This window comes from Panthera leo, chromosome B1, assembly GCF_018350215.1.
Source record: "Panthera leo isolate Ple1 chromosome B1, P.leo_Ple1_pat1.1, whole genome shotgun sequence".
NCBI lineage: Eukaryota > Metazoa > Chordata > Mammalia > Carnivora > Felidae > Panthera > Panthera leo.
The window spans coordinates 167,442,821-167,563,686 of record NC_056682.1 but is presented as its reverse complement, the minus strand read 5'-3'; the positions used below and the strand labels follow the sequence as shown (position 1 = coordinate 167,563,686).

The 120,866-nt window shown below is 37.3% G+C and overlaps 1 protein-coding gene across 1 annotated transcript; it reads right to left on the bottom strand.

The window, feature by feature from the left end:
• Positions 1 to 77,833: 77,833 nt before the first annotated feature.
• On the bottom strand, positions 77,834 to 119,120 carry YIPF7 (Yip1 domain family member 7). Its single transcript, XM_042936482.1, has 8 exons — positions 119,045 to 119,120; positions 117,751 to 117,891; positions 114,765 to 114,868; positions 108,701 to 108,817; positions 99,775 to 99,935; positions 92,108 to 92,253; positions 81,361 to 81,542; positions 77,834 to 78,231 (listed from the first exon to the last, which is right to left on the bottom strand). Exons 3-8 carry the CDS (start codon positions 114,857 to 114,859, stop codon positions 78,069 to 78,071), a joined length of 864 nt encoding a protein of 287 aa, XP_042792416.1. The 5' UTR covers positions 114,860 to 114,868; positions 117,751 to 117,891; positions 119,045 to 119,120; the 3' UTR covers positions 77,834 to 78,068.
• Between the last annotated feature and the right edge of the window lie 1,746 nt (positions 119,121 to 120,866).

Sequence of the window (120,866 nt, the reverse complement as noted above, 5' to 3'; positions counted from 1 at the left end):
ACAACTATAGCTTATGTATTTAAAAGCTAATGTTATTTCCAAATTTTGCATTACTTGTTTTAACTGCTAATTATAACAAAACCATGTGAACAAACTTTAATAGGGTGTCAGCAAGGAAGGAAGCACTTTAGTGCATCCAATCCCTTTCACTGGCAAACCATGTCAAGCTATCAGACCCTTCGTTGCGGAGCAAAATATGTGGTCTTCATATAAAGAACAATGTATATAGATTCATTAAAACCCAAACAGAATTAGCTTTAATAAAGTACCTCATAATTTTGGAAATATATTTACATGTATGTCAATACACAGTGTGATGCCTAAATCAATATGCTCCTTCCTGAGACTTTCTCATGAACAATTTTTGAACCACAGAGAAACATGCTTTGAATTAATTAAGTTCAATTCAAAAAAATTCACTAATCACTAATAATATGCAAAGTACTGTGCCCAGAACAATAGAGAATACAAATTCTATCTTCAAGGATATCACAATGCCTTATGTTGTGATTTCTTATTGTCATTTTTATTCACCGAAGTAATTTTATTATTTTGTAAGTGAGCTTCCTGTTTTCCTTCTCCTATTTGTTTTGTTGCCCAATATAAATGAGAGATGGTTTCCTTCATAAACCATATTTTTATTGCTTTGCACCATAGCAAAGAAAAAAGGCAGGTGAATAAGAGTTTTCTGTTTCTGACTAAAATTTTGAATAGCACCTAGAACACTGTCATTGTAAAAAATAATTGATTGTGTGTGAATGCTGGTGTTGATGCCAGCATTTATTTCCTTGGCCCTTTATTTAACGAAAGCATTACAGTGAATGAGAGGCTCTACCCATTCTAAATATCACAAATAGGATGGCGGATATCCCCCTTTATTCTGAAGCCTTTCTGAGACATATATAGCTCTCTGTTTCAAATTAACCACACCTGTAAACAATTGATGCATCACATGCTCCTCAGAGGCAGACAGTGTAGGAGGAAAGAGGTTAAGAAGAATGAGAGCCTGCTTAGGAAAAATCCCTCCTAGCAGAAAGCAGGATTTTGTGAAAGGTGCCTCTCTTCTAATATCCATCTACCTTTTTACAGAGGCAACTTGTTGTAAGGTTTTGGGAGGCAGACTGGACGTTTGCCTTACACCTCTTGGTATGTCACATTACAATCAAGGTATATGCCCCAAAGACGTTAAATGAAAATCACTTCTTACACTGATTGATTCTGTGCCCTTACTATAACCTCCATCTTCCACATTTCAATCTATATTTATCTGATAAGACGTTAATTAAAGATAAAAATACAACTTTTTTAAGGAAAGTGTGCAGAGAATGAGAAAGAGAGGAAGAATTGAGAAAGTCTTTTTACCAGTTCAGTGAGTCTAGATTGGAGAGAGAAAAATAAAGAATGGTTTTCTGAATCAGCTTGTCTTTCTGTAATTACAACAATCACTTTCAAGAACTGTCTAGATATTAAAGTAGTAAAACTAAAATCAATCTAATTATCCATAGTGAACCTTCCTTCCATCAATTCCCATTACAGAGGAAACAAAATTGGCCATCACTTACCACTTCAATATTAATGCTGGCTGCAGCCCCACTGAGAGGTACTTAGATGCACACCATTTGTTAGAAATCTGAAAGTGATTCCTTTGACTATTAGCACATGCATAGCCGAAGAAAAGAGATGAAGAGAAATGACTAATTCATTTTTTCTTACAGCAAATAAGCACCGGGCTCATCTCTGGGACTATAACTATGTATAAGATGTTATTTCTTTATTCAAGAAATTCAGAGTCTTGTTGGGGAGACAAACATAGAAATAGAAGATAATGAAACAATGTGGTAAAAGTAACGATAGAGAGATTCACACAATACCGAGAACCAGAAACTAGCCAAGTCAGGATGTTTGTAAAAGATAGGGAGAGGGATGTTAGTTGAGGATACAGGTGAGATTTTATCTTGGGAGAAGTTGGGAGTGAGGAAGAGAGCACGTTCTCCAGAAAGAAAGGCCTGAATCAAAAGATGGAGGTGAGAAACACTAGGAGGTTAACATGCAACCACAAGCAATTTGTATTCTATAACGTGGTGAGCCAGACAGAGACTGCCAGACAAAGAAGCAATGAGGAGTTGAGGAATATTTTGTGTTTTATTTTAAAGAGATAAATTTTGCCTAATAAGAGATGTGGAGTCAAAATGTTTGCAAGTACTGGAGCTATGTTGTAAGATCTGTGTTCTGGATTGTTCCAATGCTCTTCCAGATCCATTCTCCACCTTCCTCAATTCTGTGCTCTGCCCTGGAGACTAACCAGTATACGCCACATGAAGGGGTTCTCCTGACTTCTGATTTCCAAATGGGTTTGGCTAATAGGGAGCCCATTCAGGAGATCAGAGAGGGGGTGGAAGAGAGGATAGGGTTTTTATCTTGTATGGTCTGAACATACCTTGATTTGGGGTGTCCCTTGGCTACTGAAAGACCTCTGCTATTTCAAATTAGACAGCATTATCCACTTAATTTTCCCATATACCAGTAATCACTCCCTTACCTCATCTCATGGAGTCTAAAGGTGATCACACTTAGGCCAGATTATTACAGCATCTGTTGTGGTTGTTCCTACAACCAAACCTGTGGAAACTGTCCCTTTGTAAATACAGTTTCCTTGAATTATCTTAGGAAAATGCCCTTTGTTTCCTATTGGGACCTGTGCTGATACACTTTGCATTTAGATAAGCCAAACTGAAGGCCGTAAAGAAGATGATGGCCCAGCTGAGACAAGGTCAAGGACTAAACTGTATTCATGAAAATTGAGTTAGAGAAGCAGGAAAAATGTTTGAGAAATACTTGGAGGTAAAATCTGTAGAATGTATTAATTGATTGGTTAGGGAGGGGTGTAAAAGAGGGGAAAATCAATTTCCAATTCTTCAACTATTTAACATCAGTGACTACATGGATGATGGTGCTATCAATGAAAACTATCGATGGAGGAGCAGGTTTGTGGGGAAAGATGCTAAATCTTTTATATGTGTTGACTTTGAGGTGCCTAGGTCTGCTGAATATATGAAAATAAATGGTCAGGACTCAAATAATACCTTTGAAAGTTGTCAGTGTATCAGTAGGTTGCACTTAAACCATGAGACTGAGAACAATTACCTGGGCAAGAAACCCCAAAAAGAGCCAATATTATAGGAAATAGTTCTCAAAATCTCAAAAAGTTGTAATGCACCATCCAAGGTCCCTAGTCTAATGACTGATTCAATAGGTAGAGTGGTGGATTCAGAGACTGCGGGTTCCAAATACAAATCCTAAGTGATTCTGATAATATATTTTGCAGACCACATTTAGAGAGATACTCATTTAAGTGATGTACAGAGGAAGAAATGTTCATAAAAGAACAAAATGTATATCCAGAATATATAGAGAAATTCTAAAACTCAACAATGAAAACAAACAACTCCATTCAAAATGGACAAAGCGTTTGAATAGACATTCTCTAATGAAGATATATGAAGGGCTGAGAAGCATATGAAAAATGCTCAACTTTGAAATGCAAATAAAAACCACAACAGGAAATTACCTCACTAGGTATTGCTATGATCAAAATACACCACACACACACACACACACACACACGCACACACACATAGAAAATAACAAGTGTTGCCAAGGATGTGGAGAAATTGGAACCCTTGTGCACAGTTGGTAGGAATTTAAAGTGGTATAGCCACAAGGAAAACAATATAGTAGTTCTTCAAAAACTTAAAAATAAAACTACTATATGATCAAGCAGTATTATTCACGATGGCTAAAACGTGAAAACAATCTAGGTGTCCACTGACAGATGAACAGATAAGAATATGCTGTGTGTATATTTGTGTGTGTATACGTATACACACACAACGAAATATTATTCAGCCTTAAAATGGAAAGAAATTCTGATACACTACAACACAGATGAATCTTGAAAACATGCTAGGTAAGTCAGTCACAAAAAGACAAATGTAATATTCCTCTACATGAGGTAACTAGGGTTGTCAAAATAGAGAGAGAAAGTAAATAGTGGTTGTCAAGGGATGAGGGGGTGGGTAGATGGGAAGTTATTATTTAACAGGTATGGAGTTTCAGTTTTGCAAAACGAAGAGTTCAGGACATGGATGGTGGTGATGGCTGCACAATACAAATGTACTTAATATCACCAAACTGTACATTTAAAAATGGTTAAGACAGTAAACACTATGTTATAGGTATTTTATCAAAATAAAAAAAATTAAGTTAAAGCAAAAATAAAAATACATGCACCATTTTCTCCAAGAGGAAAAAAAAAGAGAGAAAGAAATTGTGAAAGTATAAATGCGAGCAGAATTTCAATATGGAGAGAGCAATCATCAATGTCAAATTAAGTAGATGACCATATACTACAAATGACTTATTTCACTAAGGAAATAACATTCTGCAAGAAATGTTGTCTCTAAATTTCGATACATTTTCTCTATATCTTCCCAGTAAAATCTTGTGCCCTCATTTGTGTATAAATAACAACTTTAAATGTAGCTGATGTTCCCCCAAATTTCATTACCCACTAAAAAATTGCATCTCTGTTCTTTATGAGTGAGGCATTCACTGATTTTAGAAATGTGCAGAAGGAAACATTTTCTTTATACAAAATGAAGCCCCAAAACATAAAACAGGCTAAAGGTTACAGAATTACTGGCTGTCTGCCTACTCCACAGGCCAGATTCCCTCTGAGCAGAATATGAAAGTAACAAATAACCATAACATCAAAACTTTAGGCCTGTTTTCCAGAGACATACCAGGCTGGCATTAGGCAGATGTGGTTTTAGACCGGTTGTGTAGTCTCTTAATACCTTGGAAGAGCAAGATTTCTTGAGAAACATCCTGAATGCCCACTTATTTCACTTTAAGCATCTCCTAAATCCATAGGTTAGACTTGCCATTTCTCAGAATCAATCTAAGGCCCAGAGATGCAATGTATTATTGGGAACATTTAGTTCTTCCAGAGGCACTTATCTCTCTGCATGCTCACGGATCCACTTCCTTTCAGCTTTCAAGTGGTAATTATCTGTCCTGTATACAGCTTCATTTTTCCAGTCCTCAAATATTTGAAAATGACTACTCGTTAAAAATACAACCTGCCATTTTCAGAACAAGATCACATGTATTCAAGCAAATAGCAAATCTTAATTTCTTATATGAGAATAATGGTGAGAATTATTTAAAAAATGGTTATATCCCATTAATTGTATTTGGCTCTTAAGCTTCCAGGAAAATGTAAATTTATCTCCCTAATTGTATTTATCCTGGACTTAAGTTAGTGCTTACATGGATTTCTCTCCCTGGAAACAAATTGCACCCTCCTAACCTCACCACCTTTTTCACTTCTCCACTATTGCTAAAGTTGCTTTCCTTCATTGTATACTTCCGTCCATTTCACATGGCTAATTTCATAGTTGATCTGTTCATTTTGACTTGCACTTACTTATTCTCTCTTAAAGTGTGGGCCATATAATTATATTTTTTTTATATTTTAAGTTTTTATTTATTTATTCTGAGAGGGAGAGAGTGAAGGAGGGACAGAGAGAGAAAGGCAGAGAGAGAATGCCAAGCAGGTTCCATGCTGTCAGAACAGAGCCTGATGGCAGAGCTTAACCCTACAAACCGTGAGATCATCACCTGAGCTGAAATCAAGAGCCAAAAGCTCAACCTACTGAGCCACCCAGGTACCCCTGGACCATATCATTTTACAGCTGCTTCCTAGGGGGGCCTGGGTGGCTCAGTTGGTTAAGTGTCAAACTTTGGCTCAAATCATGATGTCACAGTTCTTGGGTTCAAGCCCCTCATTGGGCTCTGCACTGAAAGCTCAGAGCCTGGAGCCTGCTTCAGATTCTGTGTCTTTGTCTCTCTCTGTCCCTCCTCCACTTGTGCACGCACACACACTCTCTCTCTCTCTCTCTCTCTCTCAGTAAATAAATAAATAAATAAATAAACTTAAAAAATATAAATCTCTTCTCTAAAGAGCTTGGACACTTTGATACCCTTCTCTGCTACCATGTCAATTTTTCTTCCTGTGGTAATTACTATAAATAACACATGTTGGTTGGATGCCCTGAAAATTTTTAAAAATACTATGTCATTACATAGGCAGTATAGATAGTGGTCAAGTGACTATATGACATTTAAGTTGGGTTTTGGTAATTATTTGCACTCACTGTTTCATGGATTTTTCATCTATAAAACAGAGACAATAGAGGTATTCTAGCTAGCTGCATAATTCTCTAAATCCAAATCCCTCTAGCCATCATCTAAGAGTACACACATAAACAAACAAAAGGGAAATAAATCATGCAATTCCCATTATTTCAGCATAACAAACTTAAAATTACTTTAAAATTTAAAAAGACATTAAGTTAAATTAAAATAATATCAATTCCCAGCATATCTATTTAGCAAGCTCCTGATGCAAGTCTTTGCAGAAAGGCAAAGAGGCCCAGAAAAACTATGCTAAATAGAGAATAAAAGTTTAAGATAAAATCACTCCCAGAAAAAGAAAGCCTTCCTTACATGCAAAAGTACTAAGAAAGAGTGCTGGCACATCAGAACACTGACTATGGGTAAGGGCTTTAAAAGTGCACACAGAATTCAAGGAGTCAGTCTGGGAAACCTGATAATTCTAGGGCGTTACAGGTAAAACCGAAAGGAGAGATACTCTTTGAAGAATGAGTTATGGTGGGTAAAAGAAGCAAGAGGGGAATCTTTACAGTAGTTCAAGGCAAAAGTAAACCAAATATTTCAAAGAAAATAACTCTATACTGACTGACAAAAAAAAAAATCATTAAAGAGACTGCAATCTTTTAATATGACAGAATGTGTTCTTGCATAGGGAACCCCAAACTATGACTCCAGTCCAAGAAATATAGAGATGCAAGCAGTATTTACGATACAAAGCTACTAAAATGAATAAATTTTTACAATGGGAATTAAACATTTCTGCTAGTAAGCAACCCCTTCTCCCCTAAAAAAAATAAATAAGTAGAAGAAAACTGTAAAACAACACTCTATATTGAAATAGCCTTATAAAAAGAAATTGGGGATATAAAACTAAAACACCTTGAATCATAAATGCAAAAATTAAAAACAGAATTATATAAAAACGGAAGGAATGAAATGACAAATGATTAAACACAGGAAAGAAATTGAAGACAAAAAAAATCATAAAAATGAAACAATTGCAAGATATGTTCACAGGCAAATAAATCCAAAGAAAGTTTAATATTAGTCATTGAATAAAAGGAGGAAAATAATCAAAAGGATAAAAATGAAATAGTAAAATAAGTTTATAAAAAAAGAAGAGGTTTGCGGCACGTGGGTGGCTCAGTTGGTTAAGCATCCAACTTTGACTCAGGTCATGATCTTGTGGTTCATGAGTTCGAGCCCTGCATCAGGCTCTGTGCTGACAGCTCAGAGCTTAGATCCTGCTTCAGATTCTGTGTTTCTGTCTCTCTGTTCCTCCCCCATTTGCACTCTGTCTCGCTGTCTCTTTCTCAAAAATAAAGAATTTAAAAAATTAAAATAAAATAAAGAAGAGGAAGAGAAAAGAGCAAGACATCAAAGAAAATTCAACAGGTAGATTGCCCAGTCAATAATTATATAGCATTTATAATTATATATGTTAATTACATATAAATTATATGCTATTTATATAATTATTGGCTTCAGCCAAACAAAACAACTGAGCAGAACTAATATTAAAAAAATATAATCCAAACAGACCTTCCAGAAATTAAAAAAAAAAAAAACTACCTAAATCTACATATTGAAAGGGCCTACAAAGTTGCTAGGATATTTTGCCTGCAGCAATCTACTCAGTGTTTTATATATTAAAATATTGGACTTTAAAGATGATTAAAGTTCTCAAAGCCCCATCAATATTACCAAAGAATTTCACAGGGAGGAGAATCAGACTGGCATTGGGGAGGAAGAACTTCCTCTGCCCTGTGGTCCTTCTAACTGGACCTAGAATCAAATTGATGTGAGACAGATTAACAGGAGAAAATCAAACTTATTAGGCATATGCATGGGGAATCCACACAGAAATGAAATTCTAAAAACAGTGAGACAACATGATGCTTATGAGCTAAGGAGAGGGGCAGGGTCTGAGGATGCAAAGTAAAGAAATCTCATTTGCAAGAAGGTGAAAGCAGACTTTGGAAAAACAAGGTTGATCCATTATGCAGATAAATTCCTTAGGTAAAGAGGAGTCTCTGTTAATAGCTCTCTTCCTGTTACAGACTCTTCTCTCCAGAGTAGATTTAAGCAGTTGAGGGGGATTTTCCTGCATCTGCTGGGTTTTTACTTTTAAATCAAAATAATATTTACGCCAGTGACCCATCTTGGTGCAGCCTGCTCTGGGCCCTTATACTGGCATCAGACTTTAAAAGCAACACTCAAATGGCGCCTGGGTGGCTCAGTCAGTTGAGTGTCCGACTTTGGCTCAGGTCATGATCTCACAGTTCATGAGTTTGAGTCCCACGTTGGGCTCTGTGCTGACAGCTCGGAGCCTGGAGCCTGCTTCGAATTCTGTGTCTCCCTCTCTCTCTGCCCCTTCTGCGCTCGTTCTCTCTCTCTCTCTTTCAAAAATAAATATTCAAAAAAATATTTAAAAGCAACATTCAAAACGAAACAACAATGAAGCAGCATTTTCAGGAAATTCGAGGTAAAAAAAATATGACTGAAGGATTTTTATTCTCAGCTAAGCTGTCTTACAAGTATCAAGACTATAAATAACAATGCTAAACATTCGACAACTGAGAGAGTTCTGTACCCATGAGCTCTTCAGAAATACAGTAAAGACTGACATTCATTCAACCAATAAATAATTGGAGAAATTTTGGCAAAAGAACTGGTGATAAAGAAATTATATATTTAATTATAGATCTAAAATGAAAACAAGTTTGGAGACAAGATTGAAAAAATATTACATAAATGTATGCTTTGAAAAACTTTTTGAGACTAAGAAAATGGAAATAGAAAAGTTGAATAAATTCAGTGATTATTGTATAGGCAATAGATGGGTGTCACTAAAAACTGACACTAAATATCAACAACCCAGATGGTATGTGGTCGAACACAAAAACATAGTAAAGAACATTAAAAAGTATAAAGTATAAACACAAATGTAACTCCTGAAATAAACCTACAAAAGTTTCTAAAAAATAATTTTCAATAAAAGAAAACCCATCTTATAGAAATATATAAAATGATATGACAGTTCAGTTCAAAAATATCAGTCAAAGCAATAGATGAGAACAGGGCTTACCTTACCTAGTAAAAAAAGAAATGTATCAATTTGCCTCACAATGTAACACTCAATTATATGTTATGTATAAGAGACACACCTAAAACAAAAAAATCAGGGGGGCTGATTTTGATACTAAAAAAACAAAGTAAAAGTTAAAATTATATTAGTAAGAGGAAAACAATAAGAAAACTGGAGTTTCAATATTTATATCAAGTAAACCAAATCAGAATTCAAGCCAGAAAGAATTAAGCCTGAAAAGGGACACTTTTTAGTGCTGAAAGCCAAAATACATAAGAAGTATGTACCATTACAAGTATCTATATATGAAATAATATGGCAGCCACTTTTGTAAAGCAGAAACTACAAGAGATTCAGAGACATAGGAAAAAGAACTTCTGGGAGACTTTTACACATAACTTTCAGCAGACCAAGTATGCCAAAACTAATGAAAGATATGAACAATAATAACAATCAGTAAGGTAGATTTTATGAATGTACATTGAAATTTGCACTCTAATAGAAAAGAACACACCTTCATCTCAAATGCATAAGAGACACTCACAAAAATCAACTTCTATCAGATGAAAAATAAAGCATTGGTAAATTCCACAAAGTAGAATTCCTACAAGCAGCATTTTCTGAACATAATACAATAAAACCAGAAATTAATAATGAATGAACAAGCGAATGGACATATGGAAAATTTTGTACACAAGGATGATTGACACAAAATGATATCAAGAAAGATTGTGGGCTGTATAAAAATATAAACAAGAAGAGTGGCTATTAGATTTCAATCATTTGGCAAATGATTGAAGTGGGATAAAAGCTGAGCCAGGTGGGTTCTTAAAGTCTTTTCTATGATGCTTTGATATGTTATATAAATAAAGCCTGCACCTTGTAGGCTATTTACTTAGTCAGAATGTATTCTAATTGTTAAATTGAAAAATAAAAAATAAAAAACAGGGCAAAGTATCCAGAGCAGAATTGAGGACAGGGCAAGGATTAATGAGGTAATATAAGATCTGGCACCTTCAAAGAAAGAACTGAGCTTACTCTTGATAACCCTGCCCAGAAGACAAAGCGCCTTAAGAGAAAGCAGTTAAGGATGATTGGCAAGCATTCTATTTAAAGAGGGATCATATCTTATGTTCTGCAAACACCATCACGTTTAGAATGATGGCAACAGCATCTTTATCAAGATGAAACAGGAGAGATGGAGTAAATACAATTATAGTGAAGAGATACCATGTGTGCTTCCTTTTTGGGATTGTTACATTATTCTACACTGAGGGGGAAAAGTATCCTAAATCCAGCAGAAAGACACTGAAAGACAGATGATCTTAGCCTCAGTATTCTCCTTTTCAGCAGTGTTAACTATATCCTCCTAGTAGCCCAGGAGAATATTGTTTCCTTGGGATATGCCTTTTATATATTCCTATAATAATTATTATAACTCTTCACATTTGTTTAATAACCTACTCACTGGCAACTCCTTTAGATGATTTAAGGTTTTACTTAAATATCCCCAGGAAGTAGATTCTCCCTCCCTTTCTCATCAGCTATCAAATGTTTACAAGCCGTCAGGAAAATTTCGTACATCTGCTTCCCAGTTTCTGCTAGTACATAGGAATTGTTGAGCATGATTACCTTTGCTTCCAAAGAAGGGCAGAAAACATTAGCAACAACTGCATCTATGTCAAAGAAGCCAACACTGATCACTAATCATCTCCTTCTACTTCTGTCCTGTCCCTAGTTCTGCCACATATGGCTGTATTGGTTGTTCACTGCACACAGTTATCTTGACAAGCAGGTTAAATGGAGGCTGGAATCTAAGTCATGCTCCATACCCCAAAGTCAGTGTTACAACATAGGGCTGCATTTCTTCAGAATTTCCAGTTTTTTCAAATTCTCACAAAGACACCCTATGAACTCACAACAGCTTTGTCTGTCTCTTTTTATTATTATTATTATTATTATTATTATAATGTTTATTTATTTTTGAAAGAGAGAGAGAGAGATAGCATAAGAAGGGGGAGGGGAATGTGGAGGAGAGCAGAAAGAGAGGGTGACACAGAGTCTGAAACAGGCTCCAGGCTCTGAGTGAACAGCACAGAGCCAGATGTGGGGGTCAAACTCTGAACGGTGGGATCATGACCTGGGCCAAAGTCAGTTGCTTAAGCGACTAAGCCACCCAGGCACCCCATTTTCCTGTCTGTTTCCATAAGAGCATAGACAGAAATAGTTACCTAATGCTAGGAAGTGAGCTACCTGATATGAAAAGAAGGATCCCAGGGAGGAACCAAGATGGCAGAACAGCATGGAAGTTTTTTGTGTGTCTTGTGTCCATGAAATACAGCCAGACCAACACTAAACCATCCTGCACACCTAGAAAACTGATCTGAGGATTAACACAACAATCTGCACAACCTGAACCACATAATTCAGCAGGTAAGTAGTGTGGAGAGGTGAACTGAGGGAGAGAGAAGCCACAGAGAGCAGGGAGCCACGCTTGTGTGCTGAGAGAGGATGGAGATGGGTGGGAGAATATGGGAAAAGCAACCGTCCCCCCAAAGCAGCTGGAAAGAAAGTGGAAAAATGGAAAAGTGGAAACAGCTGCAGGGGCTGAACTAAAAAGGGAGAAAGGAGAAAGGAGAGGGTTTTAATTTCATCAAGATTATAAACAGGGGGAGCACAGAGTCTGAAACTCTGCAGCTTGATACCTGGCAGTGCTCTGGTGGGAAGGGCGAATCCCCAGGAGCAGAGTGGAATCTGGTGTTCTTCAGGCCACATGGAGACAAGTCGTTCCCCCGCTGGGAAGACACCTGGTACAGGCTGTGTGGGTACCCCAAAGGCAAGGCCCCAGTGGACCCAGGAGAACAACCACATTTGCTGGTGCTGGAACAAGGTCATTAAGAGTGAAGCCTGGTGCCAGACGTGTGTTGTGATTTTCCATAATCCCTGAAATTCTTCTACTATACTATCTCGTGAACTTTTTCAGGGGCGAGCTGGCACCTGGCTGCAGTCTCTGGGCATCGGCAGCAGCACAGCCCCGCAAATGTTCCTGGGTGTGGCCGGCACCCAGCCATTGCTCCCTGAGAACCTCCTGCAGAGAGGCAGAACGGGTCAAAGCCTCAGTCCCTCAGAGTAAGGGGTCAGGAAAAACAGCCACATTGGAGACAATACTCAAGAGGGAGGTGCTACCTGGGGCTTGGTCATGGACTGTGTAAAAGCGGGGAGTGGACAGAAGCTGAAGACAAAGACGGGTGTGCAATTGCTGATCAGGGAGAACAGAGTTCCAATATTAGAGACTGGGTAGATGGGTGACGCCATTTTCACTACGCCCACACATGCGCATACCACCACAATAATCCACCTCAGTAAGCTAAGCAGCGCCATCTAGTGGAGAACTGAGCCGTTACACTAAGCCCCGCCCAACTGGGCCAACCTCGCTCTTCAGGAACACAAGTCTCTCTGCCTGCTTAGTTTATGGACTATAAAGAGCTTCATAGTTTGACTTCTAGGGAAAAACGATGTAATTTCAGTCATATTTCAGTCTGTTTGCTGATCCATCTATTCAATTTTCTTTCTTTATTCTTCTTTTTTCTTCTCTTTTTCATTTCTTTTCTTTTCCTTGAATACAGAAAGAGAAAAATTCATTTTTATTTTCAGTTTTTATTAAAAATATTTTTCTTAAATTTTTTTCTACTATATTTTTTACTTTTGTGTAATTTTTTTCAAATTCTACTTACTTCCATCATTGCATTTTAGTCTACTTCAGTGTATTCATTTTTTCAAATTTTCAAATGATTTCCTTTTTTTTTCTTTCCCCTTTTGTCTCTAATTTATCAAGCTCCTTTTAACACCCCAAACACACTTAGGATCTAGCATCATTTATTCGATTTGTGTGTGTGTGTGTGTGTGTGTGCGCGTGTGTGTGTGTTTAATTTTTAATTTTAATGTTTTTAAGTTTTATTTTTATTTTATTTTATTTTTTACCTCATTAATTCCTTTTCTCCCTTCAAAATCATGAAATGAAGCAATTCACCCAAAAGAAAGAGCAGGAAGAAATGACAGCCAGGGACTTAACCAACACAGATACAAGCAAGATGTCTGAACCAGAATTTAGAATCACGATAATAAGAATACTAGCTAGAGTTGAAAATACATTAGAATCCTTTTCTGCAGAGATAAAAGAAGTAAAAGCTAGTCAGGATGAGATAAAAAAATGCTATAACTGAGTTGAAATCTAGAATGGATGCCATGGTGGCAAGGATGGATGAGACAGAACAGAGAATCAGCAATATAGAGGACAAACTTATGGAGAATAATGAAGTGAAAAAACAGAGGGAGATTAAGGCAAAAGAGCACGATTTAAGAATTAGAGAAATCAGTGCCTCATTAAAAAGGAACAACATCAGAATCATAGGGGTCACAGAAGAGGAAGAGAGAGAAATAGGGGTATAAGGGATATGTGAGCAAATCATAGCAGAAAACTTTCCTAACCTGGGGAAAGACACAGACATCAAAATCCAGGAAGCACAGAGGACCCCCATTAGATTCAATAAAAACCAACCATCAACAAGACATATCATAGTCAAATTCACAAAATACTCAGACAAGGAGAGAATCATGAAAGCAATAAGGGAAAAAGGGTCCTTAACCTACAAGGGAAGACAGATCAGGTTTGCAGCAGACCTATCCACAGAAACTTGGCAGGCCAGAAAGGAGTGACAGGACATATTATACAATGTGCTGAATCAGAAAAATATGCAGCCAAGAATTCTTTATCCAGCAAGGCTGTCATTCAAAATAGAAGGAGAGATAAAAAGTTTCCCAGACAAACAAAAATTAAAGGAGCTTTTGACCACTAAACCAGCTCTGCAAGAAATTTTAAGGGGGACTCTCTGAGGGGAGAAAAGATGAAAAATAAATAAATAAATAAATAAATAAATAAATAAATAAATAAAGACTAAAAGCAACAAAGACAAGAAAGGACCAGAGAACACCACCAGAAGCTCCGACTCTACAGGATAACGGCAATAAATTCATATCTTTCAGTACTCACTCTAGATGTCAATGGACTCAATGCTCCAATCAAAAGATATAAGGTAACAGAATGGATAAGAAAACAAGATCCATCCTTGTGATGTTTACAAGGGACCCTCTTTAGACCTAAAGACACCTTCAGATTGAAAATAAGGGGATGGAGAACCATCTATCATGCTAATGGTCAACAAAAGAAAGCCGGGGTAGCCATGCTTATATCAGACAATCTAGACTTTAAAATAAAGAATGTATCACGATATGAACAAGGGCATTATATCATGATTAAGGTGTCTATCCACCAAGAAGACCTAACAATTGTAAACATTTATGTGCCAAATGTAGGACACCCAAATATATAAATCAATTAATCACAAAGCAATGGACAGACCATCTAATAAAAAAATCAACAAGGAAACAATGGCTCCGAATGACACAGTGGACCAGATGGACTTAACAAATATATTCAGATCATTTCATCCTAAAGCAGTGGAATATACATTCTTCTCCAGTGCACATGGAACGTTCTCCAGAATAGACCACATACTGGGACACAAATCAGCCCTCATCAAGTACAAGAAGATCGAGATCATACCGTGCATAGTTTCAGACCACAACACTATGAAACTCGAAATCAACCACAAGAAAAAATTTGGAAAGGTAACAAATACTTGGAGACTAAAAAACATCCTGCTAAAGAATGAATGGACTAACCAAGAAGTTAAAGAGGAAAGTGAAAAGTTCATGGAAGCCAATGAAAGCGATAACATCACAACCCAAAACCTCTGGGGCACAGAAAAAGCGGTCAGGAGGAAAGCATATAGTAATCCAGGCCTTCCTAAAGAAGGAAGAAAGGTCTCAGATACACAACCTAACCTTACGCGTTAAAGAGCTGGAAAAAGAACAGCAAATAAAACTGAAAATCATCAGAAGACAGGAAATAATAAAGATTAGAGCAGAAATTAATGCTATGAAAACCAAAAAAAAAAAAACCCCTCTAGAACAGATCAATGAAACCAGAAGCTTGTTCTTTGAAAGAATTAACAAAATTGATAAACCACTAGCCAGTTTGACTAAAAAGAAAAAGGAAAGGACCCAAGTAAATAAAATCAAGGATGAAAGAGGAGAGGTCGCAACCAACACAGCAGAAATAAAAACAATAAGAAGAGAAGATTATGAGCAATTATATGCCAATAAAAGGGGCAATCTGGAAGAAATGGACAAATTCCTTGAAACATATACACTACCAAAACTGAAACAGGAAGAAATACAAAATTTGAACAGATCCATAACCAGCAAAGAAATTGAATTAGTAATCAAAATCTCCCAAAAAACAAGAGTCCAGGGTCAGATGGCTTTCCAAGGGAATTCTATCAAACTTTTAAGGAAGAGTTAACACCTATTCTCTTGAAGCTGTTCCAAAAAATAGAAATGGAAGGAAAACTTCCAAACTCTTTCTATGAAGCCAGCATTACCTTGATTCCAAAACCAGAGACACCACTAAAAAGGAAAACTACAGAACAATTTCCCTGATGAAAATGGATGCAAAACTCCTCAACAAGATATTAGCCAACTGGATCCCACAATACATTAAAAAAATTATTCACCACGACCAAATGGGATTTACACCTGGGATGCAAGGCTGGTTCAATATCCACAAAACAACCAATGTGATTCATCACATCAATAAAAGAAAGGACAAGAACCATATGATCCTCTCAATAGATGAAAAGAAAGCATTTGACAAAATACAGCATCGCTTCTTGATAAAAACCCTCAGGAAAGTAGGGATAGAAGGATCATACCTCGAGATCATAAAAGCCATATATGAAGGACTCAACACTAATGTCATCCTTAATGGGGAAAAACTGAGAGCTTTCCCCCTAAGGTCAGGAACAAGACAGGGATGTCCACTCTTGGTACTGTTATTCAACATAGTATTGGAAGTCTTAGCCTCTGCAATCAGACAACACAAAGAAATTAAAGGCATCCAAATCAGCCAGGAGGAGGTCAAACTTTTACTCTTCACAGATGACATGATACTCTATATGGAAAACCCAAAAAACTGCTAGAATTGATTCATGAATTCAGCAAATTTGCAGGATATAAAATCAATGCACAGAAATAGGTTGCATTCCTATACACCAACAATGAAGCAACAGAAAGAAAAATCAAGGAATTTATCCCATTTACAATTGCACCAAAACCCATAAAATACCTAGGAATAAATCTAACCAAAGAGGTGAAAAATCTATACACTGAAAACTATAAAAAGTTTATGAAAAAAAGTGAAGAAGACACAAAAAGATGGAAAAAGATTCTATGCTCCTGGATAGGAAGAAGAAATATTGTTAAAATGACAATACTACCCAAAGCAATCTACATACTCAATGCAATCCCTATCAAAGTAACACTAGCATTCTTCACAGAGCTAGATCAAATAATCCTAAAATTTGTATGGAACCAGAAAATAGCCTGAAAAGCCAAAGCAATCTTCAAAAAGAAAACCAAAACCAGAGGCATCATAATACTGGACTTCAAGGCATACTACAAAGCTGTAACCATCATACCAATATGGTACTGGCACAAGAACAGACACTCAGATTAATGGAACAGATTAGAGAACCCAGAAATGGACCCACAAACATATGGCCAACTAATCTTTGGCAAAGCAGGAAAGAATATCCAATGAAATAAAGACAGTCTCTTCAGCAAGTGGTGCTGGGAAAACTGGACAGCGACATGCAGAAGAATGAACCTGGACCACTCTCTTACACCATATACACACACAAAAAAAAACTCTAAATGAATAAAAGACCTAATTGTAAGACAGGAAGCTATCAAAATCCTCGAGGATAAAGCAGGCAAAAACCTCTTTGATCTTGGCCACAGCAACTTCTTACTCAACACATTCCAGAGACAAGGGAAACAAAAGCAAAACTGAACTATTGGGACCTCATCAAAATAAAAAGCTTCTGCACAGTGAAGGAAACAATCAGCAAAACTAAAAGGCAACTGACATTATGGGAGAAGATATTTGCAAACGACATATCAGATAAAGGGTTAGTATCCAAAATCTATAAAGAACCTATCAAACTCAACACCCAAAAAACAAAGAATCCAGTGAAGAAATGGGCAAAAGACATGAATAAACACTTCTCCAAAGAAGACATACAGATGGCCAACCGACACTTGAGAAAATGCTCAACATCACTCATCATCAGGGAAATACAAATCAAAACCACAATGAGATACCACCTTACACCTGTCAGAATGGCTAACGTTAACAACTCAGGTAACAACAGATGTTGGCGAAGATGAGGAGAAAGAGGAGCCATTTTGCATTGTTGGTGGGAATGCAAGCTGGTGTAGCCACTCTGGAAAACAGTATGGAGATTCCTCAAAAAAATTAAGAATATAACTACCTTACAACCCAGCCATTGCACTACTAGGTATTTATCCAAGGGATACAGGTATGCTATTTCAAAGGGACACATGCACCCCAATGTTTATAGCAGCACTATCAACAATAGCCAAAGTATGGAAAGAGCCCAAATGTCCATCAATGGATGAATGGACAAAGAAGATGTGGTGTATGTATACAATGGAGTATTACTCAGCAATCAAAAAGAATGACATGTTGCCATTTGCAACTATGTGGATGGAACTAGAGGGTATTATGCTAAGTGAAATTAGTCAGTGAGAGAAAGACAAAAATCATATGACTTCACTCATATGAGGACTTTAAGACACAGAACAGATGAACATAAGGGAAGGGAAGCAAAAATAATACACAACTAGGGAGGGGGACAAAACAGAAGAGACTCTTAAATATGGAGAACAAACAGAGGGTTACTGGAGGGGTTGTGGGAGGGGGGATAGGCTACATGGGTAAGGGGCACTAAGGAATCTACTCCTGAAATCATTGTTACACTATATTCTAACTAATTTGGATGTAAATTCAAAAAATAAAATTAAAAAAAAGAAGGTTTCCTGTGGAAAACTGCTAATGATTACCAGATATCCCATTCTCCTTCTTCCTAAGAAAACCTGGATTTATTCATGAAGACAATATGTCCAGTTAAAAACATTCAGGCTCTCAAACCACCTTATAGCTAGGAGTATGTGAGATTTGTAGAATTGCCAACTTTTTCTGCTTCCTTTCCTTTTTCTTTTTTGGTCCTAAAACAGCTAGCATGCTGAGGATGTTTCCTCCGTTTTGTAGTTAGATGGCAATAAGAAGACAAACTTTCACAAAGGAGGGCACACCAGGAAAATAAAAAGATTCAGAATATTAATGAAGAAGACATGAAGACACTTCACAACTGCATACTTCCCACCTCCAGACTACTTGTTGTGTACAAAGAATAAACTCTTTTATTAATCCACTGCATGCCAACCTGGCCTCTACCTTGGAAAAGATGTGTGAGAGAGCTTTTGCTAGTTTTCACATCCAGAGTATTTATTGTATATCATATTCATCCAGTTTAAAAGTTTCATCATTAATTACCAAGGAGAACCTAACTCACTGTTTCTACTTCATCGATAAATAATTTAAGCGGGTTTTAGTTAAACAGTACAGATATATTACTAAAGACAAATTATGACTTTTCCCAAAGCCTTGGTAAGATTCCAAGGGAAGGGGAATAGCAGTTAATATTTGGCTGAACACTGCTGTTTTCTCTGTTTAGTATGCTTAGGATATAGAATTTTTTAGCAGATCCTGGCACACGGTAAGTAAATATTGAATAATGATTACAATAGTGGCAATATATCAACTGTTTTAAACAGTTTCCAAAAGAACAGTTTATACTATAGATAAAAATAAACTGCATAAATTATAGATCCTGATGTTACATCTCCTAAAATGGGACATCTTTCTGTCTTAGAGGCCAGTTTCTTGCTCTTTGAATATTGGAAAGTTTTCCTAGCAGTTTACTCACAGTCGAGCTTACTATAAGTTTATATCCTTATTTTCATGAAATAAGATATTTTGTGAATATCATTTAAAAAGAGTTCAAAGGAGGTTCCGGAAGATGGCGGCGTAGGAGGACGCTGGGCTCACCTCGCGACCTGCCGATCACTTAGATTCCACCTACACCTGCCTAAAGAACCCAGAAAACCGCCAGAGGATTAGCAGAACGGAGTCTCCGGAGCCAAGCGCAGACGAGAGGCCCACGGAAGAGGGTAGGAAGGGCGGCGAGGCAGTGCGCGCTCCACGGACTGGCGGGAGGGAGCCGGGGCGGAGGGGCGGCTCGCTGGTCAAGCAGAGCCCCCGACTCTGGCTGGCAAAAGCGGAGGCGCCGGACGGAGTGTGTTCCGACAGCAAGCGCGACTTAGCGTCTGGGAGGTCATAAGTTAACAGCTCTGCTCAGAAAGCGGGAAGGCTGGAGGACAAAGGGAGGGAGAGCTGCTGAGCCCCCGGACGGCAGAGCTCAGCTTGGCGGGGAACAAAGGCGCTCGCCAGCGCCATGTCCCCCGCCCATCCCCCAGCCAAAATCCCAAAGGGAACCAGTTCCTGCCAGGGAACTTGCTCGCTCCGCGCAAACACCCAACTCTGTGCTTCTGTGGAGCCAAACCTCCGGCACCAGATCTGACTCCCTCCCGCTGCCACAGGGCCCCTCCTGAAGTGGATCACCTAAGGAGAAGCGAGCTAAGCCTGCCCCTCCAACCCCCGTGCACCTTGCCTACCCACCCCAGCTAATACGCCAGATCCCCAGCAACACAAGCCTGGCAGTGTGCAAGTAGCCCAGACGGGCCACGCCACTCCACAGTGAATCCCGCCCCTAGGAGAGGGGAAGAGAAGGCACACACCAGTCTGACTGTGGTCCCAGCGGTGGGCTGGGGGCAGACATCAGGTCGGACTGCGGCCCCGCCCACCAACTCCAGTTATACACCACAGCACAGGGGAACTGCCCTGCAGGTCCTCACCACTCCAGGGACTATCCAAAATGACCAAAAGGAAGAATTCCCCTCAGAAGAATCTCCAGGAAATAACAACAGCTAATGAACTGATCAAAAAGGATTTAAATAATATAACAGAAAGTGAATTTAGAATAATAGTCATAAAGTTAATTGCTGGGCTTGAAAACAGTATACAGGACAGCAGAGGATCTCTTGCCACAGAGATCGAGGGACTAAGGACCAGTCACGAGGAGCTGAAAAACGCTTTAAACGAAATGCAAAACAAAATGGAAACCACGACGGCTCGGCTTGAAGAGGCAGAGGAGAGAATAGGTGAACTAGAAGATAAAGTTATGGAGAAAGAGGAAGCTGAAAGAAAGAGAGATAAAAAAATTCAGGAGTATGAGGGGAAAATTAGAGAACTAAGTGATACACTAAAAAGAAATAATATACGCATAATTGGTATCCCAGAGGAGGAAGAGAGAGGGAAAGGTGCTGAAGGGGTACTTGAACAAATTATAGCTGAGAACTTCCCTGAACTGGGGAAGGAAAAAGAGGCACAGAGAACTCCCTTCAGACGTAACTTGAATCGATCTTCTGCACGACATATCATAGTGAAACTGGCAAAATACAAGGATAAAGAGAAAATTCTGAAAGCAGCAAGGGATAAACGTGCCCTCACATATAAAGGGAGACCTATAAGACTCGTGACTGATCTCTCCTCTGAAACTTGGCAGGCCAAAAAGGCTTGGCACGATATCTACAGTGTGCTAAACAGAAAAAATATGCAGCCGAGAATCCTTTATCCAGCAAGTCTGTCATTTAGAATAGAAGGAGAGATAAAGGTCTTCCCAAACAAACAAAAACTGAAGGAATTTGTCACCACGAAACCAGCCCTACAAGAGATCCTAAGGGGGATCCTGTGAGACAAAGTACCAGAGACATCACTACAAGCATAAAATATACAGACATCACAATGACTCTAAACCCGTATCTTTCTATAATAACACTGAATGTAAATGGATTAAATGCGCCAACTAAAAGACATAGGGTATCAGAATGGATAAAAAAACAAGACCCATCTATTTGCTGTCTACAAGAGACTCATTTTAGATCTGAGGACACCTTTAGATTGAGAGTGAGGGGATGGAGAACTATTTATCATGCTCCTGGAAGCCAAAAGAAAGCTGGAGTAGCCATACTTATATCAGACAAACTAGACTTTAAATTAAAGGCTGTAACAAGAGATGAAGAAGGGCATTATATAATAATCACAGGGTCTATCCACCAGGAAGAGCTAACTATTATAAATGTCTATGCGCCAAATACCCGAGCCCCCAGATATATAAAACAATTACTCATAAACATAAGCAACCTTATTGATAAGAATGTGGTCATTGCAGGGGACTTTAACACCCCACTTACAGAAATGGATAGATCATCTAGACACACAGTCAATAAAGAAACAAGGGCCCTGAATGATACATTGGATCAGATGGACTTGACAGATATATTTAGAACTCTGCATCCCAAAGCAACAGAATATACTTTCTTCTCGAGTGCACATGGAACATTCTCCAAGATAGATCATATACTGGGTCACAAAACAGCCCTTCATAAGTTTACAAGAATTGAAATTATACCATGCATACTTTCAGACCACAATGCTATGAAGCTTGAAATCAACCACAGGAAAAAGTCTGGAAACCTCCAAAAGCATGGAGGTTAAAGAACACCCTACTAACGAATGAGTGGGTCAACCAGGAAATTAGAGAAGAAATTAAAAAATATATGGAAACAAACGAAAATGAAAATACAACAATCCAAACGCTTTGGGACGCAGCGAAGGCAGTCCTGAGAGGAAAATACATTGCAATCCAGGCCTATCTCAAGAAACAAGAAAAATCCCAAATACAAAATCTAACAGCACACCTAAAGGAAATAGAAGCAGAACAGCAAAGGCAGCCTAAACCCAGCAGAAGAAGAGAAATCATAAAGATCAGAGCAGAAATAAACAATATAGAATCTAAAAAAACTGTAGAGCAGATCAACGAAACCAAGAGTTGGTTTTTTGAAAAAATAAACAAACTTGACAAACCTCTAGCCAGGCTTCTCAAAAAGAAAAGGGAGATGACCCAAATAGATAAAATCATGAATGAAAATGGAATTATTACAACCAATCCCTCAGAGATACAAACAATTATCAGAGAATACTATGAAAAATTATATGCCAACAAATTGGACAACCTGGAAGAAATGCACAAATTCCTAAACACCCACACTCTTCCAAAACTCAATCAGGAGGAAATAGAAAGCTTGAACAGACCCATAACCAGCGAAGAAATTGAATCGGTTATCAAAAATCTCCCAACAAATAAGAGTCCAGGACCAGATGGCTTCCCAGGGGAGTTCTACCAGACGTTTAAAGCAGAGATAATACCTATCCTTCTCAAGCTATTCCAAGAAATAGAAAGGGAAGGAAAACTTCCAGACTCATTCTATGAAGCCAGTATTACTTTGATTCCTAAACCAGACAGAGACCCAGTAAAAAAAGAGAACTACAGGCCAATATCTCTGATGAATATGGATGCAAAAATTCTCAATAAGATACTAGCAAATCGAATCCAACAGCATATAAAAAGAATTATTCACCATGATCAAGTGGGATTCATTCCTGGGATGCAGGGCTGGTTCAACATTCGCAAATCGATCAACGTGATACATCACATTAACAAAAAAAAAGAGAAGAACCATATGATCCTGTCAATCGATGCAGAAAAGGCCTTTGACAAAATCCAGCACCCTTTCTTAATAAAAACCCTTGAGAAAGTCGGGATAGAAGGAACATACTTAAAGATCATAAAGGCCATTTATGAAAAGCCCACAGCTAACATCATCCTCAACGGGGAAAAACTGAGAGCTTTTTCCCTGAGATCAGGAACACGACAGGGATGCCCACTCTCACCACTGTTGTTTAACATAGTGCTGGAAGTTCTAGCATCAGCAATCAGACAACAAAAGGAAATCAAAGGCATCAAAATTGGCAAAGATGAAGTCAAGCTTTCGCTTTTTGCAGATGACATGATATTATACATGGAAAATCCGATAGACTCCACCAAAAGTCTGCTAGAACTGATACATGAATTCAGCAAAGTTGCAGGATACAAAATCAATGTGCAGAAATCAGTTGCATTCTTATACACTAACAATGAAGCAACAGAAAGACAAATGAAGAAACTGATCCCATTCACAGTGGCACCAAGAAGCATAAAATACCTAGGAATAAATCTAACCAAAGATGTAAAAGATCTGTATGCTGAAAACTATAGAAAGCTTATGCAGGTAATTGAAGAAGACATAAAGAAATGGAAAGACATTCCCTGCTCATGGATTGGAAGAATAAATATTGTTAAAATGTCAATACTACCCAAAGCTATCTACACATTCAATGCAATCCCAATCAAAATTGCACCAGCATTCTTCTCGAAACTAGAACAAGCAATCCTAAAATTCATATGGAACCACAAAAGGCCCCGAATAGCCAAAGTAATTTTGAAGAAGAAGACCAAAGCAGGAGGCATCACAATCCCAGACTTTAGCCTCTACTACAAAGCTGTCATCATCAAGACAGCATGGTATTGGCATAAAAACAGACACATAGACCAATGGAATAGAATAGAAACCCCAGAACTAGACCCACAAACGTATGGCCAACTCATCTTTGACAAAGCAGGAAAGAACATCCAATGGAAAAAAGACAGTCTCTTGAACAAATGGTGCTGGGAGAACTGGACAGCAACATGCAGAAGGTTGAAACTAGACCACTTTCTCACACCATTCACAAAAATAAACTCAAAATGGATAAAGGACCTGAATGTGAGACAGGAAACCATCAAAACCTTAGAGGAGAAAGCAGGAAAAGACCTCTCTGACCTCAGCCGTAGCAATCTCTTATTCGGCACATCCCCAAAGGCAAGGGAATTAAAAGCAAAAGTGAATTACTGGGACCTTATGAAGATAAAAAGCTTCTGCACAGCAAAGGAAACAACCAACAAAACGAAAAGGCAACCAACGGAATGGGAAAAGATATTTGCAAATGACACATCGGACAAAGGGCTAGTATCCAAAATCTATAAAGAGCTCATCAAACTCCACACCCGAAAAACAAATAACCCAGTGAAGAAATGGGCAGAAAACATGAATAGACACTTCTCTAAAGAAGACATCCGGATGGCCAACAGACACATGAAAAGATGTTCAACGTCGCTCCTTATCAGGGAAATACAAATCAAAACCACACTCAGATACCACCTCACGCCAGTCAGAGTGACCAAAATGAAGAAATCAGGAGACTATAGATGCTGGAGAGGATGTGGAGAAACAGGAACCCTCTTGCACTGTTGGTGGGAATGCAAATTGGTGCAGCCGCTCTGGAAAGCAGTGTGGAGGTTCCTCAGAAAATTAAAAATAGACCTACCCTATGACCCAGCAATAGCACTGCTAGGAATTTATCCAAGGGATACAGGAGTACTGATGCATAGGGGCACTTGTACCCCAATGTTTATAGCAGCACTCTCAACAATAGCCAAATTATGGAAAGAGCCTAAATGTCCATCAACTGATGAATGGATAAAGAAATTGTGGTTTATATACACAATGGAATACTACGTGGCAATGAGAAAAAATGAAATATGGCCTTTTGTAGCAACGTGGATGGAACTGGAGAGTGTGATGCTAAGTGAAATTAGCCATACAGAGAAAGACAGATACCATATGGTTTCACTCTTATGTGGATCCTGAGAAACGTAACAGAAACCCATGGGGGAGGGGAAGGAAAAAAAAAAAAAAAAAAAAAAAAAAAGAGGTTAGAGTGGGAGAGAGCCAAAGCATAAGAGACTGTTAAAAACTGAGAACAAACTGAGGGTTGATGGGGGGTGGGAGGGAGGGCAGGGTGGGTGATGGGTATTGAGGAGGGCACCTTTTGGGATGAGCACTGGGTGTTGTATGGAAACCAATTTGACAGTAAATTTCATATATTAAAAAATAAAAAAAAATAAAAATAAATAAAAATAAAATTAAATTAAATTAAAAAAAAATAAAAAAAAAATAAAAAGAGTTCAAAAGAGGAGGTATAGATGCAAGATGTTTGTGACTTAACGGCTGGTACTACGTGGAAGAAGAGGTTTCATCACTTAGCAAACATGTTTTGTGCCTTATGTCCTCCAAGAGCATAAACTCCAGAGGGCACCAGTTTTCATCCTCTATAAACTTAGACCCTAAAATATTGCCATTCACCAAGTATTTAAACTTTTCTTCTCTATTGTTGGCCAGACATAATGGTACCAGAGATGAAAAGGTAAGTCACATGTCTCTCTGGAAGTGTTTATGATCTTGTATTGGAAATATATCTATTTTTATACTAAAGCAAATAGAATCTAGTAATTTAAGTGGATAAATTATTTTGCAATTGAAATATATGAATAAAAACTGCTAGAAATAAAAAGGAACACAGAAAAGTGTATTACTGCTAGGATAATTTAAAACATCTCAGTCTTTGATAAAACAAGTAAGCAAAATAATCCAAGAAATAATAGAAATCTGAATAACAGATTCTTCAAATAGCTCTGTAGAGAGAAAAGTTTGTATAACATAAAAATATACTTTTAAAATTGTTTATAGAAAATTTCAAACATTGACGCTGTAATAGGACACAAAGAAAATGTCAAGTAATTCCCCAAATAGAATGCAAACTACATTTTCTTTCTTTCTTCCTTTTTTTTTTGCAAACTATATTTGCTGATGACAGTGCAATTAATCTACACATAAAAAAGACATAAACAACCCAACACAACCACTTAGAAATGTTAAGAAAAATGTCTTTCCTTAAAGTAATATTGGAGCCAAGAAGAATATAAAACCTCACTTGCAAATTATTTAGAAAATGATTATAAAAAGAATATTAAACATCAAAACATGGGCTGTAGCTAACATTATACTTATAGAAACATTTATAATTAGGGAAAGTTTCATTAATAAATAAGACCATAAAATTGGTAAACATTTATGAGATAGCATAAACTTATAGAATTTAAAAATACCATTCTCTCTTTAGTTAAATAAATTGTGGAATATTTTTACCCAGCTTTGATTATTGGAAATCAATTAAGGCAAAGATTTCTACCATGGATTTACAAATACTTTTTCAATGTTACTGTGATTTATAAGGCTTCCTTTAAGCCATATATGAGCTATGAGCAAATTGATATAAAACAAAAAAACAAAAAATAATTGCTTAATCAAAGAAATTTCTTTGTAAGACTACATTTAACTATATCCTTACCTGATATAGCAAGAGAGAAACTCTGTGTATGTATGTGGGTGTAGGAGTATAATTTCCCTTTCACTAAATATAAAGAGATAAATCTTATTTTCAAATTGTGTTACTAACTAAATTCCTTACATTTTATGTTTTTTATTTTAATTGCAGTATAGTTAGCATATACTGTTACATAAAGTTTTAGGTGTACAATGTAATGAATCAACAATTCTATACATTACTCAGTGCTCATCATGATAAGTGTCCTCTTAATCCCCTCCCATTTTTAATCCACTTTCCCACCCACCTCCCCTCTGATAACCTTCAGTTGTTCTCTATAGATTAGGAGTCTGTTTTTGGTTTCTCTCTTTTTTTCTTTGCTCGTTTATTTTGTTTCTTAAATTCCATATATGAGTGAAATTGTATGGTATTTGTTATTTGTCTTTCTCTGTTTGACTTACTTCATTTAGCATTGTACTCTCTAGATCCATCCATGTCATCGCAAATGGCAAGATTACATCCTTTTTTATAGCCATGTGTATATCACAATATATATATTCCAATATATACACACACACATACATACACACAGACACACACATGCACACACCCCACATCTTCCTTAACCATTCGCCTATTAATACACTTGGGCTGCTTCCATAATTTGGCTATTGCAAATAATGCTGCAATAAACATAGGGGTGCATATATCTCTTCAAATTAATGTTTTTGTACTTAGTATCCTTTGAGTAAATGTCCAATAGTGGAATTACTGGATCATATGGTAATTGTATCTGTAATTTTGAGGAACCTCCATACTGTTTTCCAGAGTGGTTGCACCAGTTTGCTTTCCCAACAGTGCAAGAAGGTTCCTTTTTTCCACATCCTCTCTAATACTTGTTGTTTCTTGTGTTTTTTATTTTAGCCATTTTGACAGGTGTGAGGTGATATCTCATTGTGGTTTTGATTTTCATTTCCCCAATGATGAGTGATATTTAGCATTTTTTCATGTATCTGTTGGCCATCTGCCTGTCTGTTTTTGGAGAAATGTCTGTTCATATTTTCTGCCCATTTTTTAATTGAGTTATTTGTTTTTTACTGTTGAGCTGTTAGAAGTTCTTTATATATATTGGACACTAATGCTAACCCATTATCAGATATATCATTTGCAAATATCTTCTTCAATTCAGTAGGTTGTCTTTTAGTTTTGTTGATTGTTTCCTTTGTTGTGCAGAAGCTCTTTATTTTGATGTTGTCTTAATAGTTTATTTTTGCTTATGTTTCTCTTGCCTCAGGAAACATATTTAGAAGAATGTGGCCATGGCCAATGTCAGAGAAATTACTGCCTGTACTCTCTTATAGGATTTTTATGGTTTCAACTTTCACATTTATGTCCTTAATCTGTTGTGAGTTTATTTTTGTGTATGTGTAAGAAAGTGGTCCAGTTTCACTGTTTTGCATATAGCTGCCCAGTGTTTCCAACACCATTTTTGAAGAGACTATCTTTTTCCCATTGCATGTTCTTGCTTCTTTTGTCAAAGATTAATTAATGTTGTAATCATGGGTTTATTTCTGGGCTTTCTATTTTGTTCCATTTATCTATGTGTCTGTTTTTGTGCCAGAACCATACTGTCTTCAGCAATACAGGTTTGTAGTATATTTTGAAATCTGGAATTGTGACACCTCCAATTTTGTTCTTCTTTTTTCAAGATTGCTTTGTCTATTCAGGGTCTTTTGAGGTTCCATACAAATTTTAGTGTTACTTGTTCTAGTCTGTGAAAAATGCTGTTGGTATTTTTTTTTAATTTTTTTTAATGTTTATTCATTTTTGAGAGAGAGAGAGCACAAGCAAGGGAGAGGCGCGCACACACACACACACACACACACACACACACACACACAATGTGAAACCGGCTCCAGGCTCTGAGCTGTCAGCACAGAGCCTGATGTGGGGCTCGAACTCATGAACCACAAGATTATGACCTGATCCGAAGTCAGACGCTTAATCAACTGAGCCACCCAGGTGGCCCAATGCTGTTGGTATTTTGAAAGAGATTGCATTAAATCTGCAGATTGCCTTGGGTAGTGTGGACATTTTGGCAATATTTGTTCTTTCAATCAAAGAGCATGGAATATCTTTCCATTTGTGTAATCTTAAATTTCTATCATCGATATTGTATAGTTTTTAGAGTATAGGTCTTTCACTTCGTTGGTTAAGTTTATCCCTAGGCATTTTATTCTTTCGGGTGTAATTGTAAATGGACTTGTTTTCTTGGTTTCTCTTTGTGCTACTTCATTATTAGTGTATAGAAATGCAATGGATTTCTGTATTTTGATTTTGTATCCTGTGACTTTACTGAATTCATGTATCAGTTCTAGCAGTTTTTTTTTTTTGTGGAAACCTTTGGGTTTTCTATATAGTATCATGTCATCTACAAATAGTGAAAGTTTTACTTCTTCCTTACCTAAACCCCTTAAATTTTAAAGATGACTACCATGTGTCATTTTCCTTTTACAAAAATGCTTAATCAGACTATTTTTAGAGAAACATGTTTCTGATATTCCCCCAATCCTATTTGCAATATGAACTTATTTATTTCTCATTAAAAAAGAGAATAAACCTAGGCAAGCACAAGAGAAATTCAAATTATAAAAGTGAATGAATAAGTTAGAAGACTGAAAAGCAAGAAAAAATTGATGTAGTAGTTTTGGGGAAGAGGGCAAAAGATAAAACAGCAAGTATACTAACTAGAAAGTCGGAAGTATAACTATGAAAGAACCATGTATAAATAGCCACAGATGAAAAGAAATTTGAAATGCTTGTCTGAGAATTCTTTTTAATGATTTATGATTAAATGATTTTTATCATTTATTCAATGATAAATTTTGAAATGTGGATGAAGTAGATTATTGCCTCAAATTATAACAAAACTGATCTAAGAATAGGGTTGACAGAATTAGTCAAATAAAGACACAGGATGCAAAGTTAATTTGGATTTCAAATAATAAAAAATTTTTTATTAAAATATGCCCCATTCAATATTTGGGACACATTTATACCAAAACATTACTCATTGTTTATCTGAAATTCACATTAATCGGATAGTCTGTATTTTATTTGGCAACCTTACTTAAAAAGGCAAAAATTAAATATGCCAAAATACATAAAATGTAGGCAAATAGTTACCTTTGAAAATAGTGCTTAAAGAACTATTTCAAACCTTTCAAAAATATTTATGTAGTTAAATAATTTCTGATCATAACTATGTTTCCTTTTAAAAATATCAATAAAGGAGTGCCTCGATGGCTCAGTCTGTTAAGTATCTGACTTCAGCCCAGGTCATGATCTCATGATCCATGAGTTCAAGCCCCATATCTGGCTCTGTGCTGACAGCTTGGAGCCTGAAGCCTGCTTCAGATTCGGTGTCTCCCTCTCTGTCTGCCCCTCACCCACTCACACTCTCTCTTTCTTCTCAAAATAAATAAACATTAAATTTTTTAAATATATCAATAAAGGTGATATAACTCCAATATTAAAATCTCACAAAAATAATGCAAACTAAGTATAAGTTACTTAATTCTGTATATATGCACAATTTGAAAATAAACACTCATAAATAAATTATAGTAGTATATTAAACAAATAAATCACCATGAACAACTTTCCTTCATTCTAGTAGCAGAAATATAATTCAAACTAAAAATTATACAAACATAATAACCACTTCTATCTTCAAAATCACTGTCTAGTTTTTCCTACACTACTCCAACAAATTTGAGTGTTTCCATATCCATTCTTACCCTTTCTAGTTCATTTTCCAAACTGCTGACAGAGTGATACAGTATCTTGAAAGTACATATATAAATATTTCACACCTATTCCTAAAACAGTCCATATTATATGTAAAATGAATCCCCAAACCCTTAACAAGGGCTTACAAAGCTCCCTCAAAACTATACCTGAATATATTAAATATTTTGTCTTTCTATATGTAAATATGTAAGATATATATAAATTATAATTCATAACAATAAATAAAAACCTATGGATCCACCACTGAAATAAATAGAACATTACCAATAATGTGTTTTTATCCTAGCTCATTCCTCTACCTATTCACCCCAGCCACATCCTGAGTTTTGTAATTATAATTCTCCTGCTTTTGGGGGTTTTTAAAAATAAATTAATTCTTTTTTTTAAGTTTATTCATTCATTTTTGAGACAGAGAGAGAGAAGATGAGAGCATGAGTGGGGGAGGGGCAGAGAGAATCCCAAGCAGGCTCCATACTGTGAGCACAAAGCACAACGCATGGCTCAAACTCACATACCAAGAGACCATGACCTGAGCCTAAACCAAGAGTTTGACAATTAACCTACCGAACCACCCAGGTTCCCCAAAATATAAATGAATTCTTAAATAACTGGTCTTCCTTGTTTTGAGATTTACAAAAACACTATCTTATTGCACAGTTTTCTAAGACTAGCATTTTCTCTTAATTTTATTTTATTAATATCAATATTGTTGCATCTGCTTTTAACTGGCTGACATTTTGCCATTCTGGTGTGATGGATGGAGTAAGACTAAGGAAGTTGAACATGTAAGTAAGGGTGTGATAACAATATTTTCTATGGAATTTAAAGAACATACTGATGATATAGAGGGTTGATGAGCATGGAAAAGGTGGTCTTATCAATGTCTTATAGGTCCTGGTGGGGATCAAAAGATTGTTGGAGTTAAACAACTAGTGAAAGTAGCTAGAAAAATAGGAAGTGATATTGAGTCAATATATTTCAAGTATTAATGAATATGAAAAGATCATGAGAGGAAAAATATGAACTTATAATGAGATGTCAAAAAAGTTTATTTTTTAAAAGTGGGAATAATATACTTATTAAAAACATCATAAACTGAGATACCACCTCACACCAGTCAGAGTGGCTAAAATGAACAAATCAGGAAACTACAGATGCTGGCAAGGATGTGGAGAAATGGGAACCCTCTTGCACTGTTGGTGGCAATGCAAACTGGTGCAGCCACTCTGGAAGACAGTGTGGAGGTTCCTCAAAAAATTAAAAATAGAACTACCATATGACCCAGCAATAGCACTGTTAGGAATGTACCCAAGGGGTACAGTGCTGATGCATAGGGGCACTTGTACCCTGGTGTTTATAGCAGCACTTTCAACAATAGCCAAATTATGGAAAAAACGTAAATATCCATCAACTGATAATGGATAAAGAAATTGTGGTTTATATATACAATGGAATACTATTTGGGAACGAGAAGAATGAAAACATGCCATTTGTAGCAGCCTGCATAGAACTGGAAGGTATTATGCTGGGTGAAATAAGTCAGTCAGAGAAGGACAGATATCATATGTTTTCACTCATATGTGGATCTTGAGAAACTTAACAGAAGACCATAGGGGTAGGGAAGGGGGAAAAATAGTTATGGGGGTGGGGGGGAGGTAAACCACAAGAGACTCTTAAATACAGAGAACAAACTGAGGGTGGATGGGGGGATGAGGGAGAGGGGGAAATGAATGATGGGCATTGAGGAGGGCACTCGTTGGGATGAGAACTTAGTGTTGTATGTAAGCCAATTTCACAATTAAAAAAAAAGATCATAAACAGATAAACAGGTATATTACAAACAAATGCTTAGCACCATGTTCAAGGGTTATATTCAGGAACATGTCTACTAAAGTTAGAAATAAAACAGCGTTTTCCTTATCATCAATATTATTTAGTATTATTTTAGAGGAACTATTCAAAGCAATTGCATTTTAGTTCCTACCTCAGAATATTCCTGTACACTCCAAATTTCTGGCACCGTTATCAGTGGTATCAACATTCTTCTCAGATCCAATGACCTTCTCTTTACTTCACAAGACCTTTGCATCATTGGAACTGAACTACCTCCAAAAATCTCAGTTTCTTACACTGAGCCCTCTGTACAGTTCCTTTGAGTCTTCCCACTCTCTTGTTCAAGTATATTCCCTGCAACTATAAAGAGGCAGACCAAGTTTGAAAACAACAACAATGCACTGAATAACTGGACTTAAAATTATTATATTATTCTAAATTGTAGATTTTTTGCTCCTATTTTCATCATTTCTTTTACCCATCAACGAATACTTTTGACCCACTGGTCTGTTGTAACCAATGAATCTTGCAAAGTTAATAAAAGTAAATATTAATATGCAAATGCTATGAAAATAATTTCTCCAGGAATTATACTTAATTTAATGTAAGCTGAAACAAGTAACTAACACAGCCCTAAGTATATGCACACCACTTGGGAACATTAATTTTTATTAAGGACATAATAAGGCTTCTATGAAAATCATAATCAATCTTAGAGTTCAAATTTACAATATGTTTGAAAACAAATTAATTTTATTTATTTTTCTTCCACAAATGCTAAGCCGACTGTGGAATGACCAGAAGTCCAAAGAATACATTATAATTTTATTGACATGGCAATATGCTCCACGTACATCATTTCTTTTAAAAAATGTTATAAAATAACATGGTTATATATATACATATATATATATATTAATATGATATTATATAGATAATATGGATATATTTATATATACAACAAGAAAAAGAGAGATAGCTGGGTCTAAAAGAATGCTCACCAAATGATATAAGTGAATATTTCAGAGTGAGCTTTTTGATCTTTTTACCGTATATTATGAATGTTAAGAGGCTAGGCTCTAAAATTTTATGTCACAATAAACACTTGTTAAGAGGATAAATCAATAAATAAATGGCAGCCCTTTATTTTTTAAGCAATTTTATTTATATGTAAATGGGTAGTTCTAACCACTGCCAAACTTGAGTGATCATTAGTGGAAGTGATGAATTAGTAAAAACTTAAGTTTATTTATATCTGATGTCCCCCCGGTTGCAAGTTGTCTCCAAATATAGCCACCATCAATTTTATTCCTCCATGTACTCACGTATTACATCTACATGAAATGTTTGAGTCTATTTCCCTTTTTCTTGAATCAAGCTAGATTTTGTTGCCCCACTAGTAAAATTCTATGGAACTGATATTCGGAAACTTCTGAGGCCATTTCTTTCTGTGCCTCTTGGAATGCTCACTCTTGGGACTTTCCCTTTTGGAACTGAGCTATTAGGCTGTGAGAAGCCCATACTGTAAGTGGAACCCATGGGTAGGAGCTCTAGTCTTGAGCTCCCAGATGACACAGTATCACCTGCCAGCCTTGTGAGTGAACCATCTTGAATATCTAACTTAGTCAAGATTTTAATGATTCCAATTTTACCATGTGAGAGACGCTCAGTAGGAACTGCCCAGCTAGATCCAGTCAACCCATAGAACTGCGAGAAATGATAACATTTTATTTTAAACCATTATATTTTTGGGTGACTTTGTACACAGCAATAGAATACTGAAAGATACACTATAGTCTTATAAGTTAAAAAAATTTAATACATTTTGAAGATTTTGGAATATACTTCTTCCTCAAGTATTTTTCTCAGAGCTCTCAAATTTTTCTGTTAAAATTCATCTTTTTAATTTTAATTTAATCCCTCCTACACCTACATAAGCTGGCATATTAAACTCGTTTAATGTCAGTGTAAGTTAGGTTGTAAGATTTTCACTAACAATATTTTGCATATGTTAATTAAATAGACAATAGAAGAGAGTGATATAGGCCAGAGGGTCCTTCTGGGAAAGTTCAGACATGAAGTTGCAGGAGTCTGTGCCAAACTGTAGTGGAAAGAGAGGGATGTAAAAAGATATATGTATGTGTGTTGAGTAAGGAAAGTGCCCAAATTAAACTATAAGTAGGAGATCTTCTGCCTTCTCCCACCAATCAAGATATCCAAAGAGCCATTAATTCATCATTCATTCACTCATTCACCAAGTGTTTATTAAACACCTGCTCTGTCCAATGCATTAAGCTTGGCAATAGGCATAGAGTGACAAACAAAATAGACAACTAAAATGCTTGGAATGTATGCATGAGACATTCTAAAAGTTAGTTTTGGAGAACTTAAAACAGTAGTAGGATGCTGATGCATGCACCGATTGAAGAAGGCTGAGTGAGCTATTAAGACATAGGCAGGACAATATACTTCAATAATAATATACTTCAATAATATGATCAACAGTTTGTCCAGACAGATTGATAAAAGCCTTGGTATTAGAGCTGGCCCTTTTCATAACACTACTTCTGAGTACTTGACTAGAACAAAGTATAGGAAAACATTATCCTTCATTTGTTCTTCTCTAGGACTACAGGTTCCAACATTTTCATGACCACCATTCATGATTATAGGATGATTCTCCTTGTTCTGGTTCAAGAACTATCTGAATCTTCCAGCACCTTCTTGCATGATCTCCTTTCCTCATCACCTTCCTTGGTCCTATGTCTCTGATCTCTTCCTCCTTAAACTCTTACAAATCAAAATGTATTCAGCTTCTTTTTTTTAATGTAAAGACCATTAAAAAGGTGCTATCAGAAATGTTCTCCAGACCCTAGCAAGATAAAATTTTCATTTTTATTCAATTCTAGGCTGAATCTTCTCTCAAAGAGTGGGGGGGGGGGTGGGTAAAGTGATTCAAGCTGAATAATTTAGTTGTAATACTGTAGTCAAAAACAAATTCTGTGCCGGGGTCTTCAGTTTTTGAAAAACACAAAGTTAAATAATTCTAGAAGAGTAAAGCAACCATGTAAAACTCAGAAGGAGCACTGCTATAAAAAAATACTCAAAAGAATCTTATTCTTTTGAAGTAAATATGGTTACTTTCTCCCTTTGCGTACAACCATGGCAAGTTCACAGAAGATACAGTGGGAGAATTATCATAATTTAAACAATAAAGTCAATAAAGCTAACCTATTGTTACTGAAAACCCCCCAATCCATTTAAAGTAAGAAAATAAAACACTCAGGGATTTTGGCTAGAGCAAAGATGAATAAAGAAATGGAGTTATGTTAAGTGGCTTAGGAAACGAGCAAATTTAACCTTAAAGATGGGAAACTATAAAACTGTATAAATTAATTTTCGTCTGCCTATTTGTAGATAGGAAGGACAAGAGAAGAAAAAATCTAGGCACTATTGTGGAATCATTTAGTGTAACTCTTCATCGCTGAAGACAGCGAGTCCTGATGACAACACATTACAAAGAGAGTTTATTTGTTTGTAATTAAGTTCAATATACTTCCAAAGAGTCACAAGAATCACAGACCAAATGCTAATCAATGGAGATTTTTATAGTACCAAAATAATTAAATTATAATATTTCAAGAAATAGAACTTGAGGCCTTAAAAGAAATGGTTGAACAAAAAGCAGGAGCCAACATTCTGGTAGATTCTAATTTTCAAGTGCCATAGAGGATTTCCTCTTCCACAGTGTTTCTCAGAGAAAATTATTTTTATCTGTAAGAGCCCCACAGAAAGCTGTGAAATTCTGAAACAGCTAAGGTTCTATCTCCTGTGTACTGGCTACAGATGAGAGCAAAGAAAAGGAAACAAACAGAACCCAGCAAAAGACAAACTGAGATTGAAAGATTTGAAAGATTTACTTTGGGAAAACTCAGAAGTACATATTTTCTGGACATTCCTGGCTCACTAGCATTACAAAAATGTCCCAGTTATAGACCTTTATTCCAACTCTTTTTGCTGTCTCTCCCTCTCTATTGTAATGAGTCAGTTCTGCTTGTTTTTGAAAATACATTATATGGCATCAAGGGTATATTTCCACATTTTTGAAGGTACAAAATTATACTTCAAACAGGTAAATGTTTATAATTATTGGGCAATTGGTTTATCTGTTAAGCTTCTAACACCTTTTGCAAATGTGTTTATTCCGAAAGTTTAACCAACAGTTTTATTTAAAAAAAATAAAGACAAGATTTAAATTGTTTTTATTTATTATTTTTGAGACAGAGATAAAGCATGTGAGCAGGGAAGGGGCAGAGAGAGAGAGAGTGGGATAGAGGATCCGAGGTGGGCTCTGTGCTGACAGCAGAGACCCTGACGTGGGGCTGGAACTCATGAACCAGGAGAACATGACCTGGTCCGAGCCGGATGCCTAACCAGCTAAACCACTCAGGTGCCCCCAAAGACAAAATTTTAAAGCATATACTTTGATTTATAAAGACCTCTAGACATTACAATAAAATGGGCTAAAACATATGAAGCACAACTTAAAAAATACAAAATTAGAAAAATAACTCATGCTTCAAGAAAATAAGAAAGATATTAACCAGGAATCTTCAACTGCAGGTGATTTTATGACCAAATGATTATAAACCATTAATATTTTATTGAATCCAGGCTTCCAATAGGTAAGAAATATGTTATTTTTAAAAAGAGCAAAACTTCTAACATTAGAAATTAATAGAGCTTGAATCAAGATGAATAAATGCTCTTCATCTTTAAAAATTAGGAAACAGAGTCACAGAAGCCATGCTGCTAATCTGTTCTGTTCCAATGACATGCCTTCACTAATCCCATTCTCTGATTCTAAAATATTCCTCTACCCATTGCCCTGCTGCAATCTGAAACATGACAATTTCTACCATTTGCATAACACGATCCTACTCTTCTTCAATGTTGAGCTCTAGAATCACCTCCTGAGCAAGCCTCACCTGTGCCCCAGCTCTTGACCTCTGCCTCACTGAGGTCTGGATAGAGTGACCTTGCAGTGCTCATTTTCATACTACTTAGTTTACTACATTATGCTGTTTGTGTGTCCCTACGTGAGAAGTGATCTTATTCACTTTCCTCACTGAGTACTGTGCCTGACATTTACTAGGTCCTTAAATATCATTCTACTAAACTGAATGGAATTTAAGTTCTTTTTGTTCCGGTAGCAATCTCTGAAGCTCTATTAACTTGTTGGGGGTGAGGGGAAGTTGAGAAGAATTGAACAACTATTAAGAAACACACTGTGTAGTTTTAAGCATGACAATGATAACAACATCAAAACAGTTAAGACTAGTATACACTTCTAGTGTGAAAGATCAGCCCCTGGGTTCTAAGACACAGTGAAACTCTTAAGAACCCTCAAGCAAATCTTTCTGTCCCAGGTCTGGTCCAGATCTGCTTCTGCTATTTTTATCCTTTTTTTTTTCCCTAACCACCCACTAACCCTGTTCTGTTCCCAAACTGGTTCATGTCAGGCTAATTACTTCCTTGTATAAGAGCTTCTATACAAATTTCAGAGAATTCTCAGTCTCTTCTATAATTGATCCAACTAACTTCGCTCTGGAAACCTCAGCTGCATTCCTGCAACCCTAACATAGATATGTAGATTGACAAATTCTCCATAGATGCTATTCTTTTCCGATTCCACCTTGGCCAAATATTCCTGAGCAGCTGCCTGACAATACCCAGAGACAGCTCCTTTCGTAAGTGCGGTACGAAGGTATTTGGGAGAAAAAAAACTCATAAGCTAAATAAAACTCTTTTCCCAATACTAGAAAGAAAAACAATTCTGTTGTTGCATGGCATTTTAACATCAAAATGCCTCATGTTTATTAATGCTTCACAGACATTTATGTATTAGCTAAACACATACTGCAATTTCCAATACCTACGTAGTGTACAAACTTCATTTACAATGAATCATACAGTCTCCATCTATTTAGATATAAAATTTATTCAATATTAGATTACATTTTAATATGATAATTTTAAGTAAATTGTGGCTATCAGCTAAATAGGAGCCAACTCATATCATGCTTGGATCTTCTACAATCTTTTCAAAACACAAAGGCTTGAAAACCTTTTTTTTTTACACGGACAGTAGTATGAGCACTTAAAATAGCAATTACTGTCCACTTCAATCACAACTATTCATGTGGATATTCACAAGATATTGCTTTCAATGCACTTAAAGCTACAGTTAAAAGAAAGTACATTTGTGTCACATTCTAAAAGGCAAAGAGAAATAGAAAATATATGCACTAGAATGTCCCAAAACAAACAGTAGAAAGAAAATCGATAGGCAACTAAATGAGGAGAAAATTTAGAATTTTAGAGGTAAGAATTATACATTTTAAAAGTACACAATTAAAATAGGAAACAAAGGAGCTGGAGGAAGATGGCGGTGTAGGAGGATGCTGGGCTCACCTTATCCTGCTGATCACTTAGATTCCACCCACACATGCCTAAATAACCCAGAAAACCACCAGAAGACTAGCAGAACAGATTCTCTGGAGCCAAGCATAGACAAGAGGCCCACGGAAGAGGCCAGAACCCCGGAGGGAACTAGTTCACTGAACTTGCTTGCACTTCACAAACATCCAACGCTGTGCTTCGGTGGATTCATCCCTCCCTCCAAAAGGTCGGCCTCCCTCCTGGTGCTGCAGGGCCCCTCCCACAGGGGACCATCTACGGCAAAGCAATCTGAGCCTGCCCCTTCCACCCCTATGCACCTTGCAGATCCACCCCAGCTAATATGCCAGATCCCATCGAAGCAGCACCACAAGCCTGGCAGTGTGCAAGTAGCCCAGACAGGGGCCACACCACTCCACGGTGAGTCCTGCATCTGGGAGAGGGGAAGATAAGGTACACACCAGTCTGACTGTGGCCCCAGTGGTGGGCTGGGGACAGACATCAGGTCTGATGGCGGTCCCGCTCACCAACACAAGTTACTCCAGACAGCACAGAGGAAGAGCTCTGCAGTTCTGTGCCACTCCAGGGATATCCAAAATGACAAAACAGAAGAATTCTCCTCAAAGGAAACTCCAGGAAGTAGCCACAGCTAACCAATTGATCAAAAACGATTTAAGCAATATAACAGAACACAAATTTAGAATAATAGTCATAAAATTAATCGCAGGACTTGAAAAAAGTATAGAGGACAGCAGAGAATCTATTGCTACAGAGATCAAGGGACTAAGAAATAGTCAGGAGGAGCTAAAAAATGCTATAAATGAGGTGCAAAATAAAATGGAGGCGGCCATTGAAGAGGCAGAGCTCGGATTGAAGAGGCAGAGGAGAGAATAGGTGAATTAGAAAATAAAATTATGGAAAAAGAGGAAGCTGAGAAAAAGAGAGATAAGAAAAATCCAGGAGTATGAGGGGAGAATTAGAGAACTAAGTGATGCAATCAAACGGAACAATATCCATATAATAGGAATTCCAGAAGAAGAAGAGAGAGAGAAAGGGGCTGAAGGTGTACTTGAAGAAATAATAGCTGAGAACTTCCCGGATCTGGGGAAGGAAACAGGCATTGAAATCCAAGAGGCACAGAGAACTCTCTTCACACGTAACTTGAATTGATCTTTTGTACAACATATCATAGTGAAACTGGCAAAATACAAGGATAAAGGGAAAATTCTGAAAGCAGCTAGGGATAAACACGCTCTAACATATAAAGGGAGACCAATAAGACTAGTGACAGACCTATGTACTGAAACTTGGCAGGCCAGAAAGGAACAGCAGGAAATATTCAATGTGATGAACAGGAAAAAATATGCAGCTGAGAATTCTGTATCCAGCAAGTCTGTCATTCAGAATAGAAGGAGAGATAAAGGTCTTCCCAAACAAACAAAAACTGAAGGAATTCATCACTGTTAAACCAGCCCTACAAGAGATCCTAAGGGGGACTCTGTGAGTGAAATGTTGCAAGGACCACAAAGTACCAGAGACATCACTACAAGCATGAAACCTACAGACATCACAATGACTCTCAACCCATATCTTTCTACAATAACACTGAATGTAAATGAACTAAATGTGCCAACCAAAAGACATAGGGTATCAGAATGGATTAAAAAAAAGCCCAGACCCATCTATTTGCTGTCTGCAAGAGACTCATTTAAGACGTGAGGACACCTTCTGTTTGAAAGTGAAGGGATGGAGACCTATCTATCATGCTACTGGAAGTCAAAAGAAAGCTGGAGTAGCGATACTTATATCAGACAAACTAGACTTTAAATTAAAGGCTGTAACAAGAGATCAGGATGGCATTATATAATAATTACAGGGTCTATCCATCAGGAAGAGCTAACAATTATAAATGTCTATGCACCGAATATGAAAGCCCCCAAATATATAAAACAATTAATCACAGACATAAGCAACCTTATTGATAAGAGTGTGGTAATTGCAGGGGACTTTAATACTCCACTTACAGTAATGGATAGATCATCTAGACACAGGATCAATAAAGAAACAAGGGCTCTGAATGATACATTGGATCAGATGGACTTGACAGATATATTTAGAACTCTGCATCCCAAAGCAACAGATAAATAAAGCAACAGATAAATAAAGCAATACTTTATTCTCAAGTGCACATGGAACATTCTCTAAGATAGATCACATGCTGGGTCACAAAACAGCCCTTCATAAGTATAAAAGAATTGAGATCATACCATGCACACTTTCAGACCACAATGCTATGAAATCAACCAGTGCTTGAAATCAACCACAGGAAAAAGTCTGGAAAACCTCCAAAAGCATGGAGGTTAAAGAACACCCGACTAAAGAATGAAAGGCAATTAAAGAAGAAATTAAAAAATATATGGAAACAAACGAAAATGAAAATACAGTAATCCAAATGCTTTGGGATGCAGCGAAGGCAGTCCTGAGAGGAAAATACATTGCAATCCAGGCCTATCTCAAGAAATAAGAAAAATCCCAAATACAAAATCTAACAGCACAACTAAAGGAAATAGAAACAGAACAGCAAAGACACCCCAAACCCAGCAGAAGAGGATAAATAATAAATATCAGAGCAGAAATAAACAATATAGAATCTAAAAAAAAACTGTGGAGCAGATCAATGAAACCAGGAGTTGGTTTTTTGAAAAAATAAACAAAATTGATAAACTTCTAACCAGGCTTCTCAAAAAGAAAAGGGAGATGACCCAAATAGATAAAATCATGAATTAAAATGGAATTATTACAACCAATCCCTCAGAAATACAAGCAGTTATCAGGGAATACTATGAAAAATTATATGCCAACAAACTGAACAACCTGGAAGAAATGGACAAATTCCTAAACACCCACACACTTCTAAAACTCCAACAGGAATAAATAGAAAGCTTGAACAGACCCACAACCAGCAAGGAAATTGAATCAGTTATCAAATATTTCCCAACAAATAAGAGTCCAAGACCAGATGGCTTCCCTGGGGAATTCTACCAGACATTTAAAGCAGAGATAATATCTATCTTTGTCAAGCTATTCCAAAAAATTGAAAGGGAAGGACAACTTCCAGACTCATTCTATGAAGCCAGTATCAATTTGATTCCTAAACCAGACAAAGACCCAGCAAAAAAAGAGAACTACAGGCCAATATCCCTGATGCAAAAATTCTCAGTAAGATACTAGCAAATCGAATTCAACAGCATATAAAAAGAATTATTCACCACGATCAAGTGGGATTCATTCTTGGGATGCTGGGCTGCTTCAACATTCACAACTCAATCAATGTGATACATCACATTAATAAAATAAAAGATAAGAACCATATGATCCTGTCAATCGATGCAGAAAAGGCCTTTGACAAAATTCAGCACCCTTTCGTAATAAAAACCCTCAAGAAAGTCGGGATAGAAGGAACATACTTAAACATCATAAAAGCCATTTATGAAAAGCCCACAGCTAATATCATCCTCAACGGGGAAAAACTGAGAGCTTTTCCCCTGAGATCAGGAACACCACAGGGATGTCCACCCTCACCATTTTTGTTTAACATAGTGTTGGAAGTGTTAGCATCAGCAATCAGACAACAAAAGGAAATCAAAGGCATCAAAATTGGCAGTGATGAAGTCAAGCTTTCACTTTTTTCAGATGACATGATATTATACATGGAAAATCCGATAGACTCCACCGAAAGCCTGCTAGAACTGAAACATGAAGTCAGCAAAGTTTCAGGATACAAAATCAATGTACAGAAATCAGTTGCATTCTTATACACTAATAATGAAGCAACAGAAAGACAAATAAAGAAACTGATCCCATTCACAATTGCACCAAGAAACATAAAATACCTAGGAATAAACCTAACCAAAGATGTAAAAGATCTGTATGCTGAAAACTATAGAAAGCTTATAAAGGAAATTGAAGAAGATATGAAGAAATGGAAAAATATTCCGTGCTCATGGATTGAAAGAATAAATACTGTTAAAGTGTCAATAGTACCCAAAGCTATCTACACATTCCATGCAATCCCAATCAAAATTGAACCAGCATTCTTCTTGAAGCTAGAACAAGCAATCCTAAAATTTGTGTGGAACCACAAAAGATCCCGAAAATTTGTATGGAACCACAAAAGGCCAAAGTAATTTTGAAGACCAAAGTGGGAGGCATCACAATCCCAGTCTTTGGCCTCTACTACATAGCTATAATCATCAAGACAGCATGGTATTGTCACAAAAACAGACACATAGACCAATGGAATAGAATAGAAACCCCAGAATTAGACCCACAAAAGTATGGCCAACTAATCTTTGACAAAGCAAGAAAGAATATTCAATGGAAAAAAAGACAGTCTCTTGAACAAATGGTGCTTCGAGGACTGGACAGCAACATGCAGAAGGAGGAAAGTAGACCACTTTCTTAAACCATTCCTAAAAACAAACTCAAAATGGATAAAGGACCTGAATGTGAGACAGGAAACCATCAAAACCCTAGAGGAGAAAGCAGGAAAAGACCTCTCTGACCTCAGCTGCAGCAATTTCTTACTTGACACATGCCCAAAAGCAAGGGAATTAAAAGCAAAAATGAACTATTGGCACCTCATGAAGATAAAAATCTTCTGCACTGCAAAGGAAACAATCAACAAAACTAAAAGGCAACCAACAGAATGGGAAAAGATATTTGCATATGACATATCGGACAAAGGGCTAGAATCCAAAATCTATAAAGAGCTCACCAAACTCCACACCCGAAAAACAAATAACCCAGTGAAGAAATGGGCAGAAAACATGAATAGACACTTCTCTAAAGAAGACATCCAGATGGCCAACAGGCACATGAAAATATGCTCAATGTCACTCCTCATCAGGGAAATACAAATCAAAACCACACTCAGATATCACCTCATGCCAGTCAGAGTCAGGAGACTATAGATGCTGGAGAGGATGTGGAGAAACGGGAACCCTCTTGCACTGTTGGTGGGAATGCAAATTGGTGCAGCCACTCTGGAAAACAGTGTGGAGGTTCCTCAAAAAATTAAAAATAGATCTACCTTATGACCCAGTAGTAACACTGCTAGGAATTGACCCAAGGGATACAGGAGTGCCGATGCATAGGGGCACTTGTACCCCAATGTTTATAGCAGCACTCTCAACAATAGCCAAATTATGGAAAGAGCCTAAATGTCCTACAACTGATGAATGGATAAAGAAATTGTAATTTATATATACAATGGAACACTACGTGGCAATGAGAAAGAATGAAATATGGCCTTTTGTAGCAACGTGGGCGGAACTGGGGAGTGTTATGCTAAGTGAAATAAGTCATACAGAGAAAGACAGAGACCATATGTTTTCACTCTTATGTGCATCCTGAGAAACTTATCCGCAGACCATGGGGGAGGGGAAGGAAAAAAAGAAAAAGAAAGGTTAGAGTGGTAGGGAGCCAAAACATAAGAGACACTTAAAAACTGAGAATAAACTGAGGGTTGGTGTGGGGGTGGGAGGAAGGGGAGGGTGGGTGATGGGTATTGAGGAGGGCACCTGTTGGGATAAGCACTGGGTGTTGTATGGAAACCAATTTGACAATAAATTTCATATTTAAAAAAATAAAAATAAAATAAAATAGGAAACAAAAATCTTTATGAATTGAGATAAAGCTATTCACCCGGTATACATCCTTCTTTTAAAATGAACTCAAATCATGAATCCAATAAAAATAAATCTGTTCAATTAAATTCTGAAGCAATTCCATATTTAAGCACAGATAATATTTGTCAGTAATAATATTGAGGAAACAACACCATACATAATAATGGAAAAACTAGTTTTTATAAAAGTAGATTTACAGTTTTTCCAATTATAATAGATACTTCTTGTAGAAAATTTGAAGATTAAGAAAGCCACTAACTAAAAGCACTCATAATTATATTTCTCAAAGAGAATTACATTTTTATTTTTTTTCTTTGCATGTTTTTCTATCTGAAATATTAGAAATTTTAAAATTGTGTGAGTTTTTACCATTTGTTACTATTATTTAAGTATCTTTTGTGTCATTGATTATTTGCAAAGAACTCAGAACCAATTAAAAGAGGCTTAAGCAAATAAAGGTAAATTGGGGGTTGTATGAATAAAAAGGTTACTGAAAAGGCCAGGAGTAAGCTTGTTTGGGCTTATGTGCTCAAATGAATTAATCGAAAATCCATCTTTATACACCTCTCCGCAGTGATTTTCCCTGTGCTGGTTTCATTCTCAGTCAGTTCTCCCCACAAGAGGACTGGTGTGGGGTTGGGGCGAATCCCTAGAAGCTTTTCATTTACTTTTCACCTGCAGCTCCAATGGCAAGTTTCTGCCTCTTCAGCAATACTCTCACGAAGGGCTCTCGCTGAGGTCCTTTACCCAGGGAGCGGGGAGAGTAGAATGTAGCATTTATTACTCAGCCCTTAATTGCCTGGGAAATTTGGGAGTCATAAACTAAATCTAAACCCCTGGGGCTGCCTGAGATTACTACCTAGGGAGTAAGTGTAGACACTGAAGTGGAAAATCTAAACAACGAACCCTTGGTCACACAACCATATTTGTAAGTACAGATAGTCCCCAACTTAAGATGGTCTTACAATTCTTTAACTTTACTAGGGTGCAAAAGTGTACTCATTCAGTAGAAACCACACTTGGAGTCCTGAATTTGGATCTTTTCCGAGGCTAGCAAAGTGCAGGGCTGAGGATCCTCTGTGATGCTGGGCAGGAGCAGGAAGCCACCGCTCCCAGTGAGCAGAGATCACAAGGGTGAGTACTCACCCGACCACTCCGGTTTTCATTTTCAGCACAGTAGTCCATAAATTACATGAGATATTCAACACTTTATTATAAAATAGACTTTGTGTTAGATGATTGTACCCAACTGCAGGCTAATATTAAGTGTTTTGAGCACATTTAAGGTAGGCTAGGCTGAGCTATGACATTCAGTAGATTAGGTGTATTACATGCATTTTCAACTTGATATTTTCAATTTACAATAGATTTATCAGGATGTAACCCAATGGTAAGAACAGAAAAATCTGTAGATAAATATTTGGTGTAGGACAATAACCATGGGTTCCCTTTTATATAAATTCCACAGTCTCAGCGAACAGTCAGAAGTCCCTGAATTAAAACATGTATTCTAACGTATATAGAGATTAGGTCCAAGAGACTACATTTTTAAAAATGAAGAAATAGGGGCGCCTGGGTGGCTCAGTCGGTTAAGCAGCTGACTTCGGCTCAGGTCATGATCTCGCAGTCCGTGAGTTCGAGCCCCGCGTCGGGCTCTGTGCTGATAGCTCAGAGCCTGGAGCCTGTTTCAGATTCTGTGTCTCCCTCTCTCTGACCCTCCCCCATTCATGCTCTGTCTCTCTCTGTCTCAAAAATAAATAAACATTAAAAAAAAATTTTTTTTAATAAAAAAATAAAAATAAATAAATAAATAAAAAATAAAAATGAAGACATTATTTCAATTAGTTGATTATACATCACTGGAAAATCAGTATCACAGAATCCAGTTAAATACTATAAAAAAATAGTACTAAATATGTAAACAAAAGCCTACATTAAATTTTGAAGAAAATAATCATTGCTCTGTACTTAATGACTGTAAATTCCTGGTCAAACAATAGCATAAGACAGCTTGCTCATCTTTAAATTCAATTCAGTAATATATGGAAAGCCATGATAAAAGACAAACTGTCATCTAAGATTAACATGTATTTTTTTGCACTTGACATGAAACTGCCACTTCTGAGGACATTCAATGTCTTTTGAAAATTTTATCAACAACATCAAACTGCACAAGACCAGAATTTTTAAAAGTAATTTATACCCTAAACGATTTGCAAAGAACTTGGCATGACAGAAAATAAAATATGGATAACTTTACTACTAAGTTTCAAGTCATGTTATGATGAATAATTTGCAATATTTTGCAAATTATATATATTATTTTTATTTTTAAAATAAAATAGATTTTATATATATATAAAATATATTTTATAAATATATAACTTTCATATATAGCTATTTATATAACTTTTATATATTTATATAAATATATTAAAATATATATATAATATATATAAAAATATATATATAAATATAAAATTTATATATTTTTATAAATATATTTATATATAGATATATAAATAATTATATAAATTATATATTTATATATTTATATATTTATATATTTTTATATATAAAAAATTTATATATTTTATAAATATATTTATATATAGATATATATATAATTATATAAATATATTTATATTTATATAAATATATAACTATTTATAAATAGATAACTTTCACATTTTTTAATACACTTCTGTTTTGCAGAACTTTTCCAAATAACATCCTTTTATAATTTTTTAAAAGTAATTTGTAATTTTAATGAAGTACTAGAAAAATATTTCAACTAATATAGAAAAGGATAAATCTTTGAAAAGAAATCTAATAAGCCTAGGGTAGAAGACCAGGAATGCACATTTTAAGTAAAACCAGGTGATTCTGGTGAGGTTGTCTACAGACCACAATTCAAAAACACTGGAGATGTTGGAGATGTTGGAGATGATGGAGAATAATCACATTATGCTGTACAAAGGGAGACCTTTCTGAGTCTGATAAGAAAGCAAAATCTAGGAAGAAGAGATGGATTTATTTAACAAAAATTTAAAACTAAAGTATGACAGAAAACATTGATCCAAATTAAAAAACAGATAATAAATTGGGAAACTATTTTTCATTAAAAATATATATTTTTATTAAGTTTCTTATTTTAAGTCTGGTATAGGTAGCATACAGTGTTATATTAGTTTCAGGTGTTCCAAATAGTGATTCAATAATTCTATACATTATTTAGTTTTCCTCGTGATAAGTGTAATCTTTAATCCCCATAACCTGTTTCACCCATCCCCCCACCCCCACCTGCCTTCTGGTAACTATCAGTTTGTTCTCTGTAGTTAAGAGTCTCTTTCTTGGTTTCTCTCTCTCTCTTTCTCGCTCTCTCTTTACCTTTTGCTCATTTGTGAAATCACATGGTACTTGTCTTGGGAAAACAGTTTTTATTTATTTTTTTATTTATTTTTTATTACTTATTTTTTTAAATGTTTATTTTTGAGAGAGAGTGGGGGAGGGACAGATTGAGAGGAGGATAGAGGATCCCAAGTGGGATCTATGCTGACAGCAGAGAGCCCGATGCACGGCTAGAACTCAAGAACCATGAGAACATGACCTGAGCTGAAGTCAGAAGCTTAATTGACTGAGCCACCCAGGCATCCAGGAAAGCTATTTTTTTTTTAATTTTTTTTTAAACGTTTATTTAATTTTGAGACAGAGAGAGACAGAGCATGAACGGGGGAGGGTCAGAGAGAGAGGGAGACACAGAATCTGAAACAGGCTCCAGGCTCTGAGCTGTCAGCACAGAGCCCGACGCGGGGCTTGAACTCACAGACCGCAAGATCATGACCTGAGCCGAAGTCAGACGCTTAACCGACTGAGCCACCCAGGCGCCCCAGGAAAGCTATTTTTAAATCAAAGCCTGGGTTTACTCTGATATACTAAAATGTTTTAAAATCAATAAAAGAAAAATAAGCATCCTAGTAGAAAAGTCATATAAAATTCTATATTTCAAGAATTTTATCTGTTAAATTCTAAGAAAATTAAGCAATTAACCCTGGGAATTATAGCTGTTGAAAAGAAAATGAAGCCATGAAGATTAGATGAGGCCAGTCAGAATTTAGAGTGAGGGTTATCAAGGGTCATAGCCAGAGTTTTGAGGAAGCAGTTAGAACACAGAGTAATGGAAAGAATACACAAGTCAATACAAAGAACAAGCATCATTATCAAGCTCCTGACAATTCATGAACTTCAGCTGCTGAAGTTATTAGTGCTGCTTTGGATCAAATTCCATTTGCATGATGGCCAGCTGAACTATGGTTTCCATTCTTGGAATCTTGTTCCAGCTCAGTCTCTCTAATTGCCCTGTTTCCTTACCAGAAATCTCTCATTATTGAGACAACTTGAGTGAGTCTCTGTTTCCTTCAACTAAAAGATCCTTCAACTAAAGAACATCTGCAGAATTCTATCTAATTCATCAATCTCAGTGAATCAACTAATATATATTTAGCCTGGAAAGTCAGAAGAGAATCCCTCATTTTCACTTAGGAATAGGTAGTGGCAAAGTCATCAGATACTGTTATATTTCATACAACCAGCTAAGTAATTCATATAGTGTTATATTTCACACAACCAACCAAATAATTCTATTCTATATTTATAAGCAAGAATCCATTGCATAGATTGTCAGCCTTTTACAGGGAGGAACTATGTCTTTTTTCTTTTATGCACTCAAACACATACATAGTACTATGTGTTTTTTGTAATCTCTCCATATTCTCCTTTGTCTTATCTTCTCAGAAGTCAGAAACACACAAATTATAAATTGAGATATAAGATTTGCATATTTACCTTTTCTCTTACATTAATGGTACAATTATTTCAAATCGATACTCTCATTTCTGAAGTATGATTTTAATGACATAATCAAAATTTGTTTGGTTCTATGTAGTATATTAGTGGCATTCTGCTTGATTAACATTTCAAAAACTTTCTAGCATGCACAGATTTTTCTTAAACAAGTTTATTATAAATATATTTGTATATGTATAATTGCTATTATATCATCATGCTTTATAACACTTTACTTACTCAGTATTTGACCTTGGAAATGATGGGAGATAGAGGATAGATAGATGATTTATAGATAGATAGATAGATAGATAGGCAGATAGAGATGCAAACATACACATACTTTGTTTACTTGGTATCTAAGCAGTTGAGCTCTTATCCATGAATTAAATCAGACACCACTTGAAAGAATCTATTTGAAGAAAGTGTTCCCATAACAAAAGGAAAGAAACTGAAAATTAGTCATACACAAGCTGGAACCCTGTCCTCACACAAAAAGAAATCAGAATTTCAGTGCCTGTCAAGTGAATGCTCCTTTTAGAATCACTATATAAGGAAGTTTATAACGTATGTTTCTCAAGTTAAATGCTCCGTGTAATTTTGTCTGCATTAAAATCACTTGGTTGTTGAGGTTTACTGTTGAGGTTTATAGGGTGGGATTGATCCAGGTTATCTTTTTCTGAAAATAAGCATGGTTTTGTCAAGTTCCACCATTAGTCCACAGAAACACAATCTTTTCGCAAAGAGAACAAAATCCTATTAAAACTAAAGCTAGATTATAGAATGAGATACAACTGAATATTGTCTCCCCTCTGGAATTTGAGCAGAGTCTGTACTTCCAACTTTGGGGCATATTGAAGAGCTTAATGTCAATTGACCAATTTCGTAAAATGTGTATGCTAAGGGCCTCTCAGTCAATCTTAGAGTAGAAAGTACTGAACAGAAAGAAACTGTTTAAGGGTTTATAGTTATAACGTCCAAATATATGCCAGGATTAGGCCATACTATTATCTCTGCTTCATCTACAACTAAAACTTGGATGAATATGTGGGTTAGTGCAAGTGCACTTCTTAACAGCATCATCTGGTATCTACAGCCTGCAGAAGATATGAGAATCCTTTGGCATAGGGGCAGTATTGACACTGACCCCAAATTTGGAAGTGGATTGCTCTCTGCATCATCCTCAATGAAACACCATGCGTGACCAAGCCAAATCCTACATTTATTATACCCCCGCTGAAATGCAACTCATAAATAAAGGGCATGGTTTCTCATCTAAGTACCATTCATAATTCAAACACAGAGATACCTTGCCAACAAGGTCATCAGGAAACAGTAAATGCACTCTAAAAGGCGTCCTGATCAATGCAGACATTTCAGCTCTCATTCAGGCTTTAGAAGTCTCCATCAACATTCAGTTTGCAAACTCAGGGATATAGGTAGAGACTCTGCATGAAAGAAAACCACCTTTCCAGAGTCTGTTATTCAGAAAATGTTGGTATAGGCTGAAAAATCAGAATATGATTACTTGCATGGCAGTGGGGCCCAGGCATTGTTTTCAGAGAAAAGAAGATGGCTTAGGATGTTATGGTATTTAAAATAGTGTTTATAGATAGTAATAAATGCAAAGTGGAGGTTAACATGTTGATTTTTAAAAATAATTTTCTATAAATTTTAAGAATTTTTTGTCAAAAAGTTTTGGAACAAACTTTTTTTAACATTACAATTATCATGGAAGTGGTATTATTATGAAATGTAATGTGGATTCAACATATATTTATTTAATACTTTTTAAATTTTTTTAATGTTTTTGTTTATTTTTGAGACAGAGAGAGACAGAGCATGAGCAGAGAGAGGGGGAGACACAGAATCTGAAGCAGGCTCCAGGCTCTGAGCTGTCAGCACAGAGCCCAATGCAGGGCCCGAACTCACAGACTGTGAGATCATGACCTGAGCTGAAGTCGGACATCTAACCAACTGAGCCACCCAGGCGCCCCTATTTAATACTTTTTAAAAGTTTTTCTTTAAATTCAAGTTAGTTAGCATACAGAGTAATATTAGTTTCAGGTGTACAATATAGTGATTCAACACTTCCATTCATCACCAGTGCTCATTGAACAAGAAAAAACAGAGCCTGGAAGTAGTTAAGGTGGTAATATATTTTATTCAGGAACTACTGCAATAGGGGAAAAGACACCTCACTATAGAAAGGGGCTTAATTCCAAACACAACAAGAACAAATAGGCGTTTATAGTCAAGGATCAGGGTGGTAGTCAGTGGATGGAAAATTACTAAGAGAAAAGTCAGGGCTAAAGAGGGATTCTGGCTAAACAACCTGATGGGATTCTTGCTGAAGGCAGGCCAGGGTGATCATATATTACCTGAGGAGTTGAGGGGGGTGAGGAATATGATTAGATATTCAAGGTGATCAGGTATGGAGGATGTGAGTTCTGGATAAACTGACTTAGCAGGATTTCTGCTAAAACTTGGTGATGCAAAGAGGAACAGAGAAGCCCAAAGGCCAGGACCTAGTTGAGAAGATGGTTCAGAGGATCCTATCTAAAGTTTTGTCAAGGAGATCATCTGTCAATGTATAGCTGCTATAACATAAGAAACAATAGCAGTAAGAGATAAGAAGAAAAAGAAATGGTGATTGCTATCCTAAAGAACCGTATACTCTAGTAGGGGAGATAGGACACTTGCTTAAATAAAAACATTAGATATGAACCAAGACTAACACTACTATTAAAATCATATTGCCATTAATGGCCAAATCACAAAGGCCCTAAAACCCTACTGGGCTGAATGGTAGACTTTAGCCTGAACTTTCAAGGATTCCTTCCCCATCATCTCTGGTGCATTTCTAGTGGAGGTGGTCCCTTCCTCCATTCTTTGTGAGTTCTTACAGAAACCAAGCACCAGCATTAAGCCTGATGGCCTCCAGCGTCCTTCCTGAGGGCACATGATCTTCCTCAGGCACTACTACGATCACCACTTGGCTTGGGTGAGGTGTGAAGGGTCTACCCATACATTTTCATAGCAGAACTCAGTCTGGCTTTGCATGAGCCTTTAAAGAAAGTAATACTAATACTAGAGGCAAATATTCTCAGACCCATAAGCTCACAGTTCACACAGCACTTCCAGGCTTGGCTGAAGGGTGATTCCTTGTGGCAGGAGCCAGTGTAATCTCACCCCACGAACACCTGCTTATAGTAGCACCTTTTGTAAAATGTCAGCTCCTACCTCCCATATTCATCCTTCCCACTGGATGGTCTGTCTTCCAAGTTCTCATTTCTTCTCCTGTCTTACACTTCTTTCCAGGAAAACTTACAGAGGAGCTATTTGCTATGTTCAGAGAAAATACCATCCCTAGAATCATAAATAATGTGTCCTTCCTCTGTATTCACAACTAGATAATCACTTCAAACCACGGTGGTTCAATGTTGTAGACTCTAAGTCTAAAGTTCTCTTTTGTCTAGCAAGAGAGCAGGATGCAAGATGAAAAGCGAGAGATGGCTAATATCCAGAAAAAGAAAAGGGCCCAGAATAAGGCTCCTTGCCCTGTTTTTACTTGGATCAGAAGGTTTACAAACATGGTGATGGACATGCACAAAGAGACAATGAATCTGTGAACATTAACTTGTGGATGTGAGGGAAAGGGGGTCTTGAAAATATTTGGGGTTAGGGGTTTGGGTTAATACAAAATAAAATCCTAGAGCCAGGTGGTCAGGCAGAAGGATGTTTACAGCAGACATAAGGCACCACCTGTTTATCTTAGCTAGCCTAGGAGATGAGACAGGTAGGACACATGACCTCAGAGTTAACAAGTCACCTTTCTTTTGTTAATCATCTCAGCTCTGGGCATCTTCACCTTGCATCGCAGAGCAGCAGTTCATAGCTCAATTTACATGTTTACCTAACTTGGTCCTTTCTTCCTGTGAAAGCAGCTTTCTGGTATATTACTAAATTGGAGGGCACTTCCGTCCTGAATATCTAATCTTGTTTATTTCATATACCTATATTCTATATTGGGGCCTTTGCCCCTCCCTACTTTGGGTGACTTTGTACCTCCCTATTTTATTCTGGGGATGCTGGCCCCTCTTGACTCTATTCTGGGGCCTAAGCCCCCCTTCTCTATCCTTATTCACCTAATCTTGTTTACCCAAACTCGGGTGTGAGCATCCTATGGCTTTGTACTTCTATATGCCTTGTTAACCCACTGGTGTAAGCCTGGGGGATTCCTAAGCTTATTCCCCACAGTTAAATATCCTCTGTTATTCACCATGTATAAAATATCAGCAGTTAATCCAGGTTGAGTGACCACAAACTCAAGTCCCTTTATTATATGTATATTTTATCCAATTTTTTAAATTAAAAACTTCAAACCTTACAAAAAAATTTCTAGAAAATAGTACGATGATCAATATACCCTGTATCTAGATATACCTGTTAACATTTTGCCAACTCTTTTTTATCTCTATATAATTTTTTTTCTTTAACCATTTGAAAATTGATGGCAGGCAGTAAACAACACTTCATCTCTAAACATTTGGGATATACCTCCTAAGAACAAAGACATTTCCTGACAAAATCACAATGTACTTACTGCATTTGGGAAATTTGACAGTCTGTATTCAATGTTGCCAATTGTCTCAAGAGTGGTCTGCATGGATTTTAAAAATGTGATTGGTGATCCCACATTGCATTTAACAGTCATGTCTCATTTTTCTCCATTAATCTAAGACAGATCCTCATCCTTTATGTGTGTATGTGTGATCTTCTGGATATTGGCATTTGAGAAAATTCTAGGCAAGTTGTCTTGTCAGACAAATTTTTTATATACCCTCCTTCAGAATGAGGTGAAGTTCAGGCTCACATGGTCCTCCAGTACTTCTCTACATCTTAACTTATATATTTATAAGTATCTGGTTATCACACACACACACACACACACACACACACACACACATCTCCATAAGAGCATGCAAAACTTTAAATGCAAGTGCATCCAACACTCACAAGGGGAAAAAAAATAAGGAGATAATCCTCCCACTTCCAAATTAAGCCAAAACAAGCAAACAAACAAATCTATGTAGGCACAGTATTAATTCATCCAAAGTAACAATTTATGTTACAGAAAGAATTTTCAGTTTAAAAGAGCTACATACAAATGACTTGTTTCTTTAGTTTATCCCAAGAATAAAGGTGGCTACTGCCTTTACATTATGTAAATAAAATACTCATACCATTTATTTACTTTCTTTAAATTAAGGATAATTTATTTTAAAAGATTTTTGATGCCTCCAGCTCTTGAGAGGTGAAAATTATTTGTGGCTTTTATTTTTTAGTTTTTTTATGTTAGTTTTTATTAAATAAACTATTAAACTTCATGTAAACTTTTTCTTTTCTTAGTTTGTTCCAAGTTTCACAAATCTTTGGTCAAATTTCAGCCAAGTACTCCATTATGAAAATTTAATATAGGATCTAACAAATAATCCAGAGGAAAGAGACTGAAAAAAATGGGATGGAAAGATAGTACAGGGCTAGATTTAAGGGTACAAGAAACAGAAGATCCATTCAAATGACAAATAAGGATTTTTATTAGTTCACAGAGCAGGAAGCCCTGAGGAAGGGAAACTCCAGGGTTATTATTTTTTTTCTTTTTTAAAATGTTTATTTATTTATTTTGAGATAGTGAGAGTGGGGGAGGGGCAGAGAAAGAGGAGAGAGAGAAAATCCCAAGGGGGCTTCAGGCTGTCAGTTCAGAGCCCTACACAAGGGCTCCAACTTACAAACTGTGAGATCATGACCTGAACTGAAATCATGGTTGGATGCTTAACCGACTAAGCCACCCAGGTGCCCCTCCAGGGTTATTATTTTAGCAGCAATAATCAGGTTTTTGCCATCTTCCCACTCAGTCATAATCAGCTAGTCAGCCTGCCTCACTATTGTAACACAACTGTATCTCCTGGCATCAAATACCCCTATGCCTTTAAAGGGAAGTGGAAAAAGCGACTATGTTTTGTCTTTGCATTTAAAGACTTAGGAAGTCTTTTCAGAGGTTCACAGACATCCCTTCATATCTCATTGACCATAAATGTGTGATGTGCCCAAACCAAAATCCATCATGGGCAAAAGTTATGGGACTTGATTATTGGCTTGACCCACAAAGATGTACCAAAGTATACGGGGAAAGGTGAAATTCAGGCTCTGCATTCAGGGAGAAGTTTGGCAATAAGTGTTGGGTGAGCAAGTACCTGTTTTACCTACCTACTCTCTAAAAAATTAGTGTTCTAGACCCCATACATTTCTAAATATATGATTATTGGCCTTTTTTGGTCCATTTCCCAATCTACTCTCTGAAGTCCTGGGAATTCACAAAGGAAGCCAATGTCTTTCCAGTTGGATCCAATTTTTGACTACCAACCGGTCAGAAAGAAACTTATATACCTCTTGCTGTAAAGTTGAAGAGATGGAACATGAAAAAAAGCAGAACAATCATAAACCAGTCTCTTACAAATACCTGTCCCGTTGTGCCTATTGTACTACCTTTAAAGCCCAGTGTCAAAGAGAGAAAACAGAGCAGGGTTTTTACGTGTACAAACTCTTAGAAGTCACACTTCTATTGGACAGAGGTGTCCTGGAATTGGCTTACCCAGGCTTGTGAGAATGGATGGATATGGTGGTCGTGCTGTATAATGATGTGCTACCGTGTGTCTGTTCCCAACTCAGTGGTATCACCTTGTAGCTTGAACTCAACCATGGTGAGTGCATTAACACCACAGAAATTCACAAATGCTACCGATCAATGATTCCCTGTTTTAGCAGAGACCCAATTGCTAAGCATTTATCAGCAGGCCAGTTCATTTTCAGCAACTTTATTTTTTTAGCTGGATAACCTTGAGTAATTTATCCACATATTCCCTTACTTTCTTCATGTGTTGGACCTAAAAATGCCTACCTTATGGACAAAATGTGTTTTATAAAACATTTAGCCACCTATTAGGTATATGATAAGTAGTCAATAAATATACATTATATTATTATTACTACAATTATGCAAGTGATTTTTTGGAGATTATAGTGCAATGTGAATAAACAACATATGCAGCAGATCCAGGATCTGCACACCCTATACCTTCAAACAGTGCCTGGTCAGTACTATTAAGATTATAGATACAAATACATTTGCCGAGAGCATTAACAGTTAATGCTTGCAGTTTCTATGTTCCTTAAAATTATTCAGATACCATGGAGACTGCTTTTCTAGAAATCTAGGATTGGTGACATTGTCCAATTATGACATATCAATTTGGGGTGAGAAATATTTCATTTAATGGGGTTGTTTTAAAACACTTGAAATGGATATAGGAGACCTAGGTTCTTAAATGTGCCTGACATTAGCTAGCATCTTGCATGTCTGTTTGATCCCTGTTGGTAGTCTTCATTGCTCTCTGTTTTGGTTTTGACATCTTGTCACATGCAAAGTTTGAACATACCCAGTGGTAACTAGTGCCCCAGGCACTGCCAGCATGTGGAACTTCAGTCTCTTCTCCGACATCAATCACATTTTACTCCTTAGAATGGGGACTCAGGTCTACCAGACCCCAAATCCATTTGTGATTTCCATAACTAGTCATCATGTCATGTCAGCCTCATTTCACAATATCTCAGAAATATTCATGATGGAGAGGCGTGTCTGGGTTGAGCTCAGTCGGTTAAGCATTTGACTATTGACTTCAGCTCAAGTCATGGTCTCACCGTTAGTGAGCTTGAGCCCCACATTGGGATTTGTGCTGCCAGTACGGAGCCTGCTTGGGACTCTGTCTTCTCTCTCTCTCTTCCCCTACCCCTGCTTGCTTTTTATCTCTCTCAAAATAAATAAAAATAAACTTAAAAAAAAAGCAATATTCACAACAGATCCATAGGACCCCAGTCACACTGTTCTTCCTCTGGTTGTCCAAGTACATCAAGCTCTTTTCAGCCTCCTGGGTTTTGTGTCTATGGTTCCCTCTTCCTGGAAATGCTTGTCCCCTTACCTTGCACATGGCCATCTCCTCCCATCCTTCAGATTTGTGTTAGTTTGCTCAGGCTGCCATAACAAAAGATTTAAACAACAGAAATGATTTTACTCACATTTCTGGAGGCTATAAGTCCAAGACTGAGGTTAATAGCAGAGTTAGTTTCTGGTGACACCACTCTCATCTTGAAGATGGCTTCTTCTTGATGTGTCACCACATGGCCTTTTCTCTGTGTACACACAGAGAATGTTCCCTCTTCCTCTTTTTATAAGGGCAGAAGTCCTATGGGATTAGGGCCCCACATCTATGACCTCATTTAACTTTAATTACCTCCTTAAAGGCACTATCTCCAAATACAGTCACATTAGGGCTTAGACCTTCAACATATGCATCGGTGGGGGGTGGGGGAACTGTTCAGACCATAATAAGGTCCTCGGTTAAGGCTCACTTGATCTGCAAGTACTGTCCTGACTTTGCATCTCTAAATTTAATCTCCTATTTTTCTCTTACTGTACCATGTTCATTTCTTTATGTATGTGTATATGTGTGTATGTAAGAACCAGGGCCATAATATTCACAACTGTATGTTCAGCAATAAGCATAGGGCCTGGCACATAGTGGGAAGTCAACACATACTGTGGTTTGCTCACTCATCTATTTATTGCCTAAGCATCTTTTAAATCAAGGTGCAAAATAAGACTGATTCCTAATATTTACTGAACTCCTCTATGTTCTGGAAGTGTTACAGGTGTTTTACAAGCATTATCTCACTTATTCTTCACAGCATAATAAGTTGTTGCCATTTTGTATTCCAGTGTTAATATAATTCTTGTCTGCAATTATTATCCACAAGACTGGAATTACTGAGTCAAAACATACGGTCATTTTTAGGCTTTTGGCAAATGTTGTTAAACTGAGTTCCAGAAAAATCTGTAATAATTTAGAGTACTACAGTTGAACTTCTACATTACCACACCTTCATAAGTATTAACATTCATTTTTATCTTTGCTAATTTTAGGAGTGAATATAGCATAGACTTGCAATTTTAGTTTATTTATTTGGTTACCAATGAATCTGAAAGCAAGGTCTTTGGCTATCTACTCTATACATGTCTTGGCTTACATGCTTACATATGCCTCTGCTTCTTCATAGGAAGCTGCCAAGAAGCCTCCAAGAATTTGAAAGGTTTTAGACCATGTTACAGAATGATTTTAATTGTGATGGGTGCATAAAATTCCTCAAGGAACTCATTTTTTAGTTGACAACTTCTCTTCATAGAATTCTTCAATAACTCCTGATTCCCTTCAAGATGAAGCACAAAGTCCTCCTTAAAGTGAATACAATCAGGAGAGGGAGGGAAGATGGCGGCGTAGGAGGACGCTGGGCTCACCGCGCATCCTGCCGATCACTTAGATTCCACCTACACCTGCCTAAAGAACCCAGAAAACCGCCAGAGGATTAGCAGAACGGAGTCTCCGGAGCCAAGCGCAGACGAGAGGCCCACGGAAGAGGGTAGGAAGGGCGGCGAGACGGTGCGCGCTCCACGGACTGGCGGGAGGGAGCCGGGGCGGAGGGGCGGCTCGCCAGCCAAGCAGAGCCCCCGAGTCTGGCTGGCAAAAGCGGAGGGGCCGGACGGACTGTGTTCCGACAGCAAGCGCGACTTAGCGTCTGGGAGGTCATAAGTTAACAGCTCTGCTCAGAAAGCGGGAAGGCTGGAGGACAAAGGGAGGGAGAGCTGCTGAGCCCCCGGACGGCAGAGCTCAGCTTGGCGGGGAACAAAGGCGCTTGCCAGCGCCATCTCCCCCGCCCATCCCCCAGCCAAAATCCCAAAGGGAACCAGTTCCTGCCAGGGAACTTGCTCGCCCCTCACAAACACCCAACTCTGTGCTTCTGCGGAACCAAACCTCCGGCACCAGATCTGACTCCCTCCCGCTGCCACAGGGCTCCTCCTGAAGTGGATCACCTAAGGAGAAGCGAGCTAAGCCTGCCCCTCCTGCCCCCGTGCACCTTGCCTACCCACCCCAGCTAATACGCCAGATCCCCAGCACCACAAGCCTGGCAGTGTGCAAGTAGCCCAGACAGGCCACGCCACCCTACAGTGAATCCCGCCCCTAGGAGAGGGGAAGAGAAGGCACACACCAGTCTGACTGTGGCCCCAGCGGTGGGCTGGGGGCAGACATCAGGTCGGACTGCGGCCCCGCCCACCAACTCCAGTTATACACCACAGCACAGGGGAAGTGCCCTGCAGGTCCTCACCACTCCAGGGACTATCCAAAATGACCAAACGGAAGAATTCCCCTCAGAAGAATCTCCAGGAAATAACAACAGCTAATGAACTGATCAAAAAGGATTTAAATAATATAACAGAAAGTGAATTTAGAATAATAGTCATAAAATTAATCGCTGGGCTTGAAAACACTATAGAGGACAGCAGAGAATCTCTTGCCACAGAGATCAAGGGACTAAGGAACAGTCACGAGGAGCTGAAAAGCGCTTTAAACGAAATGCAAAACAAAATGGAAACGACGATGCCTCGGATTGAAGAGGCAGAGGAGAGAATAGGTGAACTAGAAGATAAAGGTATGGAAAAAGAGGAAGCTGAGAGAAAGAGAGATAAAAAAATCCAGGAGTATGAGGGAAAAATTAGAGAACTAAGTGATACACTAAAAAGAAATAATTACACATAATTGGTATCCCAGAGAGGAAGAGAGAGGGAAAGGTGCTGAAGGGGTACTTGAAGAAATTATAGCTGAGAACTTCCCTGAACTGGGGAAGGAAAAAGGCATTGAAATCCAAGAGGCACAGAGAACTCCCTTCAGACGTAACTTGAATCGATCTTCTGCACGACATATCATAGTGAAACTGGCAAAATACAAGGATAAAGAGAAAATTCTGAAAGCAGCAAGGGATAAACGTGCCCTCACATATAAAGGGAGACCTATAAGACTCATGACTGATCTCTCCTTTGAAACTTGGCAGGCCAGAAAGGCTTGGCACGATATCTTCAGTGTGCTAAACAGAAAAAATATGCAGCCGAGAATCCTTTATCCAGCAAATCTGTCATTTAGAATAGAAGGAGAGATAAAGGTCTTCCCAAACAAACAAAAACTGAAGGAATTTGTCACCACGAAACCAGCCCTACAAGAGATCCTAAGGGGGATCCTGTGAGACAAAGTACCAGAGACATCACTACAAGCATAAAACATACAGACATCACAATGACTCTAAACCCGTATCTTTCTATGATAACACTGAATGTAAATGGATTAAATGCACCAACCAAAAGACATAGGGTATCAGAATGGATAAAAAAACAAGACCCATCTATTTGCTGTCTACAAGAGACTCATTTTAGATCTGAGGACACCTTTAGATTGAGAGTGAGGGGACGGAGAACTATTTATCATGCTACTGGAAGCCAAAAGAAAGCTGGAGTAGCCATACTTATATCAGACAAACTAGACTTTAAATTAAAGGCTGTAACAAGAGATGAAGAAGGGCATTATATAATAATTACAGGGTCTATCCATCAGGAAGAGCTAACAATTATAAATGTCTATGCGCTGAATACCGGAGCCCCCAGATATATAAAACAATTACTCATAAACATAAGCAACCTTATTGATAAGAATGTGGTCATTGCAGGGGACTTTAACACCCCACTTACAGAAATGGATAGATCATCTAGACACACAGTCAATAAAGAAACAAGGGCCCTGAATGATACACTGGATCAGATGGACTTGACAGATATATTTAGAACTCTGCATCCCAAAGCAACAGAATATACTTTCTTCTCGAGTGCACATGGAACATTCTCCAAGATAGATCATATACTGGGTCACAAAACAGCCCTTCATAAGTATAAAAGAATTGAGATCATACCAAGCATACTTTCAGACCACAATGCTATGAAGCTTGAAATCAACCACAGGAAAAAGTCTGGAAAAACTCCAAAAGCATGGAGATTAAAGAACACCCTACTAACGAATGAGTGGGTCAACCAGGAAATTAGAGAAGAAGTTAAAAAATATATGGAAACAAACGAAAATGAAAATACAACAATCCAAATGCTTTCGGATGCAGCGAAGGCAGTCCTGAGAGGAAAATACATTGCAATCCAGGCCTATCTCAAGAAACAAGAAAAATCCCAAATACAAAATCTAACAGCACACCTAAAGGAAATAGAAGCAGAACAAAAGTCAGCCTAAACCCAGCAGAAGAAGAGAAATAATAAAGATCAGAGCAGAAATAAACAATATAGAATCTGAAAAAACTGTAGAGCAGATTAACGAAACCAAGAGTTGGTTTTTTGAAAAAATAAACAAAACTGACAAACCTTTAGCCAGGCTTCTCAAAAAGAAAAGGGAGATGAGCCAAATAGATAAAATCATGAATGAAAATGGAATTATTACAACTAATCCCTCAGAGATACAATTATCAGGGAATACTATGAAAAATTATATGCCAACAAATTGGACAACCTGGAAGAAATGCACAAATTCCTAAACACCCACACTCTTCCAAAACTCAATCAGGAGGAAATAGAAAGCTTGAACTGACCCATAACCAGCGAAGAAATTGAATCGGTTATCAAAAATCTCCCAACAAATAAGAGTCCAGGACCAGATGGCTTCCCAGGGGAGTTCTACCAGACGTTTAAAGCAGAGATAATACCTATCCTTCTCAAGCTATTCCAAGAAATAGAAAGGGAAGGAAAACTTCCAGACTCATTCTATGAAGCCAGTATTACTTTGATTCCTAAACCAGACAGAGACCCAGTAAAAAAAGAGAACTACAGGCCAATATCCCTGATGAATATGGATGCAAAAATTCTCAATAAGATACTAGCAAATCGAATCCAACAGCATATAAAAAGAATTATTCACCATGATCAAGTGGGATTCATTCCTGGGACGCAGGGCTGGTTCAACATTCGCAAATCAATCAACGTGATACATCACATTAACAACAAAAAAAAGAGAAGAACCATATGATCCTGTGAATCCATGCAGAGAAGCCTTTGACAAAATCCAGCACCCTTTCTTAATAAAAACCCTTGAGAAAGTCGGGATAGAAGGAACATACTTAAAGATCATAAAAGCCATTTATGAAAAGCCCACAGCTAACATCATCCTCAATGGGGAAAAACTGAGAGCTTTTTCCCTGAGATCAGGAACACCACAGGGATGCCCACTCTCACCGCTGTTGTGTAACATAGTGCTGGAAGTTCTAGCATCAGCAATCAGACAACAAAAGGAAATCAAAGGCATCAAAATTGGCAAAGATGAAGTCAAGCTTTCGCTTTTTGCAGATGACATGATATTATACATGGAAAATCCAATAGACTCCACCAAAAGTCTGCTAGAACTGATACATGAATTCAGCAAAGTTGCAGGATACAAAATCAGTGTACAGAAATCAGTTGCATTCTTATACACTAACAATGAAGCAACAGAAAGACAAATAAAGAAACTGATCCCATTCACAATTGCACCAAGAAGCATAAAATACCTAGGAATAAATCTAACCAAAGATGTAAAAGATCTGTATGCTGAAAACTATAGAAAGCTTATGAAGGTAATTGAAGAAGATTTAAAGAAATGGAAAGACATTCCCTGCTCATGGATTGGAAGAATAAATATTGTTAAAATGTCAATACTACCCAAAGCTATCTACACATTCAATGCAATCCCAATCAAAATTGCACCAGCATTCTTCTCGAAACTAGAACAAGCAATCCTAAAATTCATATGGAACCACAAAAGGCCCCGAATAGCCAAAGTAATTTTGAAGAAGAAGACCAAAGCAGGAGGCATCACAATCCCAGACTTTAGCCTCTACTACAAAGCTGTCATCATCAAGACAGCATGGTATTGGCATAAAAACAGACACATAGACCAATGGAATAGAATAGAAACCCCAGAACTAGACCCACAAACGTATGGCCAACTCATCTTTGACAAAGCAGGAAAGAACATCCAATGGAAAAAAGACAGTCTCTTGAACAAATGGTGCTGGGAGGACTGGACAGCAACATGCAGAAGGTTGCAACTAGACCACTTTCTCACACCATTCACAAAAATAAACTCAAAATGGATAAAGGACCTGAATGTGAGACAGGAAACCATCAAAACCTTAGAGGAGAAAGCAGGAAAAGACCTCTCTGACCTCAGCCGTAGCAAACTCTTACTCGACACATCCCCAAAGGCAAGGGAATTAAAAGCAAAAATGAATTACTGGGACCTTATGAAGATAAAAAGCTTCTGCACAGCAAAGGAAACAACCAACAAAACGAAAAGGCAACCAACGGAATGGGAAAAGATATTTGCAAATGACATATCGGACAAAGGGCTAGTATCCAAAATCTATAAAGAGCTCACCAAACTCCACACCCGAAAAACAAATAATCCAGTGAAGAAATGGGCAGAAAACATGAATAGACACTTCTCTAAAGAAGACATCCGGATGGCCAACAGGCACATGAAAAGATGTTCAACGTCGCTCCTTATCAGGGAAATACAAATCAAAACCACATTCAGATATCACCTCACGCCAGTCAGAGTGGCCAAAATGAACAAATCAGGAGACTATAGATGCTGGAGAGGATGTGGAGAAATGGGAACCCTCTTGCACTGTTGGTGGGAATGCAAATTGGTGCAGCCGCTCTGGAAAGCAGTGTGGAGTTTCCTCAGAAAATTAAAAATAGACCTACCCTATGACCCAGCAATAGCACTGCTAGGAATTTACCCAAGGGATACAGGAGTACTGATGCATAGGGGCACTTGTACCCCAATGTTTATAGCAGCACTCTCAACAATAGCCAAATTATGGAAAGAGCCTAAATGTCCATCAACTGATGAATGGATAAAGAAATTGTGGTTTATATACACAATGGAATACTACGTGGCAATGAGAAAAATGAAATATGGCCTTTTGTAGCAACGTGGATGGAACTGGAGAGTGTGATGCTAAGTGCAATAAGCCATACAGAGAAAGACAGATACCATATGGTTTCACTCTTATGTGGATCCTGAGAAACGTAACAGAAACCCATGGGGGAGGGGAAGGAAAAAAAAAAAAAGAGGTTAGAGTGGGAGAGAGCCAAAGCATAAGAGACTGTTAAAAACTGAGAACAAACTGAGGGTTGATGGGGGGTGGGAGGGAGGGTAGGGTGGGTGATGGGTATTGAGGAGGGCACCTTTTGGGATGAGCACTGGGTGTTGTATGGAAACCAATTTGACAGTAAATTTCATATATTAAAAAAATACATAAATAAACATTAAAAAAAATAAATAAAGTGAATACAATCATTATATTTGCTGACCACCACCTGATTTCTAAGGTCATCTCCTCCCCTCCCTCCTTCACACTTTATGATCAAACAACACATGGCTACTTGTAGTTTTCTACACACACAGTGCTTCTCTTTTCTCTTTCTTAGATAAAGATCTCCCTTTTCCTCTGGCCATGGTGTCTTTCCCCCTTCCTATTTTCCTCAGCCTCATACCCTCTTACAAACCCCCATTTCTATTCAGCATTATTCAACAAATTTTTATTATATGATTTTTTCTGACCCAAGATATCACCTCCTGTGTGAATACATAACTATTGACTACATAACTATTGACTACACTTCCCTATAGTACCCTGTGATTACTTCTGAATTGCAATCATCTGTCCATTTGCGTCATAGAGTTAAGACAATGAACTCCTTGAGGGTGTAGACTGTCTTCATCTTATATTCTTAGGAACTAACACAGTGCCAGGGATAATAACACAGTACCGGATGCATAATAAATATGATTAAATGATAAAGTTAATAAATGACTGAGAAAGGGAACTATTAACCCTGAGCAGGAAATGTAACATTTCTTCCTGGAAAGCAGGAGAGAAAGAAAAGTGATTACATGTATCAGTAAGGATTCTGTCAGAACAAAAGAAGAAACCCCAGGTGTTTGGTATTGGAAGGGATTTAACACAGGGTGTTAGGACCAGGAGAGCAAAGATGTGGGGGTCCAGTGATCAGGTGTGATATGATCAATTATGGCAACAAGTCAAACTGAAAAATTAGCCAAGCCTTTATTCATTTGTTACCACAAGTGCAAGCCAGAAACAAAAGGAGACACTGGCTTCCCAGCGTTCTATTTTTCCTCCAGGACTGGCACTGGGCAGGGGTCAGGTGGATGTGATAAGGGTGGCACTACTGAGGAGTCCTGAACAAAAAGCTTTACCTTTTTTATGGACCCGTTAGCTGGCAAGCAGGACTCAGGGAAGAGCTAGCAGTGGAAAAGTCCGGAAAGTGAAGAGACACCCTACACCTCCTGATAACAGTGTCTGCAATATGTATATGAACATTGGCTGGTCCAGAGGAGCCTGACTTCTTGACTATCATTCCCTGCAATGAACTTCAATGCCCTGGCTATGCAGCAAGCCTGGTATGACGAGGGCAGCTTCCCCCTCCGAGGCCTGCTTGGCAAAGCCTTGTAATTGCCTAGGGTCCAGCCTGCATAATCACAGAGGATTTTGGTCTGGAGCTGGATACCTAACAGGAAAGCCTCTAGAATTTGAGAGTTTGATTTATATGGGGATTGTGGGAAAATGCCAGGTATCATCTTTACTGCCCGTAGCATCAAATTGGATGACCGATGAGAGAGTACCCCGAAGGTGGGAAAACCTCATGCAGATCTTCCTCAACTTATGATGGAGTTTTGTCCAGATAAACCCTTCATAAGATGAAAATATCCTAAGTTGGAAATGCATTGAACATACCTAACCCATCTGCCATCTTAGCTTAGCCTAGCCTACCTTACGTGTACCCAGAACACTTGTATTAGCCTACGGTTGGGTAAAGTCGTGAAACAGAAAGCCTATTTTATGTTAGTGTTGAATATCTCACGTGATCTATTGGGCATTGCACTGAAGGTGAAAACCAGAATAGTCATATGGGTACAGAAGGTTATAAGCATAGGGTTGTTTACCCTCACGATCACAGGCTGACTGGGAACTGCATCTTGCTGCAACTGCCCAACATCAGAGAGTATTGTACTGCAGGCATATTGCTGGCCTGGGAAGATCGAAATTCAGAACTTGAAGTACAGTTTCTACTGAATGTGTATCACTTTCACTCTTTCCTAAAGCCAAGAAGTTGTAAGTCAAATCATCCTAAGTTGGGGAGCATCTGTATGTGTCTTCTGCCAAAGCTCATGTTTGCCTACCACTGCCTAGGATGAATGATGCTTTCTGCTTCTTTTCAGCCTGCTGCGTCTTGCAGGAAAGACTTATTGGAATCTTACCTGGAATACTCTGGGGGAATTTCAGTAAATGTAATTCCAAGGTTTCTAGCTCGTGGGATGCAAAGTAACACACACAAAGGGGAATATGGTCCTGAGTTGTCAGTAAACAAATCTACACGGTACATGAAACAGAGTGTGGGGGCAAAGGGGAAGGAATATTTTTGCCAGATGAACTCAATATAATTTAAAAGCAACATTGGGAAGGCGTGGAGTTGGAGTGGGTGACTATTGGACAACAACAATGACCATTGAGAGAGACTAAAAGGAATGATAAGGTGAGATGGCCAGGAATAGTCCAAATGATTATCTAGAAAATGGGAACAGGTAATTCATTGATACCAAGAAATTTATAAAGTAAAAAGTTGGATCTTACTAATAATCAAAGAAATACACATAAATTTTGGTCACTTAATTTAACAAAGCCTTTTAGATGCTCTCAGTGCTGCTTTTATGTATGTGACTCAGTGTCCCAAATGTAGGACAATAGTTGTTACTTCCACCGTTACTGGTATCTACTGTTCTCAATGTTCTCAAAGACAATTTGTCAAAGTACATTAAGAACATCAAAACTGCTATTTTCTTTAGCTCCTAGGTTCTTTTTTTAGGAATTCATTCTAGAGAAAAACTTTGAGTTGCTGGTCACTAGCAGTCTAACTATCCACCAGTAAGGGAAAACTAAAAATAAATTGTAACATGTCTAAAAGGCAGGATATTATGATATCATTAAAAGTTAGACGTTGGAAATAAGTTCCGTGCCATAGACTAAATGCATTTTATGGGCATTTTGTGAAAATAATATGTACCATTTGTCTTTTATGTACATAGAAATAAGGTTGGGAGGAAAAGCACCAAAATCTTAATGGCAGTTTTTCTGTGCGATATTATAGGTTGATTTTCTCTCCACAGTTTGCTTTTGGTTTATTTTCATAAGTTGTGTAATAAAGATGTTTTACACTTATAAAAATTGAGTAGCTTTGAGAACCCATTTGATACTTTAGTTTATAAACTTGAAACCAAACTAATCAATGTAGTTGCGGGATTCTCCAGTTTTCTGGCTGCTCCCACAAGACCAAGGAAGAAATTAGGAAACCAAGAGTTGGTGTGGAACCAAGGTTGTATGCAGCTGAGCAAAGCAAGTTGGCAGAAGGTGCAGAGGACTTAGGGAGCTGAGGGTGAGACACTGATATCTGGCCTGAATAGTAACCAGAGTGAAGTATCTCAGGATGGGAAAAGCATACTGAAATACAAAAGGAAAGAATTGAAGAACAGATGACGCTAATGAAGTTTTTCTTTTGAGATGGAACAGTTCTGGTGACAGCAAAGTCCAAAGTGTGGCTGTAATAGTAACACACTTGACAGAAGAGAAATAAAGGCTAGGGCAGTGATCCAGGACCTCAGAGGCTGGAGCCCAGGACACACCATCTACGTGGGTATGTAGGTCCCTTGAGAAAAGAGCAGGACACAGTAAGGATCCTAAGTCCTCAGTGGATACAAAAGGGTCCCCTGGAGGATAGGGTGACAAGAAAGAGGGTAAAGGCATGGCCTGAGAAGCACGCAGGACGTGACAGTGGGAAAAAAGACAAGAATTGCAGTGCTGCCTCCATATTTGAAGTCCTCAGAGTTCTGTTTTTAACTAAAAAACCCACAAACAACAACAAAAAAACAAGTTTGATTTTAACATTTTTAATTACCATCACTTCTTAAAAGATTTGTTCAGATGTAACCAATTTTCCTGCGGTACCTTTATGATTACTTAGCTTCTGAAGGGGAAGAGGTTATACTATCAGTTAATTTACTTCCCAGCTATCATTGCAGTGATTAATGACTGGCCGTACAGAGAAGTGTGCTTTTAATTTTTTTTCTCATTAAAATTGTGCAGGGAATGTTGACAGAACCAATTGTACCTTAACAGGCATTTCAGGTTCAAGGATATTTGAGAACCATTCTGTGGATGGTTGCTCCAGTGAATAGATTTCAAATTATGTGAAATTGGTTTTATGTTAAAAGTGCAAGAGTTTGTCCTAAAAATACATTAATTTTATTAAATTGTTTAGAGGCTTGGAGTTCCCTTTGGACAGAGTCAGTTAACTTCTTGGGTAGGGACAGAAGGCAAGACTGCCTTTATTGCCTCCTCTGTGTACTGGGCTCGTGTGAAGTAATTCTCCAAGGTAATGGTAATCCATCCATTTTCAAAGTGGTCAAATAGGGGCAGGGGCTTCAGTGAATCAAACATACACAAAGTCAGTTATGGCCTCAAAAGACAGTGGTCAGGGAGAGACAGTGCTTTTAGTTTGAGCTCTTATCAGCATATTCTCAAGGTTAGAGCTATATGTCCAAGACATCTTCATCACTACCATTTCGGGACTTCAGTGCTCTTCTGTGTAGTGTCTTATGCCAACAGAGCAGCCTGAACTTCTTGAACAGTGGCTCAAGGTTTCAAGAGCCAGAAAGCAGAAGCAGCTAGTCCTCCTAAAGTTTGGGCTCAGAACCATGATGGTCATTTCCACCGTAAGTCACAAGTAGCCCAAATTCAAGAAGGGAAGTAACACATGTGTACAGAGAGGGAAGGAACTGTTGGCAGTGGCCATATTTCCTTAAAGATCCTATAAAAGGGGGAGGTGATGATGGGGAAGGGGTGTGTTATAGGGAGTATAGAAAAATAGTTGCTCTTAGCAGGCTGAGGAGAAGATTAGAAAATTACTTGGATGAGAAGATGGTATGATAGAAACAAGCACTACCTTTCTGGCATAGAAAATGATACAAGGACATAAAAATGATTAGACATGGAGAATGTTGTAGACTGAACTCTGCTCCCCTCTCCCCAATTTATATGCTGAAGTGTTAAAATGCAGAACTTCAGAATATGAATGTAGTTGTGGATAGGGCCTTTAAGGTAAAATGAGGTCACATGGGTGGGCCTTAATCCAGTATGATTAGTGTCCTTTAAAGAAGTGAATGTTAAAACATAGAAAACAGACCAAGGAAAGAATATGCGAGAACATGAGAAGGCAGCCACCTGCAAACCAACCAGAGAGGTCTCAGAAGAAACCAAACCTGCTAACACCTTGATCTTGGACTTCAGACACCCTGTCTGTGCAACTTCATGATAGCAACCCTAACAAAGCAATGCAATCAGTATCTTCAAGACATTTAACTCCACTGAAGATATAGACAAATACGTATGCATCTTTAATACCTACAACAGGAGTAGATACAGGATGCCATGGAAACATATAAAAATGGCTTGGATTCTCTTACTTTATATTTTTTTATTAGCATAAAGTCTCATTGCTTTTTCTGATGATAAATAAATATATACTTCAGATATAAAACACTGAAATAAAATAGATGCCCACCATACATTAGTTCTTCAAGATACTGCCAATCTATTGTATACATACATAATATTGTTCCCTCTTCTACCCAGGGAAGGAAAAAAAGTAGAAAGCCAGAGTGGAAGAATCTGGAAAATAAACAAACACCTCTACTGACCCACTCCTAGAGATGCGAGTTGCAATGGAGACCTGGTGTTGGCGGATGTAGGTCACTTAAGAGAGAAGATGGTTCACCACCCCAGGACTGCTGGCTCTGAAGTTCTGTGCAGCTGTGCACATGATCCAGGATGTTTCTGGTGACAATGTTAAAGTATTCTGGATTAGTTTATTCTGCTCAAAAAGAATCTCCTCAAGGTTAGTTTAAACTGTGGTTGAGAGCAAAGATCAGCAGATAGAATTTTTCATTATTTTAAGACAAGAATTTATGAAAATAAAATGTTTAAGTAAATACTAATGGCTATTGAAGGGAGCCATTTTATCAAAGTTCATACATGAGAAAAGACTTATGGAATAGTGTATGCTGCAGGGAATTTAATTTGGGAAATCTTCCTGGAAGTGGTATTTCTAATAAGATAAGTAAGCATTAATTCAGACCAGGGAGGAATTATTTATATTTCTGATTTATCATTTTAATTAAGCATTGTTTCTTAATAGCACTCATGACTCAGAGCAGATAAATAAGGTAAATATAAGTTACAGGTGTGCAGAGTATGACACCAGCCTCTGTGGTTCCTTGCAGAGGGACAAACCAAGGGTCATATCCAAGTAGATATAAAATAAATGCTTTTGTTGTCAGTGTTTACAGAAATAATGCTAGGAATAAAAATATCATTGCACATTCTATATATTTTTTGGACTCTCCACAGTAGTAGAGATTCCCAGTGTTCTTCTGGGAAAATGAAGAATATCAAACATAAAACCACTAAACAGCATTTTGGGACCTCTACAAATAATCAAATTCTGAGAGAATCCAAGAAATGTGGAAAGATTCTGTAAAAGTTCCTCTAATACACTTTTGACAAAAGAACAATCTTGCTTGTACTTGTACTGGCTTCTCTCTCCTTTTCGTCTGTTCCACAGATGACCCTTGGAGGGGAGTTCATGATGGCCACTTATCTACGTGCCCCCCACTTTTTATTAAATAGGGATAAATTCCATAGATTCCATACTTTAAAGAGCAAGACAGATTGCAGGGCCTATTTAGGCAGTGAGCTCGCTGCACCTTGTTTTGGGCAGAAACCGAGGCTGTGCCCACCTTGCATGAGGTCACGAGGTCACCAAGAAGGCCCTCTGCCTGCTCTGCCTTTGCCTGCTGTTCTTTAGCACTCCTTAATTGTCCCCCTGCTTTTGCACCAGTTTATCAGGAGTCCAAGTGCTAAACAACACGATCTAACTGGCTGATCCCGGCTCACTTGCCACTAGCTGCCAGGAGTGAGAGAGAGAGGCTAGAACTCCCTGCTTTGGCAGATGGCGGTGGGTGGGGGATACTTTGAATATAAGAAAGAGGTTTAGCTGCTTGGTAGACAAATAATTCAACTTCAACAAAGACCTTTATTTCGAATTCATAAAATTGTGTTAATATTTCTAGTAACACTTCAAAAAAACCTTTAGTTAGCCTTGACATGATCCCCTCATCAACTGCATTACTATTTCAAAACAATTGTTTTCCACTAAGTATGTATATCAGTTAAGGTCATCTTCCTTTACTCATAATTTTATTCATGATTTAATGGAAAAGCAAATAGTCTATCTTAAAAGCTCATCCTGGAGGATCTATTACAGCCGGCACAAGTATCCACTTACTAATTACTATGTTCCTGGCACCAGGTTAGGTAATTTATGTGCAACATCTTATCTAGACCTCACAAGGACCTTACAAACTCTGCATCATTCACTCCATTTTCCGTGTGAAAAAGTCAGCAAGCTGTTTACCTGCAGAAACCAGGACCAGAATCTAGGATTCCTCCCTCCCTCTCTTCCTTCCTTCCTTCCCATTACCTCCCTTCCTCCCTCCCTCCCTCCCTTTCTACTTTCCTTTTATATTTCTTTCCTCTTTCCTTCATTCTTCTTTCTTTGACATCAATGTCCTTGTATGTATTTTTACCACTTTGCATGGATAATTAGCAGTGTAAAAGCCCATGAATCCTATATTCATGAAAAAAAGTTTTTTTTTTCCCTGAAAATATGTAGTCGGTTACCACCATCTTGGATTCTCTGTGACATAGTCTGGTTGGCTTTTAAACTTTGTTTTTTTAAATCATTCCAAACTTCCATTTAGAAATGAAAACTGATTTGAAAAGCTGCGAATCCTTGACTGAGTCGCTGAGAAATGGTATGGAACGTACAGTGCTCTGTTAGCCAATTTGACAATAAATCATGTTAAAAAAACAAAACAAAACATACAGTGCTCTAAGAAAGAGAGGAGCAGGAGACTGTCACTGTGGTCTCACAGTTGACGTTCTTCACTGGGAACCAGAGCAGAGTAGGAAAACATCTGCCCTCAAATGTTGCAAAGGCCACTGCCCTAGTTAAACTGTTGTGAACTGGGGCATTTGAGTCTAAGTAATTCAGGACTTTTATTTTCAGCACATGTCCCCAATCATTCCTGTAAAAATGAAGGCCATTTCTTGACTCCAAATGTGCCATTTACCCTTAGCACGTAGTCTGTAACTTTTATCCAACCAGTAAAGACAGAAAAGTGGGAAAATGTTACATTCTCAGATAAAAGAATTTGAAAGCATTCGAGAAGGGATAGTGAAAAGGTTTGTCAGAGTCCATTAAACTAAAAACATATATTTCTAGTTGTGCATCTCGAGTGTGCTTCCTTTCCCTTTACCATTTATTCTGTAACATATACTCTACTGAAAATAAATAAATTTCACCATTTATTAGAAAATAAAAATATTGCTATTTCATACAAATCTATAGAATACACTCACTCCTTGGAATGGAGGAAGAGGCCTATGTTTTCTGAGATTTTCCTCTCTAAATGCTAACTAGATCTGCATATGCACAGCATATTCCTGCTAGAGTTCAGAAGTGGACCCAGGGGTCATGCAATTAACATTTTACTTCTTTCAAATATTCTGGATTCTTCTTCTGTACTATTATTCTCCATCAGGTAAAGGTTTTTGGTTCTGTCTAGTTGACCAAGGTTGAAGGGAAAGTATAAATCTGAGTAGAATAAATAGTAGACATGTTGGTGACCATGAAGATGCAGTGAGGGTTTTTGCTCAGTAATCGGCAATATTATGTTGCGGTGTTGTGGTTATGCACTCTGGAGTCAGACTTCCCTGATTCAAATCCTGCTTGCTGGTTAAATAACCCTGAGCAAGTGATTTAGCTTTTCGGTAACTCAGTAGCCTCATCTGTAAAATGGACCTGATGATAAGAGTACTTCATAAAATTACTGTAAAGAGTAAGTGAGTTTATAATGTCAAGCATCTAAGTCAGTCCATAGTAAGTCCTCAGTTAATATCAGAAGTATAAGAATTTAATACATATATTTTCTCATGTTACAATTCTTCAAAATTATTTTTATATAGTTACCTAGCATTCAACCATAGAGATGAAAAATAATTGATTTAACTCACTGCTTATTGTAATACATTTTTGGATTATTTCCAACTCTTCATGACTATATATTTGCTTATTTTTTTCAGATTAACCTTAAAATCACTTTGCCAACTTCCAATAAAAATATTCTAAGAATTTTAGTTGGAATTATATTAAGTCTATACAGTTATTTTGGGGACATTCTTTTACAAAGTTCAGTATCTTGTCCTGGGCTATAGCATACCCATCTGCAGATTCTGGTCTTCTTAAAAAGTGAATCTTGTATTTTGTAATTATTTTCATGGAAATCATATATTTTTATTTTAACATTAATTGTCATGTATTTCATAATTTTGCCATTAGGAACTATTAAATAGAATTTATTCTTATTTCTTGCTGTTATGAAATATTTAGTATTTTGTTTTGTGGCTATTTATAAGGAGGTTATAGTTTGTCATAGTAAAAACATCAAACCTTTTCTGCGTATGACTGTTTCTATGCCTAGAAAAATGTTGGCTTACATCCTGAATTTAGAGCAATTTTTACCTATAACTTATTTTAGTAAAAGCACTTTTGAAAAATAAGTTTGAAGTCTGTAATGTAAATGCACCGCTAAACAATAGGTCGATTTTATAAATAAATCATTTAAATAAACAGCATGCTTACTTCATGTCTCTTAAACAAAGAGTCCGCAGGACCATCTCAGTTCAAATAGAAGGAGCAAGAACTGAAGAGAATTCCACACTTCACTAACAGGTCCATTAATTGGTTATAAACTACAAAAGCTCAACATTTACTAAAGTACAGCCTTCTTTGTAGAAAGAGGTACCTTAGTATCTTTCTCACGCTTTGTAATTGTCTTGTTTATTTATTGTTTACTTGTTTATTACCTATTCCCCACCCCACTCCCATTGCCACTGTAATTTCTATTACAGCTGGAACAAACTTGGTTGTCTTCTTTACTATGAGGATAAACTCCAGTCTCATTCATTGATTCATTGATTGATTGATTGATTCATTCACTCATTCAATATATATGTATTAATCTGCTATTCTTGTTAGGAACTGTTGTTTATAGAGACAAGGTCTCTGGACTCAAAGTGTTTAGAGATAGAAAGCAAACAAGCAAATAATAACATAATTTCAGGTAATTGTAAGAACTGTAGGGGTGTAAGGCAATAGAATAGACTGAGCAAAGTGGGGAAGTGTACTGTTTCAGAAAGAATTGCCGGTAAAGGTCTCTCTAAGGAAGTAAAACATGAACAGAGACCTGACTAAGATGGAAGATTTAGAGGGAGAAATATTGCAGGTAGACTGAACAGTAAAGATCTTGAGGTGGATAAACATGGTGGTCCAAGAAGTGGCAATAATACCAGGGAACAAAGGAGAAAATGGAAGAAGATGAGGCCAGAAAGGCAAAACACGATCAGGTCATGCAGTGAAGTCCTTCATCTCTCCAGTAGTGCTTTGCAAACTTTGTGGTGCATACAAATCATCTAGGATCTTGTTAAAACACAGACTCTGGTTCAGTTGGTCTGGGGCAAGGGCTGGGATTCTGAATTTCTAACAATATTTCAAAGGATGCTAATGCTGCTGTTCTGAAGACCTCTCTTTGAATAATAAACTTCTGAGCTATGAGAAAACTGTTGGATTTTATTGTAAATATGAAGTAAAGCCATAAAGGGGCCTTGGAGTTGGGATAAACAACTGATTTACCTTTTTAAAGGACCACGAAGCCTGCTGTTTGTAGAAAAGTCTATTGGGGAGAAAGTATGGAAGCTAAAGACCAATAAGAAGATCGCTTCAGTTAGGTAACAGATGATCATGACTTGAAATAGGGCATGCAGTGATACATTTTGATTACAGAGTCAACAGGATGTTCTGGTGGATTGGATGTTGGAAGTAAAAGTCAGGGTGATGAAGACAGACTACTAGTTTTTAGACTGAGCAACTGGGTGATTTGTGGTTCCTTTCAAGAGCTTAGGGGAGACTGCTAGATAGGAGATGGAAGTTTGGGAGTCATTAGATTTTAAAGCTATGCAATTAAATGAGCTCATCTAGTAAGTGAGTATATATAAAGAAGCGATTTGAGATTCAGAAGAGGAAGAAAGCCCAAAGAGATGGAGAAGGAGCCACCAGTGACATAAAGGGTGGGGGGGAGGAGAACATCAGATGCCCCCAGAAGTCTAGTGAAGAAGTGCTTTGGCACAGGGGCAGAAGGAAATTGATGAGGAGGATAACCAAATACCTGTGAGAGTCCAAATAAAATGAATTAGAATTGACCACTGGATTTTGCAAGATATGGAGGTTATTGCTGATTTGAAAAAGGTGGCCTTGATGAATAGGGTACTGAATCTTGGCTGGACTGTAAGAAAGAGAATGGGTGCTGGGAGAGACAATAGACACTTCTTTCAAAGATTTTTATTACAGAAATGGGTCATAACTTGAAAATGATAGTGAATCAAAGGATTTTTATTTATTTATTGTTTAATTTTTAAATGTTCTTATTTATTTTTGAGACAGAGAGAGACAGAGCATGAGCAGGGGAGGGGCAGAGAGAGGGGGAGACACAGACTCCAGGCTCTGAGCTGTCAGCACAGAGCCCTAAGCGGGGCTCAAACCCACGGAGTGTGAGATCATGACCCGAGCCGAAGTTGGACACCCAACTGACTGAGCCACCCAGGCGCCCCTCAAAGGATTTTTATTTAAAGATAAGAGATAATGAGACATGTTTATGTTCTGACATGAATGACAGGTATGAAACTGTAATTTCTCATATGAAATATACATTTGGTCTTTACCCCTGTTTCCTTACAAAACTCCTAAAACCCTTGAAATTTCCTAAAGATGTCTTTTGTTATGTTAATAAGGTGACTTTTGGAGAGGCCCCAGACTGGGGCCTGGATGCCAAGGGAACCAAACCTGTGAACAGAGAGTTGAACTTTCAGTCCTTCCCATTACCCAGGCTCCTGGGAGGAAAGAGGGACTGGAGAATGAATTCAATACCAATGGCCAGTGACTGAATCAATCATGCTTATGTAATGAACCCTCCATAAAAACTCAAAAGGATCAGGGAGCTTCTGGTTTGGTGAACCTGTGGAGTTACTGAGACAATGACACCCCTTGAGAGAGCACCGGGGCTCGGTGTCCTTTCCTCATTCCTTGCATCTCTTCCTCCTGGCTGTTCCTCAGTTATATCCTTTTATAATAAACTGGTAAATCCAGTAAGTACAATGTTTCTCTGGGTTCTGTGAGCTGGCCCAGCAAAATTAATCAAACCCAAGGAGGAGATCATTGGAACCTCTAATCTATAACCAGTTTGTCAGAAACAGAGGTGACAACCTGGAATTTCAATTGGCATCTGAAATGGGGGCTGAGAGCAGACTTGTGGGACTGAGCCTATAACCCATGGGATGTGACACTCTCACCAGGTGGATAGTGTCAGAACTGAGTCAAATTGGAAGGCTCCAGCTGGTGTTGGAACATTGCTTGGTGGAGTGGGATAAACCCCTACACACTGGAATTGGAGTCAGAATTTAAACAGATCAAGAGGAAAACGTTAGTTACATAGGTGGAAAGGCTGGCTGTGAAGAGAGGAGACTGTGTCAGGAGGGAATGTGGAATACGCTTGTGTGTGTGTACACACTCTCTGTATGTACATACACACACACACACACACACACATACACATATATATGCAAAGCTGCATGTAGGCTGTTAGATCTGGTGGTAGGAAGATGCAGCACTTTTCTTCTGGATGTTTTAATTTTTCAATAAAATGTGAAGAAAGGTCATCAACCAACAGTGAGAAATGAGGAAGGAGTATTGGAGATGTAAGCAGTGAAGAAATGGTGTGATATAATCATCTCGGAAGGTGTAAAAACAAATGCAGCAGGGTAATGTAGTAGGATTCAAAAGGCAGAACTGTGGAGCCATTTAGGATATAGAAATATAATTAAAGTGAGACAAGTGGGATTTCCTCTCATCACATTTATATACTTAGAGAGCAAATGGTAAGGTTACTGAGGACACATGAGAGAAAGAAATTATGATATAATTTCATGGCATCTAAACCAAGAAAGAAGGAGGTGAGGGCTTGAAAAGTGGTGAATTAGTGGATTGTTCAAATGGGACCAAAAAACAATTGTTACAGTAAATGAATTGAAAAACAGGAGGTTCTTTGAGTTCTCAGGTAAATAAAACCCTATATAACCCTCCCCTGCAATTCTCCAAAGGTACTGGACAGTATGACCTTCACCATGTGAACATAGCTTGAATTGTCGTGAATGTTTCTCAAAAGGCTCACCATTGATTTGCTTTGTGCAGTCATTAAATGATTTTATGTACATAAAATTTCTTAAAAATAGATCCGTTGAGAAAGGCAGGGTCCATCCATAACAACAATATCCCCTTTTATTTTAAAGTATTTTAAAATGTTTTAATGTATCAACGCAAAAAGCAAAAACATCATTCAAACCAAACAAGTTATTAGAGCACCATCCTTAAGTGCTGTTTTGTCACTTTGCTTATTATTCTCTCAATAATAATAAAGCAGAAATCACATCACCAAATATGAATGCTAACACATTTCCAGGATAATGTGAACAGGAAACAAATAGAATCTTGAAACATCATCTCAAATACTACTCAGAAAACTGTGAGGAGGGCAAAAAGTCCATAAAGTAAGGCACAAGGGTAGGCAATGAGAAGCTGCTGTCCTTCCATGTTCAAGGCTGAAATGAAGATTTTGGAAGCTGAGAGACTACACCAGCCAACGATGACCAGTGCCAACACAGTTCCAAAGGTGCCCCTATAGCAAAGACAAAAGAGATGATTACCTTATGTCAAGAGGAAAAAGAGATTATTGAATCAGAGCTGCTTCTGAAATGTCCTTGGTACAATATTTATAACTACTTTCTCCATTTGTAAAATGAGGGTGAGGAACTGTATGAACTCAAAGGCCTTGCCCACCTTGAAAATCTGTGAGTCAAATTCCCCGTCGGAGGTAAACATTTTGTGTTTTGGTAAAGCTTAAACTAATAGAAATACAAAAATTCACCTGCAGTCACTCTCATCTGTCAACATTCAAATCCGAGTTCCTGAAAACCTTTTATATAAATTATGTTTAGGGTATTCTTTTATAATTACAGATTCCTTTTCCCACACTTTCTTCCCAAATTTATTCCCAGTGTGAGCAGAAAGACAACTGGATTTGCACTCCAGTAGGGTGCCCGGTCACCGCTCCCGGGCCCACTTCTCAGGTTCCTATCTGAGACAGCAAAGCCTGACATAATTCAAGGAGAGAACACATATATGTATGTGGCCTCCCACCTCTTCTCTGAAGATTCTTTTTGTAGGTGTATTGTGGGTCTTTTAGAATATTGGAATGGATTTGTTCAAGTTGGTATCTTCAAAAATAACTGTGGAGGCAATTGGCTCTTTAGGAAGAAATGGGCAAATAAGGCTAAGTCTAGCCACCTTGGGGATAAAAGAGGAGGTGTGGATAGTAAAGAGTGAATTTCTTTCCATATGTGCAAAACAGAATGCGTTATTTAGAAAAATAAGCTATAAGAGCTAGGAAAGATCAGGAGATCTCTAGTCCCCAGCTTTAGATGAGTGAAGTGACACGAGGAAAATTGCATGTAAAATGGGCATTAGGTCAAGATCTCCTAATTCCTACTGGCACATAGCTCCTTTCACCATCGAACAGCAGTCTCACTCGATCCTGGTATTCTGAAGTTGAGAATTTTGTTTACTATTTGTAAGAAAGACAAAAATACTTACGTTTCAAAACTGAACCAGAGAAAAATAAGTGAAAACTACAATGTAGCTTATAATATCTTAGATTATAAATAAACCAAAAACATTTAAAATGCTCTCGAATGAATATTATATCCCTTGGTTTAATTAATATCTATTAGGAATAATTTATAGGTTGATCTAATATACAGGTTTATGAACAAAAGTATAAAATTATATATATGATTGATTTGAGTGATATAGTAATATACCCAAAAGGGAAAATTCAGTTTAATAGTCCTCGGGGTCAGAGAGTTTACTCTCCTTTAATATAATTTAAAAGATTTCTAAATCGTCCTTTATAATTCAGAATGAAAATCTAATGAAAAAAGGTCCAGACTTCTGATGATTCTCAAAATCCAAATATTTCAGTTTTATTTTCTTCCCCTAATAATCTGGAGTCAGATGCCCCAAACCTCAACTTTGCTGGAAATAATGTTTTAAACTTAAATTTTTTAAATGGTATATCATCATAGCATTCTTTGGTAAAAGCATTAAACAGAACAGAAGTTGCAGGACTAAACTCTGTATTAACTTGTCAACTGTCTAAACCAAACAACTTAATAAATGGGAAAGCTTGCTAAAGAACATGATATACAAAAAGTGGCATTTTTCCATGGATAAAACTCAGTAAGTATACCTGTAACTCACACTGTATGTACACATTCAAGGTGTCCATTTTCTGTTACATTTCTTTCTTTAATGTTGAATACTTGCTGATAAACTGTTTGCTCTAAGCTATTCTCAAGAATGACACTTTAAAAATTAAACCATATTGGAGAGGCTGGGTGGCTCAGTTGGTTAAGCATCCAACTTCGGCTCAGGTCATGCACGGTTCATGGGTTCAAGCTCCACATCAGGCTCTGCACTGATAGCGTGGAGCCTGGAGCCTGCTTTGGATTCTGTGTCTCCCTCTCTCTCTGCCACTCCCCCACTCACACTCTGTCTCTCTCTGTCTCTCTCTCTCTCTCAAAAATAAATCAGCATTAAAAATATATATATTTTTAATGAGACCATATTGAGGTGCCTGGTTGACTCAGTCAGTTGAGCATCTGACTTCATCTCAGGTCATAATCATGCGGTTCCTGAGTTCGGGCTCTGTGCTGACAGTTCAGAGCCTGGAGCCTCCTTCAGATTCTGTGTCTTCCTCTCTCTTGCCCCTCCCCTGCTTGCACCCCATCTCTCTCTCTCTCTCTCAAAAACAAACATTGACAAAAATTAAAAATAAAACCATATTAAAACAAAGAAACATTTCCAACTCAGTCATTCTCAATAATGTTCTGGAAAAAAAAAACTATATGAGATACCTAAACAAAATTATTAAATGCTCTCCTAAAATGCCTACCTTTGGCATTGGTAAATTCTTCATGTAATATACTATCCAATATAGTGTTAATAACCTAAAATGTGCATCATCCAAGAAAAAAATGCAAATTGTGCCTCCTTTGGATATGGAAGAATGAGCACTGATGGCAAACATTTATTGGGTTCAGGGCATGTAGGGGACAAAGGACTATGTAATTACTTGCTCTCCCCAACCAGTGGTAGTGATGTGCTATCCCCTGGGAAAGTGCCCAAAAGAAAAATACCTACTGGATCCTCATTAATAGTTTTGAATTGCAAATACTATCTGCCCAGGAAGTAAAAAAAGAAAAAATCTATTGGCTGAACATATATGCTATAAAGTTCTCTAGCATAAATATCCTCATCAGGGTTCCTGGGAATTTTCCACTGCAAGGAGCTCAGCTGAGAAAGAACAGTTGCTTCCTCCCTAGAAGGCAGAGTGCTTGGGAACTGAAGCAATTTGTCAGTGTTCACCAGGCACTCACTCTTCCAAAATCAAACAAGTGAATTTCCTGCAGTTGTTAGAGCACCCCGGACAATAGTTCATATTGAAGAATGTGACAACTTACAAAGTGCCAGTTTCAAAGATAACTTGGTTGAATTTATTATTTAAATCATCCAAATAGGAAGTGCCTGAGCCCAAACTGACCTACTTTCCTGGGTCTGTCTGTAGCCATTAATAGTTTCCTCCATTGCACTACCAAAAAGATCCGAAAGAGGTTAACTGTTCCACTGGTGTGGCAAGCCTCACAGATGACTGTGCACGTGGGGGCAGTCAGCACACACAGGCACTTACTGCAGTGAAAAGAAGATAGCGCAGCTGGACAGGATGACCATGGGGAGCAGGCAGTAACCCAGTACACTTGCCACGCAGCCGTAAGACGCCCCTGAAGAGCTCATCAAGTTCAGTAAGGTGTGAATCCCTAGGCAACCTATGGCACTCATGCCATACACATAACCAAACTGAACTTTTCCTGCCTGAAAGGATGGGAAGAAAACCATTAGAACACACAAGGAACATCAGGTGGAAATTGGAATATCAGCAAAGCACAGAGCATTTTAGAATCAGTCAGTTCAACACTGTTCCATGTCATCGGAGACTGGGAGTTCCAGAAGAAAACGGTGGCTGTCATAAGAATTCAGGTCCTGAAAACAAACATCCCTGACTATACTTGGGGAGGCATAAGCATGCCACAGAGAAGATGAAAAATTCCTAGTTGTTTTTTTAAATCATAGATCACCTATTAGAAGTACCAGACATAAGTAAGAATATATTTTCTCCCCCTATTTGTTGAATAATTAAATGAATGAATAAATTAATGAAAAAATCCAATTTAGTCCTGAAGATTTTACAAGGCAAATTATTAATGTCAGCTAATATCTATAGGATTTACTATGTTAGGACCTATTCTAAGCATATCATGTCTAGTAGCTTATTTAATTCTTACAACAACTTTATGAGATAGGTACCATATTACACTCATTTTACACATGAGGAAACTAAGATGCACCAAAGTAATGTAACTTGCCCAAAGTAAAATGATGTTAAGTGGTACAAGTTGGCTTTGAACCTAGGAAGTCTGGCTCTGAAAGTAGATCCTGGACATCTATAGGAGCTCTAACAAGTCTTAAAATAATGGGACTTGCTTAACCGTATTTAACCTAGCATATCCCAAACTTATTTGACCACAGAATCCTTTGTTTTCATAAGGCCTATTACCAGTTTAACTGACCATACTTCATGAGAAGCTGGTTTGTTAAACCAACTGACAATGAATCATAAATTACGTACTGTTAAAGAAAGTCAGTAGTGTTCAGGATACAACACTGATTTTTCTGAGGACTCATAAAAACAGCCATCTCCCACAAGGCACTATGGACTGGGGGCAGAAATATTCCCATTAAACTCACCCAGGGAAAGTCACAGTCTCCTACTGATTCAACAGGGGATATTTTAATGTTGGCTACCTGAGGATGCCAAAACTCCAGGAAAGAAACACATTTAATTTTTATATTTACATTAAGCTGGTTAGAAATTCTAGATAAATATTAAATAGACTGACTCTGGTTTTCGTGGGAATTATGCAAAACAATGAAGGATCTGGTAAGTTCAGAGAGTGAGCTTTTTAGATGTCATGTTTTCTTCTCCACGGCTGTTATCTATAAAGTCTTTATGTCTTACAGAGTAAAAAGGTATTTACTTCATAATTAATCAGTGGACAGTGTTATGACCATATTAATGTTCAAAACTATCTAGCGATTTTGAGTTCTTCCTCAGCACAGTTGGGGAGATTGGTCACTACCAAGTAAGTCCTTTCACAAAATGTCCCTGGGGCTATGTTTGCAGAATTCTCTCTTGCATTAGCTGTAATAAGTTCTTACTGAGGACCTTTTGTGTTTTCGGCTCTTTTGTGAAATAATGCTAATAATGCTAGCAGACATGTTTAAAGAACCCCATCAGTTATGCATTGCTCTATTGGGTGATTTTGCTTCACTTGGAAAATAGTGACAATTTCAAATCACTTTCATGTATTAGAGAAAGATTCTACTTAATATTTTGATTGGATTAGATAGCTCTGAGGTAGGGAAAGTTGTAATGGTGAAAGGCAACTTCCCCACATCCAAAGAACAAGAGGTATACCTTCCTGACCCCAAGAAGTTTTATAAATGGTGGGGGGGGGGGTGGTGATAGAAGGTGGATAAAACTAATCGATAGTAAAATTGCCCCTTTGGATATCAATTGCTGACTTCTCTCTTCATCTCTTTTCCTGTTAGTTTATCCAATTTAAGCTGTAATTCCATTTGGCAGGGGCCACTGTCATTTTTTAGATTTGTTTCAAACTCTAAAAAGGGCTTGTAACTGAAATGGAAAATAAATGTTCCCTTTATTTTTAACCTCAAAACTTTTCAGGTCCTCCTTTTCCACCCTCATTACTATATCTTGATTTGAAATACTTTTCTTCTGATTATGCTTTTACATTGGTCATGCATGTTCCTTTTCTAGATCATACTCTTAGACCTACCAGAAAAATTAAATGTAGCCATAGATGAGCCACTCATCTTCCTTGTTTGGGGGGTGAAAATAGTTTTGAGAGGAAGAATAAGTAAAACTAAGTTTATAATAACTATTTGAAGCTGTCTTTTTTGGTTTGCCTCCTTCTACATGAAGAAAGTCCACAAAAGATACTGTGTCATGCCTTAGGTCCACATACATTATAAAAGTGATAAGTATGTGACCATGAATGAACAAGTGGAATATTGCTTTGGATTTAGTTTTGCTTTCTCTAGTACAATGCATATACCAGCCCACAAAATTCTTTACATTTTAACACTAAATATCCAGGGCAGGGTTAGCTTAGCCTCAAATGGATTCTGAGTGAAATCTGACTTCATTAATATACACTTGGGTAATTTTTTGTTGTTGTTGGTCATTATGGTTCTACATGTATCAGAACCAGTTCTGAAGTAAACACATCTAATGGTAAAATTAAAATGATAATGTCTGCCTAAAAGTTTCAGAAATATGCATTTTCACATATTCTCCCGAAATTTTAGAACTGAATGGAACCTTAAGAAATATTTTATAAACCTTTTTCACCTTCAAAATGAAGAAAGGAAGGCCTAGAAATAGGGAACAAAAGGTTCAAGATCATACCTAGAGGCTAAGTTAGGGGTAGATCCAATTTTCTCACTTCCAGTTGAGTTCTTTGCCTATATTGCTCTGTACTTAAAACAAAACAAAACAAAAAAGAGGACATTTAAATAATTCTAATTAATATTATGCACCCCAAAAAGATCTTACTGGAATTAATGCTTTCCTTTGAGGGATGGTAACGGTAATATTTTCTACAGGAAAACAAACAGCTGTTATATTATAAATCACTTGAAAAAGAAAATATGGGTTAATATATTAAATGGATTGTTTCTGACTGTTTGATTAATTGATGTAGTCTTACCTAGCGTAGCTCAGATTATCAAATTACTGTGACAAAGATGGAAGGGAAGTTGGAGACTTAATTAAAACTCTAGCTGATCTAGTGTTTGATTTCCAGAGTACTTGAGTACTTTCAGCTGCTGTAGTTCAAAGGAAGAAATAAGATGCTATCAGTAAATACTAGCATATTGGATAAATATGATGTGACCACATCGTCATGTGTCATTCTAGAAATCTAGAAACTAGATTTCTATCAGTATTTTGATTCATATAAAGTCAATTAATAAATAAAAAGTAAAAATTTATTTAGTTGCAAATATATTTTACATCTACTTTTGAGAACTGTGGCTACAGTGAGGAAAACCAATTATGGAAAGTGGATAGCTGTAAGAGGGAGAAGTGGACTAAATCGTTATTTTAAGGGCTTTCCCCAGAATCTTTAATTTCCTGTATTCTTTCTCCTGCCAAGTTTATCTCTTTGCTCCTTAATGAAACTATATTTTTCAGACTGGCATGACTATCTTTTTCATCCTTTTTTTAACTTATGGTCATTACCTTCTTTGTTTAAAATCATAGGCATTTTCTCATTTTCTCTTTTTCTTCCCTTTTTTTTATTTTTTTTTATTTTATTTTATTTTATTTTTTTATTTTTTAATATATGAAATTTACTGTCAAATTGGTTTCCATACAACACCCAGTGCTCATCCCAAAAGTTGCCCTCCTCAATACCCATCCCCCACCCTGCCCTCCCTCCCACCCCCCATCAACCCTCAGTTTGTTCTCAGTTTTTAACAGTCTCTAATGCTTTGGCTCTCTCCCACTCTAACCTCTTTTTTTTTTTTTTTTTTTTCCTTCCCCTCCCCCATGGGTTTCTGTTATGTTTCTCAGGATCCACATAAGAGTGAAACCATATGGTATCTGTCTTTCTCTGTATGGCTTATTTCACTTAGCATCACACTCTCCAGTTCCATCCATGTTGCTACAAAAGGCCATATTTCATTTTTTCTCATTGCCACGTAGTATTCCATTGTGTATATAAACCACAATTTCTTTATCCATTCATCAGTTGATGGACATTTAGGCTCTTTCCATAATTTGGCTATTGTTGAGAGTGCCGCTATAAACATTGGGGTACAGGTGCCCCTATGCATCAGTACTCCTGTATCCCTTGGATAAATTCCTAGCAGTGCTATTGCTGGGTCATAGGGTAGGTCTATTTTTAATTTTCTGAGGAACCTCCACACTGCTTTCCAGAGCGGCTGCACCAATTTGCATTCCCACCAACAGTGCAAGAGGGTTCCTGTTTCTCCACATCCTCTCCAGCATCTATAGTCTCCTGATTTCTTCATTTTGGCCACTCTGACTGGCGTGAGGTGGTATCTGAGTGTGGTTTTGATTTGTATTTCCCTGATAAGGAGCGACATTGAACATCTTTTCATGTGCCTGTTGGCCATCCGGATGTCTTCTTTAGAGAAGTGTCTATTCATGTTTTCTGCCTATTTCTTCACTGGGTTATTTGTTTTTCGGGTGTGGAGTTTGATGAGCTCTTTATAGATTTTGGATACTAGCCCTTTGTCCGATGTGTCATTTGCAAATATCTTTTCCCATTCCGTTGGTTGCCTTTTCGTTTTGTTGGTTGTTTCCTTTGCTGTGCAGAAGCTTTTTATCTTCATAAGGTCCCAGTAATTCACTTTTGCTTTTAATTCCCTTGCCTTTGGGGATGTGCCGAGTAAGAGATTGCTACGGCTGAGGTCAGAGAGGTCTTTTCCTGCTTTCTCCTCTAAGGTTTTGATGGTTTCCTGTCTCACATTCAGGTCCTTTATCCATTTTGAGTTTATTTTTGTGAATGGTGTGAGAAAGTGGTCTAGTTTCAACCTTCTGCATGTTGCTGTCCAGTCCTCCCAGCACCATTTGTTCAAGAGACTGTCTTTTTTCCATTGGATGTTCTTTCCTGCTTTGTCAAAGATGAGTTGGCCATACGTTTGTGGGTCTAGTTCTGGGGTTTCTATTCTATTCCATTGGTCTATGTGTCTGTTTTTATGCCAATACCATGCTGTCTTGATGATGACAGCTTTGTAGTAGAGGCTAAAGTCTGGGATTGTGATGCCTCCTGCTTTGGTCTTCTTCTTCAAAATTACTTTAGCTATTCGGGGCCTTTTGTGGTTCCATATGAATTTTAGGATTGCTTGTTCTAGTTTCGAGAAGAATGCTGGTGCAATTTTGATTGGGATTGCATTGAATGTGTAGATAGCTTTGGGTAGTATTGACATTTTGACAATATTTATTCTTCCAATCCATGAGCAGGGAATGTCTTTCCATTTCTTTATATCTTCTTCAATTACCTGCATAAGCTTTCTATAGTTTTCAGCATACAGATCTTTTACATCTTTGGTTAGATTTATTCCTAGGTATTTTATGCTTCTTGGTGCAGTTGTGAATGGGATCAGTTTCTTCATTTGTCTTTCTGTTGCTTCATTGTTAGTGTATAAGAATGCAACTGATTTCTGCACATTGATTTTGTATCCTGCAACTTTGCTGAATTCATGTATCAGTTCTAGCAGACTTTTGGTGGAGTCTATCGGATTTTCCATGTATAATATCATGTCATCTGCAAAAAGCGAAAGCTTGACTTCATCTTTGCCAATTTTGATGCCTTTGATTTCCTTTTGTTGTCTGATTGCTGATGCTAGAACTTCCAGCACTATATTAAATAGCAGCGGTGACAGTGGGCATCCCTGTCGTGTTCCTGATCTCAGGGAAAAAGCTCTCAGTTTTTCCCCGTTGAGGATGATGTTAGCTGTGGGCTTTTCATAAATGGCCTTTATGATCTTTAAGTATGTTCCTTCTATCCCGACTTTCTCAAGGGTTTTTATTAAGAAAGGGTGCTGGATTTTGTCAAAGGCCTTTTCTGCATCGATTGACAGGATCATATGGTTCTTCTCTTTTTTTTTGTTAATGTGATGTATCACGTTGATCGATTTGCGAATGTTGAACCAGCCCTGCATCCCAGGAATGAATCCCACTTGATCATGGTGAATAATTCTTTTTATATGCTGTTGGATTTGATTTGCTAGTATCTTATTAAGAATTTTTGCATCCATATTCATCAGGGATATTGGCCTGTAGTTCTCTTTTTTTACTGGGTCTCTGTCTGGTTTAGGAATCAAAGTAATACTGGCTTCATAGAATGAGTCTGGAAGTTTTCCTTCCCTTTCTATTTCTTGGAATAGCTTGAGAAGGATAGGTATTATCTCTGCTTTAAACGTCTGGTAGAACTCCCCTGGGAAGCCATCTGGTCCTGGACTCTTATTTGTTGGGAGATTTTTGATAACCGATTCAATTTCTTCGCTGGTTATGGGTCTGTTCAAGCTTTCTATTTCCTCCTGATTTGGTTTTGGAAGAGTGTGGGTGTTTAGAAATTTGTCCATTTCTTCCAGGTTGTCCAATTTGCTGGCATATAATTTTTCATAGTATTCCCTGATAATTGTTTGTATCTCTGAGGGATTGGTTGTAATCATTCCATTTTCATTCATGATTTTATCTATTTGGGTCATCTCCCTTTTCTTTTTGAGAAGCCTGGCTAGAGGTTTGTCAATTTTGTTTATTTTTTCTTTTTTTTTTTAAATTTTTTTAACGTTTATTTATTTTTGAGACAGAGAGAGACAGAGCATGAACGGGGGAGGGTCAGAGAGACGGAGACACAGAATCTGAAACAGGCTCCAGGCTCTGAGCAGTCAGCACAGAGCCCGACGCGGGGCTCGAACTCATGGACCGTGAGATCATGACCTAAGCTGAAGTCGGCCGCTTAACCGACTGAGCCACCCAGGCGCCCCAATTTTGTTTATTTTTTCAAAAAACCAACTCTTGGTTTCGTTGATCTGCTCTACAGTTTTTTTAGATTCTATATTGTTTATTTCTGCTCTGATCTTTATGATTTCTCTTCTTCTGCTGGGTTTAGGCTGCCTTTGCTGTTCTGCTTCTATTTCCTTTAGGTGTGCTGTTAGATTTTGTATTTGGGATTTTTCTTGTTTCTTGAGATAGGCCTGGATTGCAATGTATTTTCCTCTCAGGACTGCCTCGCTGCATCCCAAAGCGTTTGGATTGTTGTATTTTCATTTTCGTTTGTTTCCATATATGTTTTAATTTCTTCTCTAATTGCCTGGTTGACCCACTCATTCGTTAGTAGGGTGTTCTTTAACCTCCATGCTTTTGGAGGTTTTCCAGACTTTTTCCTGTGGTTGATTTCAAGCTTCATAGCATTGTGGTCTGAAAGTATGCATGGTATAATTTCAATTCTTGTAAACTTATGAAGGGCTGTTTTGTGACCCAGTATATGATCTATCTTGGAGAATGTTCCATGTGCACTCGAGAAGAAAGTATATTCTGTTGCTTTGGGATGCAGAGTTCTAAATATATCTGTCAAGTCCATCTGATCCAATGTATCATTCAGGGCCCTTGTTTCTTTATTGACTGTGTGTCTAGATGATCTATCCATTTCTGTAAGTGGGGTGTTAAAGTCCCCTGCAATGACCACATTCTTATCGATAAGGTTGCTTATGTTTATGAGTAATTGTTTTATATATCTGGGGGCTCGGGTATTTGGCGCATAGACATTTATAATAGTTAGCTCTTCCTGGTGGATAGACCCTGTGATTATTACATAATGCCCTTCTTCATCTCTTGTTACAGCCTTTAATTTAAAGTCTAGTTTGTCTGATATAAGTATGGCTACTCCAGCTTTCTTTTGGCCTCCAGGAGCATGATAAATAGTTCTCCATCCCCTCACTCTCAATCTAAAGGTGTCCTCAGATCTAAAATGAGTCTCTTGTAGACAGCAAATAGATGGGTCTTGTTTTTTTATCCATTCTGATACCCTATGTCTTTTAGTTGGCGCATTTAATCCATTTACATTCAGTGTTATTATAGAAAGATATGGGTTTAGAGTCATTGTGATGTCTGTATGTTTTATGCTTGTAGTGATGTCTCTGGTACTTTGTCTCACAGGATCCCCCTTAGGATCTCTTGTAGGGCTGGTTTCGTGGTGACAAATTCCTTCAGTTTTTGTTTGTTTGGGAAGACCTTTATCTCTCCTTCTATTCTAAATGACAGACTTGCTGGATAAAGGATTCTCGGCTGCATATTTTTTCTGTTTAGCACACTGTAGATATCGTGCCAAGCCTTTCTGGCCTGCCAAGTTTCAGAGGAGAGATCAGTCACGAGTCTTATAGGTCTCCCTTTATATGTGAGGGCACGTTTATCCCTTGCTGCTTTCAGAATTTTCTCTTTATCCTTGTATTTTGCCAGTTTCACTATGATATGTCGTGCAGAAGATCGATTCAAGTTACGTCTGAAGGGAGTTCTCTGTGCCTCTTGGATTTCAATGCCTTTTTCCTTCCCCAGTTCAGGGAAGTTCTCAGCTATAATTTGTTCAAGTACCCCTTCAGCACCCTTCCCTCTCTCTTCCTCCTCTGGGATACCAATTATGCGTATATTATTTTTTTTTAGTGTATCACTTAGTTCTCTAATTTTCCCCTCATACTCCTGGATTTTTTTATCTCTCTTTCTTTCAGCTTCCTCTTTCTCCATAACTTTATCTTCTAGTTCACCTATTCTCTCCTCTGCCTCTTCAAGCCGAGCCATCGTGGATTCCATTTTGTTTTGCAATTCGTTTAAAGCGTTTTTCAACTCCTCGTGACTGTTCCTTAGTCCCTCGATCTTTGTGGCAAGAGATTCTCTGCTGTCCTGTATACTGTTTTCAAGCCCAGCGATTAATTTTATGACTATTATTCTAAATTCACTTTCTGTTATATTATTTAAATCCTTTTTGATCAGTTCATTAGCTGTTGTTATTTCCTGGAGATTCTTCTGAGGGGAATTCTTCCGTTTGGTCATTTTGGAGAGTCCTTGGCGTGGTGAGGACTTGCAGGGCACTTCCCCTGTGCTGTGGTGTATAACTGGAGTTGGTGGGCGGGGCCGCAGTCCGACCTGATGTCTGCCCCCAGCCCACCGCTGGGGCCACAGTCAGACTGGTGTGTGCCTTCTCTTCCCCTCTCCTAGGGGCGGGATTCACTGTGGGGTGGCGTGTCCCGTCTGGGCTACTTGCACACTGCCAGGCTTGTGTTGCTGGGGATCTGGCGTATTAGCTGGGGTGGGTAGGCAAGGTGCACGGGGGCTGGAGGGGCAGGCTTAGCTCGCTTCTCCTTAGGTGATCCACTTCAGGAGGAGCCCTGTGGCAGCGGGAGGGAGTCAGATCTGCTGCCGGAGGTTTGGTTCCGCAGAAGCACAGAGTTGGGTGTTTGCGCGGAGCCAGCAAGTTCTCTGGCAGGAACTGGTTCCCTTTGGGATTTTGGCTGGGGGATGGGCGGGGGAGATGGCGCTGGCGCCTTTGTTCCCCGCCAAGCTGAGCTCTGCCGTCCGGGGGCTCAGCAGCTCTCCCTCCCTTTGTCCTCCAGCCTTCCCGCTTTCTGAGCAGAGCTGTTAACTTATGACCTCCCAGACGCTAAGTCACGCTTGCTGTCGGAACACACTCCGTCCGGCGCCTCCGCTTTTGCCAGCCAGAGTCGGGGGCTCTGCTTGGCTGGCGAGCCGCCCCTCCGCCCCGGCTCCCTCCCGCCAGTCCGTGGAGCGCGCACCGCCTCGCCGCCCTTCCTACCCTCTTCCGTGGGCCTCTAGTCTGCGCTTGACTCCGGAGACTCCGTTCTGCTAATCCTCTGGCGGTTTTCTGGGTTCTTTAGGCAGGTGTAGGTGGAATCTAAGTGATCGGCAGGACGCGCTGTGAGCCCCGCGTCCTCCTACGCCGCCATCTTCCGGAACCTATCTCTTCCCTTTTTTTTAAATGAAACATTTTTCTAAATTATCAGCTAGAATGGCTTCTAAACTTAATTTAGGTGGAAACACGTTTTTCTTTACTTCTCTGGTGACTCAATTTCATCACTCCCAGATTTAAAGAATGAAAGCCGATACATAAGACAAATGGTAAAGTTAGGGGAGAAAAATGCCTTCATAAAAAGCAGAAAACCAAAATAATAAAGAAATATACAGATTGAATAAACAAATTATTGGTTATCATTGCAAGTTAATATATCCATAATAACCTAACCCGAAACAAGGAGACTCATCTCATACCTCACAGACTATTTGAAATCTAGAGATACACCCCAGCGAAGAAAATTATGAGCAAAGAGAAGGGATCTCTGTGGTGTCACAACAGAAATGTCACAGAAAACAAGAAATAAAATTTGGGCCTGTATTTCCCAAATCCATGTGTTCCTTCAACGTTTTCAGATTGGCAATCTTAGTAACAAGAAAGTCATAAAGGATCTCTTGCTTTGTTGAAAATTTGCTCAATGATTTGAGTTTTGAAATTCTGCTTACATTTATATGTTATCTGTTGTAATATTTGAGGGTAGTTTTACTTTGTCACTATGATTCAATTAACTACATCTCTCTCACCAAAAAAAAAAAAAAAAAAAAAAAAAAAAGTAGTGATGAATTAAACAATTTGCACTTTAAAAAGTAACACATTTTCTTCTGTATTAACAAAGACTTCTTCAAAAACAACATTTGGAAGGGCACACATTAAAATCTGGTGCTTGCTGCTGTCTATTACCAGAAGCAAGGTGGCTCCCAGAGTGACACAAAACAGGATGGGCCCAGTGAGGTCCGTTTCATTCATAATGCTGCCATCTGCTGGCTTCAGTGGGTTTAACACGGTCAAAGTTTTTTGCCATATGTGATTAAAATTAATTCCAAGTTCTGCAAAAAGAAAAAAAAAAGAGGTACTATAACATTTTATAAATATGAATAATATTATTTAATTAAATTTAACATATCTGGTTAATTTACTTAGCACTTTAATCTGATCGTTGTATTTTCAAAATCTAAAGTTCTATGTCATATATAGTAATTCAAAAACAAAAATAACAAAAAAAATATTTTTTTGTTCCCAATGAGTTAAAAGATATATTTTAGATAAATAATTACATCACAGAAAAAATTTCCCTGCCTTATGCACTAAATATAAGCTTAAAGTCTGAAAATTGCGAAACAGATGTTCTACAGTAAAAAAAAATAAAATGGTAGCTAACAGACCAAAGGTCCTATTCTATTGCCTATTTACATATTTCCTTTTTCCCTATTTTCCCTTGATAATACTTCTGAAATCATATCATGCTTATACCAAACATGGTATAATTTTTCAATTAGCAGCATTATCTAGACTAAAGATATTTAGCCCAGATCTGGGATTTTACTTCCACCCCGCATAATGAGAAGAGTAATTCTACGCTAACTGCCTAAAACTCCACAGAGGAGAAAGTGGAATGACTCCTTCTTGCACCCATATTTTAATACGGTCAGTGCTATTGTGGTTGAGTTTATGTACTCACAGATTAAATTCTTGAGACAAGTTAACCTTTCCCTTTTATGAGTGGTGGTGGTAGAATAAAATATCCAAAATCTGTGGGGCTCAGTGTCCATAAGTCCAAACTCATTTAGAAATATCTATTTTTCCCCAATACCTTGTTTTCAAGTAATTCTGACTGCCACCTCACAGACCCTTCTGCTAGATCCTGATTCTCTTACATCATTTTTACTTAAAAAACAAAAAAAAAATAAATCCACCCAGCCATTCGACATTCACTGAATACAGAAATAAATATTTACACCACATTAGTTTCTTTTCTCATCACCTCTATAAACTTTAAGATGTATCCTGAGTAGAAAAAAACAAAACATTAAAAAAGGAGAACATGACTTTACTATTTAAGAACCAATAATCAAGCTGGTTACCCTGCTTGTATCATTATAAATTTAAATAAGAGTAAGGCAGAGACCCAGAAAAACTAGACATAAAATACAGTAAAGAACATGCATTTCAACTAAAAAGAGTTAAATGTGTTGTTGTTTTTTTTTTTATTGAATGCTTTCACTGAATTTTGCTGTGAGCTGTACAAGATATGTACGCATTGGTCTCTCAGACATGTAATGAAGCTAGTACTATTATTTTATTCCTATTTTGTGCATCAGGTAGCTGAGGTTTTGAAATATTAAGTAATTTGTCCAAAGCCACAGAGCTAGTAACAGAAATCTAGGTTTTAACACTGAAGAATCTGACTCAAGACCCCATGCTTTCCTCCCTAAAACAAGCAATCTAATTAAAAACTTGGCAGAGGATCTGAATAGACATTTTTCCTAAGAGGACATGCATGCAAATGGCCAACAGGTACATGACAAGGTGCTCAATATCACTAACCACCAGGGAAATTCAAATTAAAGCCACAAAAAGGTATCACCTAACACCTATTATCTATTTGATAATAGAATGCTATTATCAGAAAGATTAGAAATAACAAGTGTTTGTGAGGATGTGGGGAAAAGGGAACCCTTCTGCATTGTAGGTGGGAATGTAGATTCATGCAGCCACTGTGGAAAACAGTATGGAGGTTCCTCAAAAATTAAAAAAAAAAAAAGAAAAGAAAATAGGGCTCTGGCGTTTCCACTGCTCCCACTGTGGCTGCTCACCAGGCCAGGCTGGCCACAGGTCTACCTACAACTGGAGGGCATGGGCTCCTGGAGACAGTGGCTACAGCAAGGAGCCCAGTGGATACATCCCCAGGGCAGCAATGCATGGCAGAGAGAGGCTATGACCTGAACACTGAACCTGGCCAGTTTAAACAAAGAAAAAAGAAAAAAGAAAAAAAAAAAAAAAAAAGAACTACTATTTGATCCAGCAATTCCACTTCTGGATATATATCCAAAGGCAATGGTAACAGTATCTCAAAGAGATCTACGCTCCCATGATCAATGCAACATATTTCACAATACCCAAGATATGGACACAATCTAAGTGTGTGTCAATGGATGAATGGATAGATCTATCATACATATGATCATACGTGATACATACATACAACAGAATATTCATTTATGAGAAAGAAGGAAACCCTGCCATTTGCAACAACATAGATGGGCCTTGAGGGCATTATGACAAAGACAAATACTGTACAGAATCACTTATATGTGGATTCTAAAATCAAGGAGAAAAGAAGTCAAATGCATAGAAACAGAGTAGAAAAGTGGTTGCTAGGGGCTGAGGGTGGGAAAAATAGGAAGAGACTGGTATAAAGGCAAGTGCACATGCCTGCCCACACACACATACCACATACAAAACAAACAAACAAAAAACAAAAGCAAAAAAAAAAAAAAACCTTTATTTTTAATAATATAGCTATATTTCTCAATGTGCATCCCATTTCATAATAGCTGTATTTTTTTTAAATTAAGCTCAATTCTCCCATATGAAGGATTCTCTCCCTAAATCATCTGTACATGGCATTCAACTTCCCTTCCTAGGATTTAGTAACTGTCTTTGATCACATATAGGGCATAGTTCAACTTCTTTTACAGCAGCACATAACACATAACATCTTGCATATCTGACATTCTATACACAGAATACCAGATGGACTTTTAATGACTTCCATGACATAAGAGGGGTCTTGCTCTAACAGGGACCTAGACATTTTCAAAAGGTTGGCCAGACATTGGTCTACACTGGGATAGTAAGGATATTTTTTCACTCATTTGACAGGTTGACAGTTGCTATCCCTAGTTTGAAAAGAATTTGACTGGTTAATGGTGAGTAAATCACGTGCATTTCAACTTCCATGTTGCATCCTTTTTATTATCACACTGTTATTTATATATTTCTTAATGAACATACACTTTGGAGAAGATGAGCTTAAAATGAGGTTAGAATGTCTACTATGATTTTTTAAATTAGCAGATTTTAAAATTTGAGAAATATTATAGTTTAAATTAATTTCATCTAAGCCTTATGTTGTTTTCAAACTATATTTTCAATTAAGACATTTATGTTAGCAATATGTTTTCAGTATTTACAACAAAGTGCCCTTTAATTCAAAATACGTTATTTTCCTCAAAAAGCATAACAATTATTCCTGAGGAAACTCCGATGAAAAATGCTCTATGAGACATTATTACTGATTTTAGACATTTATTTTATGGCATAATTAACTTCTGCACATGTTGCAACATCGAGTCATTAACCAGTGAATGAACATAAGACCTGCTACATTCTGTCATACCAAAAAAGAGTTTATGTGTTTTCTACCAAAATATAACATTTTGTTTCCCCATAACATTTTGTTTCCAAATTTATTACAATGTATGCAAATGAGATTATAAGTATTTATTAATTGTAGATATCCTAATATAATACCTTGTTATACAGATAAAAGATGAAGCTGTTGTGAAATTTGAATGTAAAGTTTATTGTTTTGCTGTCATCTAGTGGTAGTAAAGTATATGATATATATGCTATAAAAATGAATTAATATCTTTGTTTTCTATGCAAATTGTGGCACTGGCCTTTCAAATATAAACATCAGGCTGTGCTACATATATAAGTACCGAATATCACAGTAATTCTTCTGGTTTGACAGACTTGAATTGACTATTATGCTTCGAGATACATTTGTTAACATATTGATTGTACATTATCAAATTGCAAAAGTTATCATTCTTACATAAAACCACCAAATGAGTCTTTTAGATAACAAAGTATTTAAGGAATAAACAAGCACATTTTCAAATAACATATTTTGTGCAAGGGTTGTTAATTATTATAGCTTCATAATGTGATAGGCTGTTTTGGTGTATGCTCAATAAAAACTAGCGAACACCATTTATCACCTTATCCTAGAAACCCTGCCTACGGTGTTTACATATCTTTGAGACAGATGAAGCTGAAAGCTTTCAGTCACCCAGCCTGAGGAACATATTGAATCAGAGTCTAGAAATTTCACAGATTCAAAATGCCGAATTATATTAGGTGCAATCTCTTCTAATACCCTAGCAATTCGGTGGGGATAATCACAAAAAGAAAAAAAAAATCTAAGAATTTTCTCTAAGCTGCATAAGGTGGGAGGGGAAATCTAGGGTATTTCCTATTTTAATTTGAGAAGACATAAAGGAAGGATGTATTAGAGTTTAGAATACCACAATAGATACATTTAGACAAGTAGAAAAGATTATTTTCAATGAATGTTACAGGAAAAATTGGTTAATCATTAAAGAAAAAATAAGGCTGAATCCTACTTCACATACAAACATAAAATAATTTTTATTGAATCAAAAATTTAGGTGCAAAACAAAAAAGATCATTAAAAAATTTAAGAATATACAAGAGGATATAAACAGTACTCAGAGCTGGAGAAATACATTATAAACAAAAGAGCAATCAGAAAGAAAATTTACCAAGAAAAATATTGTGGACTTGAAAACATAAATATTAAAATTCCAATATGCTTTAATTTCCTATTAGCAAATTAGATGGCAAACACCATCTAGGAAAAAAAAAAATGTTTGCAACACATATTCCAGGCAATCATTAAATATCCTTAACATACAAATATCCCTAGGGGCACCTGGGTGGCTCAGTCAGTTAAGCATCCAACTTCAGTTCAGGTCATGATCTTGCAGTCCGTGAGTTTGAGCCCCGCTTAGGGCTCTGTGCTGACAGCTCAGAGCCTGGAGCCTGCCTTGGATTCTGTGTCTCCCCTGGCACCCCGCCTCTCTCTGCCCCTCCCCCCACTCGTGCTGGGTCTCACTCTGTCTCAAAAGTAAATGTTAAAAAATGTTTTTAAATAATAAAAAAATAAAAATAATAAAAACATGCAAATATCCCTATAAATAAACAAGGAAAGGAAAAATCTTAAGATTCCAATAAGAAATCTGACAACATGAAAAACAGGAAGAACAGTCAATAAACATGGAAAAACATGTCTAACATTTCTAGTAACCAAGAACTACAAAGCACTCCTTTTTGCCCATCAAATTAACTAAGACATCTCATGTTCTATGATGATGGTGTAGTAGGTCATCCTTTTTCTAGATCAGTTTGACAATGTAAGTACCTTTTGATCCAGTAATCCCAGTTATGGAACCAATCCAAGGACAACTCTGTAGAGGTCAAAGTTGTTCACTATGGTGTTCAACAAAGCCTTACTTACTATAATGAGCAACCTTTAGGTGAGTTTAAATTATAGTACTTTTATATGACAAAATATTATTAAGCCATTCTAAATCATATTTTGAAGTAATATTCAATGACTTTAAAGAATGCATGTAGAGAAATGCTTTTGATATAAGATAACTTTAAAAAGTACAAAACTTTATGGGGCATCTGGGTGGCTCAGCCAGTTAAGTGTCCGACTTTGGCTCAGGTTATAAACTTGCGGTTTGTGAGTTCAAGCCCTGTGTCAGGCTCTGAACCCTTCCCCACTTGAAGCCATGTGTCTCGCTCTGCCCTTCCCCACTTGTGCTTTCTCTCTCTCTCTCTCTCTCTCTCTTAAGAATAAATGAAACATTAAAAAAAATTAAAATGCATATATGTAAATATTTTACGTATGTATGTATATATTTAAGTATATATGCTTAAAGTGAAATGCTATATTTTTGAATATGTATTTATGAATACTCAAAAATGGAAGTTAGATCATACAATGGCTATAAAGTTTTGTACTTTTTTTAATGTTTATTTATTTTTGAGAGAGAGACAGAATGCAAACCGATGAGGGGCAGACAGAGAGGGAGACACAGAATCCGAAGCAGGCTCCAGGTTCTGAGCTGTCAGCACAGAGCCCAATGCCGGGCTCGAACTCACAAGCCGTGAGATCATGACCTCAGCTGAAGTTGGACGCTTTACTGACTGAGCCATCCAGGCACCCCATACATAAATGCATTTTATACACACACACACACTCAGAAAAATAGAATAAAGGCTGGAAGAAAATACATCAAATCATTAATGGTAGTTATGTCATAGAGACAAAATTTTAGGTGGTTCTCATAATTTTATTCATATGTTTCTGTATTTTTAAAATTTCTATGTTGAATATAGATAACTTTTATAACAACACAACTGATAGTTTTTTTTTTAAAGTAGATATGTTGGCGGAATCAAGGAAAATGTGTAATGAGGATAGCTTATAACTTTCATGTGTTGGTTACTATTTCAGAGGCAAACTAGAATGAATTGGTTAAACATAACTGATTCCCAAATCTAACTGGCTTCTAAAGAGCCAACAAAACTATTACATAATTTTCTGTGCTTTTCTTTTAAAACTTCTTATTTTAATGTTTAACTTTGAGAGAGAGAGACAGAGGCGAGTGGGGTAGGGGCAGAGAGAGAGGGAGAAACATAATCTAAAGCAGGCTCCAGGTTCTGAGCTGTCAGCATAGAGCCCAACGCAGGGCCTGAACCCATGCACCACGAGACCATGACCTGAGTGGAAGTCGGATGCCCAACTGACTGAGCCACCTATGCGCCTCTATGCTTTTCTAAGTGGTTTAAATCTTTCACCCTTTATGAATTTTGAAGACAAAGAGGGAATGCTTTAATGCCAAGTGGTTGGCTGTGTTTATACGAGACAAACACTTATCTTTTGATGTAAAATATTGGGAATTTTAATCTATCCCTTTTCACTTGACTACATATAAAGGGGTTAGAGCATAATAGTTAACCTATTAGTATTTCCCTGTGGTTAAATTTAAATCTACTTGAGTTTTAGTTTTCTAGCCTCTATGCTTCTAGCGTATGTTGATTTTCTTCAAGAGCAAAAGCAGCAGATGTAGTGTGGCTGAACCAAAAAAAAAAAAAAAAAATCAATGGTTGGAACATCCCTTGAGATCCCTGAGACCTTCAACTGCAAGGGTCCACTGGTTTCCTGCCACCAACAGTGTTACTTACTGGAATCCTATTCCTCCCCACTTAGCCATACCTAGCTGAGATGAGGGGACTCATATGACCCAGGAAAGAAGAAAAATGGGTTGTATCCATGACAATAAAAGAATATTGAGAAACTACCCCCTTGGCTCCCAGGCATCATAGCAGAAGATACAAGTTAACTGGGCTAAAAAGGGTCATTGCTATAACCACTCTGCTAAAAGACATGTTCACTATTGTCTACACATGGTAAGGGAGTCTGCACTCTAACACACTGAAGAAACATTTAATAACAGCAGTAATAGTGTGGCAATAGTACAGATCTACTTCCAGTTCACCTCCCCTCCACACACACACGAGACAAACTTCCAACGGTTTAAGCACCTTTGTTTGGCAGACTCTTGTTTAAACATGGGATAATCACACATAAAACACGGTATACAGCATGCTGACAGTGCACATTATGTGCTGATTATTGCTATTATTCTTCTAGCTGTACACACATTAATAGCATTCCCTTAACTTATCTTCTAGCAAAGGAGGCTCTTCATCAAAACTGTCAATGTAAGAAGATTGTGAATAATAATCCGGGTTGGATGCTGGCTGAAAAAATTGTCCCTCGTAACCTGATGACATGAGCATCTCTTGTGGGACAAAGGCAGCCTGGAGTTGCTCACTGGCTTGCTGTCTAGAGAAAGGAGAATATTGATTTATATACATATATATACAGAGAGGGTATCATGACAAATCACTGAAGGAAGCTACAATTTTTCTTCTATGAGTTCTCCTAATTTTTATGAGTACTTACCCATGAAAGACAGAACTTGCTTAAAATTTAACTTTAATAAAAACAAATGAAGTAACTGGTCGTGAGAAGGTTCTAGAAGAAAGATCCCCATACCAACTAATATTTATTGATTATGTACAAGTGCTGGACACTTTCCCTCACATTTTCCCACATAATTAATACTCTGTAAGGTAGAAATTGTAACTTTAATCCCATTTTACAGGTAAAGAAATAGAGGTTCATGGAGACTGAAGGACTTGTCCATGGTCACACAGCAGCACTGCTGGTGTTGGACTCCTAAATGAAACTGTCCCAGCATCTCTGCCCATTGATACGATGTTGTTTTTTCACTTTGTTCAGGGGCAATCACCAAACATGACATTTCCTACAAATCTGTGGAAGCAATGGGTAAAATTCACAATTGTAATGGTATAGTCAATTCATATGAAAAAACAAATGTATAAACTGACTTTCTAGCTCTGGCCATTGCCAGACAATTACTGCCAACTGAATTATCTTTGAATAACTCACTAAAAGGATTCTATGGCTGGGTTAATGTCCTTCTTTCCAAATGTGCAATTTAGTTTTGTTGAAACATCATGTTTCAATACTTCTTTGACCATGCTTTTGTTTTTTATTTCACCATTTGTATGAGAAAGTTGGAAAACAATGCTCTTAGTACATAACTTACTAGAGCTAGAGAAAAGAAGGAAGGGAAAAAGAGTTATATGAGGTTATTTGATCATTTAAAATTGTTTTTACCTGAAGGAAGGAGGAGACACATAAGGAGCTGTCCTTATTAACATGTTTAAGTTTCTTTCATCAGAGCCCCTTAGGTTAAGCTAAAAATACAGCCCAGGATTCTGAACTTTGCAGCTCCCTGATCTCTTTGTGTTAAAATATTTACAGAATGGATTTTGGTACTTTCCTTCCAACATTAATCTTAATATGAAGTCTAAGAATAACATATTTAACTTTCCTTATACGAGTAAGCCTGACAGAGAAAATAACCTTCTCTGGGGGAAAAAAAAAAAAAGCTGCCAAAATAAAGATACATGCATTTAATCATTCGTTAACTCAGCTGTAAGCTCCTTAGGGCCAGGACCTCGTGCAATACTTCTCAAGTCCCCAACAGCATATGTTGATTACTGTTACTGTTCACTTAGCCATGAGGCATATTCTTAATCTCTTTTTTTTTCTTTTCTCACCAAAATAGATGCACTATCAAAATTACTGGCAAAGGGGTGCCCGGCTGGCTCAGTGGGTTAAGCAGCGACTGGTTTTGGCTCAGGTCATTATCTCACGGTTTGTGAGATCCGTGCTGTGTCCACATGGAGCCTGTTTGGGATTCTCTCTCCCCCTCTCTCTGCCCCTCTCCTGCTCACATGTGTGCTCTCTCAAAATAAAGAAACTTTTTTTGAAAGTACTGGTAGAAATGAATTATAATAATCTGAAGGGCATGCTGGTTGATGAAAGCCCCCCTTGATCTATACAGTTTTTAATGTAGAATAAAAGGGGAAAATAGAGTGGACTTAATGGACCAGCATCTAACCAAGATGATTTCACTGACAAACTGTCCTGGCCTCACTAAAACCCATACCCAGGTGTGGTTAACCAGGCTTGAGGAAAGGTAACTTTTACAATCACTCCCTGGAAAGCAATCTCCATGAATGGGGGGAAATTTGGCACAGGTGGCTGGCTACCTTGACCCAATCCCTGCAAAGAGAAAAACATTTTGCCAAAAAAAAAAAAAAAGAGCCCATTACCAGCTAAATCCCATCCCCTTTTTTTCCCTCCTTCTCTGCTCCTTCATCCAGAAAATTTCTTCATCAGGAGCTTGGCCTCTGTTGTCCTTGGCATAATACTAAAATTTTCCCACCACTTGTTTAAGAAAGTATAATTTCAAAATATGCCCTACAAAGGAAACCTCAAAACCTTTTATCTAACAAAAATTACCATGGTCACCTCCTATCACTGATTTAAAATTCTCTCTTTTTATAACTTTGTACATGTTGACTCTGAGATTTAACCCTACATCTCAATAAAATCTAAGCAATACCAATATAGTTGCATTATTAGTTCACAGTTCTACCCAACAAACTCTGTACATAACCCAATTCTCATGCCCTTTTTCTTAAAATTGCTAATTTTATTTAACCATACATCCTTTTTTCTTTTATTATTTTATTTTAATTCCATAGTTAACATAGTGTTATATTAATTTCATGTAACCATAGAGTGTATCCTACAGTGACTCAACAACTCTATACATTACTCAGTGCTCATCATAAGTGTACTCTTAATCATATATATTGAATGTACACTTAATCCCACATTTTCTAGCATTATCCTTTTATATTAGATGGTGCTAACTCTGATGGCTATGCTAACAAAATTCTCTTATATTTTCAGTGACATCTTTGAAGCCTACAGTATCCTTTCATGAAAGTCATTCAAGGAGAATGGACTGGACAATTTCCTAATTGCTTTATTAAGCCCATAGCACTGAATTATTAACTTATTAAAGGCAATTGCATGAGTTAAATTAGTGTAACCAATAGTTAAGACGGTAAGGGTCTATCCTATCTACAGTCCATATAGCAATGGGAGTTGTGCAGGGTGTATCAACAAAATATTCCTCTTCTCCTTGATTACACAGCATCTTAATTAGTTCTATGAGAAGATGCATATTGAAATTTTGATGATTTCTAACTCAGCACATTATTCCAGATGAAACAAATGTCAACTAAATTAGACCAAGAAAACACTGGACTCCGGCTGGTAGAGTTTAAACATTAACTTTGTTAGCAGGCATCTCTTCTTCCTGTAAAAATAAATACTTAAATAAAAAGTTAAAACAACTGTCAGATGACTGCAAAAAATCCCTTTAGAACCACTGGTAACATTCTAGTCACATGACTCTTCTTTTGCTTCCTGACTGCATGGGATTACATTTCCCTTGCAGAAATAGTCTAATGATAGAATTTATCCCAAACCAAGTAGAGTGGTTAGCAAACATGCCTCTGGAGTAAAATCCTGTGTTCAAGTCCCAGTATCTTTATCTTAGGCAAATTACATCATATCTGTGCCTCAGTTTTCTCATCTGTAAAATGAGCATAATAATAGAACTCATGGTACAAAGTAGTGGTTACCAGAGGGGAGGAGGTTGGGGGATGGGCAAAATAGGTGATGGGGATTCAAATCTACAAACTTCCAGTTATAAAATAAGTAAGTCACGGGAATGACAAGTAAAGCATGGGGGATATACTCATTAACATTGTAAGAACACATGGTAACAGATGGTAACTACACTTATCCTGATGAGCATAGTTTAATGTATAGAATTATCTAATCACTGCATTGTACATCTCAAACTAATATAACATTGTATGCCAATTATACCTCAAAAAGTATGAACCAATTAAGAACCAATTTAAAAAAAAAATTAGTCAATATCAAAGCTGAACAGGGCTCAATGTTCTTCTACCAATATATCCAAGCCATAAAAAAAAGTGCTGTATAATAGAATAATAATAATAATGGAACTCATAAGGTTATTGTGAATTAAATTAGCTGAAATAAGTAAAGCACTTAGAATAATGTTGGGCACCCAAAACATGATCAATAAGCATTAGCTAAGTATTTGTATGCTGTTTTCTTCCTGAGGCTTACACTAAAGCATTCTAGACTTCTTCCACACATCCTGGAACAGCTCCTTCTCTATTTGTAAATACTTGTGTCTTTCTCAAAGAAAACAACATTAATAGGAGGCCAGGAGGGTTTCTGTGCTGATCACCTTTAGCTTTTCACCATTTTGGCTTCCTTGGAACACCCAAATTGACTTCACCAACACCCCACCAGTCTTGTGTTTTCCTACCAGGAGAATCTCCACTACATGCATGCCAAGACATCTGTCTCTAAGCAATAAAGCAATGGCCACACACCTGGTCTATATAAAAATCCTCTGTATCTTCACCATCTCTTCAGTAATTCCTTTTTCACCACCCATACCTGGGTTTATAAACTTCCAACTAGTCTCCAGAGGTATGATGTCATGTTAAGGCATGGTCTCCAGCTGGGGAAAATATTTTACCTCTGAGGAAACAGGACTTAACATTCACCTTGCAATGCAAAAATAGAAGATCATTGGTAAAATATTCAGTAAGGGGTGCTTGGTTGCTCACCCGGTTGAACGTCCAACTTCGGCTCAGGACATGGTCTTGTGGTTCATGGGATCAAGCGCCACATCAGGCTCTGTGCTGACAGCTCAGAGCCTGGAGCCTGCTTCAGATTCTGTGTCTTCCTTTCTCTCTACCCCTCCCCTGCTCACATTCTGTTTCTCTCTCTCTCAAAAAAAAAAATACATTAAAAAAAAGACTCAGTAATAATTTCTTGTGATTGCAGCAATATGTTTTCTGCATCCTGTTACACAGTCACTAGCTACATATTTTACTAAGTTTCATTTTTCCAAAACTGTAGGTATGGACTTCATTACAACAGTCATCTGAGCTGCTTTCCTTTGTCAGTCTGATCCAGAAGGCATGTAGATGTTGAGCTAACTCCCAGTGCCATATGGAGAGTTAGAGTATAAATCAGGCGGTAAAAAATGTATCAACAGGTAAGTACAATTCATTGAAAGTCTAACTGCACATTTAACTAATATTCAGGTATGGGTATATTTCATAGAGCCAGATGACACAGTATGCTTGCAAAGACCTGAGACAACGAAGGTTTCAGCATTTGTAATACTATCACCTGAAATAGCCTGAGACAACAATATGACAGATCTACAATGAAAATACCCTGCTGGTTTAAAAAAAACAAAAACAAAAAAACAAAACAACAACAACAAAAAAAACATTGGTCTGTACTCCCAGAATCATTTTATCTATGTAAGTCTCCAGTTGAGCCAGTAAAATGAGGCATTCTAAATACCCTTGGTAAGAACAGGGGCACCTGGGTGGCTCAGTCGGTTAACTGTCCAACTCTTGGTTTCGGTTCAGGTCATGATCTCATGGCTTCGTGGGTTTGAGCCCCTCGTTGGGCTCTCGCTGGCAGTGTGGAGCCAGCTTGGGATTCTCTCTCCGGCCCTCCCCAACTTGCACTGTTTCTGTCTCTCTCAAAATAGATAAATAAACTAAATAAATAAATAAACAAACAAATAATCTCGGTCAGTACAAAATATACAGGATCAGTTGGATGGTGGTGTGGTTTAAGGAATGGGGGCAGGGGAGTCGACTTATATCACATTCCCGGATTCTGGCTGAGCTGTTGGGTGCACAGTGACTTTGTGCCACTGGTAGTACCACTAACTATGTTAGAGATACTAGAGGAAGATCAGGTCTGGGGATTCAGAAAAGCTGAGGTTCAGTCCATCTGTTAAAGCCCTACTAAAACATTCAGAGGGAGTTGTCTAGTTGTCACCTTTTCCACAGAAGTAGCTCTTTCTTGCTCTAAATAATTTGAATAGATTTTCTATTAAAAAAAAAAAAAAAAAGAAAGATATAGTGGGAAAATATGGCCTAGATAACTGGTGAGAGGTGATTGGAAATAATGCCTATCTGAATGATTAAATAGTTTAAAATATATATTTTTTAATGTTTACTTATTTTTGAGAGAGAGAGCATGAGTGTGGAAGGGGCAGAGAGAAGGGGAGACACAGAATCTGAAGCAGGCTCCAGACTCTGAGCTGTCAGCACAGAGCCCGATGTGGGGCTTGAACTCACGAACCTTGAGATCATGACCTGAGCCGAAGTCGGAAATTTAACTGACTGAGCCACCCAGGCGCCCCTGACTGAATAGTTTTTTAAGATGAGAAAACTCCTTGTTCATTCTCAAATAAGAAACTTTGTTTTAAATACAAATATCTTTATTGTCTTAGTAAGCATAGTCAACCAGCTTTCAGATGAGTATGCCACTGAGTAAGCTTTTTAAAACAAGTCTCCATTAATGGGGTCAGGGGTGAACAGAGACAGAGAGAAGGAGACTAACTGATTATAGCTGTCTCCTGGATTCCTGTGTCTTTTGCCAGGATGGTCAGCATCTTCACTGTGACTTGGGGTGTATTTTAACTGAACAATTCACTGTATGAATAAAAGATCAAATCTCTGGAGTTTGATGTACACTAGTAAGTCGCTGACTTGACTCCATATTTTATGTACCTCATAAAACTACCATACCTAATATGCCCTTTTCTAATTCCTGAGACTTGCAGTGTGGACTGGAATTTAAATGTTACTGCAGCCAAATCAAGACTTGGATTTAAATGCTAAGCAACTGAAGCAGGCCAGGCCATCAACCTAATACAATATAATCTTGAGTTTTCTCATGTGGTTATGTTAATTTCCATCTCTTTGTCATCTTGATTTCTGGGCAATGTTGACATATGTAATCAAATGAAGAAAGAAAATTGGGTGGTGTTGGCGGGAAGAAAGCTGTGGTCCATGAGTCCCTGCATAAGGAGAAAGCTTTGTTTCACTTTTATCGGGCTTTTTAGTTTAGTCTGAAAATGTAGACTGTAGAGACTACATACATAGAACCCAGGTGTTTTATTCCAACTGGAGAAGAGAAAGGAGAAAATAAACAGTAGGTGACTCGTTTCTGTCACCAAAATAGGAGAACACAGCAGAAAAATCCTATCAGATGGCTCTCACTGTGGATTATGTATTTTGAGTTACCATCCTGTAATACTTTAATGTTCAAGCTACTCCCTTTGCCTGATTAACACTTTTCTGACACCAAATACTTTTTCTTGGCCTTCCAAAGTGTAAATCATAAATTAAATAAAATCAAGTTATTTTTTGTAGATTCTGCAATGATAGAGCCAATTCTATAGCTTTATCCTTTTGTCCTTTTTTTCTTATAGTTTTTAAATATCCTAATTTGCCTAATGATAATATTCACAGAGAGAGAAAGAGGGAGGGAGTGGTATAGATTGGTTTTCATGTTAAGGAATGCTTATGGCAACCTGACTGAAGCTGGATAACATAGAATAGGGATGTGAATGAGATAAAACTCCAGATACTAAACTTTAACAGTTTTAAAAACATTTTATACCAATACCTTTCCCTATTGCCTTAGAGAAGTGGTTCAGCAGGAGTAGGTAGAAAACAGCACCTGTCTGTCTGTCTTCAGGACTGATCATCCAGTGGAAACAATTTCTAAGTTGTTCTGGGCATACCCACTGTCTGTTGTATTTATTCTATCTTTTCCTCCTTCATCTGGATCTTTCATGATACTTATCTGCTTTTAGAAAAATACACTCAAGAATTAATAAACTAAAAATATTTCTTATGAGGTTATATTTGGCCTAAACTTGCTGGAATGAAACAGTGACCACATATCCCAGTTCACCTAAGATGGTCCAGTTTTAATCCCATTGTACCACAATTATTATTAATGGCATGCATTTTACTCTTAAAAATGTCTTGATTTTATAATAAATTGTGTGCCCACCTTAGTTATGGGTCTAATCAATAACCTTGGACTAAAATCCAAACCCTATTTCTTACTAGTTGTGTGACCTTGGAAAAGTTCCTGGATTTCTCTGGGTCCTTGTTTTCTCATAAGTAAAACAGGGGAAAAATAAGTAAAGTGGGGAAAAATAAAAGCACTCATCTCATGATTGTTTGGAGATCCAATAAGCTAACTCATGTACAGTTCACAACAGTACCTAACACACAGTAAGAGTTCAATAACTTTTAGATATCTTGAAAGTTGAAAGGTCTGACGCCTCTCACAATTCCCTAATCTAGACTCACAAAAGAACATCCAAAGAAGCAACTGTAAAAACAAAGACAATTAAGATTAAATGACTTTAGACAATAAAGTGTCCATTGATGTGACAAGCTATAGTCACAGAAAAAACTAATATTTATTTTATGGTTCTACCATACAACACAATTTCCTACACATTATCACAACTCTTCATGATAATTCCATGAAATAGGTATTATTAATGCCCTTATTTCTCAGTTTAAGATACTCAGGGAAGTTAAAGTGTTTCCCAATATCACAAAGAACAAAGGCTAGAGCCAAAACTTGAAACAAATTCTTCTAACCCTAAATGCTCTTGCCCTATTTACCTTAGTGAGGGTAAATACTAAATTCTTAGTCTTTTTAATTTTCAACTCAAGTTAAACCGTCAACTCAAATAACTAACACGTTCTGAAATATGTGTATTTTAATTCCATTTAAGAGCTTTCACACTGTATTATAATTGCATATTTAATTGCCCTCTCTCCAACATAAATTCCTAAATTTTATGAGGGAAAAGATTATGGACTTTTTTCTTTTTTTTTTTATCTTTGGGTCCGTAGCATCCTTCTTAATTCCTAACACACAAGCAGGCACTTGATACATGTTTATTAATTAAATAAAATCTACTTCTTGATCAGTGTCCCAGAAAATATCATGTAAAATGAAAATTGTTTTCTGTTCTGTCCAGGGCCTGTATTCAGGCTCCCCGTTAAGTGATATTTTGAAAATAGGAGACAAGCCACCCACCTATAAATGGGCCTGCAGTGAAGTGAATTAATTTCCCTGACCTTTCCTGGCATTTCTTCTCGGGTATTTTACCAAGATATGCTGGAGAGAGCTTTGGCTTTCCCCAAGGAAGCCCTCCCTTGTTAAAATATTATGACTTCTTAAAGTGAAAGCATACTTACTGTCTAGATCCATAAAGATCTCCATAGGCATTAGAATCTTCAGAACTCTGGTCCTGATTATCAATAGTATAATTAGATTGGTAAAAATCAGAGTCAAATTGTCCCAAGTTTGACATCCTGAAAAATAAGAATGTTTTTTACTGGGAATTTTGAGTCTGTAAAATTTCTTTTGAGATATTTAGCAAGGATTAACTGATGATGTTATTATGGCTGGATTCCTATTAGAGAGTAATGTATTCTTTGGATGGGTTAAATTAAGTATTGGGGAAATGGGTGGAAATGTATTTAGAAAGTCATTTAAAAATGTGTATCTTCAGTTAACTTTTCTGAATTTTTTTTTCCACTCACTAGGACTGTGACTTCGACCAAATTGACTTTGATGTGAAAGAACTAGCATTTTTCATCAAATTCTTCATTCTTAGCAATTTAAAAGAAAAAGTTTCAAAATTGGTATACATCTAGATTTTCTCTTAAACAATGTTAGTTCCTCACTTTAAATGCATGCAACCATGTTGTAAAGCCAGAAAACAAATGACTGATAATTCTATTTGAGTTTTCATTTTCCTTAGAGTTTTGAAGTGTGTTAATAGCCTTCCCAACCCAGCTGCCAAACAAACAAACAAACAAACAAACAAACAACAAAACACCCAAATCCTACAAACCAGTTTCCTAGTTCTGCTTTCCAATTCCTTAAATGTATTTGGAACATTTTTCTTTTTCTTCTGCCTTTCCTGCTACTCCTAGGCTTCTGGCTGAGCAAAAGGGAGAAAGGCTCAGTTCTGCTAAGGGAGGAGTCTGTCTTTCTATACACACTTTCTATATAGTTTCCACTCACTTAGGGAGCAAAGTAGAGTGTGTGATCTTGATTTAGACCGAATGGCTAGAAATACCAGAGGGAGGAAGAAAGACTTGAAAGGAGAAAAAGGTGGGGAAGAAAGCAATAGCAAAGTAATAGTGGCTCTTTGGATAAAAACTACAGAATGAAGAATCTTTTCCAGTGGACAGATAGGGTTATTCAACTCAACATTTTAATCTTTATTTTTCTTTGAAAAACATTTTATTTCAAGGAGTGAATTTAAATATCATGAGGAGCAATCCACACAATATAATAACTTATAGAATACTGCTATTAATAAGTTTTGAATGAAATTGTATAAACAGCCTTAGCTCTAAAGGGCTTCATTACTCACAAATATTGAAGTAATTGTCAAATACATCAAATTGTTTTCAGTTTGGTAGAAATACAGAAAGCTTTTCTAAAATTAGATGTAACAATTCATACATCTGACTTCATATATCAAAATTTTTCATTAGTAATGTGTATAAAAGTAGCTATGAATTATGTAAACCAAAATCGAGACTAGAAGAATATTAAATCTTTTAACAACTTATAATTTAAAGGTCTTAAAATTTAATAGCATAACTTTCTCAGTCCATGAAAACAAGTTATTATGCAGCATAGAGAGTAATTTCATAGGAGAATACACTAAGGTTTCCTAACATGCAACACTTTATGTAACATGACTATTGGTATTGGAGTCCTTATGTAACTCCGCTTCGTGTTTTGTTTAAATGCCAAGTTTTTCAGAAGGATTAGACACATACCTTTGTATTGTTTATGTCAAGAGGTCTTCCAGGCAACGTAGTTTCACTTGAGAAATTTGTAACAAATCAGTTGGTGAAATGATGACCCTCTGGCTCTCTATATGTTTCTAAATTTGTACGCTGACACTATGAGCAGGTGGTAGAGCCAAAAAAAAAAAAAAAAAAAAAAAAAAAAAAAAAAAAAAAGCCTGCCAAGGCCAAACACAGTATCCAGTATCTTATAGAACTTGTTAAAGTTTACAAACAGAGTGAATGGTATAGGGACATACAATTTGATAAAGTGAAAAGGTAGATTCAATTTTCCTGTGTACATGTGCCATCAAACTCTGATTTAAGATCATTAATTTGAGGCAAACAAGAGGCTGTAATAATCCTCCTGCTTCATGGCCTATATAACACGTTTAACCTAGTCACGATTTCCTAATGATAAGCAGTAAACATCAATACATGCTACATACCTTAACTAGCAATCTTAGCAACAATTGGAAAATGGGGTGTTGTCAATTTTATCCACATCTGTTTTATATAAGCAACATTTAGGAAAGCTCCCTGTAATCTGATTTCTTCCCTCTCTCTTACTTCTCCAGCAGAGCCCATCATGGATATACTAATGTGATCCAGTAGTGCTTATTTGCAGGGCATGTTCTGAGCCAATCCTGACCATTTCTGAGCCAATCCTGACCACCGGAAAGCATCAGACCCATTTCCATCCAGAGAAGCTACGTGAGTTGGTTCCCTCTATATCTGCAGGTCATATCCAGGAACCTTCTCCCTAGTTCTGACCCAGGTAACCTGGCTAATACTCCCCAATTCTATCTGGACCTGGTGGTTTTGTTTCTAATATCAACTTCATGGCTGGAGGTCAAGTTCGTTTACGATCTGCTTCATGCTGATTTCTCTTTTTAGGACTGAGACTTCACATGTATCCAGACCTCAGTAACTGAAATCTGGTGTTCAAGGGTAAATATATTTGGCAGTTAGAAATTTTCAACTAAAGCCAAAGGCAAGAATGGTAAATTAAATAATTTTTACCCACACTATTTTAAAACATTTGGAGTTTGAATTTCTCTGATTAGAGCTGCCCTTTACTAGGTCTCTACTTAGGTAACCGTAGCTCACACATTTATTGAGGATCTACTCTTTAATGCCAGACTGTGTTCCAGATGTCATACAGAAGTGGACAGACTAGACTCTGTATTTTAAAGAGATATAGTTTAGTATAGATTCTACTGTATCTGCAATAAATAAAAATGACTAGCAAGGCATTGTTCTATGAACTTTAGGTTTAAATCATTTAGGTCTTGCAACGAGCTTATGAAGTATTATTATCCCATTTTAGAGGAAAAGAAATAGACATTAAATACCTTTCCTGGGTGGAAGCTAGCAGGTGGAAGAGCCAATGTTTGAAACCTGTTATGCTAAGCTCAGAGCCCACATTATTATCCAAGATAATTTCAGGAATCAACCGAACTCTATCAAGAAGTTAGCATATGCCATTAAGATGGAAAGTGCAAAGGGGAGAGGGATTCGGTATTCAGTGAGGCATCTTGAAAAGGTCATTTGGATTGAGACTTGGTTGTTAAGAAAGAAGCCATGTGAAAGACTATGTGAAGAGGATTTAAAGCAAATTCTCTGAGGTGGCAAGGAATTTTGCAGTTTGTGGTTTAGAAAGTGAGCCAGGTGGTAGTCATTTTGAATTAGAGAAAAGTTGAAGGAGATGGAAGGAAGTCAGTGGCATAGGCAGAGGCCAGATCATAGAGGACATGGTAAGGAGTCTAGATTCTATTAAACTTGAAGTGGAATGCCACTGCAGGATTTTAGGCAATGGGATGATATGATCTGTTTTTGCAGAAATTGTTTAGGAGGATGTTGTGGCAGTAACACAGGCATGAAGCACAGGTGGCTTGGACTAGGACAGCAGTGGGCACGGGAGAAACTGATAGAAGATTCTTGGCAGCTGAGGGAAGGATGAATTGGAGGGGTCAAGGGTGAAGCAGGCATGTAAGTAAGTTCATTCTGGGGAAATGATAAGCTGTTCTAAGTGGATAAGGTCCCATGGAGCTAGGACTGAACAGGTTAAAAAGATATGTGGAAAGATTTGTTAGGGTTCAACTTCTGCTGAAAAGGAGGGGAAAGAGAGGGACAATTGTTGAAGATGATTTCTGACATCAGAATTCTGACAGCTTCCTCGTACTAATGTATTAATGTCATAGGAAAAGGCCAAATTGTTATATAGTAGCCAAATTTAGATCATCCTGCTTTCTATTCCTTCTTTCAAAGTTCTTTGTGTGAGAACGCAAGTTCCCTCCTGTAACAGCAAGGACTCAGAGTGTATTCTTTTTTCTGACATACAAATTCACTGACAAGTTTACCAAAGATAACATTTTCAATTTTAGTCCATTGAAATTTTAAACTTATTTTGTGATTTTGTGCTTTTCAAGTTAGTTTTCCTTCATGAAAAACCAGCTTGATTAAATGAACTGCAGAAATACATAGACCAAAAATGGCATATAAAAATGAAATTAATCTAAGCCTCAAGTGAACTATAAGCCATGAAACATTTATAAACCAAATGACTTTATTCTCCTGGTAACTGCATTAATGAACCATTAATACATATGCCAGAATACTGTGAAGCTACTCTTATAAATGTAACAATTGTATGTGCATAAAATATGCATTTAAATTTTTTTCCATTAATGAATCATCTAATATATAGAGTATCTGTATATATACATACATATCTCCAATACAGAGAGAGAAAGCTTATTTTATTTTTTATTTATTTTTTAATGTTTATTTATTTTTGAGAGAGAGAGGGAGAGAGAGAGACAGAGACAGAGAATCCAAAATGAGCTCTGTGTTGACAGCAGAGAACCCAATATGGGGCTCGAACTCACAAACTGTGAGATCATGACCTGAGCCAAAGTCATATGCTTAACCGACTGAGCCATCCAGACGCCCAGAGAGAACATTTAAGTCAATATTATAAATAGTCACAGTTTCATCAGTTAATTATTTTAATTCAACTACTTAAGTAATTATTTCTGGGTTCTGAGTGATCAAAAAAATGGGATAATATGAAAAAAGGTTCTTACCTGATGCAAAGAGCACTATGTTCTGCTTGCAATTATTTTCCTTTCCTTTCCTCTTTTCCCATTCTCTCTCCCTCCATCCTTCCCTCCCTTTCCTCTCTTGTCTCTCTAAACTCTCTCCTAAGGTGATCTTATCCATTTCGTTGGCCCTATACACCATCTCTGTATAGACAGTTCCTGAAGTCATACACAGCGCTCACCTTTCTTCACAGCCCCAGACCATTTGTTATCTCACAGCCATAACCGATTTTAGCCAAACTCGTTTTTAAAAATCTCGACACTCCCCAACTGAATACTCTCTCCTCCATTCCAAGAAATGGAATTGCAAACCATTTACTCACTTAACTCTGAAATCATCTAATTCTTCAATGAATGCTACAGATTCTACCTCTAAAATGTATCTTCCACTAACCAATTCTCTCCATCTCCACTATCACTGTAGGTTAGGCCACCATGTTCTCCCACTTAGACTTCTGTTTGTAGTTACTTGAAAAAGTGATGGGGCACCCGGATGGCTCAGTCGGTTGAATGTCCGACTTTGGCGCAGGTCATGATCTCGCAGTTTGTGAGTTGGAGCCTGATGTCAGATTCTGTGCGGACAGATCTGGAAGACAGATCTGTGCTCAGATCCTGGAGGCTGCTTCGGATTCTGTGACTCCTTTTCTCTCTACCCCTTCCCTGCTCCTGCTCTCTCTCCCAAAAATAAATAAACATTAAAAAAAAAAAAAACCCAAAAAAGTGAGATGTCCCTTTTAAAATAGCACATTGGTAGATTGTAATAAGTTTACATAATAAAGACTATTGAAATTGTACCTTTAATGGCATAGTGACTTGCCAAAATGGGGGGGGGGGGGGTAGGGAGGGTGGAGGGGTCTCTTTGGTTGTTTCTGACTGCAATTAACAGTGGGAATAAGGAGAATTTTCATCCATAATTTCTTATTCTGTTTCTGGTGATCTGTCAGGTGTTAAAGAGATTGTGAGATGATCAACAGTTTTACCTGAAACAATTCACCCTGTATCTGACAATTAGGCAAACATATATGTGTTAAATTAGAAGATAAATACTTAGCTGGACGGATAACAATCACTACTTTTAAATTTTCATACTTAGAGCCCAGGATTTCTAATGGTATGTATCAGTTTAAGAATCACATAAGATTATGACATCCTTACTGTGATCCTTTGGTATAAAAACAGAGGCTCAGAAAGCTACATGACTCTTGCAAACTCACACACCTAGTATGTGACAGAACCTAGCTTGGACCACCAATTCTCACATCCAGCCCTGTTTTCCTTCATTTCTCAAACTGTTTCTCCCAAAAGACTGTCTGTGGCTGTCCAAAATACTGTTGTTAGAAACGTACCTTTTTGGAAACACTAAATGATATTTATGTGCAGCCTTCAAAAAATATTGGCAGAACAGAGATGCCACTGAATGACGATGAGAAAAACGTATCATTTTCTACCCCTGCAGACAAAGAAATGGATTGTTTGTTACCAGTGTTTATCAAGTAATTACTTAATTTTGGCAGTCTGTATTGCAATTTAGTGTACAATGATTCCATTGTAACCATAAATTACTATTCTTATTAAGGTAGAAATAATATGATACAATCTGTGTTCCATTACTTTCTTTTTAGTTTATTTATTTTGAGAGAGAGCACCTGTGCAGGAGCGAGGGCGTGTGGGGGAGGGGCAGAGAGCAAGAGAAAGAAAGAGAGAGAGAGAATCCCAAGCTGGCTCACCAACTATGAGATCATGACCTGAGCCAAAACCAAGAGTCGGGCACTTAATTGACTGAGGCACCCAGCAGACTCCTGTTTTTGTTTTTGTTTTTTTAGTTTATTTCCATTACTCTTTTAAAAACTATATTTTGGTCAGTATTCTCTACATGCTCCTTTTGTTAATACCACCTAAGATCTGTTTCTGATCATGTTCCCATTAAAAACCATGCTGCTTCTATTTTATAAGTCTGAAACTGCAGCCCTGAATATTACATAGTCAAATGAAAATGGGCATAAAATTCTGTTCCAATGCATGAATTTTAAAGAGCTCAGTGTGTTCTATGCAAGAAGATAGAACTACAAGGTTTTCCCTCATTAACGTTGTCATAATTTATTGTTGTGTTCCAATTTGGCTATTTCTTGTTAGCTTCCACTTTTGTCTGAGAAAAAATGGAATCGAGCAGAATTATTACTGAACACATGAGGTTTTTAGTTTGGTAATAATTAAACACTAGCAAAAAGATAATTTGCATCTGAAATTATGAAAGTTGATGTGAGTAGTAGTTGAGTTATACATTCTTAGTAACCATATTATTATGAAATCTTTTTAAAATGTAATAACAAAATCCAATTTATATACATTTAGCAGACCAATAAAATTAATTTTTATAGGAAATCTTTCCTACTAATTACATAAATTCCTCCACAAGGTATCTAACCACATGGATCTTTAGTGCTCTCATCTGAAAAATAAGAATACAATTAGGGACACCTAGGTGGCCCGGTCAGTTGAGCGTTTGACTCAGCTCAGGTCATGATCTCACAGTTTGTGAGCTCAAGCCCCACACTGGGCTCACTGCTGTCAGCAAGGAGCCCGAGTCAAATCCTCTGTCCCCTGTCCCCTTATCTGCCCCCCCCTCAAAAAAAAAAAATGAATAGAATTTATACCTACCTGTTAGGGACTATTTATTTTATCTTATCAAATTCATTTTATTTTTCCATGTTTTATAATATACCTAAGTTATTAAAATGAATACACATATGTAACACACATTAGTATATATGTGTGAGTATAAATAAATTTGTGTATAAAACATGAGTTAAATTATACAGGCTTTTGTAACAGGAATAATTAACACAATGTGGAGCAAATAGTAAATGCTCAGTAAATATTATCTGTTATGATTATGCTTCTAGGTGGAAATAAAGTTGGAGAATAACAGGTAACTATATTCACTCTCTGTCCAATATTTATAGCAATTCACCACATAAATATTTATTAATGAATTCTTCTTTGCTATTACATAAATCTACACGAAAAAAATCCATTTCACTAAAAGAAGGTGATGGGTATCTTATGTATACAAATAGTGATTACACATGAAAGATTACTTCAACTTTTACCTCTTATTTTTTAGAAAGAAATAAAGATTTTAATGACAGACTAAGAATGGACTTTCTTGCCAGTACACCACTTATTATTTTGATTAAACTCTCTCAGATACCAATCAGTAATGATGCAAGCATATCTTATCTATATTTCTTTCAGCAATGAAAGGCAAAATCTATCCCATGCTCTGTCATAATTCTACCTTTGCAATTGTACCATTAGATGTTTTCAAGGTATTCCATCACACTGAGTGGGTAAAAGGAGTTGCAGCAGTTTGAAAAATTGACCAAATATTTTATATATATATAAATATATGTATATGTGTGTATGTATATACACATATATATGTATATATACATATATATATTTAAATGTAATTCTTAACATAGAAATTCTATTTCATAAAACAGTAGCTCCACTTTTTGGCACTAGGATATCACTCATTACCTACAGCTTAAATTTTTAATTTAGTGGACATGTAGTCAAACATTGCCTTAATATACAGGTGTCCTTTTACAAACAAGTCTGTACTTTGAAGTATTTATATTTTCATTCACAAACTTGAGCTAGGAAAATTAGTGTACTTAATGACAAAACGATATCTTTAATACAATTTTGTTTCTTTTTAAAAAATATTTTGGGTCTTTGGTTTAAAATGGCACTAGGCTAGAAAGTTGCCTCACAATTTCTAAACAAGATGCTCATGGGGGTTTAGAAAAACATAAATACTCCACAATCCCAAAAAGTGATGCTTAGAATCAGCCTACTGCCAGAATCTGGGTAGAATTTCTATGATAAACTTGATGAGTCTGCAGTGAGAAAAATGACTTCTATCACATTCTTCGCATCACGCAGGACAACAGTCATTCATATGAAAAGAAGGAGGTAGATTCCTGAGATCCTTGGAGTCGTAGGCTTTATACATATTAGAAGAAAAAGCAGCCGTGCCATTATGGTAAGGATTCTACTTTTTTTTTTTTTTTTCCCAATGTCTATTTATTTATTTTTGAGAGAGTGAGGGAGGGGGGAGAGAATACATGGCGGGGAGAGGGGGAGAGAATTCCAAGCAGGATCCACACTATCAGTGCAGAGCCTCATGCAGTGCCAGATCTCATCAACTGTGAGCCAAAAATCAAGAGCCTGACGCTTAACTGACTGAGCCGCCCCAGGGACCCCAGGATTCTGCTTGAGTGCCAGTGGCAAAATCCGGCCACCTGCTTGTATGCTGATACATACTTAGAGAAGGCTTCTTCTAGTGAGAAGGAGGCTCGGTGTTGGGGAATACCATGAAGAGGAGTTGCAGCAGTAGCACTGGGGTGGAAGCTGTTGATTGTCAAGGTTGATGCATCTTGGAACTACCGTCTCCCCTCTATGCGGCTATTGGTAGTGTCAAAGATAAGAGGTATTTAGTGACAATTTATATTGGGGGAATAGAGCTTTTCATGTCACACAGTACTTTCGCTGAATAATCTGAGGATCCAGCCTACTATAAAAATCCAACAGAAGAACTACCATTTGTATTTATTCTTATCCAATGAGAAACAAACATTAAGCTTTACCAGTATTTTGTATACAAATCTATACTGTACCCTCCTTCTTTTCCAGGGCTCATCTGCAGTGTTAGTGAGGTCTTGAGGGAAGAGTCGGAGCCCACAGCTTAGAGGGGTTGACAGGAGTGCCCGTTTTCATCCCTTCCCTTTTGTAGGACAGCAACATATTGTGGTTTATAAATGCCCACTAAATAGAGTAATGGACTGGATTTGTGTTTAACTTAAATTTTCCTCACAAGATCACACATGTCTTCAAAGTCAAAGTCAGAGAACAGATTAAATGAGAAGACAACAAATTAGAACAAAACATAAGAGGAGGAAGCTGATACCAAAAAGGAGTTGGGTTATTTAGGAAGCATGTAAAGAAGCCATTTAGTAAAACAGAATAATTTAAATCCTCAATGGAAATGATAGAGTATAAATGATAGTTCAGAAATTTTAATCAGGGCTGTAGAGAATACACTTAAGATATTACCTTCTAATTCAGAAGAAAAGGACAAAGAGATTAAAACGAAAGAGAAAATAATAGCAAAGAAATAAACAATAACAGGCAAAAATTTAAAGTATTAATAATTTTAAACTAAAACTAGAATTAACTTTGACCCATCAAATTAACATAGACAAAATTAAGTGAAAACATCTAGTTTTAGTAAATATGAAGGCAATCAGAACTCTCTTAGAGTTTATTTTAGTGTACATTGTATTTAAAAATCCATAGCAGGTAATTAGGCATTGAAACACATTATAAAACTTGTATGTTACCTGACTTATCAAATCCAATGGAAGGAATTTATCCTAAGAATGTAATCAGGGACACACATAAAGTAAAATCTCCTACTGGCATGAATGTCTAAGGGACTAGTTAAATAAATCATGATACACCTCTGCAACTGAACACTTTGTGGTTTGAGGCCCATTAAGGATAACTGCAAATTCTTTGACACTCCTCTTATTAAGAAGTGGGATCTATTTCTCTTCACCTTGGATATGGGCTGGCCTTAGTGACTTGCTTAACCAATAAAATGTGGTAGAAGTGGTGTTCTCAGATTCTCAGAGTTGGGTAATAAAGAAGAAGCTATTCAGCTTCTACTCGGGTCTCTTGCAACACTCGTTCTTGGACCACTTGCCATATAATAAGACCAGCTATCCTGAGGCTGTCATGCTGGAGAGGCTGTGTGAGGACACCACATGGAGAGGTCCTGTAACCAAAAGAAAAAGAGATGTTGGGCATTTTAAGTCTCCAGCTTTTCCAGCCATCCCAGTTGAGGCCACAGTTATCAGGAAACAGAAAGAACTCATCCCTGCCAAGTCCTGCCCAAACTGCAGATAGATGAGCAAAAGGAATGGTTCTTATTTTAAGCCACTACATTTTGGAGTGGTTTGTAATACAGCAATAAATAAGTAGAACATGATTTGGTGTGTGGAATTGGTATAGGGGCAGAAAATTCTTCCCTTCTTCCTTCCAGATGTTTTGGTTGGCCTAATAATTAAATTGACATAAGCCAAAAAAAAAAATAAATAAATAAATTTGTGAAGAATTGATGAGACAAAGAAGTCTGGGCTTAGGATAGTAAATTAGTGAGGAAGATGGCACCTGGGTGGCTCAGTTGGTTGAGCAGTTGACTCTTGATTTTGGCTCAGGTCAAGATCCGAGTCATGGGATCAAGACCCGTGTCAGGCTCCATGCTGAGTGTGGAGCTGCTTAAGATTCTCTTCCTCTTTCTGCCCCTCCCCCACCCATTGTCTCTAAATAAATAAATAGATAGATAAATAAACATTTAAAAAAGAAATATACTCTCAAATTCATTTGGCAGAATTGATTTTCAGGACTGACCATTTTACATATATTCCTCAAATCATGTAATAGCCTTTAGAACTTACATGAGTTCATTTTAGTTAAATACATATATTACAGTGTTATATATGTTTTACATATATGTTCCTATATACATGAAGTTAGAAACAGTAATAGCTCACAGTAATTAGCATCACATAGTGATAAATTAATTGCTTAGCAAATACTAATGACAAACATTTCTATTAAGAAATAGACGTATCACACTCCTTGGCATTTCCACAAAGGAATTGAAAAATGTATGTCTATAACAAAGCTACACGTTGATGTTTATAAGCAACTTCATAACTGTCAAAACTTGGAAGCAACCAACAGGTTCTTCAGTAGGCAAATGGATAAATAAACTGTGATACATCCATACAATGAAATATGCAGCACAAAGAGAAAGGAGTTATCAAGTCATGAAAAGATATGTAGGAAACTTAAATATATATTATGAAGTGAAAGAAGCTAATCTGGAAAGGTTATATACTCTATAATTCCAACCATATGATATTTAGAAAAAACAAAATTATGAACACATTAAAGACCAGTGATCTCCAAGGGTTGCAGGACAGTGTTTTTATATGGAAATCTCCTGCCAAGCAACTGTTAAAGCTGTGGATTTTAGGCTGTGGATATCATACTATAGTTCTCACAGAATAATAGTGATATTGAGAGATCTTATTGGAAAGATTGCTTTACAGTTGTTGTAGGAAGCATCTTATATGGTTCTGATTGATACCAGCATCCTGGTGTTCATGTTTTGTATACCTTTCCTTGAGTGTAATCTGGACAAGTAGCTTGGTTCTAATCAGTAAAACATGACAATGGTCATGGGGGGTAATGGCCACAATTAAGTTACAAATCACTGTGACTTCTGTCTTGTTGGGAGACTCTATCTATTGTCTGCATGGCTTGCACACTTTGATGATATGAGCTGCATTGTGGGAGAGGCCCAGGAGGCA

Bases quoted from the DNA above. Each gene is read 5' to 3' on its own strand.
- YIPF7 (XM_042936482.1), bottom strand. From the start codon at position 114,859: ATGATACGTTTTTCTCATCGTCATTCAGTGGCATCTCTGTTCTGCCAA. The intron at 99,936-108,700 runs GTAAGTATGCTT...TCCTTTCTCTAG, and splicing joins GATCTTTATGGATCTAGACA to ACAGCAAGCCAGTGAGCAAC. The intron at 92,254-99,774 runs ATAAGTTAAGGG...TTCTTTTTGCAG, and splicing joins AGAGCCTCCTTTGCTAGAAG to AACTTGGAATTAATTTTAAT.